At 38.0% G+C, this 121,134-nt stretch overlaps 6 protein-coding genes and 1 non-coding gene across 37 annotated transcripts; 4 read left to right on the top strand and 3 right to left on the bottom strand.

Annotated features, from left to right (window-relative positions):
- Positions 1-2,626: 2,626 nt before the first annotated feature.
- Positions 2,627-41,360, bottom strand: LOC134753248 (titin-like). 23 transcript variants are annotated; one of them, XM_063689052.1, is made up of 21 exons: positions 41,262-41,360; positions 36,823-36,974; positions 26,041-29,842; positions 25,381-25,845; positions 25,179-25,299; positions 24,906-24,996; positions 23,589-23,850; positions 21,887-21,952; positions 20,004-20,169; positions 19,402-19,599; positions 18,668-18,798; positions 17,906-17,972; positions 17,557-17,834; positions 16,724-16,807; positions 15,966-16,067; positions 15,495-15,590; positions 14,020-14,249; positions 13,165-13,203; positions 8,515-8,665; positions 7,007-7,132; positions 2,627-2,777 (listed from the first exon to the last, which is right to left on the bottom strand). In XM_063689052.1, exons 1-21 carry the CDS (start codon positions 41,358-41,360, stop codon positions 2,736-2,738), a joined length of 6,768 nt encoding a protein of 2,255 aa, XP_063545122.1. In that variant the 3' UTR covers positions 2,627-2,735. The 23 variants fall into 23 exon arrangements, 21 of the variants coding, with proteins under 21 accessions (XP_063545122.1, XP_063545124.1, XP_063545125.1 ...); XR_010128803.1 differs by lacking the exons at positions 2,627-2,777; positions 7,007-7,132 and adding exons at positions 10,161-10,236; positions 10,559-10,620 and having other exon boundaries at positions 8,526-8,665; XM_063689054.1 differs by lacking the exon at positions 16,724-16,807.
- A 2,730-nt stretch (positions 41,361-44,090) lies between these two features.
- LOC134753103 (uncharacterized) lies at positions 44,091-54,772 on the top strand. 5 transcript variants are annotated; one of them, XR_010128788.1, is made up of 7 exons: positions 44,093-44,264; positions 45,911-46,014; positions 46,423-46,534; positions 47,075-47,150; positions 47,801-47,900; positions 49,481-49,580; positions 54,587-54,772. XR_010128788.1 is itself a non-coding variant. In XM_063688868.1 (6 exons), the coding sequence occupies exons 1-6, from the start codon at positions 44,144-44,146 to the stop codon at positions 54,680-54,682; spliced, it is 615 nt and encodes a 204-aa protein (XP_063544938.1). In that variant the 5' UTR covers positions 44,091-44,143; the 3' UTR covers positions 54,683-54,772. The 5 variants fall into 5 exon arrangements, 4 of the variants coding, with proteins under 4 accessions (XP_063544938.1, XP_063544940.1, XP_063544941.1 ...); XM_063688868.1 differs by lacking the exon at positions 47,801-47,900 and having other exon boundaries at positions 44,091-44,264; positions 49,481-49,586; XM_063688870.1 differs by lacking the exon at positions 47,801-47,900 and having other exon boundaries at positions 44,091-44,264.
- Positions 54,773-57,982: 3,210 nt separating this feature from the next.
- LOC134753291 (gelsolin, cytoplasmic-like) lies at positions 57,983-79,272 on the top strand. Its single transcript, XM_063689137.1, has 20 exons — positions 57,983-58,108; positions 58,438-58,512; positions 59,403-59,595; positions 60,550-60,665; positions 62,085-62,262; positions 63,205-63,296; positions 64,037-64,147; positions 64,577-64,708; positions 65,303-65,420; positions 69,132-69,255; positions 70,523-70,658; positions 72,204-72,269; positions 73,112-73,184; positions 74,385-74,488; positions 75,203-75,328; positions 76,160-76,277; positions 76,384-76,532; positions 76,721-76,831; positions 77,533-77,658; positions 78,903-79,272. The coding sequence occupies exons 1-20, from the start codon at positions 58,046-58,048 to the stop codon at positions 78,957-78,959; spliced, it is 2,268 nt and encodes a 755-aa protein (XP_063545207.1). The 5' UTR covers positions 57,983-58,045; the 3' UTR covers positions 78,960-79,272.
- Positions 78,994-80,255, bottom strand: LOC134753289 (MIP18 family protein galla-2). Its single transcript, XM_063689135.1, has 2 exons — positions 79,918-80,255; positions 78,994-79,798 (listed from the first exon to the last, which is right to left on the bottom strand). The coding sequence occupies exons 1-2, from the start codon at positions 80,192-80,194 to the stop codon at positions 79,602-79,604; spliced, it is 474 nt and encodes a 157-aa protein (XP_063545205.1). The 5' UTR covers positions 80,195-80,255; the 3' UTR covers positions 78,994-79,601.
- A 2,034-nt stretch (positions 80,256-82,289) lies between these two features.
- On the bottom strand, positions 82,290-83,703 carry LOC134753284 (uncharacterized). Its single transcript, XM_063689130.1, has 2 exons — positions 83,598-83,703; positions 82,290-83,230 (listed from the first exon to the last, which is right to left on the bottom strand). Exons 1-2 carry the CDS (start codon positions 83,696-83,698, stop codon positions 82,408-82,410), a joined length of 924 nt encoding a protein of 307 aa, XP_063545200.1. The 5' UTR covers positions 83,699-83,703; the 3' UTR covers positions 82,290-82,407.
- Positions 83,704-84,209: 506 nt separating this feature from the next.
- LOC134753297 (intersectin-2) lies at positions 84,210-116,609 on the top strand. 5 transcript variants are annotated; one of them, XM_063689143.1, is made up of 29 exons: positions 84,213-84,334; positions 85,926-86,049; positions 86,545-86,643; positions 86,811-86,889; positions 87,310-87,993; positions 88,964-89,078; positions 92,152-92,303; positions 92,984-93,086; positions 94,738-94,855; positions 96,278-96,388; positions 96,895-96,959; positions 97,323-97,505; positions 98,235-98,346; positions 98,930-99,007; positions 99,114-99,312; positions 100,024-100,104; positions 101,034-101,152; positions 102,527-102,590; positions 104,420-104,524; positions 105,564-105,626; positions 106,210-106,342; positions 107,458-107,614; positions 108,096-108,227; positions 108,648-108,682; positions 109,438-109,532; positions 109,726-109,766; positions 110,608-110,700; positions 111,736-111,844; positions 114,126-116,601. In XM_063689143.1, the coding sequence occupies exons 2-29, from the start codon at positions 85,930-85,932 to the stop codon at positions 114,185-114,187; spliced, it is 3,507 nt and encodes a 1,168-aa protein (XP_063545213.1). In that variant the 5' UTR covers positions 84,213-84,334; positions 85,926-85,929; the 3' UTR covers positions 114,188-116,601. The 5 variants fall into 5 exon arrangements, with proteins under 5 accessions (XP_063545215.1, XP_063545218.1, XP_063545214.1 ...); XM_063689145.1 differs by lacking the exon at positions 111,736-111,844 and having other exon boundaries at positions 84,210-84,334; positions 114,126-116,609; XM_063689144.1 differs by lacking the exon at positions 109,726-109,766 and having other exon boundaries at positions 84,212-84,334; positions 109,438-109,573; positions 114,126-116,602.
- On the top strand, positions 102,917-102,988 carry Trnaa-ggc (transfer RNA alanine (anticodon GGC)). The gene has a single exon. It is a non-coding gene; the product is annotated as a tRNA-Ala (tRNA).
- Positions 116,610-121,134: the final 4,525 nt, after the last annotated feature.

Raw genomic sequence — 121,134 nt, forward strand, 5'->3', positions numbered from 1 at the left:
AGGCCGAGCACATGATTGGCGCGACAGTATCTCGCCGCGAGATAGACTACTCGTCCTTTACTTACTGTATGAATTAAAGGGGGACGGGTAGTCTGTCGCGGCGAGATACTCGCGCCAATCATGTGCTAGCCTGGCAGTTAAGGTCGATGTACATAAATGGGTGGATCAACTATTTTTTTGTTATTCTGTGTCGTCTGCCTGGAGACAATAGTAGCATAGTTTGTTAGAAGAAATGTTATACATAAGGCCTAAAGCGAGGTTTAGGATCGGTTGCACCAAACTGTTTGACATCGTTAAAGAGTTCGCTAAATTTTATTGTATGGAAAGTTTCATAGTAAACCGCCGCGGCGCGCCGGGTGACGTTGATCAGTCTGTCAAGTGCGGATGGTGCAACTGGCACTTAGACTAGCAAGAACTTGCATACAATTTACGTTACATTGCTGACTACTAAGGTAAACTGCATTCAAAAGTTCTTGCTAGTCTAAACCTCGCTTAAGATACACTTGTAAGTTTTACTTACGTAAGTAGGGACACAGCTATACAACAAAATGAGAGATGAATATCATAAATGTGCTATTCTCAATCAAAAGGGTACTTATCGTCGGTTGTAAATAAGGCGTTATTTCCATATAGCTTTAATTGAAAATCAACCTTATTGACAAGCGACCAGGTGCCTTTTGGTTGAAAATGTCACAAATAGCTTTGTCCCTACTCACGTAAGTAAAATTTCAAGTAGATGTCCCATTATAGTAAGGGCTTATAACTGCCGTAAAAATGAACGTTTAGAGTCAGACCAAGATAAGTCTGCAACGATTTTGATAGCACACGCAGTGCGCTTATACGTCATAATTTCATAGAAGTTTTACGTTTTAAATAACATCTTGCACTGCGTGTGCTATCAAAATCGTTGCAGACTCGTCTTGGTCTGACTCTAGTTATGTTAAATATCATAAACGCAGGGTTTTAAAGGGGACCCGTGACTGTCACTATAGCAACGAGTGACAAGAAAATGTCGATATTCGATTTACCCAAATCATAACCAGCCCGCGCAGCATGGTTTCCCCTATCACTAAGTCCGTCACTTTCGCACTCACATACTTGTTAGAACGTGACAGGCATGGTGATAAGCGTACCGTGCTACGACTCCTGAAAGTGTATCCTTAACTTTCCGATACAGAAGACATATTTTTTTAGTTCAGCCAAAGATAATTAAGAAGACATAGTGCTCACTCCATACATCAGTTTAGTTACAAAAATGACTATTATTTTCGTAGCCTACATCTAGCGTCAAGTAGCGGAACTATCAGTACTGCTACTCGACACTAGATGTCACCTGTGTCGCGACTGACGAAAAGTGTATTTGCACAACAATTTATAACTAATATTATAAGCAGGAGGTGAAAATGCAGTTCCGCTTAATCCGGTTATAATATTAGCTGAAAAACGTTCAGCATTAGACTTTCCGTTTGCCGCGACACCTATTGTCGAGTAGCAGTACTGAGTTCCGCTACTTGACGCTAGATGTCGACTACGTAAATAATAGTCGTTTTGGTAACAAAACTGATGTATGAACACTCTGTCTACTTAATTCCCTTTGGTTCAGCCAGTGTGTCAACGGCGAGAAAGTCTTATTTGCTTAACTTACGCTATTCTCGATTTAAGATAACTGTAATCTTTAGTTTAACCCGTCGCTCTCCACTGACGCGACATTGGGCCAAAAATGAGTCTAAATTCAATTCAATTTTTAACAAGCAGAAACGTCTGTGATCGATGCTATTAAGCTTAGAATAAATTTAAAAGTGGAAAAATTACTGCCTTGGGTGAGACTTGAACTCACGGCCTCTGGATCGATACTCCAGCGCTCTGCCAACTGAGCCACCAAGACCTCATCCATAGTCAGCAAATCTTCCCACTATAATAACAGGCAGTAATTATAGGCAGTAATTTTTCCACTTTTAAATTTATTCTAAGCTTAAATTCAATTCTATCGTTAAAACTTCAAGGTCGTTTTTTGACTGGCAAATTTAACTTGGAAGTTGAAGGGTTAAATTAAGTCTGACTTTTAAGATAGGCTAGTCCTAGTCCTCTAGATATTACTACGAAACAATTGAATTCTTGACCTTAATGTTAAGCGCTTTACCAAGTTACATGTAAGTGTATAGGTATATAGTTGCAATATATATAATCACTGTTTATTGTTGTTTCTTTTTTAATTTCAACCTTGAAATAGTACATTGTGCAACATGGGGCGTAAGTAAAATATTGCAAACGAGAGTGTAGTTAAATCGCAACGGCTCGAGTATATCTATATGTACTAATAATAATAAATCTCTCTTCTCTCTCTTCGGCTCGCGCACGAAGGGTTCCGTACCATTGCGCAAAAAACGGCAAAAAAATCACGTTTGTTGTATGGGAGCCCCACTTAAATATTTATTTTATTCTGTTTTTAGTATTTGTTGTTATAGCGGCAACAGAAATACATCATCTGTGAAAATTTCAACTGTCTAGCCATCACGGTTCATGAGATACAGCCTGGTGACAGACAGACAGGCGGACAGCGGAATCTTAGTAACAGGGTTCCGTTGTTACCCTTTGGGTACGGAACCCTAAAAAGTAAAACAACTAATTTTAGAAGTTACAACAGTATATTTATTTTAAATTGGCACGAGTACAAATTATTCAATGGAAGGGACAATACAAAACAAAAAAAGATAGAGACAGTGAGTAGAAAATAATTAGCGTGTCATGTCGGCTGAAGGAGTGACGGAGCGGCACTTCTGAAAAATAAAAATATAAAACCTTAATTACGAGTCTCCGAAATTAACCATGGGTACATTCACCTGCAATAACATGTTACACAACGAATGCCGCAAAAATATCTGACACAATCTTATTTGTTTTTTTTTTTTATGATATAGCAGGCAAACGAGCAGACGGATCACCTGATGGTAAGCGATTACCGCCGCCCATGGACACCCGCAACACCAGAGGGGTTGTAAGTGCGTTGCCGGCCTATTAGATGGGAGTACGCTCTTTTCTTGAAGGTCGTATCGGGAGAGTCATAAGTGTGTCACATATTTTTGCGCCTTCGAAGAGTAACATATTATTGTAGGTGACTGTACAGTGCTTTTGACAATATAATGCTAGTAAAAGTGTTTTTTTAACAATATGTTGTGCTAATGAATCTAATGGTTTTGTTAGTCGACAAAATATTGCTATGCTTGCATACGTAAATAATCGATTTTTTATTGGCCCGATATTATGCGGTAAGGAGGTTGTCGAGCGTTAAAGTTCGAGATTTCAATTGTAGTATTTTTAAAACTATGGGTAGGGTGACAGGTGTCATCTCCATATATTTAATTTATAACCTAGTAACAGTAGTAACGCCAAATTTCGCAAAATTGATACAGGTCAGCGTGCCCTACGTGTTTGAAAAATACTATATAGAAGAAAACGTAATAGAGATAGCTACAATAGTTGGCACTACTTTACACCTTTATGTATTGTATTTATTTATTTATGAACAATATAATTGTATTTGAACATACATGCTAAGTTCCTTAAATCTAGGTCCTTAAATCTAAGAATTATACAATCTATCCACCGTAAAATGGTCCTACTTTGCTCCCTGGTGGGTAACTATGCTCCAGTTCAAAAAAAGGACTTAACGTCTAATATTTTCAAACATAATATTTTATGGTATTATTTATATACTCAGATAAACTAAATTGTATTTATATTTTCAATTGCTACATTAGTCATAAAATTAATTTCTCTTTTTTGGCGGGGCCTATTAATTTGGCGCACAATGGGGTAACTTTGTACCCCTAAGTAAACTATTGGTAGAGCAAAAATACCCCAAACAATGGGTATCTTGTGCTCCTTATTCATAGCTTCGTTTTATACAAAACAACATTTCATAAAGTTGATTTACCGATAAAATATGTTACATAAGATGTTCTTCTTAATATTCAATTCGTCTAAATATTTAATAATGAGCATTTTAAAAAGTTATTCAAAATTTTCTTAAAATTGAGCAAAAATTGGTGCAAAGTAGGACGGTTTTACGGCACATATTTTGTTAATCAATAATAATTCAGGCTAAAGCTCAGTCTATTTAAATCTTACTATTACATATTATGTTATTGTGGTAAGTGTATTATATTGAGTATAAAGACGTGTCGAGATCTGACAAATAAATAAATAAATAAATAAATAATAATAAATATTATAGCAACATTCTTACACAGATTGACTAAGTCCCACGGTAAGCCCAAGGAGGCTTGTTTTATGGGTACTCAGGCAACGATATATATAATATATAAATACTTAAATACATAGAAAACACCCATGACTCAGGAACAAATATCTGTGCTCATCACACAAATAAAATCCCTTACCGGGATTCGAACCCAGGACCATCGGCTTCACAGGCAGGGTCACTACCCACTAGGCCAAACCGGTCGTCCATCAAATGGCACTACTAAGTACTAACTAAATACTATGCGAGTATTTACCAATGGTTTGCGAAATATATGAGTCACAAATCACCTCAACTACTAAATGGAGCTAACTCGTGGTCACCACATATAGGTTCTCTCGCACTAATAAGCCACGACTTAAAAATACCTAAATAGATTTTTACATGGGCTGTTGAAGTTTAATATGTGTATAAGCAAAGATAGATATAACTCCATAATAGATGGATACAGTCTAAGGAGAAAACGTGCCTCGAAAAACAAGAAAATTTGATTCTCGATCAGAGGGCGCTACTAGCTTTGGCCTACTGTCGTATAGATGGCGTTGACGGTTTCGTTTGTTATTTAACAATTTTAACGCATATCAGTGAAAGAACATGGGTCAAAATCATCAAAATAATTAATGCAAATAAAAAAAACATTTATCCATATTTAAATACATTTTATCGTATTTTTATAAATCTTCATTTTTAGTTTTAAAGTGTGTCGATAGATGGCAGTGAATTTACTGTGGTTACAAAATTTACTATGACAGTACCGCTCTAGTATAAGTTACTCTATGGTATAAGTGTGGTATAAGAATGCAACTAGCGTTTGCACGACGGATCCGAAATGTATGGGAAGATCTGCGGATCCGGATCTAGATAATTTCATACATTTCGGATCCGGATTGCAAACCATAGATGCAACTAAGCAGGGTTGCTAGCGGCGTAGCATCTAACAAGTAAATTTGTACACGTGTAGTGACCTCGCGCTCTTAATAAATGCGGCACCTATTCAGCGGTACGAGTATGGGGGTTTTCAGAAAAAAGTGTATCTAGTGTACCTCTGTACCTACCATATACTTATTTTTCGAAAAACTAATAAGTTTTGGGTCATTTCGACTCAGAATCACGAGGACTATTGATTGTAATAATAAAAAAATAACCCCAGTTTTTCAATACAAATTTTTGGCGTCAGTTTTGTGACAAAATGTATGTGATAAACCGTCAGAAAACTGTAATTTTTGTTTGGGACACTTTTTTTTTAGGGTTCCGTACCCAAAGGGTAAAAACGGGACCCTATTACTAAGACTTCACTGTCCGTCTGTCTGTCACCATCACCAGGCTGTATCTCATGAACCGTGATAGCTACATATACAGTTGAAATTTTCACAGATGATGTATTTCTGTTGCCGCTATAACAAAAAATTCTAAAAACAGAATAATAGTTATTTGTTATACAAGGGTGCAAAGTTGTATTTTACCCGCGAGTGTGGAATTGAAACACGAGCAAGCGAAAGGATTCTATAGTTAACCACGAGCGAAGCGAGTGGTTCTAAAATAGAATCCTGAGCGTAGCGAGTGTTTTAACATACGAGAAGTAAAATACATTTGCACCCGTGTGTAACACAAAACTTTTCCCCTCACTATAGCGAGGAAGGTGCAACATCCACAGGCGTTAGATCATCTTCATCAACTGGAATCACTCATTTTTTTACGATATTATAACAAAAAACTCTGGAAATTATGTACTTTTACGTGAGAAGTTTTTAAGTAAATTTTTTGTTGACAATGTTGACATTTCTGACGTATGAAATGTCAATGATGCGTTTTGAAATTGCATCGACTCAACTTGTGCGTTCAGAATTATGATCAACATCATTATAAAAGAACAAAGGTTTTTATGGAATTTTAAGGTTTATGACTTAAAATAATTAAATAAAGCTAAATTTGGTATTTTTTATTAAATACTCAAACCATTTATTTAATGATAATTAATATCGAACAAACCATTATTATAAGCGTTTTACGTTTTGTTATCTGTCAAAAGCTACTTAAACACGCTCCATCCAAGGTTAAATTACTTTCCCCACTAGTGGATAAAATGCGTTTTTCCCCGCTTGTTTTAAAGGATAAAAGACGGCTTTCCGAGCTAGTGAGGGGAAAAATAAATATTTAAGTGGGGCTCCCATACAAGAAACGTGAATTTTTTTGCCGTTTTTTGCGTTATGGTACGGAACCCTTCGTGCGCGAGTCCGACTCGCACTTGGTCGGTTTTTAATTCGATAGTCCTCGTGAGCCCGTAGACAACATGCTAATCGCCAACGCTACGTAGCGAACGAAACGCAACTGTCACTGATGCACTAATATGGAATCATGGAGACTATATAAAGGAGCCAAATCTCTATGTATGAAAAGTGTCCATCAAAAAACAGTAATTAGGCGGCGCCACCATACACCGAAATACTACCAAAAACAACCTACGTAATTTGGCCGGGTTATTTGTTGCCTTATATGGTTCATGTTATACTTATGTCCCAGAGCCTAACTAGCGCCACTGGAGAGGATTAGGAACTATTATTTAAAGCTGAAAGCGGTCACTTTTGCAACAATTCTGCCATAAGAGATTGGCATCCTTTCTATACCATCCATAATATGGAATAGTGATAAAGAGACATAAAAGCGATCCGATGGCGAAAGAACCCAAAAGTGGATACTTAGTTAAAAAAGCAAATGGTACACTTTTAAGTGAAAATGCCCGTATACCTCTTGGTATCGAGTTTCAGCGATGACGTATTGAAGCATCTTCACTCCACGCAGTGGTTCCTTCTCTTCATCATGGATCATCTTGTACACTTCGGAGTCCTTCAGGTACTCCAGCTTGCTGGGCAGCTTCGTATTAACAATGGTTAATGTTTAATGGGCATTTCTATTTGAAGTTGTACCAAAAATGTTTGTGTTAGAATTGGAAATTTTTATAAGTATTATTTCTACCCAGAATAACGTGTTTTTTCCATTTTAACTAAGAAAAAATATGTCTTCAAAATTTTTGGTCAGTTTGGTTCCATTTTTTAATACGGTATTCTTTAACCGTAACAAAACGGTAAAAAAAATTGTATGGAATTTTCGGGACACTTCTCGTATTAAAATCGAAAGAGCTCGTGATTCTGAGTAGATAAAATACAAATATTGCAAAATCTAAAATGCAAGTTAGGGGTTCAACTTTAAATAGAAAATGCCCTAATTAATACGACTTGTCTTTAACTTTGAAATTAACATGTTCAACACGCAATACTAACTAAGCAGTGCATTTATAGTATATGTTTAAAGTAAGCATAAATTTTAGGTCTGTGGTTTAAAGGCTTAATTATTAGTCTAGTATGTTAGCAGATTATCTTGCACGACGGCCTACGAGTAGTGTTACGAGTGTTTCTTAAACTACTACTGATTTATTCTTAACAATGCTTTTACTATTTTCTTGTTGTATGCGTTGTAGATTCAAAGACTTTTGAAATTGTGAGTGTAGTTAGCGATTTTAATTCCTGCCTCTATCTGTATTATCTATGTTTTTTAGCTTAGTCGTAAGTGAGCGTTAGTGATTTTATGCGTCTATTTATGTTTTTGAGCCTATTTTGACTATTTTGCTTACTATTAGCGCATGATCAAAGTACATACTACAATGCATTAGTGGTGTTTGTAATTAAAAATAATTTGTTGAGATTTTCTGTTTTTACCTACAAAATTTGTTTGTTCTTAATTATTCCTTTTGTGTATTTTTTAATGTTTAAATATGTATCTTTATGTGTTATCTGTCGTGGCATCGCCGAATGGGGACTACGGAAGATCAGCGCTGGCTTTATAGCTAGCAATATGCTGAGTTGGGTCCATTTCGTGATGCACATTAAAGATTTCTTCTTTTCTTGTTGTTGGTGTCTGTACATGTTCGTACATGTGTTGTGATCGTCATGAATAAATATATTTTATGTTATGTTATCTTATTTACATTTTTATATCGCCCTATAAATACATATTATCGCAGTCGGTAGGATCAAATGCATCCGTTTATGTTTTAGCGTATTTCTCATTTAGTGCTGTCATTGTATTATTTTATAATTTCACCATAGTTTTCGAGGAGATATTTGCAACAATGTTTAGTGTGTGATTTGGTTTTTACCTTGTTTTTTTTTTCTTTTTAGCTGTGTTTGTTTACACAAAATAAGAATAATGCTTCTGATGCCCGTGATGTTTTTTAGTAGCTATAAATAGTATGATACCTCTCTGTAGTCAGCTTCAGAGATCACGGGTGTCAGTAACTCCACCCGCTTTACTGGCTCCTGTTCCATGCCATGGATCATCTTGTACACCTCGGAGTTCTTCAGATGATCCGTTGTGATCGGCGGCTTTTCGTACTTCATGAAGTTCACCCTGTATGAAGGTACTGTGTTACTTTCGTTTACCACATGACCGGCTAGCATGAGTTGCGTTCTCGCGCGAGTCCATACTTGAAGTCGCGCGCGACAACGCAACTCATGCTAGCAGGTCAGGAGTATGGGCATTTTCACTTAAAAGTGTACTAATAACTTTTTTCGAAAATCCATTAACTTTGGGTTATTTTTACTCAGAATCACGTGGACTAACGATTTAAAAAGAAAAAAATATGTCCTCAAACAGAGAGAGTTTTGTAACGCATTTTCACATACATTTTGTATGGACCGTTACAAAACTGACACCCAAAATTTGTATGAAAAACTGGGGACACTTTGTTTCTTTGTCTCATACAATAGTACTCGTGATTTTGAGTCTAAATAACCCAAAGGGTGATGGTTTTTCGAAAAAAAGTAAATGGTACCATTTTTTATGAAAACCCTCGTATTACAGTGTCTTTTATGAGACTACTCTTTTAAGTTTTTTTTTAAGAATGAAGGAAGCCGAGTAATGGTTTGTGCTTAAATTATTAAGCCAAGCCATGGAATAGATGGGCTAATTTTTGTATTTTTTTTCCTCAGTGTTTCGTAAAATTTGGTAATTTTGAAGAGCTGCTCGTTCTGGGCGAAATAAATACGAAATTCCAATTTGGTACAATAAAAAGGCATATGTTAAGTTACGAAAATACCATAATTTTTTGGAGAAAAAGATTTTATTAGGACATACAGCAAAATAACGCTTATATTGAACACCCATCCACCATTTTATTTTGGAATTCTGATGAAAATGGAACCCAAAATCCCAGATATCAACTGAGCAAAAATCGTTTTCGTAATTTTTTTTTCTTTATTTAAAAACAAACAGTCTCTGATAGTAATAGATTATTACAATCTAGGGTAATCCGACTTATAGACCTACAGTTTATTTAATTAGAGTATGCATTATGTAATAAAAGGGCCGCTTTGTAACGCTCCACCAACGAAGCGCCACGTATTACGCTAAATAAAAAAATCCAGCAGCTATGTGGAAATGGAAATACGTATGTAATAGTGAAATAACAATTGTCAGTTATCTATGTACTCTTTTAGCTTATGTTACCCCAAGTGTAATGCATATCATGACTATGGTTCGTAGAAACCTACAATATGGGTCTCTAGATTTTTATACCGAGTTTTGGCAAAACAGAGCATATAAAAATCCATGGCACTTTAATTTTTACATTACTTCAAACGTTTTTTGCGAACTAATACGTAAATGCGACGGCTATTACGTTCAGATGAAACACGAAACCATAGTATAAGAAAGTGGGTAACCGTAGTATAAGTTTTTTTTTTAAACACTTTATTATTTATGATTTACCTGGGTTAAATACGAGTATTATACTTCAGTGTTCCGCTTTCCCAATCAGGTTAAGAAAGAATGGGTAAATCGTAGATTTAGTATATTATGGCACATACATGCAATGCGTTTAAAACAACGGAAAGCAAAAACTCACTTCTATTATTTGCTCTAAAGCCATTATCACAGTGTCACGTAGGATATGGAAGTCTACCAAGTGGCAGTTCGATTCTCTGGAACGTTTGAGTTTTAGAAGATTTTTTATAAAGGAAAAATTTGTAAAAAATATAAAATTATAAGCATTGATTTGAAATGCTGTTACGCTAAGGACCTATTATAACAACAGAGACAAGGGGCAGATTATATTACGAGTACATCAATCGAGTTATTTTAAACATAAGCACATATTAAAAACTGTGCTATAGGATCTTTGACAGATAGTAGTTAAATAAGTACAAAATGCAATAATTTTAAACCGATAGGTATCTAAGTAATCCAGATATAGGTCTGTTTCTTGCCCTTTAAGTGGGTAATTGAATTTACCTAGAACCTTACCTATACTTCCTAATACCCCTCTGGACGTCGCCCCACGGCCACACATTGTTCCAGTTTTCGATCTGCCGCACGCACACATGCAACAAACGCAAAAACCAACACTTACACACACAGACATTAGTACCCTAGTACATATATGGGACACTCATATTACTGGTGAGTTTTTTTGCGTCTATCAGTTTTTTTTTTCTAAACAATAAAGTGGGCGCAAAAGTAATATACTTATGCTTTACGTTTACGCACGTCACTATAACTATAGTAGAGCTAATTCAGGTGAACTGACAAAATCACCGGATAAGAGCTCAAATATAAAAAAAAAACATTTTATTTTTTACAGTATTAAAAATCGCAAGCATAAATTCCTACTTATATATGGTTTTCCAATGTCACATACGGTTGTTATTCGTGGTAATATCTTCTTGGTCTTGTAGGTATGTAAATGTATGTAGAGTTTTCTTGGGTTTGTATATATATGTAAGCATGTAAGCAATTGGATTCCTTGCAAATGAATTATATGTATTTGATTTAAGGTGTCCCATATAATGTACCAGTTTATATTTAACAACACTAAACACAAATCAGTAGATTGTACGAGTATCAATAAAACATATCCTGCTAAATATAACACAAAACAGTTAAGTTATTACACACTTTTACAAATGTAGAAAAATATTACGAATTAAGTTAAGTATTACAAAATATTACAAATGTACAAAAATATTACAAATTAACAATAAGCGAGAAACAGCCAAGTGACACCAAACGATTCACGTTACAACACAATTTACACAACAACATATATTAAGAACACTGATTTAAACTTTCACGATTTTTACTCATTATTATTCACAACGACGGGACTTAGGTCTTCTCCGAGACCACGGGGACAATACCGTCCTCGCAACGTCGGAGGTAAATATAAAACTTATTTTACGCGATTAAGTCCCGTCGTTGTGAATAATAATATATTACGAATTCTGAAGAGATGAAGTGTGTAAAAGACACATAAATAATGGACATGAAACCCTTATGAACGCCTAACGCCTATACACAAGTTAATACACATGTGGGATATACGTATTTGACATGTTGACTTACACTTACACACGATAAAAAATTAAACCTTGATTTTGCTTTTAGATTAACGAAATACGAACACGAAATTAACATTGTTGAATAAGCATAACACATATTCTAAACGCCACAAAGGAATAAATTTATTAACACTAACTAAATATTTACATATAAATGTAAAATTAAGCGGATATTTAACTTTTTGAACTCCATATGAAACAGTTTGTTGAAATAAAAGTACCATCCTTTTTTAAATTAGCAATACCTAGAAATTAAAGCTATAACCGTGATTGTGTTCATATGACGTTCCAAAAATTAAACAACATTAATATCTATTATACAAATACAACTGTACATGAATAACGATAAAAGATCCCTGTGTCGCAAATAAACACTACAAAGACCTTAAAGCGATGTAGCAGCTCTACATATTGTAATTAAAAAAACATTTCTATCAAAATATACCAAGCTATGTATAAAGCGGAATCGTTAAAAAGCATATTGTAATATTTTATATTCGTTAGTAAACAACTAAAACAACCAAAGCTAAGCGTTATTTTGTAGTTACATTTGAAAAGTAAATATGCCCGATTCGTATCAAGAAACCCACCAGTGTTAAATAATGTGTTACAATTGGTTACACATAAACATTGTATAGATACCAGTGTTGGCCGCACGTTAATTGCAATTAACCATTAACCAGTACAAATTGAACCATAAGCCGTAACGGACGGTTACAGTTTACGGTTCAATTTACAAGTATGTTGGGGAAATGTAGTTTATAGTCTAGCATAGACCGTAATTTGGGACTGACCTGATGACGTGGTAGACTTTCTCCAGGAGCCCCTGATCTTGGTTTTTTCGATGATGAATGTAGCAACCTCATAGGCTGGAGTCGACAGACAAGCTTCTATTTGTGCTGGACACTTGGTATGGTTTGATTTTGGGTTTTGAGCTCAAGCTTCGGAGCGAGCGATGCGACGGCGGTTTTCGTGTTTCGGGATCGTTGAGAAGAGAGGTCTTGAATTACAAACCGATTCAATTTGACAGATCAAAGTATTAAATTCGTCCTGAGTCAGTTTTAGTGTACATATGACACGATGTAATCAAATTGAACCATAAGCCGTAACGGACGGTTACAGTTTACGGTTCAATTTGTACTGGTTAATGGTTAATTGCATTAACGTTTCGGTCAACACTGATAGATACAATGTCATTTGTTAAGCACTTCACAAAGATTATTCTTCACAAAAGCACATAGGTATATTGTCATAGTTAAGCATTTCCTTTACAGTGCTTTCACTTAACTCTTTTGTATGAAACAGTAAAACTTTGCTCTTTTTTATTTTAAACAGGATATTAAATAATAATAAAAAAAATATGAATTACCTATATTAAATTTTATGAATGTGGAAAATATTTAAAAAAATACACCGATTTTATGGGCAGTGTTAAATTAATTTGAGCAATAAAAATACGTATCTTTATTATAAATGTGGAGCTGCTATATTATGTGTATGGGAATGACCAACCTCTCGTCGTATGGCAGGTGAACGCTTTCGTATGTATTCCTATAAAAATGAAACACATGAATAAAATAGAAAATGGCGACACAATCTGTTACACAATGATGACCATAGCTTGTTAAACGAAAAAACGAAAAAAGTTTAATAGTTCCCGGCAAGCTCGGCCGAATTTCACCTTCCCATACAAACGAAGTTCCGTTCTCATTTTAAAACTACGTGTTGGATTGTAATAAAACTTTGCACATACAATGATATGAGGTATATCTAGGTCTGAAATTAGTTTAATATAAAACAATCGAAATAGAGCAAAAACAAGTTTTGTATGAAAAACATAAATTCGTTGTAATTTTTTTTACTTTGGTATCTGAAGCTTCATAAACTAATTTCAGACCTAGATATACCTTATCCTATTGCAAGTACTAAGTTTCAGAGTAATCTAGCTTGTCGTTTAAAAAATAGTGTAACTACGTTTGTATGGAGAACCGAGCTTGCCCTTAAGACTAATCAATAATCAAATTTTGTGTGACAGACCGTTAAAATTCGTGCAATACATATTTTTTATCCAATCACTTTGAAATGCTTTATAATTCGCATTTAGTATATAATATTTTTATTTAAGTACTATCGTACTGATGATACAATTTTAAATTAAATCTAAATGACTGAAGAAATATACTAATTTAATGAAATTCAGTTCTATTTCATTTTATAAATGATTCGAATCTAGTTTTTCTATTCTACAGAATGAAAATGTCAGAAAATTAGACAAATACTAATAATGTGGAATAAAATATGTTCTAAATCTAGTCTTTTTTTAGTGTTCTATTCTATTAAAAATAACTTATAACTAATAAACAGTACCCCAGCGCTTTTCCTTGTATCAGCTCAGCCTGAGCGGTCAATGTTTCGGCGATGAACGCATCATTGTACGCGTCTTTAGGTTTCCTCCACTTTCGGCCTCCAGGCAACACCACCGGCCTCTCAGACGGCGTGAGAGGCCCAAAGACGGGCTTGGGCTTGCCGACGCGCGGCGTAGGCCGTTGCTTTAGCTGTCTTGCCTCTTGGTCTAGCTGGAGGTCCGCCATTAGTTCCTGTTTTGGGGTCAAGGTTGGGGAAGTGTGGTTAGGAACATGTTTAGGTTTTGACATGAAATCTAAGGGATTTTTGCAGAATCAGCCTGTTAGCAGATCTCGACTATACTTTGTGTTCACTCTAGTGTTTTCGGTTCCCGGACGTAAATATTGATGAGAATTTTGGTACTCCTGAAAACGTCTAGTCTAGTTCTAGGATGCATAAAATAATTAAAGTAGAAATTGTAAACTAAAATATGTGTCATATATTAATGAAAAAAAACAGACAATGTCCTCCAGTGGTGAAGGTCGGATTCGAAAACGGCGTCTTAAAAAACTACTACTGTGGTGGCTACTTAAAAAACCAAATCAAAAATATTTAATAAAATAATTTGATTTGTTACCCAAAGTTGTGAAGTAGAAATTAATTCATTCTTAAGGTACTATAACCGTGTTTTTTTTATTTCCGTTAAATTCGACACGTTGCTTGGTACATTAATAGAAGCTACCTGGTATATCGCTTTTTGTAAAAAAAAAATTTTTTTTCTTTTTCATACAAAATAAATTAATATTGCATTGTAAAAGGTCCTTTAGAGTTACGTAAATGTTAGTGTGACACATAATAAAAGAAAAGTAGGTAATGTCGGAATTGTCAAACTAACTCACCTCAGTAACCTTCTTATAGTGAATAGCTATCAATGGAAAACTCTTTACTGACGAAACTTAAAAAATATATGAAATTTGAAGGCAATGAAGAATCTTTTACACAGGCTCAGCAATTAAATTTATTTATTGAATATCTCAAAAACTGTAAGAGTTAAAATACTAGTTTCTTAGAGAAATTAACTTTATTTAACCTGAAGAATCTCCCCTTAAAATTAACGGAAATCAAAAATAACACGGGTATATATGTAAAATTTCCTAGAAAATTTAGGTATTGGGGAAATTTGATGGTCAATATGTAGTGCTTATTAAACATCTTTGTGTAGATATGATAAAAGCATTTTGTGAAAGTTGTGGATAATCATTTGTTTGTGGTGCATGAGACATATCATTATAAAACCTTCTGTTTTAGGAAAGCCAGAAATGATAAGATATCTATTGAATGTAGAAACACTCCATGACAAATACCTAATGCATGACGTAGCGCTTAATGTACTGAACAATATGATACCTAGTGTATTTAACTAATCAACTTTTGTTTTATTTTCCACTATCGATGAATACTACACAGTTGTCGAGACACGAGTCCACACTGTTGCGAACCTTTCCGTCTTCCTTCTTAGGTCCGTTCGAAGATGTTAGCGATGGCTTTTGCTTCTGACTGGACTCTTGGTCACGCTGAGGTTGCGCCATTACTTTCTAGAGTAGTTAAGTTAATATTATATACCTATTTAATAAGTTGTAATGTTGGTTTATTAAGGATATTGATGACCGATGGGTGAGGGTGTTTCCAATTTTCAGATTGTAGTGTTTAGTTTATGTCTTCCTGGCCTCTTTATTCAGTTTTGTAGATAATTTTGGTAGCTGACGGCCTAGAAGATGGTGGACTAGAATCGACTACATGTTTATTTTTAAATTAACTGGCTAAACTTTCGAACGTTTCTAGTGTTACAATAACGATATTTATATATGTGTTTCAAACTATGTCTTCAATTAATATAAGAAAATTAAAGTTTCCCTTTTCTTTTCAAAGAAAGTATGAGCATTTGTGTTTTGTATATGTGAATGTCAAACCTCTTTGCCGTCAGTTTTAAGTCCGTCTAAGGCTGAAGTCAGCGATGGTCTCTGTTTCATGTGTTTGGGCTCTTTATCCAGCAGAATACTCCCCAAGAGTTCCTGTCATACGTTAAATTCGGGTTGCGTGATAAAGAATATACAAAAATACGTCTTGATAATTATTTATGCAAGGGTTTCGTTTAAAGTTCGGACTGAGTAAAGTGGGTAAAATTTCTGAAACCAGCAGTTGAGATCAATGTAAAATTACTTGAAAATAAAAATAAAAAGAGTCTTGCCGCCTTCAGGCAAGAATCTAGCAGGGTTTACATTAGTAAAAAAATAAAATTTTAGTCTTGTAGTGAAGTTGAAAAAAAAAATGCACTCATAAACTCATAATATGAATTGTTGCTCAATACACATTCAGTGACGATGAAATTTAAAGCATTACTAAACAAACGCGAACAGAAATGATCTTGAAATTTAATAGCCAATACAGCGCGATATATAGCTAACATTACACCATGTAGATTTTAATACCATATTACAACTCTGCTAAAATGTAAAATGACCTACTCATAAATATTCCATGATTTTTTCCTATTAAAAGTTGCATAAGCCAAGTGAGCTTCTAACAGCATTTATACGTCATTATGATGTCAGCGAAGTCATTATGACGCCATAATTACGTCATTATTACGTCGCTGACGTCACTTTGCTACCTGTTAGTGAGCCCTCACATACACTAGCACTATCGAATCGACACAAATATGACTCACATTAATAAACCTAAGAGCTATCTCGTGGGGCGTCTCCTGAAGCATCTCTTCGTATTCTTGGTCAAGTAGTTCGTTCGTTAATTCCTGTTATTGCACATTTAATTATTTCATATTCCTTTAATCATCAAGCGTCATTGAAAACATGTTCATCTTTCTAGTCTGATATCTCATTACATATCAATACGTTTGGCTACCGGCTTTCTAAAACATCCTGATATGAATGTAGGCCGAAATTGAATACCGTCTTATTTTATTACTAGACATCTTCCAAAGTATCGAAAAGTTTATTTCTGTATAAAGTAATGAAATAATAAATTACAGTGTTGAAGAAGATTTTGTAATAAAAGTGTGTAAAATGAATATTGGTGTCGATCATAAAAGTGTATTGCCAGTTCCTTAAGACTGGGACGAAATACATAAAATAAATTTTAGCAATTTAGATTTGAATTGTAACCAATGAATTTGTTCGTTTATACTAGGGAAATTAGGATTGTCTCGGAACCTGTTTGCCGTTATCTTTTTACATGTGTATGAGAGAATAGATTATTAGAAAGTAACCGGAAAGGTTCCTCAACCTTAGGTTGATAATGTTGCTAAGTAACATATCACAAATTTAAATTGTTATTGCTGATGCTGAGACTTCCAAATCACCAGTGGGCAGAACTATTTCATATCTGTACTACTCATGAGCTCATGACTGAATTCAGGAATTTTTAATGGATCTCATTTTACATCATTTAAATATTTATGTAGATCAGCATCAGATCCCATCACAGGACATTATACTGTTTCAGTTGGGGCTTCATAAAACATATATTTAAAGCTAGACATACCTTCTTCTGCTTCTCGATTCTTCTCTGCTCGTCCAAGATTTCCTGCTCTTCCCTTTTCATCTTCTCCATTTCCTCGACGCTCCTGATCATCTGCACCTTTTTTACCTCTTCCATCTTCGTTTGTTTGGTCTCTTCCATTTTCGTTTGCTTGACCTCTACCACTGTCTTCATTTCTTTCACGTCTTCCTTAATTCCATTTTCAACGACTTCTTCAATCTGAGTCTCGTCTTTATCTTCAGTTACGTCTTCGATTATAGTTTCAGAGGTCTCATTGGAATCTGAAAATTAAGTACATTACGATTTCCGAAATTTGCTGTGAGAAGAGTAATGTCCATAGTACATTACTGACCTTCAATCATCTCTGAAGATTCGATCGCCATCTGTTCTTGTGTCAATTTGTGGTGAGACTGAGCTTCCTGTAAGTCAGATATAGAAGAATAAACATCTAGACACTTTTTTATCTACGGTTTCGCACTGCGGTAGCGTCTCCACATGCTTCTAACTTACAACTAATTATATAGTTTCGGTATGTCTACTAAATCTCATCGCCATTTAAATAAAGCGGTTTTTTCATTGGATGCGAATTCGCACGTCGCTCCGGTGTGCGGGGTGTGCGGGTGGTACATCGCTAATATTGCTAAATACCATGGTTGCATTGAATAAATGATATGATATGATATATGTCCATAGCGCTGTGACGCTCATATACTGTGTGTGACTTGCGAATTAGCATCAGTGTTTTAACCGCGTAAGGTTTTATCTGCACACTGTTTATGTTTGTCTTTCTGTTCATTATCGTTCCATTTGCCCCTTATCTAATCGTATGCTGTGATCTGATAAAACTGACGTGTCGTCAGGATATATCTGATCATACTTAAACGTTGGCTATTTTAATAGTATATTCGTATTTCGTATGTTATTTGGTCCTTCGAACCGGATTTGTAAAAATATCACTTTCAATATACCTGCTGCGTAATCTGGCAAAGCTGGCGCGCGACCAGCTCCAGCGTCTTCTGGATGACGCCTGGCAGCTGTGTCAGCTGCGCGTTGGGGTCTGAAGAACAGGCGCGGCTCAGCAGTTTCCGGAGGCCATTATTGACTGTCTACATACCTGCTGCGTAATCTGGCAAAGCTGGCGGGTCACCAGCTCCAGCGTCTGCTGGATGACGCCGGGCAGCTGCGCCAGCGCCGCCAGCTGCGCGCGCATCTGCGCCAGCTGCTGTCCCAGTGGTGCGTTGGGATCTGATGATAAACATGGGCGTGGTTAGATCAGCAGTTTTCCAAAGACTTAACCACTGTTTTTAAAATCTATATACTAAAATTACAGTCTTATTTTTCAAAATCGGACCAAACTAATGGTCCCTGGTGTAGACTCAATACAATACGGTAAATGATGATGATGAAATATCCTTTTTCCATAAAATAAGTATTTCCGGTATTGATCCAAAATAGAGGCATAAATGTATGACACTGTCCTTTAAACGCCCCGGCTATCGTGTGTGGCGCGCTAGCGCGTCATCATGAACCTTGTTACAATGCATGAAGGTTGATATTGGCAAAGAGGATATATTATAATAGGATAGAGCGGTACTGTCATAGTAAATTTTGTAGCCACAGTAAATTAACTGCCATCTGCCACACGATTAAAACTAAAAATGAAGATGTATAAAAATACCATAAAATGTATTTATATTGTGTGAAAATATTTTCCATAATGTCAATATCCCGGAAGGATAAGGAGTACTACGTTTGTATGGAGAATCGATCGTCCTCTATCCTCTTAACGCCATAATCCATAGTGTTTTTTTATTATTATAGTGGAATGGCACATACAGTGACACTCACCAACCATCCCCTCTACATTCTTCATCAGCTGTTCCGCTATCCTGTTCTCCATCTCGCTCTCGCTGTTGCTGGTCGCCTCTACAACCGGCTCTTCGGTCTTAATCTCTTCTACTTCTTCACCTTCTGTCTCTTTTGGAGCTTCCGGCTCTGCTTCTGGTGCCGGTTCCTCTATTGGCTTTTCAGGGGGTAATTCGATACCTAAAAGATTTATAACCCGTTTATTATTTTGTTGACGATTTTTTTTAGTCAGATTTCGTAAAATTTGATGGATAGATAAAAGAGTTTCATAATAATTCATAATAAGCGCTATTTCAACGTGTCCTAAAAAATCTTCCACTGTTTTTTGGGACAATTTTTTTTTGTCAAATTGGGAAGTCGTATTTATTACACCCAGAATGAGGAGCCAGAATTTTATCCGATTCTAACAAAAAAAATGACAACAATAAAATAAAAGTAGGCCCTAATAAGACACATCTAATTGCTAAATTATCTATGAGGAATTTCGCTTATATAATTTGGGTCTGTCTTCCTTTCTGCCCTTCTGAATCTAAGCATTTGCCCGGTTGCACCCTAAAGGAACATAAGCTCCGCAAGCAAGTTACCTGTCTCCTCCAAATCCGGAACAGCGGTCTCCGGTAGATTATCAATAGCCTCCAGAAACACCGGCTTCTCCTCAGGTATCAAGATGGGGGGTTCAGCCTCCACTGGGGGTGGGGGTGGCTCGTTGACCGCTCGCTCTTCCCACGGCAGCGGGCCCGTGTTGAAGTCCTGAGTGGGTGTGGGGGTGATGGTTTACAATTGTAATGATATTGAAATGCTGATGTGACGATAATAAGCAGAAGACTAGTTGGCGCACTTTACTGGTGAATGAGTGACCGTTCGAATACGATAAGTTTTCATGCCAAATGCCTCGTGAAGGCACTCCTATAGTATATGTATGCATTCTCAGTGCCAAACCAGTGTGATACAATTTTTTTTTATCATTTAAATACGTCTGCAAGCGATACGACAATTCGAGAAATGGAAAGATTCGCACGTTTCAATTTCAGTGAATTTTTAAATTTTTCCATTAATTTAGAAAAGTCAGTGCAAACTTAGCATGGTAGGAGTCTAAGTGTGATTATTCTTTACGCCGAATTATTGGTATACATTTAAAAATACAATTAAAATTAATGGTACAAGTACGAGTACTTACTTTTGGTTAACAAATCTGGAAACTAAGCTAATGGGTCGATAATGCAGAATGCGGATATGCAGGCGAAGTCACAATGGAAAAATAAGATAAAGGTGATATTCGGATGGCGACTACAACATTACTGTTGCAGCGTTGACGTAGGCGAAATCACTATCCGAATATCACCTTAAAGGATGGAAGGAGGTTGACTTACGCTAGAGCGGCCGGAGTTCTGGCAGAGACATCCAACAATTCGTTTACTATGACGGCTGATCGGTGATCACATGACACTTTCAGTGGCGTAACTAGGGGGGGGGGCAGGGGGGGACAAGTGCCCCGGGCGCCATCCAAGGGGTGCGCTAAAATGGGCAAAAGGCAGCAGCAGGGAAACTTTTGTCAGTCATCACGGGGCGCAAATTTGGTAACTGCCCCGGGCGCCATATCCTCTAGCTACGCCCCTGGATACTTTCTAAAGAAAACGAAGTGTTGGACGCCTCGGGCCTGGACCGTTTTAACATGAATCATCCTACATTGTAATATTCTGTTTCTATAGGAACGCCATGGCGTTGCTATAATGGACGCGACATATTTCGAGTGCAACTCATTTAACTTTGTCTTTTAAAGGGAAGTGATGATTAACAAAACAATTGATAGTTGCAAGTACCATACCTACATCCACCGCTTGCCCAGTGAATCATCTTTGGGATGTATTCAAGGATACCTACATAAAAATTTTGGTGATACTAGTTTGTCAGTAGCAGAAGCAAAAGAGGTAGATTTATTTTATTTCTCAGGATATCTTCGTCGAAGTTTGGCCATCATTAACCGAGTAGGTACAGGGAAGCCGTTTTTACCTTTGCTTCGGTGTGTAGGTAATCGTTAAATGTGATTTAATATGTGTTCAAAACGCGAAAATTTTAAATGTTATGTTAACTAACTTACCTATTTAATTTTAATTTAATTATATCTTTAGTAAAATTTTACTTATTTTATTACTTATTGCTTATGCTTGTTTTTACTAATTATATTTTTCTTTTTATAAAGCGTACTTCATAGAACGATCTTAGATTTAATAAAATAAAAACATTGTGAATAAAATGTTATTTAAAATACATATTAGGTAAACTGCAAAAATAATAAGAACACAAATATAATGTCTACATATGTGTTTGTGTGTTTGACAGGTAATTAAGGCTTAGGAAGGATCCAAACGCATTCCTTATTTCATTATTAACACTTAATTTATTATTAATTTAACAAATATTGTTACTTTATTACAATTTGTATGTATGTCTGTCTTCACGCGGTTACCTGCGGCTTGTAATCGGGCGCTACTTTGGGTTTAGGCTGTTTTACTATTTTCACTTTGTAAGGCGACTGGAAAGAAAGAAAATAGCATTATTTTAAATGTGTTATTTTCTATAAAATGGGACCTTATTGTCGATGGCTCTTACGCCATTATAAACGTTGCTTCGATATAAATACAATGCCGCGCAACGCTGTGCGGCGTAAGCGCCATCGACAATAAGGTCCCTTCTCATAGAAAATGCCCCAAATGTTCTTACGACACATACTGTTAATCCCTAACCAATATTTTGATTGAGCAATTTTACATCATTCTATATCAGGGCTATAACCGGGAAAATCCGTTGCAAATTGCAGGCATCCTTCTCTTTTACTCCAAGGCGTAATTAGAGTGTCAGAGAAAGATGCCCCCAATTTGTGAACTTCGGTGTTCGTGGTAGGCCCTCTGTTCTATTTTCCATAGGTATTAGGTATTATACATACTTATGTTTCGTCATTAAGTACTCGTATTAAATCTTGGCATCAAAAAGTCACCTGTATATCATATAATTCGAAGTAAGTATTCGTTTCAATTTGATCACCGTTTATTGTAATTGTAATACGAAATCATAGTAGACAAAATAAAAGGCTACGATAACTTTGTGTACGGTTAAGTGTTAAACTATACCTAATCCTCAATCATCATTATAAAAAAAAGATAAACAAATAAGCTAACAAAAATGCTAAAGATCATCTTTTGATTATGTAGCTATTTTTAGTAATTCCAAGAAATAACTATGTACCTATAAATGACCACAAAAAACACAATATGTACGTACTTATGCAAATAAAATTAACTATCTTAAAAATTAACTATACAAACATTAAACATTAAATAATAAAAATGGAAAGCTCAGATAAAAATTAAGTAAACTAATGTTTAAGAAAAGATATTAAAAATAAATCACCTTTTAACAAACACACACACTGGCACTTTGATCGAGACTGAATAAAAAAAAAACTTCAACAATTTCATCAGCTGCCAAAATAATTACCTTCTTTTGCTTTATTGAATTGGTGCCAAGGTGAACATCATCAACAAGATCACGCAGGTTACTATGTCAATAGTCAATAAGGAAATAATAATAAATGTTGGTAGTAAATAGTGCATGGCTTTAAATTTGACAGCCCTGTGTCAGCGCCAAGATTCACACTAATACATTGAAAGCTTCCCGCGTAAGTGAACGCGAAACGTGATGGTGTGCGTGGAATAATTGCTTCAGGGTTGACACCTTATTATTTAATGTGGACATTGTAATACATTACATGTGCGTGACCGCATTGGCATTTTATGGACCTGTGTATTTTTGTACATGTTCAAACTAATATTCAAGATCAAATTAATTTAGATACAAACCAGTTTAACGAGGTGGTTTGTCAAATTGTAATTTTGTAGTAAGAATTCAGGAAACTGTAGGTTATTTTATAATTTCTTTATAATACAGGGTGGCTAAAAAATAAGTGCATTCCCATTGCCAGGGAGGTTTTGGGATTATACTGAGCAACTTTTACTATGGGAACAACCACGAAATCGCGTAAATTTGTATACAAATAGTCTGGGCCTTTACCCACTGTATTATTTTATATTTAAGTTTTTAAGTAGGAACCTACTTAATGATTTACAAATGAAATATTTATAGGTAGTTTAGGGAAGGCAAAATAATCTTACCTCTTTAACTTCGTCATCATTAGCCGTCCATCCGTGGTATCCAAACTTCGCTTTAGGCACCGGCCGCGCCGGCTTCTGCAAGAATTTGGTCCACTTTCTTTCTTCCTTCTTCTTGTCTTCCTGAGTCTTAACAAATTCCTCGTTCAAAGCTTTGAGGACTTCAGAATCCTTTAGGGATTCCACTATAGGTTTTATCTTCTTGAAATCAACGCTGGAATCATCATTGTCTCGATGCATATGCGATTTTAAGACTCGTGTCAGCCTGTTTCGCCATTTTGTGTCGCCATGTGTGTTGTGGAAGGAAAATATTGTTTTAGTTTTTTGTTTCTTTTTTGTGATTTGAGCTAACTGATTGGCTAGATATCGTTAAGCAGAAGCGTAGCATTAGCTAATTGAATGTATGCGTGAAAATAAATATGATTTTGGTACTTACAATTGGAATGTTTCCTGAGTTGAACGGACGATGTGACACTAATACACTAGCATAAATAATGTGCTAAGAAAATGTAAGTGAACAAACATATAGTGGCGAATAAACGTTTCAATCCTAAATGTAAATGTAGGTAATGGGTGTTGTATGTAATCGCAATGGACGAAATGCAGTCTGCGACGAAATTACTAAATAAATACAAGTGTTTCCTCTTAATAGCTCGGAAAAGCCTCTTTACTTTGCATTATGCTCTACCATGCGTACCAGCCGTAACAGTTTGGAAAATCATTTCCCTATGTATTGTTCAACTGATATGCGTGGTGGTGTGGAATTTAATTATGTCTATCCTCAACGATAAAGTTTGACAGTGTCATTATAAACGTGAAAATTTCAATGAAATTATGATATTTACGTCAACGCATTGACGCTCTTGCAGATACGAGTAACTTGGACAGACCCACTAATAAATGTTCTGAGGCTTTTCGATGCAATGATTCCTGCGTGTTCAGATAGACCAAGAAAAGTCTGCAGAGATTTTGACCGCACACGCAGTGCCAGTGTTATTTATACGTCATAATTTCATAGAGGTTTGACGTTCAAAATAACACCTGCACTGCGTGTGCTGTCAAAATCTATGCAGACTTTTGTTTGTTTGACTCTATCTAGATGGCTACCAAAGTAATTATGGAAAATGAAAAACTCTACTTTTGATCTTCAAAATAACTGAATCAGATAATGTACCTATATCTGGATTACATCATGCTTTTAATTTTAAGCATTACAAGTTATAAACAAATGGAAATAATAAGTAATATAAAGATAAGATAAGATAAGATAAAGATAAGATAAAATTATAATTATATAATCTATAGAAATAGAATATTCACCCCATTACGTGCGCCTCCCGAAGCATCTCTGATTCTCCAGATATTATCGCTGCGATCTTCTCCTCTGTCATACCAGGTTTGCCTAGATCTTCTGCAAAAAGTATAAAAATCAACTAGTTTCCTAGAAAAAAGGCAGAATATTCGACGGATAAAATAGATATACCCCATCCATCCATGGAATTTTTTTTTTTTTACAAAAACATGTCCATACCTAAGTTCATTCAACCAACAGATTTTTCCCTACGATGACATACGTTGGTGTTGATTACTTACTGGCTATTTCTTCATCCACTACTGCTTCTTCCAAACCGTCTACAATACCCTGATGTGTACCCATGATCTCGCCATTCTCTGCTACAAATGCCTTGCCAGGGTCTACCGTTGGAATCGGCTCCTAAAAATAATTGGCAAATAAATATTGCAATAAGTTGTAATAATAAAAAAATATAACTTTTATATCAACTTGTTTTATTACCGGTATTCTAATTTCCACCCTCTCCAAATGAGGTGCATCTTCGGGGTTGAAAGGCACGGGTCTATATCCCTCTACGCAAACGTTTTCTATTGATTCTCCCATTTTATTTTCACTAGCTTCAGTCACTGTATTTGCCACGTTATTTTCAACGGTCACAGTTACATTTACTGGCATCCCATTAAGCTGAACCCTATTTACTAAATGTTCAGCAGCATTTGCTCTGTCTTCTACAATTTTGTTTATGTTTTCTGTGTTCTTGACAATTTGTTTTTCGATATTTACTTTGTCAAGTTTATCTTTGTACACTTTAGTGTCTATAACTTTGGCGTAACCGTTGTAAACAAGAGGGTTATCAACGTTGGTTTCTAATCCTACTTCTTCTTTGTACTCTTCAATTGATTTGATAGTTTGGTCGATGGCAGATGCTAGTAGTGATGACTTTCTTTCGATTTCTTTTATCTCCTCCTAATTTCACAAAAGAGCATATTAAGTTTATACAAAGGTAAATTTCATTTTGTAACTATTAAAGAGTTATTTAATAATTCCATTATGTATATTTTATAAAATTTGTTCACGTTGAAAATATGGTAATGCAAAATAATACAACACATAAAAATGTGGAATAATACAAAGCAAAGCTTTGGTAGAGCTCTGACTTACCTTTAAAAATGTGTATTTCATATTACCCCCTTTCAACCCTGGTTTAGTAAACTTTGGCGGTGAAAATTTATCCTCAGGCGGGGTTGGAAGTGGAGTTTCATACACTACTTCCTCAATAATTTCAGTATCTATATGAGGGACCAAATTCTTTTTTACAATATGAGGATCCTCGTCTTGAGGACTTGGAGATCTTGGGACAGGAGGACCAGTTAGCTTGGGGAGAGGCATTTGGAGTCGGAAGACGTACTCATCTGTGAGTGGAGTGGGAGGGACAGTAGATGGAGTAGGCGTACTAATAGTGCTCTTCACTGAAGATTGTGAGTCAGATTTCTTAATCTTTGAATCCAGATCTAAAGTAAGCTGTTTTTTAGCATCTTCAGTAGATCTGGCAATGAAGGTAGATTCTTGGACAACGCTGGAAGTGAAAGACGAGTCTTCGGTAGATCTCGCAGTAAATGAAGATTCTTGTATGTATTCTGCGTTCTGTATAGAACTTTCTGAAATGAATGATTGGTATTGGTTCTCTGATTCAGCAATATGAACAGACTTTTTAATACAAACTTCAATTTCTTGGTCAATTTCAACGTTTTCGTCTAATTCAGTTATTTCTTCTTTCGTAAATTTTAACTGAGCGTATTCGTCTTTTACTTCAAGGCTCTTTTCACTGATTACAGTAGTTCCTTGAATGACAGCTATTTCTCCAGTAACTTTGATATCCTCATTTTTCACATCCTGGGCTACCTCGGCCACCTCTTCCTTTACTGAAACAACTTCTTGTATTTCTTTGATATCTTCTTTTGTTATAGATACACTTTCTTTTACATCCCGAACTGCAATAGCTTCTTCTTTCACTGAAACAATTTCTTCTTTTGATACTTTGATGTCTTCGATTTCCTCTTTGATTTCCTCAATTTTTAAAGATTCTTTCTTAGCTTTAACAGAAATATCCTCCAAGACCTGTACTTCTTTAATATCGTGCGACTCCGTGATTTCTATTGATTCTTCTTTGACAACGTTTAATTCATCAGTATATTCAGTAGTCTCAATTTCCTGTATATCCATTTTATTTTTTATTCCGACACTAACAGCCTTTTCGACAATATCCTCATGTAACTCCACGATTGGCTGTATTGTTTCTACTGTTTCAATGACAGCGTCTTTATTGCTCTCAATCTCTATGAAAGATTTCTGGACATCAGTTTCTTGAATGATGTCTTTTTTTTCTTGGACAATAACTTCCTCAGTTTTGGCGCTGGAAATTTTATGTGATTCGACAACAGATTCTGCTTCTTGTTTAATTTGAGCTTGCGATTCTATAGCAACGCGCTCTGTAACCATTGCTTCGTTAGTTTCTAATGCTATATTTGATTTTTTTATACTTTCCACTGAGTTATTTTCAGATATTTCTGCAGTTTCATCAAGAATTGAATTTTCATTAGTGTAAACATGAGCTTCACATATAGATATGTATGTGTTTTTACCATCCTTACTACTTACTCTACTAGCTTCGTGTTTGGTTTCTCTTTTAATGTCCATACTTTCATGTTTTGTTTCTGTTTTCATCTCCCTTGACTCTAGAACACTGCTAGTAGTTCTTACCTCAGTAATGTCTTGGGATGTTTTATCAAATCTAGAAAGCACATCTTCCACCATTTCTTCGTCTGCTTTGCTTCTACTTCTTGACCTTCTTTCTCGTTGCATTGTGATCTCTTCCTCTAAACCAGCTTTACTCTGGAATTCAGTTATAACTCCATCCATTTTAGTTATCAATTCCCCCGACTTTTTATCACTTAACTGTGCCATTTCAGCACCTGACAAAATGTTTTTTTCCCTTTTTTCACTTTCTTGTTGAATCTTTTCAACATAATCCGTATATTCATGCTGCTTTACTTCCCTCGCGTGATCTTGTTTAATTATGTCAGCCACTTTTTCAATTTTCTCTTGTTTTTCTGTAATTTGCAAATCTTTGGTTTCCATCCTTTCCGTTTTTTTACGATCTATTATAGAATCTTTCACAGCTGTTGTATCAGAAACTACGCCCTTTTCAACTCGAGTAACTTCAGTTACTTCTTTTTTAACTTCTGAATTTGTTTCTAAAGGCTTAGAAAGTACAGGTTCAGCTAAAATAAACCTGGACAGAGCAACCATGACATCAGTCAAATGTATGAAAAAGGTTTTTAGCAATAAATCATAATGATAATTTGATTGCACTGTACCTCTTATATGAGGAATAGTTTGTAATCCAATAGTATAAGCTCTCTGTTCTGCTAGTAGTTTAGCTGTACTATATTTAGCCTCTTTAGTTTTACTTTCGTCTGATTTATGTACTCTCTCAGTAGCTGTAGATATTTTTTCTTGTTTAATTTCAGATGTTTGCTTTTGTTGAGCCGATTGCACTGCTTTAATGTCTTTTTGGTCAGATATTATTTTAGATTGCTTTCTCCCGATTTTTGTATCGTCCACTGATTTCATTTCAACGTTTTTATCATACATTTCAGATTTCCTCCGTACACTACCACTTTCTATATTCTCATCTGTAAATTTCTTTTCTACTTTACTATCGGTCTTTTTCACATCGTTATCAAACATTTCTGACTTTCTTCTCACACTTCCACTTTCTATAGTTTCATCTACAGATGTTTTTTCAACTTTCATATCTGCCATTTTATCATCTCTATCAAACATATCTGATTTCCTTCTCACGCTACCACTTTCTATAGTTTGATCTATACATTTCTTTTCAAATTTAACATCGGTAATTTTAGCATCTTTATCATACATTTCAGACTTCCTCCTCACACTACCACTCTCAATAGTTTCTTCTAACTCCTGTTTTCTAAATTCTTGACGTTCGTCAACAATAATTTGTTTGTCATCTTTTTCAAATTTCGCAACCTCTTTAGCGACACTAATATCACTCTTTTTAACAACAACATGATTAGTTTTCTTAACAGTTTCACTCATTTCACTAACCTCTTTGCTAGATTCTTTTCTATCGGTTGTTATGACCGCCGTTTCCATGTCAGATGAGCTATTTTTAGATTCTGAGGTTATAGCACTCAGTTCAAGATCAATTTCTTTTTTAATTTCATCAGCTACAGTCAAAGCTTTCTCAATGCTCTCATCAACAATGCTTGTAGCAGTCATTTCTATCTTATCCATATCAATATCCTTCTTCATTTTTTCCATAAACTTGGCCTCTTCTTTTTGCTCTTTAACCAATATTTCTTCTACCGAAGTAATTTTCACTTCCTTAGTGACTATCTCTTCTGTTACTATCTTCTCTTCTACGGTCTTAGTGACTGTCGTTATTTCTTTCGTTTTCTTAAGCTTAGTTCCATCAGGATCATACTGTTTCGAAATTGGAAGTTTATATCTACTTTTTTCACTAAGGATCCCCGCGAATTCATCAACTTTGGGATCAACAGGCGGCTCAAGGCCATCATCATTTGTGCCAAATTCATCATGATAATTAGGATTAAGTATAATAGGTTTCTCTAAAGGAGGGATGGGGGAAGGTTCAGTGGAGAAAGGTCTATATGGTTTGGTGTTGAGGAAGTAAGGAGATTCAGTTAAGGACCTCTGTTCGTAGGGATCACAGCGACCTTCGCTTAAAGACCTCCGGTCGAGGTTACCCCGGGATCCAGTGCGGGACCTGCTAGGGTCTTTGGAGTCAAGGGGGGTGTCGCCGAATTGCTGTATTTGGAATACCTCAGTCGGATGAGAGGGCTGGTCGAAATCGTCCTGGTCTAGCGGGTCGTCGATCGGGTCGTAGTCGTCGAGCGTCAGGTCGTAAAGACCGCTGGAACAACAGAACACCATGTTGTCAAATAAAAGTGAAAAAAGGCTAAATAAAAGCTACAATCGCGTAACTGTACCAAAGGACAACTTTGAACACAGTCATCTTTGTCTTTGATACTGGGTTACAATTTAATTAATATCTTCAAACTACAAGTATAAGAGTAGATTAAATACAGTTGAGTACCACACTTTAAATTATTTAATTTTAATCATACTTGAATAATTTTTAAAGTTAACTCTGTTTTATATAAAGATTTACGTGTCGGTATGGTTGTTCCATAAACACATCAACAAGGGCCTAACACTCTTTGATAGAGAAAGATAGTCTTATTGCGATTCCTATAAGAGGAAAGAGAAAATAGTGCCATGCTTTGTCCTTATCACCGACCGGGTTTTTTTTCATGGTCGGGTTATGGCAGCATAGGTAGGAGGCGATGGCGAAATACCGAAATTTATATTAATTTAAATTAATTTCTGTGACATAGTGCTCAATTTTGTTTATTTATTTTATAGCTTAATAACGACCCATTCCTGGCGAATTTATTTTCTAAATAATTGTTTAATTTATTGAATGTTTTTTAATGTATTATTTTGAATTTAACGAAACTGCTGACATACTATTGTAATTTAATAATTTTGAATGTAATTTTGATTGTCTCTGTTATTTTTCATATTCAATTATTCATAATGTAAAAAACCGACAATCACAATATAAATTTCTAAGAATCTACCATGTGTAATTTTAAGTGCAATTGTATATTGTGAGATAAATAAATCATATCATTATAAGAGTGAAAGAGAAAAAGGATTATGCTGCCATACATTAACCTGTCAATACATGAATATGTCTTTCTCTTACCCCTGGTCGCTCGGTTTCATGTCTATAACTACTATACTATGTCTATGCACATCAAACAGTAATTTCTTTTTTTTTATGTTAAGATTTGAAAACATAAGATAATAAATAGTTCGATACATTTGGGCGGGGTATGCACAGGTCGATTAAATATCGAGCGATATAAAATCGAATTGAACATGAAATCGAAAATTTGCCTTGTCAGTGGAGAGGTCGATTAATTATAATTTTACGAATACTATACCAGAAAATGTTCGCTCCGATAATATCTTGATATCACTATAGCTAATAGAGACACTTCACTAATATCTTCAGAACTCATTGTAGATAAGTTTCATAATAACTGTATGGATATGACACTATTTAGAGTGATACTGAGCCAAATAACGATTAATTCAAGCTGGGTTAATTATAGAAATAGGGCAAGGTGTTAGGTATTAATAGATAATAGCTATGCAAAAATGATAGCGTTTGTGGAAAGTGAGGCAGGTAAATTAATGAAAGGTCAGCTGCAAAGATATGACCCCCTGCAAACAAATTTCTATGCAGGGGGGTCAATTATCTCTGCAGCTGACGCGATAAAGATGTTTTATAACACTTAAACAAAAAATCTATCCCCCTAATTCATAAACCTTTACAAGCCTCAAATTAATGTATATTTTATACTTTTCTTACAAATACACAAGTCAATCAAAATGTAAATTTAAGACAAACGATAAATAGCTTACTGACTTAACTGAGACTTGTAGCGCGATTATTAATAGCGCCATTTGAGGGCGTCAAAGAAAGGAAAGAAAATTGATTTAAAAATATATTTTTCATTTCTCATACTCTGAAAGAGGGCCATTGTTGTTCTAAAAGTTGTGCAGGGAATGATACGTTTCTGCACTAGAGCATTTTAAGTTCCAAGAAGTTTTTTTTAATTTTTTTACGATAAGCAATTGAAATTTGGGTTTAGATTGATTTGTTATACAATTTTCATTCTGACATTTAACTCCTCATTCCATAAACAACGATACTTTTGCCTAAATTGCTAATTGAAAGTACCCTCAAGAAATACTATAAAATTTGTCATATTTAAAAAAAAGTAGTGTTTAGCTCGGGTGAAAAGCATCATTTCAGCTTCCGATAGGCGCTCTCACTGCGTTCGAGCGCCAAACTACGCCGGCAGGAATGGCTGCCTTTCATCCCTTAGTTAACAATCTACTATTTTTCAATCTAACCTCTCCTCTGCGGCGAGACCAGAATTAAGTATCTGACGTTGCACAATTCTAAACTTCAAGGTCATTATTTAATTAGAACATTTTAGACAAGCCACCGAGGAGAGGATAATGTTATTATGTGTTACATTTTACAGTTTTTATATTAATATTTCTAACATTAAGGTACTGGTCTATGTAAGAATTCAGCAACATTCCAAAATAAGTAAATAATTGTTTAGCACACATAAACACTACAAAAGTGCTGTAAACTGGATGAAATATTCAGTTTTAGGGCCTCTTTACACCTCACCGATAATTGCAAGCGATTTGTGTTACATTGCGGCATTTGATAGACCGATTAAATTCGTAGTTGCATTATCTACCGGGTGTTTCCTGTAACAGGAGCAATATAAATTAAGCTGTAGGTTGTACTCCTCAAACTGACCAACATTTGTTCGGCAACTTTTAAAAATAACGTGTTTTAATTTTCATTACACTTTAAAGTTTATTCTAAGACGCAATGTATTGCAAAATTCGTTATGTTTAAAGGGTGACAAGCAACGTCAAACACACAGATGGCACCGTACATTGAAAATAATATTTAATTAGTATGAAGAAGGTATAATCTAAAAATTTCATGATCATAAAAGGTTTCTGAACAAATGTTGGTCAGTTTGAGGCGTACAACCTCCAGTTTAAGTTATTTCTCCTGGTACAGGAAACACCGTGTATAATCGCATGCCACTTGTTGCAAGGTCTGTAGAGACCCTTAGAAAGATTCAGTTAAAGTTTACTGGTGTGTACATTGAGATTGCCGCATAAATGCAAAGATGCAGTAAGTACGAGTAACACTTTTTTGAATTCTAGTTGCTTTAATTTTTCATGATTCTACTCCGCAAAATATTGTTTTCAACCGCTGCTGTGTAAAAACGGGACCCTATTACTAAGACTCCGCTGTCCGTCTGTCACCAGGCTGTATCTCATGATCCGTCATAGCTAGACAGTTGAAATTTTCACAGATGATGTATTTCTGTTGCCGCTATAACATCAAATACTAAAAAGTACGGAACCCTCGGTGCGCGAGTCCGACTCGCACTTGGCCGGTTTTTAAATTCTGAATATCACTGTACAATAGAATTATATTTATTGGTGGTTAGGTAGGGTAGATATGAATCAAATAGGATTTATGGAAAATACTAAGTAGTTATTTATGTTATTGTTTGAAAGTGGCATTACAATGACGAAGTTTTAGACGAACAGACTACATTATACAGGGTGTAATTTATGACACAACATTAACCTATCAACCCAATAAATATACAAAATATCCTTACAAAATCCGAACAGAAACTAAACAAAATAAATGCTTACTTATCCTTATAGACCAGGTGAAACTTCATTTCGACCAGCCAAATTTAAAATAAATATACTGTTATAACTTCGTTCGGAACACAAATCGTAAATGCAATGAAAAACTTACGCGCTCTTTGAAGTTGTTTATAAAGGAAGGGCACAATTTGGAGCTAACTTCTGTGTGAACAGAATTCAAGATGGCGGCACTTCCCTAACTGTCAAAATAAATGTTTCCCACCAATGAGCGTATCCTGCCTATGTAATTTCTAACTAAACCACTTTTGATTTTTGCACCGCACGGAGTGAAGTTAGTCGCAAAACTAAATTAAAATCGAAAATCGATTAATTTTACCATTGGCAGCTATTGATGATTTGACATTGGGTTATATTTTTAAAACGTGTTGTCGTTGTATTTTCGACTTAAAGGGTTTCTCTTGAAGTACATTTTTGACTGTTCTTTTGGTCGTGTATTAGTAGTACTACAGGAATTTGCCCTTTGAATTTAATACTACAACGTTAGGTCATTGTTAATGTTTATGTACTTAATTAGCCTTCGCAGTTATTATTAGGGTTCCGTACCCAAAGGGTAAAAACGGGACCCTATTACTAAGACTCCGCTGTCCGTCTGTTCGTCTGGCCGTCTGTCCTTCTCTCCGTCTGTCCGTCTGTCTGTCACCAGGCTGTATCTCATGAACCGTGATAGCTAGATAGTTGAAATTTTCATAGATGATGTATTTCTGTTGCCGCCATAACAACAAATACTAAAAAGTACGGAACCCTCGGTGCGCGATTTCGACTCGCACTTGGCCGGTTTTTTTCCTATTAAATGTGGGTATAGGTATACTATGCAAATAGACATCGTTATATATATTTATATATACAAAAAAAAAATACAAAAATCTTTATTTGTTTTAAACACAAATTGCAATGATTTAGGTGATGGAGCCGCCCGGTAAGCAAAAAATTGCCTGTGTCGGGAGGCACCGCTCTTCCCTAGGTTAAAGCAAACTATTTGTACAAATAAAAATTTAAAATCTAAAGATTAATTTCTAAAACCAAAACAACAAAAATGACCATTTAACTTACACTAAATTTTAACAAACTTATGATATTGTAACTTAAATAATTTATAATAATAACTATAAATGCATGAAAAACGTGTGCGTGTGTGCGTGTGTGTGTGTGTGTGTGTGTGTGTGTGTGTGTGTGTGTGTGTGTGTGTGTGTGTGTGTGTGTGTGTGTGTATACAAACATTGTAAATAGTGACTCACTAGAATTGGGACATTGGATTCTTTTAGGGTGTCCTATACCTCCAGTGTCAGTATGATGTGGTATTTTGACAGCCTGTATATTTATTTTGTAGAAATTTTTATATAGATTATTTACACACCAGACAATTTTTTGCTATGGGCTACCGTTTACGAGTTATTTACGAGATAAAGGGGGGGGGGGGGGGGATGGTATTATTTGTCTATTTTCTTAAATATATTCTAAACTATTTATTTTAAAAGTGCAAAAAAAAATTGAGTTTCTCACAATAAACTCTTTCATTTGATATGTAACACGATATAGTTTGAAAATAGTTATTTGTTATACAAGGGTGCAAAGTTGTATTTTACCCGCGAGTGTGGAATTGAAACACGAGCAAGCGAAATGATTCTATAGGTGAACCACGAGCGAAGCGAGTGGTTCTAAAATAGAATCCTGAGCGTAGCGAGTGTTTTAACACACGAGAAGTAAAATACATTTGCGCCCGTGTGTAACACAAAACTTTTCACCTCACTATAGCGAGGAAAGTGCAACATCCACAGGCGTTAGATCATCTTCATCACTGGAATCACTCATTTCTTTACGATATTATAACAGAAAACTCTGGAAGTTGTATATTTTTACGCGAGTCGGTGAGAAAAGGTTTTAAGTAAAAAAATTGTTGACAATGTTGACATTTCTGATGTATGAAATGTCAACGATGCGTTTTGAAATTGCATCGACTCAACTTGTGCGTTCAAATTATATTTAACATCATTATAAAAAAACAAACGTTTCTTATGGAATTTTAAGGTGTATGACTTAAAATCATTAAATAAAGCTAAATTTGGTATTTTTTATTAGATTCTCAAACCATTTATTTAATGATAATTAATATCGAACTAACCATTATCATGAGCGTTTTACGTTTTGTTATCTGTCAAGCTACTTAAACACGCTCCATCCAAGGTCAAATTACTTTCCCCACTAGTGGATAAAACGCGTTTTTCCCCGCTTGTATTGAAGGATAAACGACAACTTTCCGAGCTAGTGAGGGGAAAACTTATTTTTTTTATTTAAGTGCCCATGTTTAAAATTAATTTGTTTACGTTACATGTCCGTCTTTGGATCACAAACTTACATATGTGTACCAAATTTCAACTTAATTAATCCAGCAGTTTCGGAGGAAATAGGTGTGACAGACAGACAGACAGACGAACGAGTGATCCTATAAGGGCTCCGTTTTTTTTTTCTTTTGAGGTACGGAACCCTTAAAATAAAATAAAATATATTGGGACATGGAATGGGACAATCTTATTCTTATACCAATCGACCTAGTCCACATCATTCGCTTGCCCTTGTCCCATTCACTTGGGGTGGGCGCAGCATGTCTTTTTCTTCCATACCTCTCTGTCACCCGTCATCTCATCATTCACTTGCGTTAGTTTCATATCATCTTTCACACAGTCCATCCACCTTTTCCTCGGTTTTCCTCTCCTCGTACCTCCCTCCACATTCATTCTCCTACCTACCTACCTTACCTCTGTACCTTTCTCGTCACATGACTTTCATCCCTCCGCATCACATGCCCGTACCATGCTAGGCGATTTGCCCTTACTTTTTCTGTTAACCAATCGACCTAGTCCACAGTAAACTCAATAAGGATTGTGTCAATAAGTACCCACTTACGAACGAACGCAGTTTTGCCCAAGTTGGAGACCTTGGCTTCTGCTCGCTCAATTATATGTGTCATCTAATCACTCCGATGATTTAGTGACACATAACTGCATACGTCGCACAACAGCGGGCATTTTGCGGGCAAGTCATTTCGTAAGGTTTACAAAAAAACATCTTAACTTACGTGTACATGTACTTAGTATTTGTAACATAGTTACCTGTTATCATGTATTAATATTTAATGTGTACTCTTGGAAGTGACAACTGATAAGCCCATTTAAGTGGCCATCTAAAAAACAAATAAATAACTGACATGCGTCATTATGACTGTCGTTGATATTATTCAGTCTATTTTTTTTATTTAAAATCGAAGGGATATAAACTAATGGATACCTAACTAACGTACAGCCTTAGTTGCTAAGGTATTTAGATTTGCACATTACAAATACTAGGTACCAAATACTAAGTACAAATACTTTATTCAGACAACTCGAAAATTGATTTGTGAACCTTACGAAGTGACATGCCCGCAAAATGCCCGCTGTAGTGCGACGTATGCACATAAGATGATAATTACGTCCCGTTATGTGTCCATCCTGTATATTGGCAAGCTCCATTGTACCTACTTAATGTAATGAGGCTCACCACATCACTCCAAGGCTCAGGACGTCCGCTGCCGCCGCCACAGCCGCTTTAGCCCCGTCATGTGTCATGGTGGCCGCTTTTTCCCCCTGTATGCTGGCGACGGTGTCTCCGTTGCGAATGCCGGCGAGATCCGCCGGTGAGTCGGGTAGAACCTGGAGAAATAGGGGCATTAGTCAAAATACCTTCCTTAAAGCCTGACAAGATTCAATAGGGATGTTGACAATTTTTAGAACTGTTTTAATTATATAGATAGACACGTAATTACTGCAAAAAAAAATTTTTTATTCATTAATTTTTAATAGAAAATCGACTAATTAATTTAGTGTTTAAATTTCGCGCAAAAACGCTTCAAGCTGTCACGTGATCTGGATGACGTAACGATGTGATAAACAAACTGCTGTCAGTGCCACCTCTGGCCTGACCTGGTCGTCCTCACCACCAGCAAAGAGGATATAATAGGATAGAGTGGTACTGTCATAGTAAATTTTGTAACCACAGTAAATTCACTGCCATCTATCGACACACTTTAAAACTAAAAATGAAGATTTAGAAGATTTAATTAAGATTTATTTAGTAATAGTTCAATAAACTACGTCATTTCAAAGAGAATTAAGTAGACAGGGATTCAGGGTTAGCCTGACGACACTTACAATGCTCACTTCAAATTGAACCGTTTGTTCTTGTCAATTTGGTGCAATTTCGAGTGCGGCGTAATGTGTAGCTGATGCCTACAGAGCGTACGTCTACGGGTCTACGGGTCTACGAATAGTTTTCTCCACACGTAGCAGGAACACGAGGCTACGGCGTAGCACATAGGCGTCGTTGGCACAGCGCGTAAACTTCATTTAATACTTTAATCGACTTAAAAGGCTTAAAACTAAAGGAAGGTTTCCTAATAGGGGGGTTTCTGCAATGTTCTGCCACCAGAGTGCAGCACTAGCCCGTTTAGTAAACCATAGAGTAACTTAAACATACTGTACCTTTAACAGGTTTTTGACAAGTTTTCAGAGATAATAAAATATGACATTGATGCATCAAGGCGGTTTGTTTACAGAGGACGTACCGAGAAACGCAAATCCGAAAATTCACTAATCTGCCTCTTTATCGCTCGAATATACAAGAGTGACTGAGATTTTAGATAACGAAATATCGATTTTCTTGTTTCGCGATAGACCCTAAGATTGTGGTAGTGGCGCCACCTACGCAGAGTTTCGCGTAATATTCCCTAGTTAGTTATGCTGGGCATTTTCCGCAAATCGACATCCAATGTGCCTATTTTGCGTGAAACGAGGTAGCGCTACTCTAACCACCCCAGCTCCGCCACGAAGCCTAGCAAAGTCTTGCCACCTTTAGTGTGTATGGATTCCCTAGGTATTTGCTTGTATATACTTCTACCTGTTTACAGTCTAGGAGAATATGTTTTGTTGTTTCTTCTTCTTCCATGCACGCTCTGCACATGGGGCTGTCAGTTTTACCCATATTATGTAGATGTTTGTTTAGTGTGTTATGTCCTGTTATTAATCCTAATATAATACGTAATATTCCCTATTCCTCTAAGCTTTTTTGTTGCTCTTTTTATGTATGTTTTATGTACTTATTGTCTGTACAAGATGTATAGTGTAAGAGTATCTTTTATTTTAATTTAAATAATAAAAAAAATTACGCAATTTCGTCAAAGACATGTGTATGAGAGAAGCATCTATAATTGAGTATATAAATCTGTCTATCTATCTATAAATATAAGAACTCGCTATCTGACATTAAATTTTGCCCCCTAAATTCCAGTCTGGATAACTAAGACCTCTTTAAAAATAGTAAAACGAACACATAACATCGATCACCATCATTAGTTTTCATCGATGTTTATACCTATTATTCAATAGATCCATCAATCAGTACTGACGTTACGCAAACGATCGAGCGGCCGCCAGCGATCTATTATTGACATGTCTAATTCTGGCAGTTGGATGTCAATGTTACGATGGTTGTGACATGACACACTGATTGAGGGCTTATGTGTGTGCAGGCCAAGCATTTCAACACGCGCGTGTTTTGAATGCGCGTCTAAGTAAACTACCCATTGATTGGCACTGAAGTTACCAGTCATTGGCATATATTTTTACTGCCAAATTGTTGAAGGTTGACTGGTAAAAATGTGATTTATGGCGTTGAGCCCGCGCGCTATTTGGATTTTTCTGTTTTGTGCAAACATTTAATAAATGATATTTAACCATAGGTGTGTTAATTTAAGAATAAGAATAAAAACAAGAATTATTAATTTAAATAATAATTTACCCATAATTACATATACACGGTGTAACATGAGGATACCGAATAATTTTAACAGCGTATTCCTGATCATATTTAAAAATTAAAATGTCCTATAAACTTTTCTGTAATTTGCCTAGTTTCAAAGTTAATACCAATAAAAAAAAACAAGTTTTTATTGTTACATAGTGCAAAACGCATTTTTGATGTCGATGTTGCCACTGTGGGACGTAGTCTAAGTAACCTTATTGATAGATGTCAAAAAGTTTTGCGGGTGTCCATGGGCGGCGGTAATCGCTTACCATCAGGTGATCCGTCTGCTCGTTTGCCTCCTATTTCATAAAAAAAGTGACAAGTAACACTTTGTAAAAACTACGTTTTACGAAAAAAAAGTAAAAGCCCATTTTAAGTGACAAGTTTACCAATAATATTTACTTTTTATGTACAAATACATATGAAATATCGAAAAAAAAAAACAAAAAAAAAATATTTTTTTGCGAATTTGACCTAAACTTATTCAATTTTTCCTTCTTTTGGCCTCAGAAAAGCGTGGTTAAAATCTTTCGGTTTCCTCGTGAACACCTTGTATATACATATTACATACATATAATCAAGCCTATTTCCCGGAGGGGTAGGCAGAGACCACGGATTTTCACTTGCTACGATCTTTTTTTTTGACGGAGTGGAAATGCACTTACCATAGAGTAACTTATACTAGAGCGGTACTGTCATAGTAAATTTTGTAACCCCAGTAAATTCACTGCCATCTGTCGACACACTTTAAAACTAAAAAGAAGTATTTATAAAAATACGATAAAATGTATTTAAATATGGATAAATGATTTTTTTATTTGCATTAATTATTTTTATATGATTTTGACCCATGTTCTTTCACTGGTATGCGTTAAAATTATAAATAACAAACGAAACAGTCAACGCCCTCTATACGAGTGTAGGCCCGAAACTAGTGGCGCCATCTGATCGAGAATCAAATTTTCGTGATTTTCGAGGCACGTTTTTTCCTTAGACTGTATCCATCTATTACGGAGTTATATCTATCTTTGCACTTACGCACGGTGTGTGAGACGATCCTGACATACCTCTTCGCTTCTTTCACTTTCATAACATTCCTCATACACGCTCGCCGGTTTAGGGTGCTCTTGACCTGCCCTGTCTTCAGGATTCCCCCAATCTGATCAGAGAAAGTCCTCCGAGGTCCCTTCAACTCCCGCTTCTACTTCTCCCTTATACACTCTGTGTGTTAGCTTTCTTTCACCCGTAATTATATGCAGAAATTTTATTTATTTATTTTATTTATTTGGGGCATCAACAGCAATACAAAAATTAATACAAATCATAGTGAACAGAAAACATAGCCAATAACAGATGTCCACAAAAGTACAATTAACATGCAATAACTAAGTGGAAACACAAAAAAAAGAAGGGAGTAAAAAAGCATTCTATACAAACTAGATATGGCTTGCATAACGTGTGTGTGTGTATGTGACTGTGACTGAATGTGTAGTGTGAGACGGATAAAATTAAGGTGTGTGAATATTTACCTAGTTAGATTTTGTCAATTGTCGTTATTTTTAGATTTCAGTAGCAGTGACTGAACTCGTTTTTTTAAAGTTGATTTTGTGCAGTCGAACAAGTCGATACTACTAAATTGTTTATTATAATGTTTTAGAATACGATATATGGGCGAATTTTGAGCATAGTTGGTATGAACTCTGGGTAGACTAAACAGGCAGCGCTCGGAATTACGCGTTCTAATAGATGTCACTGAGAAATTTATCTCTGACAAGAATATTGTATTAGTCTTTACAAGAGGGAAACAGATCTCTGGGATACAATTGTAAACCTAAGTTTTCGGAAATTAATTACACATTTTATTTAGTAGTTATCAAATGGATTGCCGCCATAGTTTGTGTAGGGACCGAGCGCGTTGGAGGGCCTGCCGTCTAGTGGCCTAAATCGGAACCAAATACTTGATATTGACACTTCACGCCAATAAGCAGGTGCAGCACCTCCCCCTACAGTAGACGCGCACTCCCTTGCGTGTCGGAGGCCTTGCCATCTAGTGGCATAAATCGGAAACATATACTTGATATTGACACTTAGCCAATAAGCAGGTTCCTAACTAGTGCTACTTCTACAGTTCACGTTACCTTGACAACGGTGAGCGGCATGTTGAAATCGGTGCCCCCGATGAGTCTGAAGCCCCAGGGCTCCTCCCCCGTCCTCGATAGCCGTACTTCTACCTCCATCTGTTCAAAACCATCATCAAAGATTCAGCGATTTGATTCGATATACGATTATGATATTGACTAGGCCCCCGACATTGGCGACGACACGCGAATGTATAACTGCAATTCTGCTTTCTTAATAACAGTCTCACAACTTACAAAACTTATTAACTTAGTAAAAAGTTTAGTAAAGAATAGCCAACAAAGTATAATAAACCCTGTAATCCTGCTATTATGACCTCATAAGTCTCATAACTATTCAATTCCTGTGAAGTTTTTAAATAGATAATTTCTGACCTAACAATTTCTGTCAGAACAACAAATAAAAAAAATCATTGTCATTTTCTATTACAAGAATTACGTCCGATTTTAACTGACTGACTTAATGTTTTAGTGACATATCTATTTGTCTAAACTATTCTTTGACTTGAAAACAGCTTGAACGGAACAAAAGTGACGGAGTGTGATCATAATCGTTATATTTTCATAGAAATAACCACATTTTGCCATTGCAAAAGCTATGCAGAGTTAGCATAGTCCGACTGTATTAGAGAACTGTACGTAGATACTTTTGACGCGTAGTATCATCCCCTATTTGCAGCATTTTGGCCAATCTTGGCCCACCCACGGGTCGCAATTATGCGTTTTGTACACAATTGTCACCTTTGGCAAAACTTGACTCTTAAGGCACAAATCCAACACAGTTCATGGCAACAACACACGATTTGGCCAATCTTGGCCCACCCACGGGTTGCAATTATGCGTTATGTACACAATTGTCACCTTTGGCAAAGCTTGACTATTAAGGCACAAATCCAACACAGTTCATGGCAACAACACACGATTTGGCCAATCTTGGCCCACCCACGGGTTGCAATTATGCGTTATGTACACAATTGTCACCTTTGGCAAAACTTGACTCTTAAGGCACAAATCCAACACAGTTCATGGCAACAACACACGATTTGGCCAATCTTGGCCCACCCACGGGTTGCAATTATGCGTTATGTACACAATTGTCACCTTTGGCAAAACGACTCTTAAGGCACAAATCCAACACAAGTAAAACCCGCTTAAGAAGATCCCGAAGACACGTCAAAAACGAGTCTCAAACGGGAAAGCGTAACCATGATAAAATATATGAAAACTGCAGGGACCAGTGTAAAAGGCGTACGCGGGAAATAGTATTAAACGAGGTCGTATAAAGCGGGCTCTGTATTTACCTGATTGTTAGTAGCAGGCGGTCCAGGGCACAGTTAAACGCTAACTGGCCGTTAAACTTGGCACTGAGATGGTGACCGCATTCTGATTGAGATACGAGTGATACGACGATAGATTGGGTACCCATTTCAATCAAAGACTAGAATAACTGGTACAAATGTACAAGTTGGAAGATTGAGAATAGGAATTTATAGGGAACTATAGCCGGTCAAACACATTTGGCATTAGAAAAAGGCGCGAAATTCAAATTTTCTAAGTGACGCTAACACTTGGCGCCTTCATTTTTTAAATTTGCCGCTTTTTTCTACTGACGGAAATGGCTTGACAGACTTTAGCTTCTGTCAGCGACTTTGTTTTCGTGTAATGATGATGATTAATGAAAAACCGGCCAAGTGCGAGTCGAACTCGCGCACGAAGGGTGCCGTACCATTACGCAAAAACGGCAACAAAATCACGTTTGCTGTATTGGAGCCCCCCTTAAATATTAATTTTATTCTGTTTTTAGTATTTGTTGTTATAGCGAGAAGAAATACATCATCTGTGAAAATTTCGACTGTCTAGCTATCACGGTTCATGAGATACATCCTGGTGACAGACGGACGGACAGACAGACAGACAGCGGAGTCTTAGTAATAGGGTCCCGTTTTTTTAAATTTCATTTAAAGCATAATATTGTCTTCGGTTACCGCGATAGTTACTCATGAAATAAAACTATGACTATGGGGTCACCCGTTGACCACGAACGCTGTAAAGAGTTCGAAACGTCGGGATGTATTATAAATTCAATATACGCGATATAATCCGTTTTCATAGTTTTATTTCATTTAAAGCAGTTTAGTGGTTTAAGCGTGAAGAGGGAACAAGCAAACAGACATAGTTACTTCTCACTACCACTACACCTTATTTCGTATCGTTTATTGCAGACAAATAGTCCATATTATGTACCTACACAACAATTTACAAGCAGAATTAAAAATAATTAAAATTAATCAATCACAAAATTCATAAACCAAGTCAAATAAATATAAATAAACGAACAATTAAATCATAAAAAAAAAAAAAAAAATTGAAATAAAAATTAAAAAGATTAAAATTCAAAAATTCAAAAATTCAAAATCAACACATTTAAACATTACAAATTTAAAATGATTATATATGTATATGCATTTGTATTATATGATCTTTTATACGAATAAATATAATATGGAGTCAAGTTATATAAAGGGGATATGTCAAAATTTATACTTATAAAACAAAAGTCCCCCGTTGCGTCTGTCTGTATGTTTGCAACCAACTACTGAACAGATTTACATGCGGTTTTCACCTTAATTACAAAAAATTATACATATAACAGTATAATTTTTTAAGGTTTACGGGGTCTACCCGTGCGAAGCTAGAACGGGTCGCTAGTGCATTTATAATATTAAGAAGAGATAGTAGCGACATGATCCTCTTTGCTTAAAACAGTTTGTATACGATCTTTTCCTGCACCTGTTAAATACCTTGCCCTACTAGACTTTCCTAAAATCCAGTGGGCTTATTAAAATTGAAACAACTGCACTCGCCACACAAATCTTGCAAAAATGCGTATCACGGTTTTATGTTGTTTTCTGCTGTTCAGCTGCGCTCTGTCTAGGACCGTGACGAAGGCGCTGACGGAGTCCCTCGGGCAAGAGGTTATAGAGATTGGAGCTCCGCTTAAAGGTAAACTGCCGCTTCCCTCCTACTACTACCCTCCTTCATTTGCTCCCTGAGTTATGGATGTTATCTAAGTGTAGAGTTTTGAATGATTCACGGTTAGTTTCACTAGACTTATATTGACCGGGATATAGACCGTGATTACCTTTTGTATTATTTGTGAGCTCCCGATATTTCGACGCAGTTACATGCATCATGTTCACGGGTGACTGAAGATAGCGGGTGGGTGTCAAAGTTGTGTAGACAGCGCTCTGTCTACCCTCATTCTTGCGCGTCGGCTGCGTTCACTTTCAACGTTACCAACGGTCGCGGTAAAAAACCAGTGATATCCGAATCAAACACGCGTAGTGACACCGTGAGTGTAGTGTGTTTGGACAGACCAACGATTGTGAACAAGATTTATAAAAATACGATAAAATGTATTTAAATATGGATAAATGATTTTTTTATTTGCATTAATTATTTTTATATGATTTTGACCCATGTTCTTTCACTGGTATGCGTTAAAATTATAAATAACAAACGAAACAGTCAACGCCCTCTATACGAGTGTAGGCCAAAACTAGTGGCGCCATCTGATCGAGAATCAAATTTTCTTGATTTTCGAGGCACATTTTTTCCTTAGACTGTATCCATCTATTAAGGAGTTATATCTATCTTTGATATAAGTCTAGTTATCTAAGTGTATCTAAGTGTATTTATCTATATATAAGTATGTATATCTTTTCCATTGTAGAGTACAAGCTTTGCTAGTTTGGGGACTTTGGGGCTAGGTAGATCTGTGTAAGATTGTCTCCGAATATTTAAATATTGATTTAAAGGAGTCCTAGGGTTCATTTCACGCTTAATAATCCCTAGAATTGGCGCAAACTATTATGAAAACGGCTGCATTTAGACATTCTAATTTGCCACATTGAAGCACACTTAGATCCAAATGTCACTGGCATAATACAAACTGAAGGACCTTTTATGTAGTCAATGGTCAATTATTGGTAATTTTTGAACTTGATAATCATATTAAAGTAGGGCGAAATTTCGATTATTTTGTTTCTTATTTTTGCTAGGGCGGATCCAGCTTTATGGTCAGTTAAACAGCACGTGATCAAATGCTAGTTATTTTTTCTTAATTAAAGAATTGAAAGTATTCAAACTTATTTATTGTAGACCCAATCCAGGGCCCCTTGTCATGTCCCCCATGACCCACCCCCTGGATCCGCCTAATTTACTCGTATTTTTGGTTCTTTGTTTAGTATTCGGCGTAGGCCACTTACAAGATTCAAAATATTCTTTATTCAAGTAGGCCTAGCAACATGCACTTTTGAATTGTCTTAAGAGCATCTTAAGAGGCCTTAATAGTTATTACTTTTTAGGGTTCCGTACCCAAAAGGTAAAAACGGGACCCTATTACTAAGACTCCGCTGTCCGTCTGTCTGTCTGTCACCAGGCTGTATCTAATGAACCGTGATAGCTAGACAGTTGAAATTTTCACAGATGTATTTCTGTTGCCGCTATAACAACAAATACTAAAATGTACGGAACCCTCGGTGCGCGAGTCCGACTCGCACTTGGCCGGTTTTTCCCTTTTACTTTTTAATAGTCATCTATTTATTTCAGTATAACCTTAGTTCAATTTAATTGATCTGATCCTTTAGAAATTCAACCGGATTTAGAAGAGGAACCGTCCATGGAAAAGGATGACGACACTACGAGAGCAGCCCCAGCCACTAAACGAGACGCCAAGAAGGCCCCTGGCTTGGTAAATAAATATCCTCGTCTTACCCAATGTTCTTTGTTTAGGACAAAAAAATGTATTTAGGAAAAGCAGAGCGATAATATGAATATCCTCGTAGAGCCCAATGTTCTTGATTTAGAACAACACGATATATGTAGGTTTGCGACAGCATCTACATCCTAGTATTGCCCAATGTCCTTTATTTAGGACAAAACAATGTACCTAGTTAACTACAGTGAAAGAATCTATATCCTCGTAGGGCTCACTGTGCTTTATTCAGGACAGAGACAGTATCAATATCCTCATCATCCGCGTATAACCCAGTGTCCTTTATTTAGGACAACATTATGTAGTAGGGCCCTAAGTCCTTTACATGGGACGGCCCCTGCTTAAAATCTTTAACTTCTACCCTAACCTAAACAATATTTGTAGATGGTGGATGGAAGACGCAAGTTAAAGGACGTTGACAGGATCGACGGGGTAGAGCAAGAGGACGACGAGCAACGTGTCGAGAAAGAGATAGCTGACATCTACAAGGACAACGGTATCTACATATAAATGCCTATGCAGGGCTAATAGCTTTGCTAACTGTACAGATAGTGATCAGGCCAAAACTATGTATACACATTGTAACGTTTTTGTACCTACTCTTATTGATTAATATTCTCTGACTCCGCTACCGAAAGGTGGTACAGAAATAAAGGCCAAGTAGGGGAAAAAGGGGGTGAGAATGTACGTATGTCGAAAAGTGTATTTGCCATTTGTTGCCCTTTAAAGTTGAGTTAATATCCTTGTAGGGCCCACTGTCCTTTATTTAGGACAAAGCAATGTAGTTACAGTGACAGCATCAATATTCTCATATCTCGTTGTATTAGGTACTAAGCTATTCGCAGCAAGTTTATAGTATATTTGTGGTATTTTCTATAAAAAGGGACCTTATTGTTGATGGCGCTTACGCCATTATTAACGATGCTCCGATATAAATACAATGCCGCGCGACGCTGTGCGGCGTAAGCGCCATCGACAATAAGGTCCCTTTTCATAGAAAATGCCCCATTAAGTGAGACAAACTTCTGTATTACAGACTACAAAGCGGACAGCAACGAGCTGAAAACCAGTGGCGAAGGCGAAACCGCTTTAAGACAGGGGAAGAAAACTGAGTGAGTTATCAGTCACCACCGAGAATATTATATCCCATGGATTTCTCATTTTTTCGTGTTGAGGAGCAAACTATTGGCCTTGAATGACATGTTAGAGATTTTCTTGAAAACAATTGTTGAGCTACTTTCAAAAGAATTATCCAAAAAATGCAAATGTGTGGCGTCATTCAAGAATGTATTTTGCGCCTTCTTAAGTAGGATCCTCTGACATATTAATCCTTCTCTTATAGGAATTAGTCCGATTTCTTCGCGTTGTTTTCCCTCACCAAAAGAGAATATCAAAAGTCCTGACTAAATTATTGGTAAAGTAACATGATAGGCAAAAAGGTATAGAGTAGAAAATACTTATTTGTGATACACATGAGGTAAGTGGCAATTCCAAATGAGTTTTGGTAATTAACACGAGCGATTGTGAGAATTTTACGACACCCCCCATAACCCGCAGATTATATTGGTTCAAACGGTCTTGTTTTGTAACCAAACAAACGTTTTTTTTAAATTAGATTTATCATATATAAAGACTTGTGTTTGTAATGATTGCTTCTGTGTTTTATGCGTTTATACTCATTGGAAAGTGCCTTTTCGCGTATCACATATTTCAATCGACTAAAGCATTAAATAATAAGTAATAAGCTCATTCTATGGCACAGTTTCGTGTTCGCGCCCAAGAACATAAACGACCCCCAGCAGGTGGAGAAATTCCGGACGTCCCCCGACTATATAGATTGCAAAAAAAAGAAGCTCGCTAGCGTAAGTTGGACCTTTTTACCGGTGCGATGCGACGGCTGTTTGGCGCAATATATGTGACGATATTTTTGCATGAAATAAGCGACCATCATAGGCCTTTTGATAACAGCAGTAGAGACTAGTTTATGGACATATGATGGAAATTTAAAGACTTGAATATGCTTATAGACACTATTAAAATCGAAAGTCTAGTATTTAACAGAAAAAAATAGTAATACGTTTTAGGAAGGAAAAAAAATGCGTTGTTCCATAGTTTTTGGGTGTATAGTGTACATACCTACTGATGCCTCCCAGGTAGCAAAATGACGTAAAATGACGTCAGCGACGTCATAATGACGGCATTATTACGTCATTATGTCGTCGCTGACGTCATTTGACGTCATTTTGCTACCTGGGCTAGAGTTTCCTCAGAGCTTGAGCGCACTTGCACGAGTAACATTCGCTTTAATCTTTAAAAAGCTATACGTATCGTCCCAAATCTTGATGTCGTTTTAAAAGGAAACATTCAAATCGAATTATTATCTCTTCTAAAATTAAAGAAGGTACAATTCAAAACTGTGAAAATGACTCTGGAACTTGGAGGGCATAGCATATTGATAAAAGAGATTTCTATGATAACATTGTCATATCTATTGCGTCGCATTTCGTAGCCGGTCGGACCATTTTCCTCGGCGAAGGCTTGAGGATCTACATATATCGATTTAATCTAGGTATTAATAGGTCTTTTGAACACCGTTGCATTTCGTATCCGGGAAAATGGTTTGACTTGCTTAACTAACAAATTATATTATAATAATTAATAACTATCCCTGAACTAGAACTTAGCAACTCTGATGCAAAATTAAAATATTATTTGAAAAATACATTAACCCACAAGACTTTTCTTGTAGTTATCGGCATTTTCTAGAATATGTAAACAGAAAAATGCTGCTTCCTGTGATTTTGTGCGACAAATAGTATAGATAACATGCATAGTATTAGAATGAGTTGCTGAGGTCTTTACAACTATAACGGAAATCACTACATAGGTAGTATAAGTATAAAACAAAGTCGCTTCCTGCTGTCTGTCTATCCCTATGTATGCTTAGATCTTTAAAACTATGCAACGGATTTTGATGCGGTTTTTTTAAATAGATAGAGTGATTCAAGAGGAAGGTTTATATGTATAACACCCGTGCGAAGCCGGGGCGGGTCGCTAGTATTATATAAATTCAACAACAGCATCAGGTAAAAGAAGCGGTATCTGCTTTTTTCGTACCTACGGCTAGTTAAATTTCCATTTAAGCAGCTATTTCGACTGAGGTCCGGAAATGCTGACATCTTACTGGGGTCGTTTTAAGTGGTTTAATTCTTCCTAGATTCGTCCGGCAACATTGGAATATGAAACTTGGCCATAGAATAGCAGAAATGAACCCTGTTGAATAATCAAAAGGTTATCGTATTTTTTTAAACCTCCTAAGTCCTGTTGTCCTTTTAAAAGGACAAATTTAAATCGTATTTTGAACTATAATGTAAAAAAGGCTCCAAATTCAAAACTGCAAAAATGAATTTGGGACTTACGAGGTTAAATTTGGTGACTGCAGGTACAAGTTTCAGCCAGACTTGAATAATCCGAGAGAGGTGGAGCTCTTCCGGACCTCTCGGGACGATTTAGCATGCGAAAAGAAGTCGAAACTCGTCCATGTAAGTGTACCTCAGGAGCTAGGGATATACGATGACTGTGTTCGTCAGGATCTGCCTGGCAGATGTGTCTGGCTAGCGACGGAATATATACTTAGAAAAAGGTCTCAGTAAATATTGACTTCGAAAAACTGTCCGTATGACTGATACTTATCTGGCACATGTCACTGTCAGCTATTTTTTCTCCATATATCCCTCAGATATATCCCGCCCGCAGTTTTGAATACATACGTTTTGATTGGTCACTACTGAAAGTATTGATTGGCTAAAATAAAATTGTATATGTAATCCTTTTATGCCGGCTACACACATAACTATATATCGATTAATCTGTGCAAACCGATTTGCGCAAATTTATTGATCGTGTATATGACAAATCGTTCATTGGTGGCAGTTGCAATTTAAATTAAATAAATCGTTGTCGATTGCGTTTGCACAATTTTATCGTTGCGTGTGGATGGCGATCGCTCATTTCGGCAGTACTTCACGTAACTTACTTGTGTGCGCACGTTAATTCTTCATGTAAATTTATGAAAAATATAAAAATGAATCCCTATTTCCCTTGGTCAATCACGCGTGAACGGCTGGACCAATTTCGCTAATTATTTTTGTCCTGTTTGTTATTCAGATTCTTATGAGAGAAACAAATAAGAAAGTTGCGCGTAACATTAGAAAATTTAAGAAAACTTTACGGCCATAATTGACTTTGATGACATGTTTCTTGGGTGAGCTTCTGCGGAGAACTGACTTACTATACATATACTATTATACTCTTTGGAACTGACGATCGACGACGACATCGGAGGCGTGTGGAGGCACTAGGCACTACGAACCTTCGATTTATCTGCACAGTCTAAAATCGCTACGATATATAGTTACTAGGAATAGTTACGTGTGTAGCCGGCATTATGCGGCATTACAATATTTGACGTTGTCAAGATGCGCGCTGTACAGACAGTTGTGTTACTCGCGGTCATTTTTAAACTCTAGTCGGACTTCTATCCTCCTAAGGCCCAGGCATACAAATAAAAAACCCAAAATTTGCCACTGAAATGTGTACCTATAGTGCAAGGAATAGAGTTAATTTTTATTTGTTAGAAAATTTAACGAAACAAAAGAAATGCAACTCTGTTCCAATTGAATATGGTTTAAATTTCATGGAACTGAAAAAGTACTATAGGTAGGACCTTGGGCCTTAGGAGGAGGTATTATTCTAGTTCGTTGTGTCTGGCGGGCACAACGCTAGTGGCTCGGGTTCAGCGACGCATTCAGCGGAGTGTTACGTGGCGTCGAGTGTCCAAAGGATTCAAAGGTACACTGAGGCCGCTCGCATACTCCTAAATTTGTTAAACATGGACGCCGCGTTGTACGCCCCGCTTGAGCGACTGAGCTTGCGCGCTAAGTTGAGTAATACTACGGCTTCTATGAGATATTTAGGTGTTGCTATTGGCTAATCAGCTGTTTAGGCCGAACTTGAACCTGTGCCATGGAATATTGTCGTAACGGCCTCGTGCTGGAGCCACACTAACGCCGGGAAACGCGTTAATTATTGCGTTAATTCGACGTTTTTCGTACGGGATTATAGCGATTTAATGCTGCGTTTCCCGCCGTTTCCCGTTAGGCCCCGGCATCATAGTCTAGTAGTCGATAATGACACCCTGTGTTCAAATCCCGGTAAGGGCATTTGTGTGTTTACGAATATTTTTCCTAGTATTTATCCAAATCCATCGTTTATAATGGTATATCGTCATCTAGTATCCACAACACAAGCCTTATTGAGCTTACTATGGGACAAGATCGAAATTAATTAAATATTACAGTACTTATAAAACAATTCTACATAGATCGATCTAATCCCACAGTAGCTCAATAGAGATTCTGTCGTGGTTACTAAACGACGACATATACACGGTAGCTAAAAAATAAGTGCATTCCCGTTGCCAGGGAGGTTTTGGGATTATACTGAGCAAATTTTACTATGGGACCAACCACGAAATCGCGAAAAAAAAACCGTCCCATAGAAAATGGACCAGCCAAAATGTATGAAACAGCTAAATTTTTTTTCGCGATTTCGGGGTTGGTCCCATAGTAAAAGTTGCTCAGTATAATCCCAAATCCTCCCTGGCAACGGAAATGCACTTATTTTTTAGCCACCCTGTATAATATACAGTTATATATAAATTCTTTTATACATAGAAAACAACCATAACTCAGGAACAAATATTTGTGATGAACACGCAAACAAATGCCCTTACCAGGATTCGAACTCTGGACCTACTGCCTCGTATAGGCAGGGTCAATACCGACTAAATGAGGAGGCTGTCAATTAAAACAATGTGGGCCGATTTTTATATTGATTTCGATTTTTTTACGTCAGCTTAAATTGTTATAACATTTGATAAATAGTATTAATAAGCGTAATTTCACCGTATACGCCCAAAAAAAAATCCACTGAGTTACGAAAAGTCAATGGAAAATTACAATTTTTTTGTCCTAAATTTAGATTTCGTATTTTTTTCACGCAGAATGAAGAGTTGTTCGAACCAGCCAAAATTTATCCAAATATAGACCACAAAATAAAAATCGGCCCAAGTATCAAATCTAATACCATAATTAATTAATTGCTGATAATCCATGGCGCAGGTATAACACGTTCAAGTTTCAGCCAGACTTGGACAACCCGGCTGAGGTGGAGCATTTTAAGACTTCGCCGGACATTATTTATTGCGATAAGCAGGTGGGGTAGCCGTTCCAAGTATTTTTTAATACAGTTGCTCAAAAAGTGCTACTTTTCGTGGCTGTTTAGCGTGCGGAAAGTTGGTTTTCGCGAACTAGTGCTTTTAACTTTTCAAATTTTTTAAAATTTATACTTGTTCCAATTCATGACTACTTATTGATGAGTGTTTATATTAGTTTCCTTTAAACGTCGTAATCAACATAAAAACCTACTGTTAATGTAAGAATATGAAAAATATGCATATTTCATATTTTATTACTTACCTCTTCATCATTACTATAAGATGATTATCATTACACGTTTATTTTTTAATGTTGAAAAACCGTTCTTAATAAGTTGTCTGAATGGAACGGAACGCCTGTCAAAGAAGAGGCGTATTTTCTTACTGCAAGAATGTTTTAAGTTTCCAAAGGCAACATTCGATATTGTTTTTATAAATATACGATACACAAATAATCGTAAATAACGATATTTAGGTAATAATAGTACAATGTTTTAATATTTACAATTGTTTCTGTCTTATAGAACATGCATTTGAAAAAAAAAAAACTTTTATTGAAGTGGGTTCAATAATAATAACAAAATCTATTCTAGTCGAATAAAAGCTAGAAAAACACCTCTTCATAATGTCAATGTCAATGATGTCACAGAATTAATAATATAAAAAGTTTCGAATTCCATTCCTTAATATTTGATGCTTTTCTTATTTTTTCGCAACTGTATTAAAAAACGTCGTTCGATACACGTGCGGATATGTCATTCTTCAGGTAATGACATACTTTCCGCACTAGCATCGAAATGTACTATTACAGCAGGCCGAACACATGATTGACGCGACAGTATCTCGCCGCAAGCACAGAATATAGGTACTAGGTACAGAAGATTCACTCCCTAACAAAACGCGACTGCTACGCGCAAGGTGGCGCAAGGGCGTTCAGGCGTCCGTTCCGTAGCGGTGCGCGGCAATTACTATGGCAAAACCTCAAAATTGAGGCGGCCGCAGGTACTTGTAGCGACGCGACGAAATCGCGGAGTGAGACACGCCTGCCGCGAGATAGACTACCCGTCTTTTACTAACTGTATGAATTAAAGGGGGGAAGACTATGTCGCGGCGAGATACTCTCGCGCCAATCATGAGCTAGCCCGGCTGATGGCGCCAGCCGTTTTACCCGTCAATCCTACAAACTGTTATAGTATGAATTATCTGAAATGATTTTTTCCCCTCAAACCCTAAGCTGTTAAGCAAGGTATTGTTTTAATTAGAATCTTCACTAATGAGAAATACCACCGCAAGCACTTAACTCGCTTTCACGTAAAATACCGGATCGAAATCAGTCCATCCGTTGACGAGAGACAGACAGGCGGACAGACATTGGCGTCAAATATATAACACCCCTCTTTTTGCGTCGGGGGTTAAAAATATATTTTACAGTACATATGGTGCTACTTTTTCGCACTAGTGCGGGAATGAGCACTTTTCGTGCATATGTCGAAAGTTTAAAGGGCCATATGTACTGTAAAACGTTGTACGATACACGTGCGAAAAGGTAATTCGCAACTCGTGTCGATTTAAAACACTCCCTGCGGTCGTGTTTTAATTTATCGCCACTCGTTTCGAATTTACTCTTTTCCGCACTTGTATCGTAAATAACTATTTCACATCATCATTTCGAAAACGGGCTTTCTCTTCCCTGCTAGGAGGGATCAAAGTGGCACTTTTCTTCCCTGCTAGGAGGGATCAAAGTAGCATTTCCGTTCTAGGACAATATTTTTACATTTTTTTGCACATTATTTTTTTAACTTAAATAATATTTTTAAACATAATAATTACCTCATAGGTGATGCGAAAAGCAGTATGTGTCACATGGTACCAAAATTATTTCCATCTTGGGCGTAACACACTTGAATCCCTCACTAATCTCACTATGCTCAGGATTCTACTTTAGAATCCCTCCGTACTCTCGGGATTCTATTATAGAATCCTTTGCTTCGTTTAGGATTCAATGTACGCCCTCGCCGTAAATATGTCATTTTGCTTCCTTGTGACACAATCTACTATCATAATGTATCCAGGGAGGAAAATCGGGACCGCATTTGTATGGAGAAGGGGTCGCCCAAGGTCGTGCTTCTTGTACTAACACAAGATATAACAACATGATAATTGTACACAGCACGCCTCATGCCTCTACTTCACCTCCGTATACTAGTAATTTCAACTTTATACCCAATGTATTAAGGTTCTTTTTAATATAATAAAGCTATCTGTTTTCAGGACACCAGGACTACCCCGAGTACTCAAAAGGCGGCAAGCACTTATGTCAGTATGGCGCTATTTACTATGTGCACCCTGGGTATTTTCTACTCATAAATAATATGAAACACTTTTTTATGTTTTGCCTTATTTTACTTGTACGGTTATAAATTATGAAGTATGGAATAAATTATGGTTTTTAACCCCCATTTTGCCTTTTTGTTGTAGACATTTGTTTCATCTTTTATTTTGACACCACTAGATACAATGACCACTTTCATTGTACTGTGATGTTTTAGAATAGAATAGAATAATGATTTATTGCCACTCACATAGACATACACAACAAGATAAAACAGAAAAAATAATAAAAAGAAACAGGGTTTTCTAAAACTAAACAAGAAAACAAGCAGCTAGTGTGACAAAAGAGATGATCTCAGCATTTGCTGTGGTGCAGTGTAGACTGGCAGCCACAGCGCTAGTTTTTCGGTAATCATAGCAATATATATCGCTTTAATTATACTTAGTGATTACTCAGTGAATTAAGATTAGCTAAATCTCTCCCCATATTCAAAAATCAGCTAAAACTATACTTTCTATCTCTGCCTTAACTTGCCATTTTATATATTGTATATATGCTTGTATAAATATATATTATATATATTGTATTGTATATTTATTTGTGTGTTAGGTTTTGTTCTAATACTTATATGTATAAGTAGTAATTGTAGTATGTGTGTTTGTGTTTAATAGTCTCCATATTTAGCTCTTTGCATTACCTGTTGACTTTTGTATGAGTTCTACATTTCCTGCTACCCAAAGGTTGTCTGGAAGAGATCGCTTTTTAGGGATAAGACCGCCTGTTGTTACCTGGTTCTATTTTTTCTTTAAATATTTCTTTGTAGTTTTACATGTATGTAAAATGTATAATTTTGGTGCAATAAAGAATATTTACTTACTTACTTACTTAGTGACTGAGCGAACGCGAAGAGAGAGCGAAGCATCTCAGATTCAGCTTGACCAAAACTGCTTTCGTATGGTCGCATTTTTCAACCGATTTTCGTAAAATGTTGTGAGTAGGTTCGACATCTATTTTTCGTCATTTCAGTTTAGTCCCAGAACTCCCAGACACAAATGAATTGAAATAGAAATTTCAACCTTATTTCATCAGAGCTTATAGCCCTCGATCGCGTTAAATGGAGGGATATAGTTGTTGGTCACGATCCTCAGTCATGAGGGAACGACGAAGAAGAAGAAGAGAAGCATCAGAGCTTTATTTTTCTTTCGGGAGGCTACGATGCCTTCTCCGGAAGACATTGTGGCCTACAGATGGTAGACCTGGTGTGGTTGATCAGTACGTTTTTTGCGGCATTAGAGTCCCGATCGAACTCGCTGTGGCACATCGGACAGATTCCCCAGCGCAGTCGGTGATATATGCCGATTTTCTGAAACGCTCCCGTTCTCTGGTTGCCTGTGACGCCGAGCATGCCTGTGATGTGTACGATTCATCCACGATTTCAGTTTAAGGAAACTTTTCAAAAAGTCGGATCCATGGGGGTTCGCTAGGTCTACATTAATTGTGTTAAAATAGTTATTTGTTATACAAGGGTGCAAAGTTGTATTTTACCCGCGAGTGTGGAATTGAAACACGAGCAAGCGAAAGGATTCTATAGTTGAAAAATAGAATCTAAAATAGAATCCTGAGCGTAGCTAGTGTTTTAACACACGAGAAGTAAAATACATTTGCACCCGTGTGTAACACAAAACTTTTCCCCTCACTATAGCGAGGAAAGTGCAACATCCACAGGCGTTAGATCATCTTCATCAACTGAAATCACTAATTTTTTTACGATATTATAACAAAAAACTCTGGAAATTCTGTACTTTTACGTGAGAAGTTTTTAAGTAAAATTTTTGTTGACAATGTTGACATTTCTGACGTATGAAATGTCAATGATGCGTTTTGAAATTGCATCGACTTAACTTGTGCGTTCAGAATTATATTTAACATAATTATTTAAAAACAAACGTTTATTATGGAATTTTAAGGTTTATGACTTAAAATCATTAAATAAAGCTAAATCTGGTATTTTTTTATTAGATTCTCATACCATTTATTTAATGATAATTAATATCGAACGAACCATTATTATGAGCGTTTTACGTTTTGTTATCTGTCAAGCTACTTAAACACGTCCATCCAAGGTCAAATTACTTTCCCCACTAGTGGATAAAATGCGTTTTTCCCCGCTTGTTTTAAAGGATAAAAAACGGCTTTCCGAGCTAGTGGGGGGAAAAAACTATTGCAATTTATTGATCGTATTGTAAGTATAGATAGTCCGCCTATTGAAGTCAGGGGTTTTTTAATATTTTAATGATTATCGATACGAACACAGTTATCTTTTAAATTAAATGACAATTACAGGTACAGTATGATTGTTTTTTAACTCTTACTTACTTTTTACTTGACTTTTTTACCATACAGCTTTAAAAAATACCAAAAAACAAAAAAATTACCAATTCTAGAAGTTAGAGTCAGACCAAGCTAACTCTGCAGCGATTTTGATAGCAGGCTTGCAGCGTTATTTTAAACGTCATAATTTCATAGAAGTTTGTCGTTGAATAACTGACTCTATAATCCTTTTTTCAAAGCGGTAAAAAATAAGCAGCGGCGGCAGCATGGTTTCATTTTTATAGCCTGTCACTATGCCTGTCACTTTCGCACTTACTACATACTTGTTAGAACGTGATAGATGGTGACTGGTGACAAAAATGCGACCGTGCTACGGCCGCTGATAGGCAGTTAGATATCAAAATATAACACCTAAATATGAATCACTTTTATTCTCCTCTATTTGCATAGGTAAAAATACTCTACATTCTACATAGCTGTACTTCCAGTGATAAAAATATAACATCAATTACTACTTACCCTGTATATATTATCAAAAGATAATCTTATCATATCAAACAATGTTCTCATCGCACCTGAATTACCTACAAACTATAAAAACTAGCATAAGATGATATCTGATTACTTATATTTCTAATTAACTTTAAGTTCAAAGATATAATGGAAATACGAAGACTCAGGTTTTATTATACTGCTCAACCACGCTAAATGATGTAACAGTCATTAGAAATCAGTTTGAATTTGGACTTTATTGCACAAGTATACGGTATACAAGTGAATGGGTTTCCCAATGGCTGTTAGGCTGTTATGTGTGGCAGTATACAAGTAAGTCATTGGTGATGCATGACTCACAATTATATACGCTTCGTATTTGAAGGACAGATATTTGGTATCCTAACATCATTCAAGGCAATTGCATTTAAAGCATTCTACTGTTTTTCTACTGTTTTAGATAGCCTGTGATTTTCAATTGTTTTATACTTTTACATTATACTTAGGTACTTGCGTTAGTGTTTAGGAGATTTTTGTAGTGGCTTCGGTAGTGTTTGTATACCTTTTACTGTATAATGGATCATCCAGCATTTGTTGAGGCTGGAGCAGCGGCTGGTATCGAAATATGGACCATAGATGTAAGTATTTAAAATCTATTTTTCTCTTAAAAAATAGTATATCGAGTACATTTTTTTGCTAAAGGTGGTTGTATCATTTGTAATATTAAGGGTATGTAAATAATCAGTTGACTATAAACAGATAGTAGGCAGATAGACAAAGGATACATGCAGTGTGCAAAAAATTGTAGACATAAATATGACAGCTAAAGAAGATAGCCTGTGCAGTACCTACTGCCGTTAGTTTTCTGGTACTTAACTTTTTTAACATTAGTTTTATATTCGTTTTGTCAGTATTATTAGCAAATTATGTTATTGTTAGAAATTCTTATGTTTTTTATTGATTTTAGAAATTTGAGCCTGTCCCTATAGACAAGAAAATGTATGGAAAATTTTACAATGGAGACTCGTACATCGTGTTGAAGGTGAGTTTTATGCTTTGATTGTATACTTAAGTATACTGAAAATACCTACGAAATTACGTATTTACTTAAAACCAAAATCACTGTTTTTTTAGTTTCCCACTTTTTTACCTTATCAAATATTATTCCCATCTAGATGATACATGCCTTTAATGTTTTCCCTTCCACTTTGACCTCTGTCCAGTCGGATTCAGGAACATTGAAGCACTCAAGGTTTTTAGCCTGATAGCATCCATAACTAATACCGTTGGATTCGGGGATTTTTGTCCATAGTGATATTTGTTGTATTGAGCATGTTTCATCGTAAGTGACTATCTTGTTACATGTCCCCTGATAAAAGAGAAACGCTGGTACGAAATCATACTTCCTCTCGCCATGCGGTAAACGACATAATTATGTTTCTCTTACTTTATTTAAGTAATTTATTTCTGAACTACATTTCGGTTACCGCGATAGTTACTCATAAAATAAAACTATGAAAACGGATTATATCGCGTATATTGAATTTATAATACATCCCGACGTTTCGAACCCTTTACAGCGTTTGTGGTCAACGGGTGACAAATGATCATAATAATGAAATGATAAATAATCAATTTTACGAGGCCGTGCCGTGCAGCTGCGATCGTGACCCACAAATGGACTCGCCGGAAGATCAGCGCCGACACTTGGGTCGGCATTATGCTGAGGCGAGTCCATTTCGTGGTAAACACTGCAAATATGTTTTTTTTTAATTTTTCTTGTAATGCTAGTATGTAAGTTTATCACGAAATAAATGATTTATGATTATGATTATGAATGTGTGGGTGATGAACGGGTGACGGGTGATAAATTCAATATATGCGATATAATACGTTTTCATAGTTTTATTTCATAATTTATTTCTGATTTAGACGACAGGTGACGACCAATCCGCGCTCTCTTACGACGCTCACTTCTGGCTCGGCTCCAAAACCACCCAAGACAAGAAGGGGTCCGCAGCCATCTGGACCGTGACGCTGGACGATATGCTGGGTGGACGCGCCGTCCACCATCGCGAGGTCCAGGGCCACGAGACTGGGCAGTTCCTGGGGTATTTCCAACCTGGTGAGATTTTTGTTATCATTTATCGTCAGGCCACTAAGGCTCATAGACGCAAGATTGACAAGTCAATTGACTGCGCTCGTCATGCAATTCGCCAGATACTTCGCAATATGTATTTTTTGTTCTTTGTTTGTCTGGCTGATCTTTAGCATTCATTTCTAATGTGATAGGGCAGATGCTTACACCTCTTGTCTTAAGGTCTGATCGTTCTTGAGACACGTTCCACGTTCATCAGAGGGAGGGGGAGGGAGGGGGGATTGAGGGGTATTCATCAGATATGATCATGATCGCACCTTCAACATCTATCTCGGTTTCGGCTTCCGCCAGTGGTTTTCTAAATTTCTACTTCGCTTGTTGATAAAGTACTTTATGTTGAATGGCATTAAGTTCTAGTTATCTACCTACAGCGTGATTTCGGGGTCGTGGAGCAAGAGAACAAGACATCATACAGAACTCAAAGATGAGCCTAAATGTGACGTTTTCAACCAAAAGGTATCACATATATAGCGCCTTACTGACAAGCCACAATAAGTACCCTTTTGGTTGAAAATGGCACAAATAATGATGTTTTTAATTACCTATTGTTTATCACCAATACCTAATGCTGATTATTTTTCAGATGACAAGTAGAAAAAAAGATTTTTGCATACAATTTGGTCACCCTACTGAATGACGTCTTGTCGCTTTCCAATACAGCGTATGTTAAAAGGGTGACCACGATTACTTAAGATGAATTGTTCTTGAAAAATTAAACAAATTATCTTTTAATCAAATACTACCATTTAATGATAATGTGGATTGGATCATTTACAGTCAGAAAAGTGGTTCTGGATCACGATCACGACCCAGAAATCATCTCGTATCAATACCTATTCTAGTTCCTTGTCAAACACGCATGCTCTATACATATAAAACTATCTAAAAACCTGCGTTTTCTAATTTCCGTCTTATTTCCAGCAATCAGATACCTAGAAGGCGGGAACGAGTCCGGCTTCAATGAGGTAGAAACGAACGCTGGCGCTGAGAAGAGGTTGCTCCGGCTCTCTGGCTGCGACAACATGAGGATTGAGGAGGTCAGTGCAGGGGCGTAGCTAGAGGATATGGCGCCCGGGGCAGTGACCAAATTTGCGCCCCCTGACGACTGACAAAAGTTTCCCTGCTGCTGCCTTTTGCCCATTTTGCCGCCCCCCTTGGATGGCGCCCGGGGCACTTGCTCCCTCTGCCCCCCCCCCCCCCCCCTAGTTACGCCACTGGGTCAGTGATAGCTCATCATCAGCCTATAGGGGCTATATACAGGGTGATTTTGTTGTCTTATCATACTCTGAGGGGTGAATGAATATGAAGGTGATAATGTAAACTTTTACTATGGATGACATTAAATCACAAAAAAATCTGCTGTTCTATTGAAATCATTGACATATGATTCGCCGAATGAGATTATCGTTTTTTTTTGCGTGTTCGGAGTTGGCTCCATAGTTAAATTATGACTCTTATATGATGATTAGGTATCTACTTTCGTTTGGCATTTGTAGGATTGTTATCGTAGCTAGGCCCCCAGGCCCTTTGTAATTATATGAGAGAGCCAGCTCAATTCTTGCCATTGTCAATGCATGCATGAAAAGCAACAAGTAAATATCAAATCATATAGGCCTAGAATACTAAATTTATCAACTCTGTGTATCAAATTATAATTATGATATATATGATTAATGGCAGTATTACAGATAATCAGCAATATTTTTGATAAAATTCTCCGAAAACTAATTTATTTTATCGGCGCGATACTCAAAGAGTTTATCGATTATTCTTATTTGGAAGCAGATTGTGAAAAAAATTACTTATTGGCATATTGTCCATATTGAGTTGCATAAAAATTATGTAGTTAAGTGCGTGTTCATACAAATCATACATTTGCTACTTGCATTTAGTAGCAAATGTATCAACTCGCACTGAACACTAATCAATGTGTACCTAAAGTAAATCGGACCTAAGACAAGAGAGTCGCGTCATGAAAATTTCTAAAAGACTGGTAATACTATTAGAATTATTAGGTTTTGCAAACTGCAATAGTTATTTTTGAATCATATTTTTTCACCACACGAGCTCGTAAAGGCTCTCTTTATTCGTCATAGACTTATGAGAAAGTTGCATTTTATCAACAACTTCTACAAGAGTGGCAAAGTAATTAGAACCTAATTTTGAGTTCTTTCCTCATGTTGGCGGTGACTTTGAATGATAAATATTTAATAGCATTCATTTAGATTTGAGTAGTAATGTTTTACTGTTAATATTTTCCTCGCCTAGATATGGTGAAAAATTATGTAATTTTGGTAGCTAAGTTTGTTCGGCCCTCGTGCCTTGAAACCGACGTACGTACGTTCGTACTTCAATTTTGGGATATTTCACTTGCTCAGGTATCAATATTAGCACGAGGGGTTAAATAACAACTTTGCCCCCTTGTAAAACAAATATTCTATCGTTGACGGTGACAGGTGCCAGCAGAAGCCTCTTCTCTAACTAAAGACCAGTGCTTCATTCTGGAGAACGAGCATGATATCTTCGTGCTGATGCCGGAGGGAGCAAAGGCCACGCAGAGACGGAAGATCATCAGTGTGGCTAACAGTCTTCGAGATGACTATCACAACGGGCGGGCCACCATTGAAATCATTGGCAAGTTTTGGGAGTAATCCCTACTTTGAATGTTTTCTTTAGTTGGCGTTGACGGTCTTTAACCAAAGACCAGTGCTTTATTCTGGAGAACGAGCACGACATCTTCGTGCTGATGCCGAAGGGAGCAAAGGCCACGCAGAGACGGAAGATCATCAGTGTGGCTAACAGTCTTCGGGATGACTATCACAACGGGCGGGCCACCATCGAAATCATTGGCAAGTTGTGGGAGTAATCCCTACTTTGAATGTTTTCTATAGTTGGCGTTGACAGTCTTTAACCAAAGACCCAGTGCTTTATTCTGGAGAACGAGCACGACATCTTCGTGCTGATGCCGGAGGGAGCCAAGGCCACGCAGAAACGGAAGATCATCAATGTGGCTAACAGTCTTCGGGATGACTATCACAACGGGCGGGCCACCATCAAAATCATTGGCAAGTTTTGGGAGTAATCCCTACTTTGAATGTTTTCTATAGTTAGAATGGCCGGTCTTTAACCAAAGACCAGTGCTTTATTCTGGAGAACGAGCACGACATCTTCGTGCTGATGCCGGAGGGAGCCAAGGCCACGCAGAGACGAAAGATCATTAGCGTGGCTAACACTCTGCGGGATGACTATCAGACTATCACAACGGACGGGCCACCATCCCGTGGCCGTGGCCGTGGTGGTAAATAGGAGTAATCCCTACTAACATTATAATGTAAAAATAACTCTAGTCTCTCTGTCTGCCTGTTATCTCTTCATGCTTATACCGCTGAGGCGTTTTAGATGAAATGGAGATAGTTTGGGGCCCGGGTAGGGTAGTTTTTATCAATCATCATCATCATTCCACGTAGGTATACTTTGGTGCTGATACTTATTCTTGCCAAGTATGTTACCGGATTGATCAAAACTGTTTAAAAAAATCTCCTATGAACTAAAAACAATAGAATGTTTCGTTTTCAGACGAGTTCTCCTCTGACGAAGACGTGGCACTGTTCTTCGAAACCCTCGGCTCCGGGTCCAAGGAGGACATTGCTGAGGACTCTGCTGAGGAGGTACTTTTTGCACTTTCATGTTTTACTTTACACTTGCGCAGGTCGCATGTTACGTACGTAGGTCGAAAAGTTTTTAATCATTCGAATAAACTCAAGAGCGTTTTCACATTCGTTCCGATATCGGATGTAGGATCCTACATCCACAAGGTCGCGGGGTGTACTTGCAACGGCACGCCGCGCCTGCTTCAGCGGTCACGCACACTATGACAGCAAACATTCATCATCACATTGGCCACGTCATCTGTTGTAGATGCTTGTTGCGGCGCTTGTGGCTTTATGGGGTCCTGCATCGGCGTTGATGGCTATAAAGACCTATCGCATTTCTTGCCAAGTCGATCGCACACAAAAAGCGAGTCCGCAGGAGGTGGTAGAGCACGACGAAGACTTTTCTGCTTAAGGTTCTCCAGCCAGTCTTCAAGCAAACATTATGCCTACACATATAAGCACAAACTTATATGTGTGTGTTATATATTTCAGTTTACAATTTATAATTTTCATCATCATCATCTGAGGCCTGAGGCACTACAGCCGCGGGTGGGCCTTAGCCTGGTCAAGCAAATCTCTCCAGTCCGATCTGTTTGTGGCTTTCCTTCTCCACCTTTTCACTCCTAAGGTCCTGATGTCCTGGTATACGCCGTCCAACCAATTTATAATTTTAATGATATTTTTACTTGAAATATCACAAATTAAAAAAAAAACATAAAAATAATGTATTTATTTATTTCCTGTGTTACTTTCAGACCTACACCCGGGACGGCACGACGGTGTTCCTGTACAAGGTTCTGGTAGGAGACGAGCTGGAGCTGGTGGCTGTCAACAGGCCTTACAAGCAGAACCACCTTACTTCCGACGTAAGTCGTTCAAACCGAGGAGTTCAAAGCATCAGGGATTATTAGTACCGTCGGATACTTTCTGCTAAAAGAGACAAAGACTTCAGAGCATACAATAACTGGACCTATCAAAAACCTTGCACCATGTGTTAGAATTGTCTCGATGAGTATTTAGATCACCGTCCACCTTACAGAAAACCGCAGCCAAATAACACTAGACCATACTCATAGTGTTGTGTTCCTGCCGGTGAGTAAGGTTGCCAGAGCTCAACGAGGGTGCGGAGTGTTAGGGTCGGCAACGCGCATGTAACTCCTCTGGAGTTGCAGGCGCACATAGGCTACGGAGACTGTTTAACATCAGGCGAGCCGTATGCTTGTTTACCACCGACGAAGTATAAAAAAGTTCTCTGTTGAAAGAAAGCTTGTATGAAAAATGATTTTATTATTTAGGCTATCTTCATCCTGGATACGCCGTGTTCCGGCGTGTTCCTGTGGCTGGGCAGTGACGTTGAAGCCGACACCAAGAAGAATTACCACGACGTCGCTCAGAAGTATTTGGAGATCAAGGGATATCCTTCTTGGGTATGGTTTGATTTACATATACACGGTGTTACTTGAGCCACTGAAAACCTGAGACCCAACAGTTTTTTTTTATTTTGATCTCATCTTGAGTATTTATTTTTTAATTCGATAAATATTTAAAAAAATATTAGTTGTTTAGTTTTCTTAACAATTCTATTCGACTGGTAACTCTACACAAGATGCTTCGTCGTTTTAGTGGCATCAAACAATTGCTAGTTACCATCGAAAACACTGTTAACTGACCATTCGCATACCTTACTACAACGAGATAAGGTTTACCAATGGCCAGTTAAGGGTGTTGCTCATTGACAAATAACGTGTCAAATGCTAGTTATTGATATTGTTGCATTACAAACCTGTAGAATGGGCATGTAAAAATAATAAAAAAATACCCCCATTAAAACATAGCGCGATCGATTCTCCTATCGATTCTGAACACTGTTTTTAAGTTTTCAGTGGGTCAAGAAACACAGTGTATATCATAAATAGGGCTAACTTTTTCTGATTTTCCCAAATTATAATTTTATTTACCGGCTTATATAGACTATTAATATTGATATTTGCTTTAACCTTCATAATATTGTTAACATTCAGTTGCCAGTGACCAGGGTGACAGAGGGCGCCGAAAGCTCCACCTTCATTCAGTTCTTCAGCAACTGGGAGACCGTCGGAACGGGATACTCGTCCGTACGGAGCTATGTCTCCGAATTCGGTAAGAAACCGTTTTTAGGGTTCCGTACCCAAAGGGTACTAAGACTCCGCTGTCCGTCTGTCCGTCCGTCTGTCTGTCTGTCACCAGGCTGTATCTCATGAACCGTGATAGCTAGACAGTTGAAATTTTCACAGATGATGTATTTCTGTTGGCGCTATAACAACAAATACTAAAAACAGAATAATATAAATATTTAAATGGGGCTCCCATACAACAAACGTGATTTTTTTGCTGTTTTTTTTCGTAATGGTACGGAACCCTTCGTGCGCGAGTCCGACTCGCACTTGGCCGGTTTTTAGACTACACTATTTATCTAATACTCAACGATTTTCAGCTAATATTATAACCGGATTAACCGGAAATCTATTTTCAACTCCTGCTTATAATATTATAAATTGTTCGGCAATACATTTTCGTCAGTTGCGACACGTGTGACATCTAGTGTCGAGTAGCAGTACTGATAGTTCCGCTACTTGACGCTAGATGTAGACTAAGTAAATAATAGCAAAGAAAGACATAACTCCGTAATAGATGGATACAATCTAAGGAAAAAAAACGTGCCTTAAAAAATCTAGAAAATTTGATTCTCGATCAGATGGCGCCACTACCTTTGGCCTACTCTCGCATAGATGGCGTTGACGGTTTCGTTTGTTATTTAACAATTTTAACGCATATCAGTCATTAAAGAACATGGGCCAAAATAATAGAAAAATAATTAAGACCACCTATTAATGTATATTTTACTTGGGTGTGCCAATAAAGAGTACTATCTTCTATCTGTCTATATCGTCGTGTCGTCTAGTACTAGTACAGTCAAGGGCAAAAATATATATACATTCCCAAAGTTTCAAAAATATGTGTATGCTCTTACACCTTACACAATAAAGCCATTTGTTACGGGTCGAATACGATTCGAGGTTCATCAAAAAACAAACAAACAATAAAAATTTGTATTGTATCAAATGAAAGACGGATATAAACAATTATTATACTCGTAATAAGGTAGAAAACTAGTCACTAAAGGGGACTTAAAACTAATTTATAAACTAAGAATTGTTGAGCGCCAAGGGGTTTGAACTTAAAGTTCGGGATCCCTGCTAATCCTGCCGTCGGCTAGCGTAATCAATCAAGTTAACTTTATTTCTTTATCGTCAAGCAGACCGTAAACATATTTTTGAGCCATTTGTCTGGATCGATATTTTTGCTTTCGACTGTACTCACAACACAAGCCCTATAATATATATATTTTTTTTATTTATTTATTCAGAAACAAACAGTCATACATAGTTTATGAACTTAGTTTAAAGACAAGAAGATCAGACCTATAGTTTCATAACAAAATAACATATAAATAGGTCCGTGGTTATTAACTACATAAGAGAAAGACTTAGTTTGTATTTTACAATTACTATAAATATACTTAAAATATGTAAATCAATGAATTGATACCTTTGTCAAAATTAAATTGTAAGTGCGTTTGAACAAGATTTAAATTTAGTTATAGATATTTACTATTTAAATGCATTCTTTAGTTGTGTTAGTGTACAGTTAAAAATGTCTATATCATTAAGTTTAAGGTTCTCATTAAATAGTTTACATGCGCGTTTGATGAATACATTCCCACCGTAACCAGTCCTACTGAATGGTATAAAAAATAAGTTTCTTTTACGACAACGGCGCTCTCGTCTTCGCGGAACTCTAAAACAGATTTTATGTAATAGTTATTTGTTATACAAGGGTGCAAAGTTGTATTTTACCCGCGAGTGTGGAATTGAAACACGAACAAGCGAAAGGATTCTATAGTTGAACCACGAGCGAAGCGAGTGGTTCTAAAATAGAATCCTGAGCGTAGCAAGTGTTTCAACACACGAGAAGTAAAATACATTTGCACCCGTGTGTAACACAAAACTTTTCTTCTCACTATAGCGAGGAAAGTGCAACATCCACAGGCGTTAGATCATCTTCATCACTGGAATCACTTATTTTGTACGATATTATAACAGAAAACACTGAAAATTCTGATTTTTACGTGAGTCGGTGAGAATTGTTTTTAAGTAAAAAAATTGTTGACAATGTTGACATTTCTGTTCTGACCTGACGTATGAAATGTCAACGTTGCGTTTTGAAATTGCATCGACTTAACTTGTGCGTTCAGAATTATATTTAACATCATTATAAAAAATCTAACGTTTCTTATGGAATTTTAAGGTTTATGACTTAAAATTATTAAATAAAGCTAAATTTGGTATTTTTTATTAGATTCTCAAACCATTTATTTAATGATAATTAATATCGAACGAACCATTATCATGAGCGTTTTACGTTTTGTTATCTGTCAAGCTACTTAAACACGCTCCATCCAAGGTCAAATTACTTTCCCCACTAGTGGATAAAACGCGTTTTCCCCCGCTTGTATTGAAGGATAAACGACAACTTTCCGAGCTAGTGAGGGGAAAAATAAGTTTCTTTTACGACAACGGCGCTCTCGTCTTCGCGGAACTCTAAAACAGATTTTATGTAAAAGAATAGGGGCTTCTAGTTGAGAATGGAAAATTTTAAAGAGCAAAACGGAATCAGTGGAATCACGACGGTCACTAAGAGTTTGAATATTAAAACGTTGACAGGTGTCGGTATAGGTATAGTCAGCAGTATAGGCCAGTCCACTCCTGAAGGCCAGTGATTTAATAAATCTTTTTTGAAGTCTCTCAATTCTGTCAATGTGTACTTTGTAGAAAGGTTTCCATACTGAGCTACAAAATTCAAGATGGCTTCGAACATAACTTGTAGAGAATTTTATATGTTAGGCGGCTTTTAAATGGTTTGCCAACGCGCATAATGAAACCTAACTGTTTATATGATTTTGATCAATGTGTGGGATAAATGTGAGTTTGGTATCCATAATCACACCAAGATCTCTGATTTCGGTTACTCTGTTTAAGGTTTTACCGGATAAGGTGTAGGGGTAATTAATTACATTTTTCTTTTTAGAGAAAGTGATGACATTGCATTTTTCTAAGTTAAGAAACAGGTATAATATTGCGCTCACTGTGGGGCTAGGTCGAATTAACGAGAGAAATCGATTGGTGGAAGTTCGTCAAAGGCCAAAAACACTCGAAAGCTCTAATCAAAGGGTTCAACAGCAAAGTTGCTAAGGAGCTATAGGAATAAACTGTTTGCTGTGCCCTACAGGGTGTCATGTTGTACACAATTCTATGTTAAGTATAGGTTAAGATACAATGTGATATGCAATAAAGATTATGAGTATGAGTATGAGCTTCTAGGGCTCAAAAGACACAAAACCTGCGCGGTGACTAGAATACTGACTGGACACTGCAAGTTGAACAAACACATGTATCAAATAGGAAAGATACAAGATCCGACATGCAGGTTCTGCCAGGAGTCAGAGGAGACTGCAATGCACATCCTCTGTTCCTGTGGACCACTAATGACAAAAAGAAGTACCTACTTAGGGCGGCACGTACTGTAACCCTATGAGGTACAGAACATTACGGCCCAAAGAATCTGGAATTTTCTGGACTCAACGGGCATTAGTAATGAGCTTTAAAGGGCCGTCACAATAGATCACTGTTTGGTCGACGTGACACTCAAAGGCCCACAACGCCCCAATAATAATAATAATAGGTCAAATTGTGTAAGATTGTCCCATAATATTTATTTATTTATTTAACTGAAATTTATCGAAACTTTCAGATGCTGGCTACTATTCCGGAGACGCCGAAGAATCGGCCGCCACAGCCAAGCTGATCGGCAAAAGCGCTGCTGCGAGAGGATACATGCCCGATCTAGGAGCTGGGAATCTGGAAGCTGTATTTAGGTGCGCAAACTGTAGTGTAGATGAAATAAAATTGGTACAGTTGATACAAACTATTATAGAACTTGAATAAGTTACGGACCAAGCTACTCGTAACCACAGGTCGGACACGCTATACATCAGAAAAGCACTTGCGTTTCTATGTGTGAACGGCACGTCTGTACACGCGTCATGCGTCATATTGTGAGTAAGTTGCTTAAAAATAGTACTGAGCGGCTGGCAAACGGCCGTCAATCTGCTGTCGCGGGGCGAGGTAATTCGAGTCGGGGCGGGGCGGTGCGTGGCCGTTCTGTATAATAATACTATAACTTATTCTGTGTCGTAACTCTGCATGGCATTTGCAATAACAAAGTGTGGCAATGTCATCGTTAATGTCAAATTTCTATGGAAACATGACGGTTCCCTATTGTTGCAGAAAGTTTTTTGACATATTTTTGTATTGCATAATGTTACTTGGCAGAAATGTCGTTTGGCAGAATTACCTTTCGCATACTGCTTTTCGCATAATAAGATAGATATAACTCCGTAATAGATGGATACAGTCTAAGGAAAAAACGTGCCTCGAAAATCACGAAAATTTGATTCTCGATCAGATGGCGCCACTAGTTTTGGCCTACACTCGTATAGAGGGCGTTGACTGTTTCGTTTGTTATTTATAATTTTAACGCATACCAGTGAAAGAACATGGGTCAAAATCATATAAAGATAATTAATGCAAATAAAAAAATCATTTATCCATATTTAAATACATTTTATCGTATTTTTATAAATATTTATTTTTAGTTTTAAAGTGTGTCGACAGATGGCAGTAATTTTACAGGTTACAAAATTTACTATGACAATAACGCTCTAGTATAAGTGACTCTATGATATTACTTTGCAGAATTTCTTTTTGCATAAAATTATTTGGCGGGAAACCCTTACCTAACCCACTTAGAAAATTCTGCCAAATGAATATTATACGAAATGACTATTATGGCAAGTATATAGGTATTTATGAGGAAGTATCATTCGACTAAAAGTTTTCTGCGATACGTGTTATGCGAAGTGTATTTCTGACAAATACTATTCTGCCAGATGAGGGGAACCCAAACATGACGATTACAATGAGTAATGACACTCCTCAGTTTGTTATGTTCAAGACGGTACAAAATTAGTTTAGACAATTTAGGCACTCTAGGTCTCAATAATAAGATACTCCCCCAAGGCCAAGATTGCGGCAGGAGTTCATCACGTTCATTTTAATTACTCTAATCATCTTTGTCACCAGGCTATCAGGGGGAGAGCAAGAGGATATAACCGAGAAGATGGCCGAATCCCCAGCTCTGTACAGCTCAGAGTGTTATGTCGTCAAGTACCAGTGTAACGAAGAGAGCGACGGAGGATACGTCATATACTGGTGGATTGTAAGTCTCTAGACTTATATATAACTAGTGAAGATTCAGAAAAGTTAAGAGAGCTGCGGCCGTAGCATGGCGACGGTTTCGTTCGTTATTTAACAATTTTAACGCATATCTGTGAAAGAACATGGGTCAAAATCATATAAAAATAATAAATGTAATAATTAAATCCTTTATCCATATATTTCATTGAAGTTTGACGTTTAAAATAACACGTGCACTACGTGGGCTGTCAAAATCTTTGCAGAGTTTTCTTGGTTTAACTCTACTTATATGTGTATGTGAAAGCTGTATGTAAAAAAAACTATCACTGAAATAAAGTTCTAAATCGGTAGGGAATATAATATTCCCTCTGCCTTATGAAGGCTTGATCTATGAAAATTAGCGGAGTATTTAATAATTAACAATAGTAATAGCGGTAGGTGCGTATGATATTTGGGTCTCTATTGTTTGACATAATTATCGAAAGTCATAATGTAATGATTGTCATATCATATAGTCATAATTTGGTTTTTCTCAGAAACACGTAACTTGATCAGGATTGCCATAAAACAAACCTAACCTTTTTTTTTTTTTTTTGTTAGGAGGGAAAAATGCATTACGCATACCACCCGGGTGCGGGGGGTGACCCGAGTGGTTATGTGGGACTCCCGTCTAGGCTAATGAGGCCCACGGTGTACCCACTAAAAACCCCCCATATGCCGCCTCGCCGCCCTATTGGTGGGGTTACAGGAACGCTTGTCATCCGCGACCCCACCGGCGGCAGCCGCCCACTGAGCGCGGCTCCTTCGCGAATGCCCGAAGGCCCTTCACACTAGGCGCGCCAGATGGTAAGACGCGCCTTCCTCCTCGGCTTCCATTCTGTATTGTAGCGGACCCCCCCGAGTCCGCCACAAGGAAGCCACGGGCGCCAGGAATTTCCCCGGCGCCCGGCGACAGATCAGGTCTATGGTTCTGCCGCAAAACCACAACTCGGCTGCAGAGGACAGGGAGAACGGCACATCGTAACACCGACACTCCTCTTCCTCTGCAGCCCCACCAACGCCGCTACAGCGGAACGGCCCCGCCAAGTTCGCAGGGGATAGGGAGAGTGGCGCATCGAAATACCATCACTCCTCTTCCCCTGCGATCCCACCTCGGCCGCCGAGGATAGGGAGAACGACTTACCGCAATACCGACACTCCTCTTCCTCGACGGTCCACCTTCGGCGCATCACAAGCGGGCTTAACCAGCCCACTTGGAGCGTCCTCCTCGGGCCAGCCCGCGCCTCAAACAGGCCGGCCCTGGTTGCCTCTTCGCTTCACCGTGGGTGACCAAGACACGGTTACTAAGCCCCTCCACCACGACAAGGTGAGCAACCCGCGGGGGGAAACAAACCTAACTTAAACTAACCTAACCTATCTATAGGATAACCTGAGGAAAATCCTGAATAGTTAACGGTTTCAGAATTATGACTAATGATAATATGACAATCATTACATTATGACTTTCAATAATTATGTCAAACAAAGGGACCCTATGATATTTATTAGGTATTATTTTCCATTTTAGGGTAAAGATGTGTCGACTGATGACAAAAAGGCAGCGCGCGCACTGACCACAGACTTAGAGATCGAGGTAAGAACAATATACAGTTATAAAGAATAAAACCTACCGACTGCGCCACTTAAGTATTACAACTAGTTATAGGTGTAGTTATAGGTATCGGCACTAGAGTTTAAGTCACGTACAGTCAGATGCAAAGATAGTTGATCCTGTCTGCAAACAAGTCTCTATCCAGACGGGGGGTTAAGTTATCTTTGCAACTATTGTAATTGTAAATTTTTACCGTAACTGCAACTAATGTAAAAAACTGTAACTTACCTATAGTGGAAGAGCGGTATTCTCTTAATACAAGTATTTACAATACTTAAAAAGAGATACTAGCCCAATTGCCGAAACATTGTATGCTACCAAATATATTTTTTTTATTTAAATAAAATAAAAATTACTTTAAAAAATGTATTGTACACAACAACTCATATAATGACAGTGAGATATAAAAAATAGTGTTCTGTTTTTTGTAACGATAGCAATTTGAACAGCAACTGCAATATGGAACAAAAAGTTTCAAGGTTTTTTTTATTTGTTTTTTAACTTAATATCATGCGTTCATTCATTCAATACTGTTTTTTGCGATAACTCTAATGTAGCTGTGTGTGTAATTACTAATCATTCACCTCAACTTTCCTGCCGATACCTAAAACCGCTTATGCGTATATATAAGAAAAAAATGGGCAAGTGCGAATCGGACTCGCAACCTAAGGGTTCCGTAATCACACTTATTTTATGTTTTTTTTTGTTAAAATTGATTTACGCAGGTTAATTATTTAGGCTTTACAGCTCTTTGTTTTGACGTTACACAAGTTAAGTTTATTTTTGACTAGTTATTTTAGTAATAAACTTACATTTTTTTTCAGTTGGACGAAACAGTCACGGTAGTCAAAGTACCTCACGGGAAGGAACCAAAACATTTCTTAAGCATTTTCCATGGTAAGAACATTTATAATTTTAAACTAACTTACTTAATCGCGTACAAACTTACGTTTATTTATGGCCTAACGTTTCGAACGTGACGTTACGTTCGTGGTCACAGGCAGACTGGCAAGGAATTGTATCAACATCTTCTTGCCGCGCGGGTTTTGCGAACTACCCGCACTTGATCTTGATTATTAACTTGTACGCTAGGGTTGTCACTTTGCCTACACACAACACTCACGACATCCGATGGTATGTGGTGGGATGTTTTTTCCCCCTTACATTTGCTAATTTCTGGAATCCACGAAGACGAAATCCCCTGTCCCTCATTTCCCGTCCTGTGTTAGTTTTAAAATTATGAGTGAAAATCGTGTTAGTTTAAATCAGTGTAAGAACATTTGTTTATATGTTATCGGTCGATAATGCCAACATTGCCAATATTGCCATAAGTCCGACCTGTCTCACTGTCTGGCCCAGTCGGTATTGAGCCTCCCTTTAAAGCTAATGGTCTTGGGTTCAAATCCTGGTGAGGGCATTTATTTGTGTGATGAGCACATGATAAGCACGAATATTTGTTCCGGAGTCATGGGTGTTTCCTATAATATTTACTATAATGTACCTAACACAAACTACAGGAGTGCGAGTGAGACACAGTCCTTTATTTGATTCTTTCTTTCAGAACATTTTATCTCGTTTCCTTTCCTATTATCAAATGTCTTGCTCAAATTGCTCCTCGATAAAGGTCAATAAAAAAGAGTAGTATCTGGATTTTATTACACCTTGTACCTATATATATTCGGGTAATTCCGAAAGAAAAATCCACTAAAAAGTAGCGGATAATTCCGAATAGAAACTATCACCACGGAATATAAGTGATTTATAAATTATTTTCGGGATTACCCAATTTTTAAAACTACTCTAGTACACCCGTGGCTTGTACATCAGTAGCACAGAATAAGTAATAGTTTTATCATACAAGAACGGCCACGCACCACCCCGCCTCGACTCGAATTACCTCGCCCCGCGACAGCAGATTGACGGCCGTTTGCCGGTCGCTCAGTACTATGACGCATGACGCGTGTACAGACTACAGACGTGCCGTTCACACATAGAAACGCAAGTGATTTTTGATGTATAGCGTGTCCGCCCTGTGTCAGTAGCCCAGGTTGTGTTAAAGTATAAGTATATTTCTATTAATTGTTTCATGTATTTTAGGCAATTTAAGCATTTTCTACGGAGGTAAAGAGGTGGACTATGCTCCTGTCAACTCCTGTAACAAGACCAGCTCTGAAGAAGACGTATTCGTTCGGCTTTTCAGGGTGAGGCAATATTCATTACCACATAGCCATTTTACCTTATACACATAACACTTACAGCGTTCGTGGTCAACGGGTGACTGAGGAAAAATAATGAACAATCATAGACTACAAACTTTAAGGCTGGTTGTACATGCAAAATCGGTTCATAATCCGTTTTCATAGTTTTATTTCATGAGTAACTATCGCGGTAACCGAAGACAATATTAATATTTTTCTTTTCATACATTTCATTTTTTGGGTATACGCGGAATCGTAAGCGCCTGTCAATACTATTACACATACACGCACGTAAAATTGCTATTTTTTTTTGACAGGCGTTTACGATTCCGCGTGGAAATACCTAAAAAATGAAATTTGTATGAAAAAAAATATTTATGAGACCATTTTTGAAATAAAAAAGGATTTAATCAGTGGTACATTCATGTGTTATTTAAATTATATCTTGAAGTTAAGGATATCAGCGGGTCCAGGCGTGGTCCGGCTGCAATTTTACTCCCCAGCCGGACCCCTTTTTAAACAGATATATCTGCCAATCTACAGAGGTACGTTCGATTTACGAGGTGGTACCAAGTGGTACATAAGGTATATTAAGGGTACATTTCATTATTGGAACTTGAGTGCAATCGGGAAATGGTCCGGCTTTGGAGGAACCGCCGTTGGCATCATGTCAAACAATTAATTCAGTGTTGTAATTTACCGTTTTGCCGGTCCCAGGCGCACGGAACGACAGAAGGAGTAGACACAAGATTCATACAAGTGTCCGAAAGCCCCAACACGTTTCAAGATGATGATGTTTTTGTGTTGGAGACGCCTGATGTGGTCTACTGTTGGTATGGAAAGGTGAGGTATTTTACGTTTTCTTGAGTAAGTAAGTACTGGTTTGAATCACAGGAATATTGACCCTTTTAAACGACAAGAACGCTTAAATGCTTCACATACCTTATTTAATTCAGCAACCGACGACCACTTGACGACAGGAACGCAGCAATACGAAGAAATATCAACGTATAGCTGCGTTCTTGCGTCGTCAGTTACTGAATTAACCTTCTCGACGCCGTGTCAAACACAAAAGCTGTCACTCGGACGCCACGCAACCGAAGTGTCAAAACTGAAATTGAACTTTATACGAATGCACGTAGGTCTATGTTGCTCTGTGGTTTGTGACGGATTAATCGGTCTTTGGCGTTGGACCTACGCTGCCGATATATCCGTCATTGGCGTCCAAAAGGTGTTGAAGTAAGGTGTTGAATCTCTTTCCTTCTTGTTCTTCCTCGCATTATCCCGGCATTTTGCCACGGCTCCTGGGAGCCTCGTTCCGCTTGACAACTAATCCTAAGAATTGACGTAGGCACTAGTTTTTACGAAAACGACTGCCATCTGACCTTCCAACCAAGAGGGGGAACTAGGCCTTGTTAGGATCAGTCCGGTTTCCTTACGATGTTTTCCTTCACCGAAAAGCGACTGGTAAATATCAAATGATATTTACCAGCCGTTTACATGCCGTGTCAAACACAAAAGCTGTCACTCGGATGCCACGCCACCGAAGTGTCAAAACTGAAATAGTGTACCGAAAACGTAGGTAAGCAGCTTTAGAGCTCTTTAACATTCGGTCCAAAGACTCCAAAGTAAGCAAAGCTAAAATACTAAGTAATGCTAAAATACTTTTTTCAGGACGCATTGCCGTTAGAGCGTGAATATGGGTTAAACTGCGCTCAGAAGCTTGCTGATAGTAAAGAATGCCAGGAGGTGGAGCAGGGTGAAGAGCCTGACCAGTTCTGGGAGGTCCTAGGTATGGTCATAAAGTATAAATACTATAAATAGGTACCTTAGGATATCATTTTCTTTTTTTAATTCCTCTTTGAAGGTTGCACAGAGCATAATTATTTCTTCTTCAGGGGGAATGGCAGAGGAAAAAGAAGACGCATCAGGTTGGACCTTGGAAGTGAACAGGCGTGTAACATCACCACCCACTTTGACAACTGTCAGTGTCTCTGTCACCGGGAAGATCAAGTTTGAAGAGTTGCCTCTGGATTATAAGCAAGAGGTCAGTGGTTTAGGAAGATTATAAGCGGACTCTTCACTGACTTGGACGTGACGTGACAAAGTGTGAAAGTGCCATAAACATCATAATTGCATCAAGTCAAGTTTATGCTGACACTGCCACACTCTGTATTGTAAAGTCCTTATTGCATCTGATGACTGATATAAAATCGTGAATAAAACCTTTTCCAGGATCTCTCTGACGACGGAGTGTACGTTCTGGACACGGGTGAAGAGTTGTATCTGTGGCAGGGCAAGAACATCCCTGAGCGTGTCAAGTCTGCCCGGGGTCAGATAATCGAGGTTAGTTCTCCTAACAGCATTTATACGTCATTATGAAGCCATAATTACGTCATTATGACGTCGCTGACGTCACTGCTACCTGGGTCATTATTTACCTACATCTATAACCTAGTCTAAAGTAGAGGCAATCTAAGCTAACTGCACCAATTTTAATAGAACATTGTGAGTAGGTGCCATTATAAACGTATTTTCATACAAATTTTACATTAACGATGACAATGCCACACTTTGTCATTGCATATGCCATGCAGAGTCTTGGCCCGACTAGAGTACCTAATGGTGTGCCTGACAGAGTCGTCATGAAACTATACGAGTGAGAAACAATTGGAGAGACGATGAGCTTGTCGTCTAAAGAGCCAGCAGAGCTCATTCCTGAGACGTGTTGGAAAAAAGCCACGGCGAAAAAAGTAACAAAATTTTCACTAATGGAGAATGGGCAATTTGTTATGGGGAGTGTCCCATGGATGTATACTGAGACATATGTCGTTATAAAGCTCTTAATCGTAGTATCATTTAATTTTATTGTATGGCACCAACCTTAGACAACTTGCAGGGACCGAGCTATACAAAAAAAAAGTTGCGCACATAAGCAGTTATTTTTCATAATAAGTTTTTTACTAGAAATAATTAGAAAAATAAAAGTTCTATTGAGTGATTGAAGGTTCAAAGAAAATGTATAATTAATAATGTATTTTATACAGGAATACATAGCGGACGACGGACTGGACCGCACAGTGGACTCGGCTGTTATGGTGTCTGTGAAGCAGGGCGCGGAGCCGAAGGTATTCAAGAAGCTCTTCCCTAGCTGGGAGGACGATATGTGGGACGTAAGTATTCTGGCTCTTACTATACCTCGTTCTTTTTAGCATTAGAAAAAAGGTAAACAATCTTGACGTGTAATTTTATTGAATATCACTTTTGAAAAATAAGTCACGGCAAATATGCAACATTTTTTTTTTACGTTTTTCAAGCCGGGTACACACAGAGCGAGCATACGCGCGAGGCAATTTCCTCGCGCACAAAATGGCCAGTGTAGACGTGCGTGTTGTATCGACAGTTTTAGTGTAAGGCCTGAGTGGACGCTCGAAGCGGAGCGTTCGGCGGAGCGTGCAGCGTGGCGTCGAGCATCCAAGGGGTTCGAGCAGCGTGCACGGAGGCCGCTCGCATACGTTTGCATTTGTTTAACATGCACGCTGCACGCTCCGCTCCGCTGCACGCCCAACTCGAGCGTCCACTCAGGCCTTACACTTAGACGTGCCCCACGCGCGCCGCCTCTCCCGCGCCGTCGCTCTGTGTAGACCCGGCTAATTAAATGATACGTCAAGATTTCTCTTTGTTCTAATGTTTAATAACAAAACTTCCGTGAGACACAGACATATTAAATATATTAATAACGGGTCACTCACGTGTTTTAAGTCGAAACCGCTCATTTGTTCTAATGGTAAAAAAACGAGGTATGTATAGTGTAAGGACTCAGTAGTGAGCGAGCAGCGGCGCGTTCGACAGGGTAGCGCCATTGAATAAAAATATTTAAATGAATAAAAATAGGTAAATATTAAAAAATATTGGGGAATAAGTAAACTGTCCCACTACTTATCTGTTATAAACTGCTCATTTGCTGTCTATTTTACTATATTTTGTTATAAAATTCAACATGTTTCATCATCCCTATTCTGTCTAAGAATAAAAACCAGTTACATTGATTTTTGTCTTTATAAGCCCCTTATAAATTATTCTAGGCTTCATTGAAAATGTTAGAGCCGATCAGCCGATGTCGATTTTTATAAAGTTTCTTGCTTAATCTCTCGTCTATGTATGATAATTGAGAAGGATTATTTTATACCAAATTATTAGTCCACTTTTTGTGTTTTTCTCGAAAACTATTTTCTGCTCTATACTGCATGAGCCATGATATTTTACCATCCACCCACACCACACCCTTACGATTATAATAGTATTTTATTGTAGCACTAAATTTCAAACACATTTTGTAAATTCCATAAATGTATGATATGATACTTACCTAATTTCATCCACTGGAGATAATATTTAATATTCATATTATTCACAGAACCAAACTTCATACGAAGACCTGAAGAATGAAGCCAAGGCAGCCAACTCTAAATAAAACCATATAATTTAAGCTCAGCATTTTTTATTTATATACATGAACAGCTTTATCACACTGACTAAATAAAATTATTATAAAATAAAAATGACTTTCATTTACATAACCTACCCTACAGGGGGATTTTCAGAGTTTAGCCATATTTTGTAAGGTGAGAATGTAGGTCTTACTGAAGCAGTTTTAGAATGGGCGCATAACCAAAATCGCAAAAAAATATTCTACTCCATTAGGCCACGGACTGGACGCACGCGGCGGGGCGAGCGGGGCGGCAGGCGGCGCGGCAGGCCACTACTGTTGTCCAAAACAGGTTCAATCAATATACATTTTGATTGTGCCGCGCGAACCACTGCTCGCGCTGCCCACTTCCGATCAACATGTACAGACTTGAATGAACCTGTTTTGGATGACAGAGGTGGCCCGCCGCGCGACGTGTCCGTGTCCGTCCAGTCCGCGGCAGATATATTAATGATCACTCCATAATAAAAGTTGTACAGAATGACCTATATCCTCATAAGGCTCACATCACAGTCCTACCTACTTACACAGTTTGATAAAATGTAAATCATATTCAATTGTTACCCATTTATCAGGTGGTTGGTAAAATGTTATACCGCCTCAGTAAAAATGCCTGTTATCTTAAATCTATAATGACAAAGGTGATACACACTGATTAATGATCTGCACCAGATTATTGTTCTCCAGTGCAGCAGCAACGCGCTCCTTGTCAGCTAACTGCTTGTTCACCGCATGTTCGGACGCATGTGTACCCTCTGTGACGGTTACTGTCACCTTGAACCGGCTTGGGAGTGCTCGGAGAAGCTGGACACGGATTGATAGGCCTGAAACAGTGTTAAGTGTAGTTAAAAATTTTGGCTGAATGGAAATGAAATTGGGGCTGAGTAACTCATTCTTTTTCGCCATATTTTGAATAATAAAGGAGCAAATTTTCTATCCTCACCTATGAGGGTTGCCATGCTGCAGTGAGGTATCGTGGGCGTGAAATTAACATGCACAGTGTTCTCTTTATTATTCACAGTAATATTTTTCTCCTCCAATACCCGCAGGTCTTCTAGCGTCAACGGATGTTCAGGGTCGTTGATGTTTCGTATGATATCGAAGATTTCCCGCTCGTCTATCTCGTCAACGACGTCCTCGTCGTGGTCTGTAGACGTTATCTGGCGCTTCGAACCCTTCTCGTATACGTGAGGATTGAGATTATCGGCGACCTTTGTCATTTTTGAGCTTTTGGGTAGAAAAAAAAACAAACAAGCGAAATCGTGATTTACACAGCTGTAAAATGACTTTTAAACAGTGTTACCAGCCCGTATCCCCAGTTTCCGACGATGTGTAATCTAAAAAGGGACGGTTTTTATCACAATGGGACGAAACAAAGTTGGAACCTTTTTATCATAATTTGTGTACCTGCGATCAATACAAATGGTCAAAACTATCAATGTTAGTGTGTTGTTAGTACATCAGGCTTCTAAAAAACACGCAAATGATCGATGTAAGACAAATACATAGGCAAATGCTACTTAGGTACTCAATATTTACCGTTATGGACAGTATTCCAGTAAAGATTTAAAAAAAAAATTATACTGGACGCTCGATGCCCAAAAGGGACGGTAGTTCGGAAGGGACGACAAAGGGACGGTGTGGCATTAAAAAGGACGGAAAATCGTCCTATTTGGGACGATCTGGCAACACTGCTTTTAAATTACGTTTATAGATGGTATAGAAAGGACGCCAATCTCTTATGGCGGAATTGTTGCAAAAGTGACCGCTTTCAGCTTTAAATAATAGCTCCTAATCTCTCCGGTGGCGCTAGTTAGGCTCTGGGACATGAGTATAACATGAACCATATAAGGCATCAAATAACCCGACCAAATTACGTAGGTTGTTTTTGGTAGTATTTCGGTGTATGGTGGCGCCGCCTAATTACTGTTTTTTGATGGACACATTTCATACATAGAGATTTGGCTCCTTTATATAGATGGTTAAGGTGTTCGTGTTGCTTATTTCGTCGAAGTTAAAATTTTCTATGTCTCACCCGCTTAGTTAATTTAGTCTCTTCCACTGAAAAACTAATGTGGATTTTTTAAAGAATTTTCAATTATTTAGATTAATTCACAAGTATCAAGACACTTTAATACTTTTTTCTTTGGTGTTGTCACATACTGATTTTCAAAAACTACATTTTATTTCCGGGGTTTTTATGTACAGTCAAAGGCAAAAATATTGATCCAGACAAATGGGTGAAAAATATGTGAACACGATTTTATTGTCTAAGGTGAGAGTGTACACATATTTTTGAAACTTTGGGAATGTATATGTATTTATGCCCTTGACTGTACATATATATGATGAAAGAAAAATTGGAAGTGGAAGGTGTCCCAAGGTACCTTGACAAGATTATATTTGGCCTTCGCCATGTTACGTATTTTCAGGGGTAAATTAGTACCCTTTTACTGGCAAGGATATTCTGTGACAACCTGACAACAGACATTCAATTCCTTCCGGTTCGAGCGCCATTTTGATAGTTAGCATCGTGATTAATTACTTTGTTTTTTGCTCATTAATATTGTTTAAAGTGTAATATCGATAGCTTATTATACAGTAAACTAATGTGGTAGTGTGCAGTGAATGGAGAATTAATTTTGAAGCGCGTTTAACCACCATCTTGGAGTCAACGGCCGGTAGTCCACGTGCTTCTTGTAAAGTCTAGCTATCGATTTACAAGAGCTAACAAATCACCGTACACTGTCTTGTACAACCGTACAATTTTTGTCGTTTTTAAACCTCTTAATACCTTGATACTGGCGAAATAGTCCCACTGGACTGAAGCCATAATTTTAAAAGAAGAAGACATTCAAGTCATCGCATGCCACCGATGTAAACAAGAAGAGATTTTACCACAAAAATGCCAAAATAGATTGTCAAAGATGCAAGAAAAACTATTTTGAATACGATAAAACATTTACATGAAAAAAACTGGCCAAGTGCGAGTCGGACTCGCGCACGAAGGGTTCCATACCATTTATAAAAACGGCAAAAAAATCACGTTTGTTGTATGGGAGCCATACTTAAATATTTATTTTATTCTGTTTTTAGTATTTGTTGTTAATACATCATCTGTGAAGATTTCAACTGTCTAGCTATCACGGTTCGTGAGATACAGCCTGGTGACAGACGGACAGACAGACAGACAGAGAAACAGATAGCGGAGTCTTAGTAATAGGGTCCCGTTTTTACCCTTTGGGTACGGATCAGGTCCAATCAGAATCTTGTCAAGGTTTAATAATAAGTCACTCTTATTTGATATTTTTATTATATTAAATTCAAAGGAATAAAAGATTACAAATTATATTATTAAAAAAAAATTAAGTTATATTATTAAATTATTAGATGTTATATTTAAGTATAAATTTAAAGTAAGCTTCTGCCCGTTCTAGTCGACTTCATTTTTGATCTCACAAGCTGGATTTACAAACAGAATAGCTCTTGTTAGTTCAACTATTTTATTCCTTGCGGTGTATGCTATAAGACTGTCCCAGTCTTCAGAACTACTATTCATAGCCAACTTGGAGACGCAATCTTCTATAAGATCGTCAATTAAGTAGCAGGAGGCGAGTGTAAGTAAAGGCTTTAGATCGTCATCGGGCAGCTTTCTAATGTAAATGTAGTCCTTTAAATGTTTAAGGGTCTGCAAAGTGACCCCCTTCATCTGAATGTGGCCCGCTTCCTTTTCCTTCCATTCGTGACTAAGCATAGCGCGAAACACATCGCTGGTGGCTGCTAGACATGCCTTGTGTACGCCCACACTGCCCTCAGATGTGCTCAAGCTGAAGTCAGTAAAATCAACATCATTGTAAAGATTTAGGAGAAGCGAAGGGCCAACCTTTCTCGCTGAAATATTAATATCCAGCAAGGTTGTACACACACAATTTAAATTGACATCATAATTTTCTCTGATTCCAATTGTTTTCCATTGATTGTCGCAAATCCATTCTGAGTAAAATGGTTCAGAGATTTCTTGACAAGATGCTTTAATTTTTACTTCAATGTTTTTTGCCTTTATATGATTCTGTGCTAAAATATAACATTCAACAAAGTTTTTGTTCTTGAAGTTAAATTGAAGCTGCACTTCGGCTAAGTCAGTGACATTAAAATGTTGACTTGATATGGTTTCCAAGGGTTTTGCATTCAAAGAACAAAGGCTAATCATACATCTCAGTTTCAAGAATGAACCAAGCCTTCTCTCTTGAATTTTTCTGAAACAAATTACATTATCTTCGGTTAGTGCACATTATAATGCAAATGACCCTTGTGTTTCTCTAGAGCCTAGAGTAAAAGGTTGACGTTGACAATGTCCGCGACCGTAATGACAATCCAAATTGAACCTCAAGAATATTGGAATGGCAAATTTAACCCCTGGGGACTCAAAAGAATAAAACTGTCTGGTTTCGCGAAATATCCCTTTTGTATATATAAATACTCTGGAAGTACGTTTTTTTAATAATTATTACTATTGAAGGATGATTCTACATGCGTACTGCTATTTATCGTTGACTTTAGCGTATTAACACGAAAACATTATACCATTATATAAATAAATGATAATTTCTCAATCATACTTACACTTCTATCGGCATGATGCACCACTTAATTAAATAATCAAAGAATGCAACTAACGCACGAATGCTCTTTACAAAATCTTCTTTATATTTAAAACGGTACATTAAGAAATCACTTAAGTTTTTGCAGCGGTAGATATAAAATATCTAGTTGATTTAAATACCTGCTTTAATAACCTACCCTCAGAATAATGACTAAAGCATAGAAGACGGGCAAAAATGCTTCGCAAATATGTATACCCGTACTTTACTTCCTTACGAATTAGATAATGTGCCGAAAAGAGATGCATATATGCTTGTTATTTCTCATTTACGTACGGTGTCATAAGCTGAGAGAACCACATAGAACCATTTGACATTTTACTCAGTTCATCTTATGACAACACTGAAAAAAAAACGAAAGAAATTGCGGATTGTTGTCTCACTCACTCATAGACAAAAAGTAATAGCGTGTTGTGAATACGATACCTTTTACCAAGCTTTTATTTTTGTCTGACTTCTATGCTTTAGTCATTATTCTGAGGTGTGAAACGGCTTTGAGCAAAGAGTATAATAGTATATGTATAGTAATTTGAGGTTACGCCAATCACCATTTTTGAACGGTACATGATTGTCAATTTTGACAGTTCATCGCGATCAATACATTCGGGAGATTTCCTGCCTACTATTTATCCCAATAAATTACGTTTATTAGGAAAAAGGGGCGTTAGACACACTTTATACGTCGGCAACACGCACTAGGTAAGTATTACCACTCTAATTACTATATAAACGTCATAAATTAAACATCATCTGCAGTAACAGTATGGGCAAGTACTCTATCTTAATCTTTTAACACCTGTTTAATTAACATGTATTTGAATTTCCTCATTATTTGCAGTTGGTTACAGCATAAGAGACTTTATGTACAATTTTTTGCTCTAATATCTTTTGCCACATTATTTTTGGAGACATGTAAATCTCACTTTATCAGATGTATTATAGCACACAGTGAGACAACCCCATTAAATGGGTAATTTTTACATTACATCTTAATTTCTCATTCCTAAGGTTATTTCATATAATATTATACACATTTTTACATTCACCGACGATTCAACGGAGCCACACCGTTTTGTCGCCTAAATAGTGTTAAGTTTATAAAATGCATATATATGTTAGTCTGTAAGGTATTTGTAATATGGGCCTTGTTGCCTGATTATAATTTTTTTAAATAAATAAATTATTCATTACATTACATTACAAAGTTAATTACTCCGTAAAAACGGAAACGGAATGTGAAACTTTGCCGAAATATCAATCAATTATGTATCGAATAAATTTGTTTAGGTGCTTAAACGTATTCTATACTTGATTTATGTATTCAGTGGCATGTAGGGCGTAAATAACATAAATAAATAATTGTAAAAAAAAAAAAAACCATTCCAATATGTGTCTAATAATGTAGTTAATGAAAACATTATCAAGACAATACTATTGGTCATCACTACATACCTATTTTAATTTACTATAATACTCATTACATAATACTCATTTATTGATCAAAATATGTAATTGCTTTGTATTATCAAGACAATATTATTCATAGTATATTGTATATAAAATACAAGAGCTTGTTATCAATATTTAACATAACCTAAGAAATATACATTCATACCTATTTTAATTCACTATAATACTCATTACATAATACTCATTTGTAATTCAATGCTATTTGCTGTTTTTTTTCTAGTTGCAACCTGTTTTATTTTTTTCATTTTCTTGTCATCTTTATACAATATTACATATATATATATATCTAGTACTGCGCAAATACATGTATACCTACCGCTAGATAAGAGTAAATGTGATCCGGGAGAGGTGGTGCTTCCTGCCGTCATACAGTTTTTACTAGTACGGAGGAATCGTTTCCTGCTCTTATGAACAACATGATGTAAATTAAAATTATACTTAAAGGAAATAAATTGAAATTGAAATTGAAATTTATTGATCAAAATATGTAATTTGCCTTGTGTTATTAAGACAATATTTTTTGTAGTACATTGTATATAAAATACAAGTTTGTTATTGACTTGGTCATCAATATTTAACATAACCTAAGAAATATACATACATACCTATTTTAATTCACTATAATACTCATTTGTTGATCAAAATATGTAATTTGCCTTGTGTTATTAAAACAATAATATTTGTATATAAAATACAAGTTTGTTATTGACTTGGTCATCAATATTTAACGTAGTCTAATAAATATACATACATACCTATTTTATTTCGCAATAATACTAATTCATTGATCAGAACACATAATTTGCCTTGTTTACTGCAGCAATATGGGAGATCCGTGGGTGATACAGCCGCATGAGCATGCAAAGTTTGCAGAGCACTTCCGGAACCTCGGCCCGGCTAATGGGAACCTGAGCGGGGAGCAGGCCAAGCGGTTTATGTTGCAGGTATCTTCTTCTTCGGCCTAGCGTTTTCTCGGCCTAGCGCCAGACATTCTTATGGAAACAGTTTTCTAAACCTCTACTCCTTGCACAAAAAAAGGGTTGTTAAGTATGTGTATCTTTGTCTGTCTGTGGCATTGTAGCACCTAAACAATAAAGCAAATTTAGCGTTTCTTTATATTGAAAGCCCTATCTTTCAACATGGTCACATGGGGGACACGCTATACATCAAAAATCAGTCGCGTTTCTATGTGTGAACGGCACGTCCGTTCACGCGTCGTCATAGTGTGAGTAAGTTGCTTAAAAATAGTACTGAGAGCACGCCAGAAGTCCGCCAGATTTCTGTCGCGGGGCGAGGTAATTCGAGTCGGGACGGGGCGGTGCGTGGCCGTTCTGTATGATAATACTATTACTTATTCTGTGACATGGTTTTAAGCTATTTTTGTTATTTTTAATTTTTTTTGGTATTAAATGTTTTGGTGTAAATTTATTTTTCTTCAGTCTCAACTGCCCCCACCAGTACTTGGCCAGATATGGTCTTTGGCTGACTGCAATGCCGACGGGAAACTAGACCTCAAGGAATTCTCTATTGCTTGCAAGGTAAATATTAATACAACACTTCATACTTGTTCTGACGAAAACAAAACTATTTGGCGTAACATTCCTGCTTGTTGACAAAGTTGTATTCCCATTTGAGCCTTATTACTTTATTTTAGGTGGCTAGAGCTTTATGAGAAGTATAATTAGGTAAAAACAATTTTTTTCAGATAATCAATTTGAAACTGCATGGTATTGAAGTACCTAAAGTCCTGCCGCCATCTTTGCTGGGATCACTCAGTCCCACAGGTAATTTAACATAATAAAATGTACAGTCAGCCGCAGAGATAGTTGACACTCCTGCATACAAACTTCATTGCAAAGGGGTCAATTATCTCAGAAGCTCATTGTATATTGAAAATGTATAGTAAAAAATAAACCATTTTTAAAGTACGCACCACTCTCCAGAACAACTACAATAATGTTATAGATACTACGGTAAAAGTGCTGACTATTGTTGTGTTTTCTTGCGCTGCGTGGGTCTTGAGGACCCCTCCTTGCTTTTAAAAAAATGGTTTAAAATCTCTTAACTAGACAAATAAAGCTTGCACAGATAAAAAACAAATTGTATACTCCCTGAGATCTAGCCAGGTACATATATCTAAAATAACTTTTTAACGTTTAAAGCTGTGTAAACAAATTCTCCAATATTTGACCATTGTTCCACAGGGCCCCCAAAACAAGCGTTCCCAGCTCCAGCGAAGCCCCCAATACCCCCCATGCCTTCAGTCCCCCAACAACCCCTAATCGGGGGTATGTCACCGCAAGGGGGTATGCCACCACAAGTAGGAGGTATACAACAACCAACCCAGTCACTACTGGGTGACTTCGGACAACCATCACGTCCGGTCGGACCTACTGTACCCGACCTCATATCCGGTGTCAAACCTATGACCCAACCTATGGGGCAACCACAAATGGCTCCAGTTATGTCAACCCAACCAATCATGCCAGCGGCGCCTTTGATCCCAAGTCAACCAATGGCCGCTCCAATGCTACCAACGCAACCTGTATTACCAAATCAACCAATAGTGCCGAATCAACCTTTGGCACAAACTATGGGTCAACCATTAGTGCCAAATCTACCTATGGCACAACCAATAGTACCAAACCCACCTATGGGGCAATCAATAATACCAAACCAAGGAATGGCCCAGCCGTTGGTGCCAAATCAACCACTCGTAGGCGCAGCGCCATTGATGTCATCCCCACCCCAGCCTCTAATATCGGGGACGACCATGGGCTCTTTGGTTAGCAGCCCGCCGAAGCCTGTGAACACGGTCGCGGGTTCAATCCAGCCTGTTACCAGCACGCCCATTGCGGCTGTTAAGGCTGAAGAGACTTCTAAGCCAGGTGAGATATTTGTGTACATTTTTGTCTTTATATATGTATAAATGTATACCGTCGCCTAGTACCCACATAAACTGATAGGTTGCTTATTTTGGACTAGAACGATCTGCGTAACTTTGTCCGCAAAAAAATATTAATCCATACTAATATTATAAATGCGAAAGTCTGTCTGTCTGTGTGTTCCCTCTTCACGCTTAAACCGCTGAATCGATTTAGATGAAATTTGGCATAGAGATAGGTTGAGTCCCTGAGAAGGACATAGGATAGTTTTTATCCCGAAAATCATCCCTTAATAAAGTAAAAAGCGGGGTGGAATTGAGATAATTAATGAAGTGCCTGTAAATTTGTGTGCATAATATGCTCAAATTGAATGATTGCTATGATAATTTTTCCAGGCGCTATACTTTAGCTGCTGTTACTAAGTCCACGCAGACGAAGTCGCGGGCAAAAGCTAGTATTATAAATGCGAAAGTCTGTCTGTGTGTTACCTCTTCACGCTTAATCCGCTGAACCGATTTAGTTGAAATTTGGCGTTGAGATAGTTTGAGCCCGGGGAAGGACATAGGATAGTTTTTATACCGAAAATAATCCCTTAAGAAGGTGAAAAGCGGGTTGGAATCATGGTGGAATTGAGATAATTAATTAGTTGCCTAATATTTGTATGCATATTATGCTCAAATTGAATGATTGCTATAAGATTTTCTCCAGGCGCTATTCTTTAGCTGGGGTTACTAAGTCCACGCAGAAGAAGTCGCGGGCAAAAGCTAGTCTTTTATATTACAAATTGGCTAAAGACCATAACCTATGATGAGACAGACTTTATTACATTGATCACACAAACACACACACAGAGAGAGAGAGAGAGAGATACATTTCTTTTTGGATTCATGTAACGACGACGATACAGAGTTTTTTTTCATTCATTTAAATTGAAACCTTAGTTGTAAAAAATATAAACTAGCGTCGTTTTTAGCGTCATTGGCAGGCTCGGCGCACGTCTCAGCCGTTACAAGTCCCGTAGAGCCGCTCGGCGTCATGAGCCCGCCTGCCGTCGCTGAGTGGGGCATCCCACAACCGCAGAAGCTAAAGTAAGTCATTGTGTTACGTAGTAACAGTACAGTATAGCCTTCAAGGCTCAGCTCAAGTCCCGTTGAGCCGCTCGGCGTCATGAGCCCACCTGCCGTCGCTGAGTGGGGCATCCCACAACCACAGAAGCTAAAGTAAGTCATTGTGTTACGTAGTAACAGTACAGTACAGCCTTCAAGGCTCAGCTCAAGCCCCGTTGAGCCGCTCGGCGTCATGAGCCCGCCTGCCGTCGCTGAGTGGGGCATCCCACAACCGCAGAAGCTAAAGTAAGTCATTGTGTTACGTAGTAACAGTACAGTACAGCCTTCAAGGCTCAGCTCAAGTCCCGTTGAGCCGCTCGGCGTCATGAGCCCGCCTGCCGTCGCTGAGTGGGGCATCCCACAACCGCAGAAGCTAAAGTAAGTCATTGTGTTACGTAGTAACAGTACAGTATAGCCTTCAAGGCTCAGCTCAAGTCCCGTTGAGCCGCTCGGCGTCATGAGCCCACCTGCCGTCGCTGAGTGGGGCATCCCACAACCACAGAAGCTAAAGTAAGTCATTGTGTTACGTAGTAACAGTACAGTACAGCCTTCAAGGCTCAGCTCAAGTCCCGTTGAGCCGCTCGGCGTCATGAGCCCGCCTGCCGTCGCTGAGTGGGGCATCCCACAACCGCAGAAGCTAAAGTAAGTCATTGTGTTACGTAGTAATAGTACAGTACAGCCTTCAAGGCTCAGCTCAAGTCCCGTTGAGCCGCTCGGCGTCATGAGCCCGCCTGCCGTCGCTGATTGGGGCATCCCACAACCGCAGAAGCTAAAGTAAGTCATTGTGTTACGTAGTAACAGTACAGTATAGCCTTCAAGGCTCAGCTCAAGTCCCGTTGAGCCGCTCGGCGTCATGAGCCCACCTGCCGTCGCTGAGTGGGGCATCCCACAACCGCAGAAGCTAAAGTAAGTCATTGTGCTACGTAGCAACATTACAGTACAGCCTTCAAGCCTCAGCTCAAGTCCCGTAGAGCCGCTCGGCGTCATGAGCCCGCCTGCCGTCGCCGAGTTGGGCATTCCACAACCGCAGAAGCTAAAGTAAGTCATTGTGTTACGTAGTAACATTACAGTACAGCCTTCAAGCCTCAGCTCAAGTCCCGTAGAGCCGCTCGGCGTCATGAGCCACCCTGCCGTCGCTGAGTTGGGCATTCCACAACCGCAGAAGCTAAAGTAAGTCATTGTGTTACGTAGTAACATTACAGTACAGCCTTCAAGCCTCAGCTCAAGTCCCGTAGAGCCGCTCGGCGTCATGAGCCCGCCTGCCGTCGCTGAGTGGGGCATCCCACAACCACAGAAGCTAAAGTAAGTCATTGTGTTACGTAGTAACAGTACAGTACAGCCTTCAAGGCTCAGCTCAAGTCCCGTTGAGCCGCTCGGCGTCATGAGCCCGCCTGCCGTCGCTGAGTGGGGCATCCCACAACCGCAGAAGCTAAAGTAAGTCATTGTGTTACGTAGTAACAGTACAGTACAGCCTTCAAGGCTCAGCTCAAGTCCCGTTGAGCCGCTCGGCGTCATGAGCCCGCCTGCCGTCGCTGAGTGGGGCATCCCACAACCGCAGAAGCTAAAGTAAGTCATTGTGTTACGTAGTAACAGTACAGTATAGCCTTCAAGGCTCAGCTCAAGTCCCGTTGAGCCGCTCGGCGTCATGAGCCCACCTGCCGTCGCTGAGTGGGGCATCCCACAACCGCAGAAGCTAAAGTAAGTCATTGTGCTACGTAGCAACATTACAGTACAGCCTTCAAGCCTCAGCTCAAGTCCCGTAGAGCCGCTCGGCGTCATGAGCCCGCCTGCCGTCGCCGAGTTGGGCATTCCACAACCGCAGAAGCTAAAGTAAGTCATTGTGTTACGTAGTAACATTACAGTACAGCCTTCAAGCCTCAGCTCAAGTCCCGTAGAGCCGCTCGGCGTCATGAGCCACCCTGCCGTCGCTGAGTTGGGCATTCCACAACCGCAGAAGCTAAAGTAAGTCATTGTGTTACGTAGTAACATTACAGTACAGCCTTCAAGCCTCAGCTCAAGTCCCGTAGAGCCGCTCGGCGTCATGAGCCCGCCTGCCGTCGCTGAGTGGGGCATCCCACAACCGCAGAAGCTAAAGTAAGTCATTGTGTTACGTAGTAACATTACAGTACAGCCTTCAAGCCTCAGCTCAAGTCCCGTAGAGCCGCTCGGCGTCATGAGCCCGCCTGCCGTCGCTGAGTGGGGCATCCCACAACCACAGAAGTTGAAGTAAGTCGCTTACATAATGTGTCTCTGTCTTATCTTCATTGGTGCCGCTCGGCGTCATGAGCCCACCTTACGTCGCATAGTGGGGTATCCCGCAATCACAGAAGATAAAGTAAATCTTTGGACACTTAAAATATTGACGTTGATCTATCTTAGTATTTACCTAAGGGCGCTAGCACACTAGCGATTTGCGAGCGAGTTGAAAGCGAGGCGAGCGCGCAACGGTTTCGCTCCCATCCCAGTATGACAGTACGCAGCGAATCGGCGATATCGTTGCCCGCTCGCGGCGAACTCGTTGCGCGCTCGCCTCGCTTTCTACTCGCTCGCAAATCGCTAGTGTGCCAGCGCCCTAAGTGTGTATTTTTGACGTTATCAACTAAAACTTAACTTAGTTTGGGGCTAAGTCGATCTGTGTGAAATTGACCCCATATTTCATATGTATGTTTGCTGGGCAGACCCACAGATTTAATATATACCCTAGATGGCGCAAATATCACGATTTGTATTGAAACCAAGCGTGCCGACTTTTTCATACAAAGTTTACGCACGATATAATTTTACAATAAGTTTTCACGGACGTCCGGCTGCAACAACTGACGCGCGTGGACTGTCAAGAACGACGGTCAACCTCGACGCTTGGTCGGGGTTTGGACACGCGAAGTAGATGCATTTGCAATTTGTGTCATGTGCATTTGCGTCATCTATGGTATATTTATATCTGTGTGCAGACCAGACTTTGATCTACGCTGTTGAAGAGTTAAGTAGCTCACAACATTGCAGAGTTTTCGTAGCTCTATAAATGGTAAACCTTTCAGCCATTTGTTTTCCTCAGGTACACCCAACTCTTCAACGCAACAGACTTGCAGAAATCCGGCTGGGTCTCCGGAGCTCGTGCGCGCTCCATCATGCTTCAGTCACGCTTACCTCAGGCTGCTCTGGCCCAGATATGGGCGTTAGCGGATTTGGACTCGGACGGCCGGCTCGGTAAGAAGGATTAACAACTTTACCGGCTTGTTTATATGGTTCAAACTCAAACGATAGACCCTGTGAAAAGCTCCATGCTTCAATCACGTCTACCTCAGGCTGCTCTGGCCTAGATATGGGCGTTAGCGGATTTGGACTCAGACGGCCGGCTCGGTAAGAAGGATTAACGACTTTACCGCCTTGTTTATATGGTTCAAACTAAAGACCCTGTGAAAAGCTCCATGATTCAATCTCGCATGCCTCAAGCGGCTCCGGCCTAGATATGGGCATTGGCGTATTTGGACTCAGATGTCTGGCTCGGTAAGGAACTTGTTTAAAAAACCGGCCAAGTGCGAGTCGGACTCGCGCACCTGGGATTCCGTACTTTTTAGTATTTGTTGTTATAGCGGCAACAGAAATACATCATCTTTGAAAATTTCACTTCACGGTTCGTGAGATACAACCTGATGACAGACAGACAGACGGATAGACGGACAGCGGAGTCTTAGTAATAAGGTCCCGTTTTTACCCTTTGGGTACGGAACCCTAAAAAGCAACTTTACTGCTTTGTCTATACGGTTTATATTTGAAATCCGGAGGTGTCTAGACCTTGGATTATTTGCGTGTAGAATCGAAAGCGTGTAACAAATGAAATATTCCATGTCAGCAATTTGTTTATGATTATTTTTGTTTATCCGCAGGTTGCGAAGAGTTCGTGCTGGCCATGTATCTGTGTGAGAAAGCGACGCAAGGCGAGCCGGTGCCCGCCAAGCTGCCGCCCGAACTGATCCCACCTACGTTCAGGTAACAAACATAAAAGCAAAGAGGATATAATAAGATAGAGCGGTACTGTCATAGTAAATTTTGTAACCGCTGTAAATTCACTGCCATCTATCGACATACTTTAAAACTAAAAATGAAGATTTATAAAAATACGTTAAAATGTATTTAAATATGGATAAATGATTTTTTTTATTTGCATTAATTATTTCTATATGACATTTACAAACGGGTCTATCGCGAATTTATTTTGTTACCTTTATTTACCGACGTTTCGACACAGGTTTCACTGGTCGTGGTCGCGGCTAACTGACGACCCAGCAAAATGTCAAAACAGAGATTTGTGTGACTACCCGACGAAAAGTGCATTTAAAGTTCGAGGTAGACATCACATTTTCAAACCACCCACTACACATAAAAGTTAATTATTGTCAATAGTCCGACACACAACACTCACAACATCCGCGCACACATCCGAAGATAGATCCCTTGGCTTTAACTTCTGGATCACTGGTCCCCAAGTTGCCGATAAGTTAAAACAATCTTCCCTATTAAAATTTCTGGGGTGCTTCTTGATTTCAATCGCTTCTCGCACAACTCGAGGATAATTAATGGCGTTCAGTGGAGACAACTTTTGGTTTATTAAGCTCAATCCAATGATTTGCGCCGCATGTAAGTAGATGTTCGGCGATCGCGGACTTGTTTACTTGGCGATTTTTTACTGCCGCTATCAAAATCCGCTAAAAGTAAACGAAATAAATATTTCGAAAATTTAAATTGCCATATGGGGCATTTTCTATGAAAAGGGACATTGTTGTCGATGGCGCTTACGCCGCACAGCGTCGCGCGGCCTTGTATTTATATCGAAGCATCGTTTATAATGGCGTAAGCGCCATCGACAATAAGATCCCTTTTTACAGAAAATACCACATATGTACTGACGTAAAACGTTATACGATACATGTGCGAAAAGGTAATTCGCAACTCGTGTCGATTTAAAACACTCCCTTTGGTCGTGTTTTAATTTATTGTGCGTTGCTAATTTCCTATTTTTCGCACTTGTATCGTAATGTACTAAAAACGAAAATGGAGGACCCGCGCGTAATCGCCTTTTCACACAAACGTAGTCCTCATTTTCCTCTCTAGATAATAACATTATTGAAAATATTTTGACACTGTTTGTTGTATATCAGTAACAGTTAGGAGCATTGAAAAATTTGTATGGAATCTTTTTTCGCTCCTAATTTTTACAATAACAAAAAACATAAAAAAGTTATTGGGGCAAAGCTATGGTTTATATTAATATACATCAAATTAAGTAAAAATATTTTACAGAACATATGGTGCTACTTTCTCGCACTAGTGCGTAAAGTGCACTTTTTGTGCATATGTCGAAAGTTTAAAGGGCCATATGTACTGTAAAACGTTGTACGATACACGTGCGAATAGGTAATTCGCAACTCGTGTCGATTTAAAACACTCCCTGCGGTCGTGTTTTAATTTATCGCCACTCGTTTCGAATTTCCTCTTTTCCGCACTTGTACCGTAAATAACTATTCCATAATGTTAATAGCCAGAGAGGAATTACGTTTGTATTAAGTGGCCGTCTTTTCCTTTTAGCATATCTCGAAAATATTCTTTGAATTTCAACAAAATTATCCCTTTTTATTGACAGACGTCAGTCCGTGACTAGTATCACCAGTAACCAGTCTTACGAGGAACGTCGCAGGGAAAATATGGCGCGGGGACAGGCTGAGTTGGAGAGAAGACGAGAACACTTGGAGAAAGAAAAGGTACACTACAACCCGGTCACAATATCTGTGCACCTCGCTGGAATGTGGCGCCTCTCCCGCTTCCCCTGTCACCTCTCCGCGCACTGCCCGGTGCGCCCGGTGCGGTGGGGTGCGGTGCGGTATGACGTCACGAGGTCAGGTGCACAGATATTGTGACCGGGTTGTACAATCAATCTTAGGCAGGATTTTTCATGACACGAAGGAGTGAAGGCATATAAATATGAGAGTAAGATACACTGCTTAAAACTAAAATGTAAAATGTAAATAAAAAACTTATTTCGTTAAGCCATTATCATAGCGTACTCACAGTGGTGTTAAGTACCAGCTAAACTGTGGAATGAACTGTCGCCTGCGGTATTTCCGGACCGATACGACCTTCAAGAAAAGAGCGTACTCCCATCTTAAAGGCCGGCAACACACTTACAACCCCCTCTGGTGTTGCGGGTGTCTATGGGCGGCGGTAATCGCTTACCATCAGGTGATCCGTCTGCTCGTTTGACTCATAAAAAAAAAACAATAGACCCTCCCTAATAAGTCCTTTATGCCAATTTTTACCATTTTGAACATTATCAAAAAACGAAACTACATAGTAATATTAAATTATATTTAACTACTCACAAAATTTCACCAGAATCGGTTAAGAAATACACGACGACGACAACATAAGTCGAAATGTAGACGAGAACATCTTGACATACGAAAACATTTTTGTCCAAGCTGATACGGAGACCTTCGCTAAAGCTCGGTCAATGAGTGTAAAATTACAAACGGGCTCCTTCTTTCTCAATAAAAAATACAATGCTTAAAATAACAATGCCTTTGTTTAGCAAAAAAGTTTGGCTATACTAGCAATACATATTTGTCTCCTAAATTTCACAAAAACCTTCATTTTTTTCACGCTCAAAAGGAAGCGGAGGTAAGTACAATACGATAATTTAATATTCGCGAACTTTGTTCGATTGAAAGTTTTCCATGATTTTCGAACATATTCGCAGTTAATGGGAACTCATTTTCTACATATTTATAGTGCAATAAGGACCATTATATCTGAAATTCCAACACAAATACTGATAGAATGGGCTTTATTGCCGACCGGGACGACCGGTCTGGCCTAGTGGGTAGTTACCCTGCCTGTGAAGCCGATGGTCCTGGGTTCGAATCCCGGTAAGGGCATTTATTTGTGTGATGAGCACAGATATTTGTTCCCGAGTCATGGGTGTTTTCTATGTATTTAAGTATTTATATATTATATCTATCGTTGTCTGAGTACCCATAACACAAGCCTCCTTGGGCTTACCGTGGGACTTGGTCAATCTGTGTAAGAATGTCCTATAATATTTATTTATTTATTGCACATGAAGCATAAGGACCCTTCTCTGATGGAAAGCCACATTTCATTGTATATCTTGCTTGGTTTTGCAGGCTGAGCGAGAACGTAAGGAAAGGGAAGAGGCAGAGAAAAAAGAAAAGATAAGATTGGAGGCGCAGAAGAAGGAACAAGAGGAATTTATGAGGAAACAGAAGGAAGAACAGGTGGGTTATATTTAACGCTTTTCCCTTTAAAACTGTACTTTACCATAAACTAATAATACATAGACAGCTAATCCCGTTGACATGCTTGTAACACAAATACTGCTTATTTTCGTTGCCGACATTTTAGCGTCAAGTATCAGATTTATCAGTACCGCTACTTGACAGTAGATGTCACGAGTGTCGCAACAATTTTCAACTAATATTACAACCGGAACTCTATTTTCAACTCCTGCCGCCTGCAATAATAGTTGTTAATTAGCTTTTCTTGGAAAGCTAGTTTTATGAAATAAATATCTTTTGTTTTTTTTTATTGTTTAAATACAATAATAAAAACTTATTTACGACTTATAACACATAATTGTACTTGAGATAAAGAGATAAAGATTTTTCAAGTTAGCATATTACAATGCGCTAACAACCACACTTACACACAACAACAACTGAAATATGATAGTATTAAAAAAATGTGGTTGCAAAAGTGTTTTACTGATGTATTTATTTTGTAGGACAAACGTGAGGCCGCAAGAAAAGAGATGGAGAGGCAATGCCAACTAGAATGGGAGAAAAAGAGGTAATATCACGTACTTATAATTTTATTGAATACAAATTTTATGGCTTTCCATAGAATGGAGGTTGATTCTTTGCAATATACAATTTTCGAATGTCAAGATGACATATCCTGTAATAATTTTTTGCACTATGAATATCTGTATGCTTAAATAATTATAAAATGGAAAAAAATAGCCTACCCGATTGCAGCAAATATTTCCATTATATATTTTTTAAATTCCTCCATTTTTCCTTCATTTCTAGAAATGTAACATCTGTAGTTTCCGTCGTACAATTTTATCTTAATGATTTTCTGAGTTCCATTAGTATAATTTATTCTAATTAATATGAATTAATTAATTATTCTATAAATTTTTCCTTCTAGAACACGGGAACTGGAAGCTCTTCGCACCGAAGAGCAAACAAAAGTCCTGAGCCTCAAAGCCAAGAGCCAGGCTCTATCGGCAGAGCTGAGCACTGTTGCTACCAAAGCTGGCAACTTGGCGAAAGATATACGCAGCAGTCGGACTGCTGTCGCTGCTGCTAAATGTACTATTGATGGCATGAGGTGAGTGAAAAATTGAAGAGCTAAACTCTGGCAAAGATAATTAAGAAGACAGTGCTCACTCCATACATCGGTTTTGTTACCAAAAATACTATTATTTTCGTAGTCTACATCTAGCGTCATGTAGCGGAACTCTCAGTACTGCTACTCGACACTAGATGCCGCGGCAAACGGAAAGTCTAATGCTCAAATATTTTCAGCTAATATTATAACAATGAGAGTAACTGGAATTCTATTTTCAACTCCTTCTGTTTATAATATAAGTTATAAATTGTTGAGCAATACACTTTTCGTTAGTCGCGACACATGTGACATCTATTGTCGAGTAGCAGTACTGATAGTTCCGCTACTTGACGCTAGATGTAGACTACGAAAATAATAGTCTTTTTGGTAACAAAACCGATGTATGGAGTGAACACTCTATGTCTTCTTAATTCTTTTTGGCTCTGGTAACCCTTTGACGGCCAAAGACGCCAAGTGACGCGCGCGAATACAACCCAATATCAACCTTAGTGCATTCAGACAAGGTTCATGGTGAAGCGCCGCACACGATAGACGTGGCGTTGAAATGGTTAACGAATTCTTTGAAGAGTTGCTGAATCTCAAGCATAATTATCAATTTTCCTCTGTGTCTATACTTTTTACTTGACATATATATGTAAAAATGACCCTTCCTGTTCTAAAGTGAATGTGTATTCTATTTTGATTATAATTTTTCAATTATATTTGCAGGTCGGACCGTGACTCGAGCATGGCCGAAATGCAACAGCTTAAAGCGCGAGTGAAAGAGCTCAACGCGAAGCAAATTGCCCTTAACAAGGAGAAGGCTGATCTCGATGCCAAGGTATTCTTTTTTTTAAATCAAAAAACTTGAAACTAAAACATATATCATACACTAAAGAAAAAGTGACCAAGTCTACCGATTAAGAACTTTATGTTTCTACATATACATAGTTTGATTTTAATGAAATGTCTATCGACAACATTGGAAAAAGAATCGAACACGACGATATCTATAGTCTGTCAAGCCGTATCCGTCAGTAGAAAAAAGCGGGAAATTGTAAAAATGTAGGTGCGAAGGGTTATCGTCCCTTAGAAATTTGAAATTTGCGCCTTTTCTACTGACAAAGTTCTTTGACAGACTATAGTCTTCACGAAGTATATACGAAAATCTTAGTGGGCTTAAAATATTTAATAAAAAACAGAAAATAGTTCTGGAATAGGAAATCTATAGGTTAAGAGGTATATTTAATATTATTAGAATAGTTTATTTAAATTAGGTTAGTTTATATTCTGTACCTACTTTTTTGTGGCAATAAAGCATTTTTCATTTCATTTCAAGAGTAAGTCAATTTTAGAAAAAAATTAACCTAGATTATTATGGTCCTAAATCATTATGGTGTATTTAAAAGTTGGTTTGTTTACAGGCTAAAGCGTCAGAGGGCGCTGGCGAAGATGGCAAACTTAGCATGATGGAGGTCACACTCAAACAACTACGTGATAAGGTATTCGTTGTAATATATTTACATTTTTGTGACACTCACAAGCTAATAAACCTTACTTTCTCAAAATTATACTTTCAAATGACCCTAATTGCCATTTCCAATTCAGGTGGAAGCAGCAAAGGCGATAGTCGAAAGCAAGAAGACCGACCTTGACACCAATCAGACACAGCTGTCAGAGTTGACAGCGAGAGTGACAGAGCTCGGCGACAAGTGTCAGAAGGTCTGGCAGCTGTACGAGGAGAAACGACAAGAATACTTGGAGCGGAAGACCACAGCACCTGCTGAGAGCGCCTGGGGTGCTGCCGGTAAGGCTCTTAAGAAGTTATGATCGCCTGGTACTTTTTGGCCAAAGGATTCAGGATTTTGGCAATACTTTAAGTCGTTTGGTGCGGTTATGGTACTGATATTAGCTTGTGCTCTTTCTTACACGCCCGCTTTCTCCTTCTTTTTAGTAATAATCATCATTTTCGAAAGTAAAAACAGTTTTTAAGACGTAAACACAGCAATTTCGTCGCTACACTTACTCAACCTCATATCTGCAACAATCATTTGATGGAAATGTCGCTTTTCTTTCATTCGGAATACGGGTGTTTTTGTCATCAAATGAGTGTTGCAGATACGAGGTTGAGTAAGTATAGCGGCGATATGTCACTATTTGTTTTGTAAACTTGACAAGCCACAGCTGTCGGAGACAGAGAGAGTGACAAGTGTCAGAAGGCCTGGCAGCTGTATGAAGAGAAACAGCAAGAATACTTGGAGCGGAAGACCACAGCACCTGCTGAGAGCGCCTGGGGTGCTGCTGGTAAGGCTCTTAAGGAGTTATGATCGCCTGGTACTTTTTGGCCAAGCGGTCGAGGATTTTGAGAACAACAACAAGCGTGAAGGTCTGACAGCGGTAGGAAGAAGAAAATCAGCATTTGTCGGACATAGTTTTTCCAATATTTTTATCGCAAACAACATACCTAAGTGGTATTTTTAAACGGGTTACAAATGTAATTGTTCCTGTTTGGTTACAGAAGCCGACTGGGGCACGTCAGACGACGCGTGGGGCGAGCCGGCCGCGGAGTCTGCGTGGGGCGACGCCCCGCCCGCTACAGGTACTCATTCGGTTTTAAAATTATCTTGTTTATTCATTATTGAGTCTTATATGCGGCGTTTTTCGACCTTATTCACACTATTTCGTCTACATCAAACTTCACTGTTAACTTGCGAAACATGACATAGAAATGATAACACGAAACTTTTTCGTCCCAGTTGACCAAACAAGAGAGAATATTTTCTACCCATTTGAGGACTATTTATAGAGTAGGGGCAAATGGGAATAGCCCGTTTATCTATGGTAAAATAAAATATTTATTGATAAAGCTCCACGTCCAGAGTACATAAAATAAAATTACAAATGTAAACATCATCACTTCAATCGTTTAAACTTAAAAACAAATCAAAGCATACATTTACCTTAAAGCGAAAAGCGGAAATACAATCAAATGTCATGTCAATCGTAATTATAAATTAAAACAATTAGCTCCATGCATGAATTTATTTTTATTTTTGGATTCATAATTTATATCGTTGGAACACCGGAAATGATAAAAATACTTTTGTAAACCTTAACATTATTTTATTAAAAAATATTTAAAATGTTGAAAATTTTTGAGCGATTGAAACGCTCATAATTTTTGGCGCGAATTCGACAGAGCGTGATGACGTCACACGTTGGGCGGCCCAACTGACGTTTGCTACTAATGACACTAATCTGTCGAACGCGTGACGTCACGTGGCGTTTCGAGCGTTTCGCTCACTAGCTTTTCGCGGGCAAATTTTTGTACTTTTTATTTATAATTTTGAGTAATTAAATGGTAATTTAAAAACGGAAATGCATTTGTAACATGATATAACGGTAACAAACATCCGAATAAAACATATTTCGTTCAAATATAAACTTCATGCATGAGGCTAATTCTAAATTTGGTCGGAATTTGGTGGTGGTGTTCTATAATATAAAAGTTAAACTCTTTGTCGACAGCGACAGAGACGGTGGCATCTACTATCACATCATCATCATCATCAGCGCCCCGCTGGCGCTGCGTATACGAATTCACGGCGCGTACGGTGGATGAATTGAGTCTACAGTGCGGTGATTTGGTATGTAATGTATAGTTTGTCAAAGGACTGTCTCATGAAATAAAACTATGAAATCGGATTATATCACGTATATTGAATTTATACGACATCCCGACGTTTCGAACCCTTTACAGCGTTCGTGGTCAACGAGTGCAACGGGTGGGTAACGGGTAACGGGTCACCCGTTGACCACGAACGCTGTAAAGGGTTCGAAACGTCGGGATGTAGTATAAATTCAATATACGCGATATAATCCGATTTCATAGTTTTATTACGATCCTATTCATAGTAACCGAAGACAATATTAAAAGACTGTCTCATTTCACACATAGACAGAGAGAATCATACTATCTTTGTCTTCCACTAGTACTAGCACCCAAAAGAAAAGGATGAGTATATAATATTGTCATCGGTTACCGCGATAGTTACTCATGAAATAAAACTCAATATACGCGATATAATCCGTTTTCATAGTTTTATTTCAGGATGAGTATAGTTTTTAGGGTTCCGTACCCAAAGCAAAGGGTAAAAACGGGACCCTATTACTAAGACTTCGCTGTCTGTCTGTTTGTCCGTCTGTCACCAGGTTGTATCTCATGAACCCTGATAGCTAGACAGTTGAAATTTTCACAGATGATATATTTCTATTACCGCTATAACAACAAATACTAAAAACAGAATAAAATAAAATTTTAAGGGGGGCTCCCATACAACAAACGTGATTTTTTGCCGTTTTTTTGCGTATTGGTACGGAACCCTTCGTGCGCGAGTCCGACTCGCACGTGGCCGGTTTTTTTTGTTCTTATTTACTGACAATTTGGTTTGACCAACTATATAAGTCTACTGTTTAACTGAGACGGTTGGTAAGGTTTGGCTGCATGTAACTGATTTGTATTATGTCAAGCAAATAAAAATGTAATATATATTATATATAAATTAAGGTACCTTTCGCAATATCTTGTTGGACTGTGTATGTATACTACATGCACATAGCGTCTTGCTAAAAGCATAGAGTAACTTATACTAGAGCGGTACTGTCATAGTAAATTTTGTAACCCCAGTAAATTCACTGCCATCTGTCGACACACTTTAAAACTAAAAATAAATATTTATAAAAATACGATAAAATGTATTTAAATATGGATAAATGATTTTTTTATTTGCATTAATTATTTTTATATGATTTTGACCCATGTTCTTTCACTGGTATGCGTTAAAATTATAAATAACAACGAAACAGTCAACGCCCTCTATACGAGAGTAGTCCAAAACTAGTGGCGCCATCTGATCGAGAATCAAATTTTCTTGATTTTCGAGGCACGTTTTTTCCTTAGACTGTATCCATCTATTACGGAGTTATATCTATCTTTGCTAAAAGTAATTGAAACATTGCAGGTGAGCGAAGCCGTGGCCCCGAGGGGCGACGCGGAGCCCGGATGGCGATGGGGTACCGCTAGAGGTACTTATTCTTCCACTTATTCTGTCCAGTGAGTCCAATCGACGGTTGTGGCCTTGCCCATGAATTTCAAGGTCCTAGGTTTGAATCCCGGTAAGAGCATTTGTGAATTTACCACGAATTCCTGTTTTATGGTTGTTTTCTGTGTAACTAAGTTTGTATTTATATCTATAACCAAACGGAGACGCCTTAAATGTTAATATATTTTTCCTTTTTTATTGTGGGACGTACCACATTATTACAATCTATAAATATACAGATGCTATATGCAGATGTCGCTAGTGACGTCGTCACAGTTGCAATGATTAAATTCGCGTTGATTGACGGATGGTCAGCTGGCGCAATTGGTAACGCATTGGACCGGCAATCCAAGGATGTGGGTTCGAGTCCCACGTTGACCAGAGTTTGATCATCGTTGATTTTTTCATTGTGATTGACATCTGTATATACAATTTATAGATTGGAGACGCCTTGTCTGTAATTTTCTGTACAAATACGTCTGCCGATTTTTGCGGGGGAGGGGAACGACAAATGTATACGTAACGTCAAAATAGCCATGTCAGATAAACGTCAGTCCATACATTGTGTATGACCATTGGCCGACTATTTTCGACAGAGGGGAACGCCTGTTAATGGCCACTCCGTTTGGTTATATCCTATAGGATTTAGGTGTGTATCGTCGCCAAGTATCCATAGTGCAAGCATTGCTTAGTTTGAGCATGGAGTAACTTATACTAGAGAGGTACTGTCATAGTAAATTTTGTAACCCCAGTAAATTCACTGCCATCTGTCGACACACTTTAAAACTAAAATTGAAGATTTGTAAAAATACGATAAAATGTATTTAAATATAGATAAATGATTTTTTTTATTTGCATTAATTATTTTGATGATTTTGACCCATGTTCTTTCACTGATATGCGTTAAAATTGTTAAATAACAAACGAAACCGTCAACGCCATCTATACAACTGTAGACCAAAACTAGTAGCGCCCTCTGAACGTGAATCAAATTTTCTTCACGTTTTTTCCATCTATTACGGAGTTATATCTATCTTTGGTTTGAGGCTAGGTCTATCCGTGTGATAAATATTTTATTTCTGTAGTAATGTATGCTTGTAACAGAACGCAACTACAGACTGTTTATAATGACCCAATGCATATGGGAGTGGCAGTAACAACGAGTGTCGTTTCTAACATGGAGACTATATAAAGGAGCCAAATCTCTGTGTATGAAATGTGTCCATTAAAAAACAGTAATTAGGCGGCGCCACCATACACAGAAATACTACCAAAAACAACCTACGTAATTTGGTCGGGTTATTTGTTGCCTTATATGGTTCATGTTATACTCATGTCCCAGAGCCTAACTAGCGCCACCGGAGAGATTAGGAACTATTATTTAAAGCTGAAAGCGGTCACTTTTGCAACAATTCTGACATAAGAGATTGGCATCCTTTCTATACCATCCATAGTTTCTAAGTACAGACGCTGTCAGATTATAATGAACTGTTAAGGGGCCCACTGACTATCAGTCCGCCGGACGATATCAGCCTGTCAGTTGTAGGGAACTGTCAAATTTTTGTTCTAACTGACAGGCCGATATCGTCCGGCGGACTGATAGTCAGTGGGCCCCTTAACTATAAGATTAGCGATATTAGATCCCTCTCTTGTCTGGACGATCAATGGTGGTGCTTGTGTAAACTTAACATTAGAGGAATATTATAATAAACTCGGTGTTAATTGAAGAAACGTTTTATTACTAAACATTACAATTTCATTTTCTTTTTTCTTTCTGTTTTTGTATTTTTTATGCCAATTGCTGTATTTCAGGTCAATCCGGCTGGTTCCCGGAGTCCTACGTGGAAGATATCAACGCAGCGTCAGCTTACGCCACCGAGGTCATTGAACCGCTCGAAACTAAAACACAACTTGAAGGTAAATCTGTTTTTCCTCTTGAACCTCTAGCGGCGCACCACACGAGACAAATTGGCAATCAAATTTGAATCATGGTATTAGGAAATAGAATTGTATTTAAGTATTTCGTTTTAAAATCTAACTAAACAAAAAAATCGAGCTTTTTACTAATGATTTAAATATCATTGGAGGTAGGTAGGTATCATTAATTTAAGTATTGTTTTGTTCTTCCAATGGGGTTGGCCGGTCGAAATAATTAGCAGATGGCGCCAGTATAGCCTGCCCTGTCAATCCCTAGAATTGTTTCAAATTTTTGTTTTTTTTAATGTCCTGGATGCCAGTTCTTTAAGCCAAATCTCATAGAAAAAGGGGCAAGCTATGATGGCGCCATCTCTGCAAACCTTTGACAGTTGCCAACCCCATTGTAAATAATTTTTAATATGACCAAATATGACGATGTACAATTAATACAAATAACATTTATTCTATTCTACGCTAGAGATTAAATATCTACAATTAGCCACAAGGCTATAATCAGATTGAGAATTGAAAATGTGATTTTTTTGAATGAGGGGTCAGCCATTGATTACGTCACACATAAGGGTTGTGTGGGGGGGTCGAGAAAAGTGACATGTTCTGACAAGAAGAGGGGGTCACAAACATAGTGACGTCACTTTAAGTTAATTTGAAAACGAAAATTGTTTATTTGCTGACGACTACCCCTTAATATTTTTATTATTAATCTATCCTTAATCCTAGCAAGCTTGTAGGGTCGGCAACGCGCGTGTAACTCCACTAGAGTTGCAAGCGCCCATAGGCTGCGGTGGCTGCTTAACACCAGGCTTAACACACGCACTGTTTATGGATGTAAATCTGTTTTTGTTTTCTTTTTTTTTTTAATTTTAAAACTTTATTTACATACAAGATATAATGGTACTACGTAAACGAAATTAATAATAATATTCAATCTGAAATAAATATTTTTAATTCAATTCAAGTTTGCCACCGTCGTGGTGTGGAAAAAGTAGCTTGTGTAATTATTTAATGTATTCTATTTCAGGTATTGCTGAAGTCCCGGAAGCTGAAATCGCTAATGATCTTGGTGGGGCTATGCCAATTGTCGGTAAGTTTATCGTTAAGTTAGGTCATATTTAGGCAATGCCTTGTTTCCCGGCCTTCATAGTAATTTGCTATTTTATCATGGTTCTACTCCTCATACGTCACGAAATGATGATTATTATTATGATACATATACAACATTTTGATTACATTTGACTTGCCAAATAATTCGATTGGCTAAATATTTATTAATACCATGACGCCTGATCATATAACAGAGTCAAGATAGGTGCGACGACGAGCGAAGCGAGGAGGAGCGTGTTACGTTAACTACGACCAGCTAAGAGCCGACTTTTTTTTCATCGTACAATGTTAAATTACATAAATAAACCATTCATGTTTTGCATTAGAATTACGAAGTATTTCTGCTACTTAAAACGTTGCGATTTAAAGTGTTTTTTTTTTAAGTCGTTAGCCAAACATACAGTTGCCGTTAGGTTGGGAAATCAAACGAATTATTGTGGTGAGTTGCCACTTAATCATTCGGCAAAATGAAATTATGCGAATGACTGGTTCCGAAATGACATTCGGCAAAATAATTTGGGGTAAATAATTTAGAGAACCATCTTGTTTCTATCTTTTTCCAGAGGGTGGAGATTTCTACATAGCAGCGTACCCATACAATTCAGCTGAACCTGGTGACCTGGTGTTCGAGGCTGGAGAGAGGATCGAGGTCATGCGGCGAGACGGCGACTGGTGGACCGGACGAATTGGCAACAGGTACCTTATGTCGCGGCTATAAGGTTTTCTTTTACATTGCTTGGGAGACGGGACGTATTGGCAACATGTACCTTATGTCGTGGCAGTAGAGTTGATTGTTACATAGCAGATTGCATATACAACTCAGCTGAACCTGATGACCTGGTGTTCGAGGCAGGAGAGAGGATAGAAGCCATGCGACGAGACGGCGACAGGTGGACCGGACGTATTGGCAACAGGTATCTTATATCGCGGCTATAAGGTTTTCTTTTACAGATCAGGCTTGGGAGACGGGACGTATTGGCAACATGTACCTTATATCGTGGCAGTAGAGTTGATTGTTACATAGCAGCATGCCCATACAACTCAGGTGAACTGGTGAATATAAGTCATGCGACGAGACGGCGATTGGGCCGGACGTATTGACAACAGGAATATTCTAAACTGACTATTTTATACTTTATCTCGTTGGTATAAGGCTTAAAATTGTGTTAACTGTGACGACCATGGCATCCTACATTTTTTGTTTTTTTTTTTTTTATACCACGTCGGTGGCAATCAAGCATACGGCCCGCCTGATGGTAAGCAGTTACCGTAACCTATGGACGCCTGCAACACCAGAGATATTACACGTGCGTTGCCGACCCTTTAAAAACCTGTACACTCCTTTTTTGAAGAACCCCATACTGTAGCCCCTCGGGAAAACCTCGGCAGGGAGCTCATTCCACAGCCGAAGCGTACGCGGGAGGAAATTCCTCTTACACCGCACAGTACGCGACCATTTAGGTGCATGAGTGTGAGGATGAACGCCCTGCCGATGGCGAGCGGTGCGGTGATAGAAAGCGGCCGTTGGCATCATGTCAAACAATTACTCGATGACTGTGATATGAGAGTTCGTTTTATGTTTTCAGCAAATTTGACTGCTGAAGTAGATAATAATTTACCGCCCGTAAATATTGCGTGAAAAGAAAGTTGTCAAGCATTAAAGTCGGGCAATCCTGTTGCCACTAAAAGTATAGCGTTTCGCAGCGCCACCTACTTTAGCTGTCAATTTTGCATCTACAATATTTACCTTTTCATTCCTTTGGTTGTGATGATTTACAAATTTCTTACTAATTTTGGTATCGTTATTTCAGAACCGGTATCTTCCCATCCAACTACGTGACCAAAGACGCGACCACGACCTCGGAACCGATCGCGCCCATACCGGAAGCGGTGGAACCGGAACCGGAACCCGAACCCGCGCCGCAGCCCGCGGCTGTCACACCGGTGTTGCCCACCGAACCGGTTCAGGTTGGGCTCTAGATTCTCATCCAACTTAATGACAATTTATACCGAAATATACTGAGACAGACACACCAGTGAAGACCTCACGAACGCCATGGTTCCGCCATTTTGAATATTTTCAAGAAACTGAATGAACAAAAAATATAGGTAATTATCGCTCTCAAAATTCCATGAGAATCAGTTGAGAAATTCGACCTATAGAAGAGAACATCCCGATATACGAAATAATTTTTGCTCAAGCTGGAACGGAGTCCTCCGCTTTCGCTCGGTCAATTAAGGTTCTTTCACTTAAGAAAGCGTCACTGAAGACAAATCAATTCGTTTTTTATAGCCGGTCAAACAAGTTTGTCATTAGCAAAAGGCACGAAATTCAAATGTTCTATCGGACGATTACGCTTCGGACCTATTTTTTTTAAATTTGCCGCTTTTTTCTACTGACGGATATGGCTTGACTGACTATAGTACCATCTTTTTTTTTTAATTCCAGGAGCAAAAATCCTCCACGCCAATCTCGTCAGAAGTAGCCGCGATTACCGACAACGCGTCCGTACCGCGACCAGCGTCGGCGGCTCGGCGAGATTCTGGTCGCGATTCTGCGACTGGACGCAGGAAGGCCGAGGTGGCGCAGGCTATCGCTGCTTACACCGCTACCAGGTTTGTTATCCATATTGTTGTTTTGTCTGTTACCTCTTCACGCTTAAACTGATGGTATGAAAATATAGTAGAAGAAGTAGGCGCTATTACCGACAACGCGTCCGTACCGCGACCAGCGTCGGCGGCTCGGCGAGATTCTGGTCGCGATTCTGCGACTGGGCGCAGGAAGGCCGAGGTGGCTCGGGCTATCGCTGCTTACACCGCTACCAGGTTTATTATCCATGCTGTTTGTCTGTCTGTTACCTCTTCTCGCTTAAACTGATGGTATGAAGATAGAATAGAAGAAGTAGCCGCTATTACTGACAACACGTCCGCACCGCGACCAGCGTCAGCCGCTCGGCGAGATTCTGGTCGCGATTCTGCGACTGGGCGCAAGAAGGCCGAGGTGGCTCAGGCTATCGCTGCTTACACCGCTACCAGGTGGATCGAAAGGATAATTAATAATTATGAATCAGACTAATTTTTATCCCTTCGTCCGATCACCATTTTGACCTCCATTGTCTTTAAAATAGCTGTGAGTTTTGACTACTTACTTAAGGGGATATACGCTACAACTTATCTCAGACGGTTGGTTTTGATGATCGGTTGCATGGTTTTAATTAGAAGGTAGTTTAATTTTGGAACTCAAATTAATTTTGACGCGATACGGCGTCGGCAGAAGAATTACTTCTAAGTATCTCGGACGCATGGACACGCTATTTCATACAAAATGTATAAAAATTCAAAAACTGGTACTTATATTTTATCTTTTTGTTTAATTGTCACTACACCTTTTAAATAGTTTAAAAGGCGTAGTGACAATTAAACAAAAAGATAAAATAATATCTTTTTTTTTAATAGTCATCATAAACTATCGCCATGCATGTTCGCTTTTCGGATAGTATCTAAGTTTAGTTTTTTGAGTGCATAAATGTTTAAAATGTAAAAATGAGCGCGATCTCGCCAACAAACTGTAATCGCAGTTTGGCAAGGAATATAATTATAAGAAAATTGTTGTGTTGTACTTTGAGATAAATAAAAAAAAAGTATTTTTTTTTTAATTTATAGCGGCGAATCTAGGCGATAACTATGATGAAATATTATCTTATCTTATGACTATTTACCAACGGCTTAAGTTGTAGACATATAATTGTGTGCGAAAATTCAGCACCTAACTATGGTAATATTTGTTTCAGCACCGAACAACTGTCCCTAACCAAAGGCCAACTCTTGGTGGTCCGTAAGAAGGCCGACACCGGTTGGTGGGAGGGCGAACTACAAGCTAAAGGTCGTAATAGGCAAGTCGGCTGGTTCCCTGCAAGCTACGTCAAGGTAATAATGCTTTATTTTGTAAGCCTTAAGGTTTAAGATTGTTTGGTGCTTCCCTACCTCCTTCGTAGAGCCTTGATGGAATATTAACTAAAGGCCAACTGTTGGTGGTCCTAAGAAGGAAGTTTGGTGGGAGAGAGAACTACAAGCTAAAGGCAATAGACAAGTCGGCTGGTTCCCTGCCAGCTACGTCAAGGTGTAACGTGTTTTATGTTGTAAGATATAAGGTTTAAAATAGCTTGTTGCATCCCTTACTTCTTCGTTGAGCCCTGATGGAATATTAACTCTATCTGACCAAAGGCCAACTGTTGGTGATTCGGAAGAAAGCTGACACCGGCTGGTGAAGGGCGTACTACAAGCTAAAGGCCGCAATAGGCAAGTCGGCTGGTTCTCTGCAGGCTACGTCAAGGTATAACGTGTTTTATGATGTAAGATATAAGGTTTTAAATAGATTATTGCATCCCTGCCTTCGTCGTCGAGCCCTGATGCAATAAAAACTATCTGACCATAGGCCAACTGTTGGTGGTCCGTAAGAAGGCTCGAGTTGGTGGGAGGGAGAACTACACGCTAAAGGCCGCAATAGACAAGTCGGCTGATTCCCTGCAAGCTACGTCAACTCAAGGTATAACATGCTTTATGGTGTAAGACTTAAGGTTTAAGATTGTTTTGGTGCTTCCCTGTCTCGATCGTTAAACCCTGATGCAGTACTACTAACTCTATGTGACCAAAGGCCAACTGTTGGTGGTCTTTAAACTATGTCAAGTTATCATGGTTTATCGTGTAAGCGATAAGGTATAAAATTGTTTGCTACTAGGCTGTATTGATAAAGTCCTGTTGAAGTACTAATACTATCTGAGTTATCTGACCAAAGGCCAACTGTTGGTGGTGCGTAAGAAGGCAGATTACTGATATTATTTCTTCTATTAGGATCGAAAGAGCTCGTAATTCTATGGAGAAATAACACAAATATTTCCAAATTAAAAATAACGTGTGTAAATAAAATGGCCTAAATATGTATTTACTTAATTTTGTTGCAGGTGTTACAATCTTCGGGCCGCACGTCGGGCAGAACGACCCCCGTGCTATCCTCTAAAATGGACGCCATGCCAGCCGAGACAGTCATCGATAAGGTATTGTATTTTATATAATTAAATCAACAAGAAATAAGTAGTCTCAATAATTTCATTTTTCTTTTATCAGTCAAATAATACTCATCTAAACAAATCCAAACACAGGTTGCGTTGTTTTATAACAGAGTTCCTATGTCCATCCACCTGCCACCTGTCTCCATCATCAAATCAGCTCAAGTACCATCATATTACATTGTCACCCAACTTTCATATAAATAGAGGAATAGAGGTCATCCATTAATTACATCACACCTTTTAGGGGGTGGGGGGAGGGGGTCAACAAAATGTGACAAGGGGGAGGGGGGAGTCGCAATGAAATTAATCGATCAACCAAACACACAATAACGAAAATTGCATGCACTTGAACCGTCTAAATGGGGCTTTACTGTTAAGCTAATTAACATAACAACCTTAACTAGCCAGCTGCTAACAGTGCTAACTATAAGGCCCACTAGCACCATTCCACTAACCCGGGGCAAGGAGAAGCATTAGACTTTCCGTTCGTCGCGACATCTATTGTCGAGTACCAGTACTGATAATTCCGCTATTTAACATTAGATGTCGACTACGAAAATAATAGTCTTTTCGGTAACAAATTGATGTATGGAGTGAGCACGCTATGTCTACTTAATTCTTGCCCGGGATTAACCGGTTAAACCTGGAGTCACCATGGTTACCAGTACAATTTGACACTGGGTTAACGGTTTAACCGGTTAATCCCAGCTTTTTTGAGAGCTCAATCTACAAGAAAGACATGCAATAGCATTTAACTTTATTTATTTATTTGATAAATGACAAACATAGAAACGTGACAGTGGTCAGAATCAAAAACGAAAATAATTTTGACCCAAGTAACTAACTAACTAAACTAAAGCCTGACCAGGAATATATGATCACGCGCCATGTTGCGGAATTTCCCTGGAACTATTTTTTTCATACTATACTGAACTGTCACCCTATACATGAGAATAACAGCGCCCTCTTGACAATGATCATATATTACTGGTCAGGCTTTAATAACTAATGTTGTTTAAGGTGATCGCCCTGTACCCGTACACGGCTCAAAATGCTGATGAGCTAAGTTTCGAAAAAGATGACATCATTGCGGTCACCGATCGTAGTCAAGATCCTGCTTGGTGGCAAGGTAACACTTAAAAACAAGGAAAATGGGTCACTTTTCTAACCCGGATACTAAAATTAAGAGATGTATGTGAGGAACCCGCTTTGGCATGCTTTCTACAACCAAGTTTTTACCAGTGGTAACAACAGATATATTTTTGTCACAGTGGTGACAACTGAGAATAGTTATTTGCGCAACAAAAGAGGAAAGTTGGTTTTTCTTGCGAGTGTTTATTTTGAGTCCCGAGAAAGCGAAAGATTCTAAGTTAGAATCTTGAGCGTAGCGAGGGACTCAAAAACACGAGATGTAAAATAACTTTGCTCTCGTGTTGCACATATAATTTTTCACCTCAGTAGTGAGAACATATTAAAGGTTAAAATGTATTTCGAATTACACAGAATAATACAAAAAACAAAGCAATTTGTAATAGAAGTATGAAGTGGCAGTTCATGGCCTTCACTAAATTAAAAAGCTACTTTGTTTCACTCCCTGGAGTGAGGAAAGTCGCACTTTCCTCACTCCAGGGAGAGACGAAAGTAGGCTTGTTCAAGCTGCTGAGGTGAAAAAATAATTCCAGTTAGTTACCAAACTAAGTAAGAATTTTTTTCTCAGTTATTAGTGTTATTACCAGTGGTATGTTAAGAAAAAAATCTCAGTTACCATTGGTAACAAATTGGTGGTAGCTAGTGGAAATAACTTGCTTTGGGACTCCTTATTCATCTTTGGCCAAACCTCTTCCCAGCTCATCTGGGGTCGGGTCTCCTTGTACGTTTGCGCCAGAGAGCTCTGTTCTAGATTGTCAGCGTAGTTGCTTTGGGACTATTAAAAAAATAATACATTATTGTCGAGGCTCGGAAGTAGCTACTTGCTGGCTGAGGATTCGTTTTAAACGGACGACCTTGCGAGTCCGTTTAATTGAATCCGAAGGCAGCAAGTAGCCTTCCAGCCGAATCATATATAGTGCTTTTCTCAAAAATGGTGCAAGAAATATAAATATAATAGAAATATGTTACATAATCAAAGTTCTAATGTATATATTTTCACAGAAAAAAGTAAAAACAATTGGGAAGATTTGCTTTGCCGCCTTTTAATTTTTTTAAATTGAATATAGAAGTGTATTTTTCTGCTGAAAATACGCCAACCTATTTGAGACACCTAAATAGTCGCGGTATGGGGGACCTATGCCTTCATTTGATATGGCCACTTCAACTATTAAAAAGTTTGGAACTCCACAAATAATGGAATTTGTATGCAACATTGCAGTCCGGAAATCGAGAGTGCAATGTTTTTAACTTTTTAATTTTTTGACTAACCATAAACTACGCGACGTATTTTTTTAACCGGTAACATCGACTTTGCCGTCCATTTTTGAGAAAATATAATTTATTATCAGGCAACTAAGGCCCTTTCTTACAAACTAACACCACACTACAATTATAGTCCAACCCCTCTTGTGAATGTTATGGACCGGAGTTCTAAAAGGTCGCAAGTTCAAGTCTTGCACAAAGCAGTGAACTTTTTCATTATCCCTTTTATTTAAAAAAAATTTAGCATCGCTTGCAGACGTATCTGCTTTATGAAAAATAAAGTAACCTGTTCCTATCTATCGCACGCGCCTAATTTTATTGCTGTCCCGCCCATAATGCCGGCGGCCAATGACACTGTGCGAAAGAGACAGCAACATAATTATACGCGTGCGATTGAGATAGGAAGATGCAGGTCAATGTACAAAATTCTCAATGCTTACTAGTATTAGTTAGATGCCTAACTTTTAGAGTCTGGCTAAAAAGAGTAGAAATTCTAAAAACTGTAGCGTCGTCCCGTTTTTCTTAGATTGATTTGAAAGGGACGACACTACAGTACTTTTTAATTTTTACTCTCTTTTGCCAGACTGTAAAACAGACTTTAATCCACTTATATTAGTTAGATGCCTAACTTTTAAAAACAGAAAATTTATTATTTAGTGCCTTTATAGTTTTTTTTTGTGGATGCATTTGTTTGTCCGTAATAAAGATTTTTTATTTATTTATTATTTATAACTTGTAACTTTTGTTATTAGGTTTCCGTACCCAAAGGGTAAAAACGGGACCCTTTTACTAAGACTCCTCTGTCCGTCTGTCTGTCTGTCACCAGGCTGTATCTCATCAACCGTGATAGCTAGATAGTTGAAATTTTCACAGATGATGTATTTCTGTTGCCGCTATAACAACAAATACTAAAAAGTACGGTATCCTCGGTGGGAGTCCGACTCGCACTTGTCCGGTTTTTTAGTGCCTTTATAACTTGATTATTATTTTTGTTGCAGGAGAACTTCGCGGCATGACAGGATTGTTCCCGAGCAACTACGTCACTAAACTAGTGAACTAAATCACCAAATTACTTAAACTATGTCACCATATTTATAAACTAGACTATAGTAGATCACTACATTTATCGTTACCTAGTTGTTTATATGTAAAGTCTTTTTTTTTACCGTAGACAAAAATGACAACCACAAATGTCAAACGTAGAAATAATGTGACCAGCTTGAAACAAACAGTGCTGATCTTTGATTTCGGTTCGTGAATAACCGATAAATATTAAATTAATTTTAGATTCAAAATAAACCTTAAATGAAATCTACTCGCTACATGATAGGAAATAAACAATAAATAAAATCTACTCACTACTAATCTACTCAAACATTTAAAAAAATGACATTGACGTATCGCCGACCTGACGCAACGCCATTTTGGTTTACGTTATGGATGGTATAGAAAGGATGCACATCTCTTATGGCAGAATTGTTGCAAAAGTGACCGCTTTCAGCTTTAAATAATAGTTCCTAATCTCTCCGATGGCGCTAGTTAGGCTCTGGGACACCTGGGACATAAGCCATATAAGGCAACTAATAACCCGACCAAATTACGTAGGTTGTTTTTGGTAGTATTTCGGTGTATGGTGGCGCCGCCTAATTACTGTTTTTTGATGGACACTTTTCATACATAGAGATTTAGCTCCTTTATATAGTCTCCATGATTTACGTATTCGACATTCGTTACTTTTTTTTTATTATTACAAAAAGGCAAGCATTTGACCGCAATCTCACCTGATGGTAAGTGCCGATGCAGTCTAGGGTGGATCATGCTTACCTAAAAGATGTCTATTCACTCTGTTACTTTACTGGTATAGTGATCGGATGTATTCAGTGCGTTTTCTCTCGTCTTCATCAACAAATAAGTACCTCCTAATAGTTTATTGTAGTGTAGTGTATTGTAGCACATCACTATTTATAAGATTTAAAAAACTAGCAACACATGAAATGTCATTTTAGTCTACGGAATAAAAAAACCGACTATAGAAACAATAATTATTGTCAATATCGGGAACGAAGCATTCTATTGTATTCCCATTTTGTATCCGCCAGGCACAAATGGGAATAGGCAACATAAATCATTCCTATTTGTCCCACCTCATGTATGGCGGTTACGTAGGAAGGAGACAAATGGGAATACACCAAATTTTCGATTGACCATAAACTATGTTGTACTTCGCCACATGAGGTACAGTGAGCTGCGAAATTGCACGGAGAAATTATGAATGAATTCATTGATAAAGTCGCCATGCACTTTTACGGCTGATGATACATTCGGGTAATCTCGAATACTTTATAACAGGGACCGGACAACCCTTTCCGCGATAAAACCCTTTCAATGGGCGACACTTAAACACGGCTAACACATTGAAAGACTTTCCCTTTTGAACTGCAAGCCCATTCATACCCTTATCTTTGACTAACCCTTACCGAAAAGCTAACCAAAAATAAGGCTAGCTCTTAATAAGGGTTACCCTTATCTTTAAGCGCTTTTTATAAAGGTTTCCCTTTGCGTGAAAGAGACAGGATTAGTATATATCCACGGTAGTGTATGAAAAGGAAAGAAAGTACGTGCCTAGTCAAAGAACGCCGCCGTCGCCGCCGACGATCGCGCGGATTCGAAGTAACGTGTGCTTTATGAACGAGGTAGACGACTTAAATTAGCACGCTTATATGCTAAAAGGGAAGCCCTTTATAAGGCTAACCCTTATAAGCAATATGCAAGGTGTTGGTGAGCGGATGATAAGGGTTTTGTAAGGGTATTTGGGCTACCGATTACTCAAATGTGGTAGCTTTTATATAAGGGTTTTTAAAAGCAAAACAAAGGGTTTCGTCTGACAAAGGGTATGGTGAGTTAAGCCTTATGCAATACCCTTATAAAACCCCGATAAGGGATAGCGGGCCGGTCCCTGCTTTATAATGTCAGGTGAATCCGTAAAACACCCCTTCACATAATTATATTAACCTTTCATGTGTGCGGTAGTCAAAAATAGTTGGTTCAATTCAATCTGTTCTATACAGCACAAAAATTTACTCGAAAAAAATCACAATTTAAAGTATTCGGAATTACCTTAATTGTTTCCCCTATTTTATATCCAGCAGAGTCAACCTTGCCGTACATTTTAAACCACTTCATAATATGCCTATATAGTAAATCTTCACTATAATGTTTGTAGTATTGTAAATGTTTAAAAGTAGAGATATAATACTCAAACCTATGTATCATGGAGACTATATAAAGGAGCCAAATCTCTATGTATGAAAAGTGTCCATCAAAAAACAGTAATTATTTAAAGCTGAAAGCGGTCACTTTTGCAACAATTTTGTCATAAGAGATTGACATCCTTTCTATACCATCCATACTATGTATGTTCCAAAATATTCAATTTATGTCAAAAATAATCATATAACTTGTTATAATTATAGCGTTAAAATATTCATCCCACTTGTTTACTTTATTGTTTTTTATCTATGTATAGGTGCCAGTAGGAGAGTTCAGGTATTTACCTAATCATTTGATTGCACGGGTTATTTCTACTATACCTCGTTTTTGATGGCATTAGAAAAACCGGACAAGTGCGAATCGGACTCGCCCACCGAGGGTTCCGTTCCATTCCTTATAGCGGCAACAGAAATACATCATCTGTAAAAATTTCAACTGTGTAGCTACAACGGTTCATGAGATACAGCCTGGTGACAGACAGATGGACAGTGGAGTCTTAGTAAGAGGGTCCCGTTTTTACCGTTTGGGTATGGAACCCTAAAAAATGGTAATAAAACAAGCTTTACGTATCTTTTTATTGAAAAATAATTTACAGCAAATATGTTCATTTACATTATTTTGGTTTCATAAGTAACAGTAACTATTTTCTTTTAAAGCTTTTTTCAATAAAAAGACATGTCAAGTTTGTTTACCATTTTTCTAATGCTAAAAAACGAGGTATGGTTACCAGAAATTTGTTACTAGTGGTAACAATAACAAGAAAAAGGCTGTACAGCACCATTTAACCTTTTTGACGCCCATGACCGATATATACGCACCGTAGGTTCAACGCCAAAGATCGATTAATCGGTCATTGACCACAGAGCAACATTGACCAATCAATTTCAGTTTTGACAATTCGGTGACGTGGCGTCTGGATGACAGCTTTTGTGTTTGACACGGCGTCGAAAAGGTTAATTTACCTGAGTATGCGACTACATTATTTTGCACTATTTTACGCGTCGTTGTTTTTGCCTTTAATACCAAATGTAACAAGTTTAAAATAATGTTGATTGATTATTATTCCTTATCCCCTAAGGGCCCTTCATACTCGTGCGCGAATCGCGGCGCGAAGCTGCGAACGCGAGTGTGGAGGCTAGTTCGCAGACCTGCTAAATCGACTTCACACTCACGGTCGCGGCTTTGCGCCGCGATTCGCGCACGAGAGTGGAGGGGGCTCTACGCATAACCTATGTCAAAAATATCATGGTTAAGAGCCCATAAACGTGCTCACTAGCGCCACTGCTAAATAAGTGTGATTATTTAAAATTAACGATAGATATTAAAAAAGGGGGCCGCTTCTTACTGTATTTTGTATTTAGGTACCTTTTGAATACATTATAGTAGTTTTAATGTTGCTGGATTCGTCGATCAATGAACTCAAAACAAAAACGGCCGTTTTAACTTTGCAGCAGCAGCAACGCAGAAACTATTATAATGTAGGTACCTAAATACAAAATACAGTACGTAGCGGTCCCGTTTTTGAATATCTATAGTTCAATTTAAATAATCAACATTATTTACCAGTGGCGCTAGTGAGCACGTTGATAGGCTCTTAAATAGGCAGAGGTATTTTTTATTTTTAATCTGGTTTTTATGGAGGCTTTGGACACTAGGTGAACATGTCAGCCTCATGGGTGCTATCATAGTTCCCTACTCAAGGGAGAGGTCAATAAAGTGGTAAACACTGATTGCTTTGTCCGATATAGGCTCTCGCTAAGTAAGATAAAAGCACAGAATAAATAATAGTAATACCGTACAGGAAGGAAACTTCCTACAAACCCGACGTTTGACAGCGGTTCAGGGTCGAATCATGCTGTCCCTTTCTAATTTATGAGTTTTATGACACTAACCCTTTCGGCTATTTAGGGTTGTCAAAATTCAAGTCATTATCTTATCTGTGGTCGTGCACGCAATGCTGAGCCGAACGGAGCCGAGTTTGGCCGAAGCAAGAAGTTTCGCACCCCTGACAAAAGACAGGCCGATTTCTTCATGTTTACGTGCAACACACACATTCGCAACTAGAGACTAAGTGGTGATTGGCTCTAACCCGGTATGCGTGAAATCGGCTTTTCATAAAGTCAGTTTTGATCTAAGACGAAACCGCGCGAAACTGCCATTCCAAACAAACGTAGTCCCCATTTTCCTCTCTGGATTGACACTATTAGATGGATAACAACCACAGCTATGCCCCTTCGTTTGATTTTTTCGAATGTTTAACTATTATAAGATTTTTAAGTTAGCATATAAAAATTTGTATAAATTTGATTTTCGCTCCTAACTCTTATAATAATCAAAAAAAGTCAATTGAAGGGGCATAGCTATTGTTAATATCATCATCATCATCATATCAGCCCTTTATCGCCCACTGCTGAGCATAGGCCTCTATTCGAGTACGCCACTTGTCCCGGTCCTGTGCTTATCTCATCCAGATTAATATACTTCAATCCAGATTAATTACTCAATGTAAAAATAATTAATATACTTTAAATTATGTAATAGTTATTTGTTATACAAGGGTGCAAAGTTGTATTTTACCCGCGAGTGTGGAATTGAAACACGAGCAAGCGAAAGGATTCTATAGTTGAACCACGATTTTTAAAAATGTCTGTTAAAAAACTTTTACTGCAAATTGTACAAACAAAATGTTTGTTAAATGCTTTCTTCCGTGAAGATTTCTTTTTTTTTCGACTGTCATGGCGATCAACTTTAGCGGCGACATCTGGAACTGCAGCCGCTGGTTTCTCCAGCGCGCCAGCAGGGGCTACTTCTGCTGTAGCTGACGATACTCGGACACTTTCAGTTTTTGGAGGTGTCGAAGACTGTGCATCTTTGTCCTGAAAGAAAACAATAAAATATAATCGGACATCGGATTTTAGGGGTCAAAATTTACCGACAGGTAGGGAGACCCTATCTTGATGAACTCAATTATTAATGCTTTTACCATATACTAGTGATCGCTCAAGTGACAAAACCTGCGTTTCTAATTATCTCTGTTTGATATCTGAATGGCTTATTGAGCATGTAAAACATTCATTCTAGATTTTTTCGCGGCAAAATTTATAATTGAGTTTTACTGCTGCTGTGTTATACCTGTAGATGAGGAGATTATAATGCACCACTCTCCCCCCCCCACATTCGGCTTCACATGAAGCCGAAGGTGGGAAGGGGGGGGGGGGCGAAAAAATCTAAAATGAATGTATTACATGCTCAATAAGCCTTTCAGATATCAAACAGAGAGATCATTAGAAACGCAGGTTTTGTCACTTGAGCGATCACTAGTATATGGAAAAAGCATTAATAATTGAGTTTATCAAGATAGGATCTCCCTACCTGTCGGTAAATTTTGACCCCTAAAATCCGATGTCCTGTTATATCTTATTGTTTTCTTTCAGACCAAAGATGCACAGTCGTCGACACCTCCATAAACTGAAAGTGCCCGAGTATCGTCAGCTACAGCAGAAGTGGCCCCTGCTGGCGCGCCGGAGAAACCAGCGGCTGCAGTTCCAGATGTCGCCGCTAAAGTTGTTAGCCATGACAGTCGAAAAAAAAAGAAATCTTCATGGAAGAAAGCATTTAACAAACATTTTGTTTATACAATTTGCAGTAAAAGTTTTTTAACAGAAGAGTCCATTAAAAAACATTCCCCGACGCACAAAAAATTTATTAATAAACATGAAAAAGTATTTAAGAAGTATTTGACTGTGCGCTTGAATAAAATAGATAAAAAGAAAAATAAGAATGGTGGTTTACAAAATGTAGTCATCAATAAAAATAAGATAATTGAACGGGGCAATAGTCAGTATCACTACTCATTTTATTTGAAGAAGGACTTTGAGGTAGGAAGGACAGACACTGTAGACAGACTTAAGAATGGAACTGATGAAAATGAGAATGTGGCAGCTAAGAGGCTCCGGGTGTCTTCTGACTCTAGTGATGACCAAATTATTAAAGGCAAGAAAAAAAAACTGGTCGTCTTGAATCCTGAAGTTCCACACAGACTGTTATACTGGAAGAAAACAAAGATCCTACCAACGCAGCGAACACGGACGACCAAAGCAACACTAACGAAACAGAGATTGTTAACCCTGATTACATTAACCTGAATGATACGTCTTCCGACTGTCCGAAAAATAATACAGAATATATAAAAAGAGAATAATGCCACAACGGCGGCAAGTTAAGGCTGGAGTTGATGATTACAAAGCATTTTGTGGTCTAAAATAACACCTAGAAATTTTACTGACTCTTTACTTGGTATCATGACACCACCATAACGGACATCTGCAGGAGGCATGATCCTTCTGCGACTGAAAGTCACTAAACAACTTTTTGTTGGCGATAGGGTAAGACCATGTTCATCAAGCCAATCTTTGAGGTAACCCAGCGCTGTATTCAGACTAGCAGTGGCTTTGTCCATTGAGTTTGCTGAGGTGTATAAGACCAGATCATCAGCATACTGCAAGACATTACAGAAGGAAAGGACAGATTGTTCCAAGTCGTAGGTGTAGATACTGTAAAGCAGGGGGCTGAGTACAGATCCTTGCGGGAGACCTCGCCGCAAAGTCCGAGGCGGGTAATAGGAATTACCATTTCTAATTTTAATTGACCTACCCATGAATAAGTTGGTGACAATATGTACAATCTTCGCGGGAATGCTCAGATGAAGCATTTTTGCCCTGAGCACCGGAAGAAGGA

The sequence above is a fragment of the Cydia strobilella genome, chromosome 26, assembly GCF_947568885.1.
Source record: "Cydia strobilella chromosome 26, ilCydStro3.1, whole genome shotgun sequence".
Classification (NCBI taxonomy): domain Eukaryota; kingdom Metazoa; phylum Arthropoda; class Insecta; order Lepidoptera; family Tortricidae; genus Cydia; species Cydia strobilella.

Bases quoted from the DNA above. Each gene is read 5' to 3' on its own strand.
- LOC134753297 (XM_063689144.1), top strand. From the start codon at position 85,930: ATGGGAGATCCGTGGGTGATACAGCCGCATGAGCATGCAAAGTTTGCA. The intron at 93,087-94,737 runs GTAACAAACATA...TTTTATTGACAG, and splicing joins CTGATCCCACCTACGTTCAG to ACGTCAGTCCGTGACTAGTA. The intron at 108,683-109,437 runs GTGGATCGAAAG...TATTTGTTTCAG, and splicing joins GCTGCTTACACCGCTACCAG to CACCGAACAACTGTCCCTAA.
- LOC134753248 (XM_063689052.1), bottom strand. From the start codon at position 41,360: ATGGAGGTAGAAGTACGGCTATCGAGGACGGGGGAGGAGCCCTGGGGC. The intron at 24,997-25,178 runs GTAAGTAATCAA...TACTTTTTGCAG, and splicing joins AGTGGATGAAGAAATAGCCA to AAGATCTAGGCAAACCTGGT. The intron at 17,835-17,905 runs GTCAGTAATGTA...CTTAATTTTCAG, and splicing joins ATCTTCAGAGATGATTGAAG to ATTCCAATGAGACCTCTGAA.
- LOC134753284 (XM_063689130.1), bottom strand. From the start codon at position 83,698: ATGTACCGTTTTAAATATAAAGAAGATTTTGTAAAGAGCATTCGTGCG. The intron at 83,231-83,597 runs GTAAGTATGATT...AATTTGTTTCAG, and splicing joins TGCATCATGCCGATAGAAGT to AAAAATTCAAGAGAGAAGGC.
- LOC134753291 (XM_063689137.1), top strand. From the start codon at position 58,046: ATGGATCATCCAGCATTTGTTGAGGCTGGAGCAGCGGCTGGTATCGAA. The intron at 64,709-65,302 runs GTATGGTTTGAT...GTTAACATTCAG, and splicing joins TCAAGGGATATCCTTCTTGG to TTGCCAGTGACCAGGGTGAC. The intron at 69,256-70,522 runs GTGCGCAAACTG...CTTTGTCACCAG, and splicing joins AATCTGGAAGCTGTATTTAG to GCTATCAGGGGGAGAGCAAG.
- LOC134753289 (XM_063689135.1), bottom strand. From the start codon at position 80,194: ATGACAAAGGTCGCCGATAATCTCAATCCTCACGTATACGAGAAGGGT. The intron at 79,799-79,917 runs GTGAGGATAGAA...ACACTGTTTCAG, and splicing joins CAGCATGGCAACCCTCATAG to GCCTATCAATCCGTGTCCAG.
- LOC134753103 (XM_063688868.1), top strand. From the start codon at position 44,144: ATGCGTATCACGGTTTTATGTTGTTTTCTGCTGTTCAGCTGCGCTCTG. The intron at 44,265-45,910 runs GTAAACTGCCGC...CTGATCCTTTAG, and splicing joins GATTGGAGCTCCGCTTAAAG to AAATTCAACCGGATTTAGAA. The intron at 46,535-47,074 runs GTATCTACATAT...TCTGTATTACAG, and splicing joins TGACATCTACAAGGACAACG to ACTACAAAGCGGACAGCAAC.